The sequence below is a fragment of the Pistacia vera genome, unplaced genomic scaffold (genome assembly GCF_008641045.1).
Source record: "Pistacia vera cultivar Batoury unplaced genomic scaffold, PisVer_v2 Contig486, whole genome shotgun sequence".
Classification (NCBI taxonomy): domain Eukaryota; kingdom Viridiplantae; phylum Streptophyta; class Magnoliopsida; order Sapindales; family Anacardiaceae; genus Pistacia; species Pistacia vera.
Window position 1 is genome coordinate 2,295 of NW_022196319.1, and position 142,099 is coordinate 144,393.

The 142,099-nt window shown below is 36.6% G+C and overlaps 14 protein-coding genes, 1 long non-coding RNA gene, 1 other non-coding gene and 1 pseudogene across 16 annotated transcripts; 9 read left to right on the forward strand and 8 right to left on the reverse strand.

Moving 5' to 3' along the window:
- Positions 1 to 2,191: 2,191 nt before the first annotated feature.
- Positions 2,192 to 4,951, reverse strand: LOC116146978 (transmembrane ascorbate ferrireductase 1). Its single transcript, XM_031432401.1, has 4 exons — positions 4,601 to 4,951; positions 3,076 to 3,124; positions 2,725 to 2,924; positions 2,192 to 2,633 (listed from the first exon to the last, which is right to left on the reverse strand). The coding sequence occupies exons 1-4, from the start codon at positions 4,742 to 4,744 to the stop codon at positions 2,331 to 2,333; spliced, it is 696 nt and encodes a 231-aa protein (XP_031288261.1). The 5' UTR covers positions 4,745 to 4,951; the 3' UTR covers positions 2,192 to 2,330.
- A 3,586-nt stretch (positions 4,952 to 8,537) lies between these two features.
- On the forward strand, positions 8,538 to 8,684 carry LOC116146997. Its single transcript, XR_004130598.1, has one exon. It is a non-coding gene; the product is annotated as a small nucleolar RNA snoR135 (small nucleolar RNA).
- Positions 8,685 to 16,335: 7,651 nt separating this feature from the next.
- Positions 16,336 to 20,822, forward strand: LOC116146962 (golgin subfamily A member 4). Its single transcript, XM_031432387.1, has 8 exons — positions 16,336 to 16,634; positions 16,821 to 17,021; positions 17,114 to 17,236; positions 17,410 to 17,447; positions 17,569 to 17,659; positions 17,806 to 19,911; positions 20,103 to 20,254; positions 20,418 to 20,822. The coding sequence occupies exons 1-8, from the start codon at positions 16,563 to 16,565 to the stop codon at positions 20,659 to 20,661; spliced, it is 3,027 nt and encodes a 1,008-aa protein (XP_031288247.1). The 5' UTR covers positions 16,336 to 16,562; the 3' UTR covers positions 20,662 to 20,822.
- Positions 20,823 to 21,347: 525 nt separating this feature from the next.
- On the reverse strand, positions 21,348 to 31,455 carry LOC116146987 (protein SHORTAGE IN CHIASMATA 1). Its single transcript, XM_031432413.1, has 9 exons — positions 31,162 to 31,455; positions 30,081 to 30,152; positions 29,889 to 29,975; positions 29,718 to 29,789; positions 26,751 to 28,720; positions 25,318 to 25,519; positions 24,092 to 24,607; positions 21,885 to 23,525; positions 21,348 to 21,765 (listed from the first exon to the last, which is right to left on the reverse strand). The coding sequence occupies exons 1-9, from the start codon at positions 31,453 to 31,455 to the stop codon at positions 21,667 to 21,669; spliced, it is 4,953 nt and encodes a 1,650-aa protein (XP_031288273.1). The 3' UTR covers positions 21,348 to 21,666.
- Positions 31,456 to 35,018: 3,563 nt separating this feature from the next.
- On the forward strand, positions 35,019 to 38,150 carry LOC116146977 (low-temperature-induced 65 kDa protein). Its single transcript, XM_031432400.1, has 5 exons — positions 35,019 to 35,189; positions 35,276 to 35,503; positions 36,033 to 36,434; positions 36,534 to 37,712; positions 37,810 to 38,150. Exons 1-5 carry the CDS (start codon positions 35,105 to 35,107, stop codon positions 37,881 to 37,883), a joined length of 1,968 nt encoding a protein of 655 aa, XP_031288260.1. The 5' UTR covers positions 35,019 to 35,104; the 3' UTR covers positions 37,884 to 38,150.
- A 1,571-nt stretch (positions 38,151 to 39,721) lies between these two features.
- On the forward strand, positions 39,722 to 43,890 carry LOC116146964 (pentatricopeptide repeat-containing protein At3g60050-like). Its single transcript, XM_031432388.1, has 2 exons — positions 39,722 to 41,654; positions 42,815 to 43,890. Exon 1 carries the CDS (start codon positions 40,081 to 40,083, stop codon positions 41,539 to 41,541), a length of 1,461 nt encoding a protein of 486 aa, XP_031288248.1. The 5' UTR covers positions 39,722 to 40,080; the 3' UTR covers positions 41,542 to 41,654; positions 42,815 to 43,890.
- A 2,223-nt stretch (positions 43,891 to 46,113) lies between these two features.
- On the reverse strand, positions 46,114 to 47,088 carry LOC116146993 (heavy metal-associated isoprenylated plant protein 39-like). Its single transcript, XM_031432417.1, has 3 exons — positions 46,942 to 47,088; positions 46,757 to 46,835; positions 46,114 to 46,508 (listed from the first exon to the last, which is right to left on the reverse strand). Exons 1-3 carry the CDS (start codon positions 46,948 to 46,950, stop codon positions 46,285 to 46,287), a joined length of 312 nt encoding a protein of 103 aa, XP_031288277.1. The 5' UTR covers positions 46,951 to 47,088; the 3' UTR covers positions 46,114 to 46,284.
- A 1,334-nt stretch (positions 47,089 to 48,422) lies between these two features.
- LOC116146961 (heavy metal-associated isoprenylated plant protein 31) lies at positions 48,423 to 49,562 on the reverse strand. The gene is made up of 3 exons (XM_031432386.1): positions 49,296 to 49,562; positions 49,128 to 49,206; positions 48,423 to 48,815 (listed from the first exon to the last, which is right to left on the reverse strand). The coding sequence occupies exons 1-3, from the start codon at positions 49,299 to 49,301 to the stop codon at positions 48,493 to 48,495; spliced, it is 408 nt and encodes a 135-aa protein (XP_031288246.1). The 5' UTR covers positions 49,302 to 49,562; the 3' UTR covers positions 48,423 to 48,492.
- Positions 49,563 to 53,596: 4,034 nt separating this feature from the next.
- On the forward strand, positions 53,597 to 57,460 carry LOC116146980 (O-glucosyltransferase rumi homolog). The gene is made up of 6 exons (XM_031432404.1): positions 53,597 to 54,304; positions 55,219 to 55,787; positions 55,873 to 56,065; positions 56,140 to 56,204; positions 56,339 to 56,549; positions 56,954 to 57,460. Exons 1-6 carry the CDS (start codon positions 54,128 to 54,130, stop codon positions 57,320 to 57,322), a joined length of 1,584 nt encoding a protein of 527 aa, XP_031288264.1. The 5' UTR covers positions 53,597 to 54,127; the 3' UTR covers positions 57,323 to 57,460.
- A 1,684-nt stretch (positions 57,461 to 59,144) lies between these two features.
- LOC116146965 lies at positions 59,145 to 64,480 on the reverse strand. Its single transcript, XM_031432389.1, has 8 exons — positions 64,178 to 64,480; positions 63,942 to 64,083; positions 62,700 to 62,836; positions 62,134 to 62,227; positions 61,856 to 62,037; positions 60,956 to 60,973; positions 59,526 to 59,785; positions 59,145 to 59,436 (listed from the first exon to the last, which is right to left on the reverse strand). Exons 1-8 carry the CDS (start codon positions 64,478 to 64,480, stop codon positions 59,286 to 59,288), a joined length of 1,287 nt encoding a protein of 428 aa, XP_031288249.1. The 3' UTR covers positions 59,145 to 59,285.
- A 5,187-nt stretch (positions 64,481 to 69,667) lies between these two features.
- LOC116146976 (tubulin beta-1 chain) lies at positions 69,668 to 72,717 on the forward strand. Its single transcript, XM_031432399.1, has 3 exons — positions 69,668 to 70,124; positions 70,672 to 70,941; positions 71,675 to 72,717. The coding sequence occupies exons 1-3, from the start codon at positions 69,731 to 69,733 to the stop codon at positions 72,352 to 72,354; spliced, it is 1,344 nt and encodes a 447-aa protein (XP_031288259.1). The 5' UTR covers positions 69,668 to 69,730; the 3' UTR covers positions 72,355 to 72,717.
- A 344-nt stretch (positions 72,718 to 73,061) lies between these two features.
- Positions 73,062 to 76,472, reverse strand: LOC116146991 (oxalate--CoA ligase-like). The gene is made up of 4 exons (XM_031432416.1): positions 76,158 to 76,472; positions 74,612 to 75,659; positions 74,397 to 74,500; positions 73,062 to 73,464 (listed from the first exon to the last, which is right to left on the reverse strand). Exons 1-4 carry the CDS (start codon positions 76,356 to 76,358, stop codon positions 73,246 to 73,248), a joined length of 1,572 nt encoding a protein of 523 aa, XP_031288276.1. The 5' UTR covers positions 76,359 to 76,472; the 3' UTR covers positions 73,062 to 73,245.
- A 4,193-nt stretch (positions 76,473 to 80,665) lies between these two features.
- On the reverse strand, positions 80,666 to 81,352 carry LOC116146966. Its single transcript, XM_031432390.1, has one exon. It carries the CDS (start codon positions 81,350 to 81,352, stop codon positions 80,666 to 80,668), a length of 687 nt encoding a protein of 228 aa, XP_031288250.1.
- A 6,947-nt stretch (positions 81,353 to 88,299) lies between these two features.
- LOC116146968 lies at positions 88,300 to 92,917 on the forward strand (annotated as a pseudogene).
- A 6,940-nt stretch (positions 92,918 to 99,857) lies between these two features.
- LOC116146988 lies at positions 99,858 to 101,076 on the forward strand. Its single transcript, XR_004130596.1, has 3 exons — positions 99,858 to 100,239; positions 100,667 to 100,723; positions 100,856 to 101,076. It is a non-coding gene; the product is annotated as an uncharacterized LOC116146988 (long non-coding RNA).
- Positions 101,077 to 102,943: 1,867 nt separating this feature from the next.
- Positions 102,944 to 104,172, reverse strand: LOC116146985. The gene is made up of 3 exons (XM_031432407.1): positions 103,991 to 104,172; positions 103,553 to 103,879; positions 102,944 to 103,461 (listed from the first exon to the last, which is right to left on the reverse strand). Exons 1-3 carry the CDS (start codon positions 104,169 to 104,171, stop codon positions 103,304 to 103,306), a joined length of 666 nt encoding a protein of 221 aa, XP_031288267.1. The 5' UTR covers position 104,172; the 3' UTR covers positions 102,944 to 103,303.
- Positions 104,173 to 112,316: 8,144 nt separating this feature from the next.
- On the forward strand, positions 112,317 to 113,054 carry LOC116146969. The gene has a single exon (XM_031432391.1). It carries the CDS (start codon positions 112,317 to 112,319, stop codon positions 113,052 to 113,054), a length of 738 nt encoding a protein of 245 aa, XP_031288251.1.
- Positions 113,055 to 142,099: the final 29,045 nt, after the last annotated feature.

Here is a 142,099-nt window from a genome sequence, read left to right on the forward strand (position 1 = left end):
TTTGGAAAGTACATTTCAATGTTGGAGGCAGCAACCGGAGAATGACTTGTATCTCTATCCAATGGAGTTAGGCGAAAGCAATTAATGTCAATCACGTATGGATATGGTCGCTCATATTGTCGTTCAAAATAATAATAATAAAAAAAAAACTCTAAATGTGACGCTCTCTAGGTAGAGTAACGTTACAGTTACAGAAGTAGTGCACCGAATTTATGCATCAAATAACGTGGTAAAATCTTGACCATTAATTAATTTTAACTTAATATTAATCAACGGTCAGGATTTTGTCACGTCATTCGATGCATAAATTCGGTGTATAATCTTCTGTAGCTGTATCTTTTCTGTTCTGGATATAACACGGACACAAGCTTTATTTATATAATGAAAAATGTAAAACTATTTATCTACTGCATTAATTTTTTTTCTAAGTTGTGTAAATTATTTTATATTAAGGGGGCGTTTGGTTCAGGGAATGTTAGATTACTGGAAAATTAGATTACTTTGAAAATTACTGGAAATATTTAGGAAAATGTTTTTAGTTAATTGGTGGGCATGTTATATTAATATGTTTAGTTGGAAAGAATAAATTGGTGGGTATGTTATCTAAATTATTAAATTGTCCTCTAATTAAATATTATTTTTTAATAGTGATTATTATTTAGGTTATTATAAACCCTGCATTTAAAAACTTAGCAAAAACAACCACATAATAAAAATTTGGAAAATCAATAAAGCACCCCCACCAACCTAGCCACTGCCAGTCGTCGGCAACCACCGCAGGCCACCGGCATCCGGCAACCTAACGGTACACGAAAAGTAGGAAATGACCTCCATGCGTCGTTTTCGGCTAGATATCTGGCTATTTTCGGCCTTTTGTGTGCCGTTTCGACTATTGGCCATCGCGACAGGTGGGTGGGGGTGGCGGCAGCTTAGGCGGGTTGTAATTTGTTTTGAATTCAAAGGTAATTTTATCAAAAATGTTAATTAATTGGGGTGAAATAGTAAAAACCATATTCATGTGAATAAATTTAAAAATAAGAGCATTATTGTCTTAAAATTTTATTAATAATAAATAGAATTGTAACAAAAAAAAAAAAAAGATAATCCTAATAATCTTAGAATACTTAAAAAAATAAAGATAATCTGGTTACCTTTAATATTATCAATAATAATCATTATTAATATTTAAAAATTATTAATATTTTATATTATTTGATAATTAAATATGATAATCAAATAATATAAGATAATTTAACCGAACAATCTCATGTAACCCCAATCAAACGCCCCGATTAAGTAATTTTAATTTGTATACTCAATTGGTCGGAGTACCAGAAGAGAAACATTGAAAAATGACAAGCTTTATTGGCGGTTATCGGAGGGACTGCCACGTTGTGGGCTCTTGAGACTAAAATATTCTGTGGCTGTCAGCTTGGACAAGTGGTCCCCTGAGCGTCTATCTGTCACAATTATGGATTTATGGTCTGTCATTCTCCTGATAATATATTATTAATTTTTTTATATTAGATTTTTCTTTCAATAATCTATTATGATGTAAGTAACAGTAACACCGCACTTAATTTTTGAAAACATTATACTGGAAATGATTTGTTCCCAACTTAACCCATCCAATCTTACTTTTGGATATCATTATTGATATAAAAAGATATGAATTCATACTTCTATTTTGGTATCAATCAAACCTTGATTTTACATTAATCGATATCATTCCTTTACTTGTACAAATTTAAAAATGGATATTGTATTAAAATTGGACAAAAATATCGCATGGATTTTGTTAAATTTTTTTACTTGGGGAGATGAAACTGAAACCAGAGTGTTTGATGACACCTGCTTCATTTTCCCCCCATCAATGCCTCAGATTATTCTGTATTGGTTGGTGTCAATGTCCAATCATAGGTTTAGGTAAATATAATAATGAAAAGGTTGAATTCTGGATTACATTTCGATCAATTCCAGTCCTTTTCTTTATCTTCCCATGGACAACTTGAAGTAAATCATATACAGATTTCGTCCTTCAGATGTTCTTTCCTTTGAAACCATCGTCTAGGTGTGTTCAACTCAAGCTGTATTATGTCCCACACCACTTATTATTAGTGTCAGGTGAAGGCTATTAATATAAGGTAGCTTAATTAAATTATATAGAATAATATAAAAATAACAATGCCACTGTCCCAAACAAATAAAATATTACAGAGTTACATGGTTGATAAGTAACAACGTTTATATAAAGACACATTTATATATATAATTCACAGCTTAATTACTAGCTTCCACCCAATGGAAAAAAAAATACATTCATCATCTTATTATTCTATAGCTGAATAGCTATAGTCATCTTCAGCTGGAGCCTGGGAACTTACTGAAAGAATAACAAAGGCTCCATATATGATTGTAAGTACAGCAGTGAAATTGACAAGCAAGGCCTCTGATCCATATTTAGCGAGACCAGAACTCTCCAGGAATGTGAGCTTCTCCAAGAAGCCTATGGCAGCAGTGGCGACTGCCAGGACATAAACGAACAGCCCGAACAGCACGTGCCAGGGCAGCGACGCGCTCCTTAATGCATCTGTTCCTCCGGGATAGAAGAATAACAGAAACCCGTATATCCACTACAATATTTTAAAGTATCTCTCCATGTTTAGATTAGATGATCAAAGTTTCATAAAGAATAGAAGATTACAATAATGAAAGGGGAATTACCTGAATGCCATAAAGAACAATGACAGATATCCCAAGCCAGGAGTGCAAGCTGTAAAGATTGGCGATGGAGCTCTCATTATGATATTTGAATGCAGCGTAGATGCCAATACAGCCCAGTATCAGTGCAATTGCATGGAGAACAAGATGTATAAGCTTCTTTACTTCTTTTCTCCAAATAAGCGCTTTATAACTTATAATGGCTGTAATTGTTGAGTGGAAAAACAAAATCAGATAGAAAGATTGCAAGTTTTTATTGAACTAAACCTCAGAATTAACGTTCCTAAAAAGGGTAAGAAATATCAAACTGTAGCCATCTGATACAATTACAATAAACAAAATTACGTAAATTACCTTCACCCCCAATGATGATTAGGCCAATAAGCATAAGTACCGGATGAAGCTGTTAAAAAAATATACAAAGAAAACATAATAAGAACATAACGTTCTTAGATAAAAAGAAGCCCTTTTATCTAAGTACTTTGTAACAAGAAAAGCTGTAAAGTGTTTCAAGAATTAAAGTTTGATACTTCATGGCTAAGCATTATATTTAATCCTGCAAGTATTGCAAAACAATCTTATTGATGATGACCTAACAACCATATCTGAATTAAGACTGTAATAAACTTTTGAAGTTCAGTTCACATCAAGGTTGAGATATATCTAGATCTAGTAGAAAATCTTGACCAAGAAAGAAACCAACAAAAGCACTCGTTATCGAGAATTCTGGACTATAAAACAGTAAGGAAAGAAATACTACCAAACAAGCCAACAAAATGAATAGACAACATACGATCTAATCCTTTTTTTCACACCACACAGAGGCTTACACCAATGTGAGTTTCAGCAAAATAAGTCCAAAATGGATAAATATGTGGCCACATCACACACATATCCTGTGGAGTGTGGAGTGCACAGATTTTTGCTCTCATTAATAAGTTAAATCCAATAAAAGTCTTATTTCTCACTAACATACAATAATCATAATAATAATATTTTTAACATTATTTTTTTAATAACTAAGGTGTCCGGGCAATCTTGCCCGCACTTTGACTAATCCTAACGGACCATTGAATATATTACAAACCTGATATTTTAAGGTAAATCACAAATGTAATAGGTGGATCCGGAATAGTAATATAAAAAGAAGGAGGGAAATTGAAGAGTAGGTGAAAACTTTGTGCAAAGAAGGGTAATTGGTGATGAGAAAAAAACATTATAAAGTTTGGTGCACGTGGAGAGTAGATTTTGGTTTATTAATTAACTTGGTGTGGTTAGTTGTAAATTAATGCCTCCAAAGGATAAGACATAAATCTTACTTTAAGATAAATGGTAATTAAATACGCCAGAAATGTAAAGGTACCTTAAATTAAATTAATATAAATAATTTTAGACCATTTTATCCCAATTACACTTTTTTTAATAAATAAAAAAATAAAGGCAAAAAAAGGAGTCTTAAGCCTTAAGGCATTGGATGACATCCAATACCAAATCATGAACGTGAGAATTAACAAACATGCCAAAATCGAATAAGATAAGGAATTGATTCTCCTCATGATAATGGCATATTTTTTGAAAGCCCAAAGTCAAGAACAAGAGTCTTCTTCAACCTTTCATTAGACATTACTTAATGATTAAAGATAAACTAAAAAATAAGCAACTTGTTTGGGACATTATTGTATTTTAACTGCACAAAGCATTGAAAATGGCGCACTCAAACCACCAAACCCAGAAACTATGACTTACCAAACTTCGCAGAAAGCAACACAAATGATAAACAAGAAAAACTTTCAATATTGATGGAAACAAACAGTTTTTGATTAAAATCAATAAAGAAGAAAACCCGGATTTAGAAAATAAAAGTGGAGGGAGGGCTTACGTTGAAGATGAGACTTTTGTTTGAAGCTTCCCATGCTATTCCACCTCTAAAGTGCAGTACCCAAACCAGTACAAAAACTGCTCCGATAACCGCAAGCGCGTGTACCACAAAAGTGAATGGAAGAGCCGGTACTGCTATCGCCATCTGTTTTCTTCTTCTTCTCTATAGGAATTCTGAGAGGATAGAATAAGCAAACTGCAAACAGAGCAGTTCCCGTTTTTAATCTATTTCTAATTTCTTTGGCTACTAGTGGCTACGTCTCTCTTAGTTGTATGTACCGGTTATTCCGGGAGATCATGGCCGTTGAATGGAGGATTTTTGTTTTTATGTTGGACGATGCCACGTGGCTTGATTATTGTTGCACTTCTTGTCCCTTGCTATTTGCATCTTCGCGTCTCTGCCTCTACCTTGGACTTGGACAGTCAGACGGCTAACTTGCCTTTCCAAACATGCCCTTGTGAATTTTCACCTAATTATTTAATATTACTACTCCTTTAATTATTTATCTTATTGTATGATACCAGAAAAACAGCCACATTCAGAAGAGAAGGCTGAAATTGTCTTAACATATTAATATCTAATTAAAAAATAATTTACAGAAAAAATAAATCATAATTCTAATTTAATGGCTTTCCTAAAATTTGTAAAAAGAATGAGGTGATTAAGCAATGAGTAGCTGTTAAAAGTTGTACCGGGTAGTAGTGTTTTTTTTTTTTTTTTTTTTTCGCAATGTCCTAAGATTCCACTTCAAAAAAGTGGACGTGGATCTCTATTTCCATTTGACGGCAAGGGTTGTACGACGGCGTATTGCATGCAAAGACGTTAAAGGGCAATTTGATTAGCCAGCTGCAAATGGAAATTGAAGTAATCAATGACATCATAAAGTTTGACGGATTTGAGTGTGGGCCGGATTCAAAACGAATACCTGTGGGCATCCAATTTTGTAGGTGGAATCTACGGTGAGGATTTTGTCATCTTGTTTGGACTTTTGATCACTCTGTAGTCTGTATATGAATTATGAGGAGCATGACAAGCTGTTGATCAGATCAAATAAACATCTCAATCATAAACGAAAGAGACGTCCCACCTAAATATCTATCCATTTTGAATCAAATATCAAGTGATCTCTAATTCACTAGAGAATCCGACCCAAAATTACTGGGCCTATTGGGCCTACAATTTCCAATCATAAGCCCAGCCCAAGAAGATTGGTTTCCAAATGAGTTTAAAGCCCATCGAATTTGGGCTTTCAAGAACTCAATTTCATTCTTTTTAGAGCAATCGACATGTTCCCACCCTAGGTTTAACGACACCCCAAATTCATACCCCTGGTTACATTTATTTTATATTTCCACCCTTAAACTAACACTGTTAATAAATTTTGACTTTTGAGTTATGCTATTACCATACTGCCCTTGATTTTTGATTTCACCCCACGTAGCCATCATCACCATCCAGCCACCACCAACACCCACCAAACCCACTCGATCGTCGTTAAGGACTGATCTTGTCTAATTCCGACATCGACTGACCAATCCAACACTACCATCAAGATCCTCTCATCTCCCTCTCCAAAACCCCTCTCATCTCTAACCGTGTGCTGTCACCGTTTGTCGACCACCGCAATTTTTTTGTTCACACAGTCGTAGTCTGTTAGGCCTGATTTTAGCTCCAAAATTCACCCTCTCACCACCCATAGACTCACCGGTCTCTCCTCTTCCAAAGCCCCAACAACCTAAACTGTGTTAGCTCTCCGATCATTGGCAACCTCTTATAGGGTTTCTTGTGGGTTTTTTTGTGAATTTGGGTTTAAATAGGAGTTTTTATGGAGTTGTTGGGGTGAATTGGTTGTCTTTGGAGTGGGTGATTGTTTTGTGTTGTTTAGGTGTTTTTTTCTAGCCAATTTCCTCTTGTCGACGACTCACCATCCCCTTTCCTTTCTGTGCACACCAAGTGTTTGAGAATTTGCCTCAACGAACACCTAGTCACTGAGACAACCTTTGTAACCACTGACCAGCCCTCACCAAAACAATCGATCAAAACAACGGCGTTGAAATCAGGCCAAACTGGCTTGAATCGGTGATTGCCAAAAAATTGATCAAAAAAGTGGCAAAAAGTGATTGTCCCTTGGTGGAAAGTGGCGGTCGTAACCGACAACCGGTGAGTAAGTGAGGCAAAAGGAGCAAGGGTTTTGCGAGCAGATAGAGGGGGTTTAAATGGTGGTGGTGGTGAAGATTTCCAGCTGACAAAACGGCTGAAAAAGCTGCTGCAAAGTGGTTGTTTGCGCAAAAAAAAAAATAGTGGGCTTTTCCGACAAACAGTGAGTGATCGAGCGATGGGGTGATATAGGTTTTAAAGAGGAGATGATGAAGGATCGAATGGAGGTGACAACTCAGATTTTCAATGACAAAAATGCCCAAAAACTAGTCGAGAAGAATGGAAGTCGTGCAAAAATACAGGTTTCTAAAATAACCATTTTAGCCTTTAATTATTTAATTATTAAAAAGAAAGTAATGGTGTCCATTTAAGAGTGAGAATTTGAAATTTTTGAAACCAGAGGAATTAACCTAAGATTTCGCTAAACTTTGGATGAGAATATGCCGTTTACTCTTCTTTTCATAAGATGGCGATTGCATTTAATCTTCAATAATTTAGTGACAGCTAAGAACAAGCATTAATGTTTTACTTTTTCCTTTTAGAACATGATTATCTATTAATTAAGTGTCATGGAGGGTTTACTTTATGCTTTTGGAAGAACTATTACTGGTCCAATATGTATCTCTTCATATCAAATAAGATTCCGATTTGGAGTTAGTGGAGTAAATCTTAGATATATCTCTTATGTAAGTATAAAAATGTAATAATTTAATATTTATTTTCTTTATTCTTTGCTTTCATAATTAAAAAGAAAACCAAATTGGGTTTTTTTACCAAGGTAGTATGGCCTTTTTGTTACTTATGTAGCTATAAATGTAGCAATACTTTTCTTGGAAATAATATTATTAGAGTCCCACACTGACTAAACACGTTCAAGCCTATTGAATTATAAGAGGGGATAATCCTCTCATTCAACAAAGCCTTATTGGGTGAGGGGTCAGACCCACCTTAAATTCTATCATGGTATCAGAGTCCAGATTCAGTTGAGTTGAGCGCTTGACCTGCAAGTGAGGAATTAGAACCAGCAACTACTTCCATCAATAGACATGACCCAACATATGGGCTTAACCGTGTAGGGGAGTGTTAGAGTCTCACACTGACTAGGCACGCTCAAGCCTATTAGGTTATAAGAGGGGATAACCTTCCCATTCAATAAGACCTTATTGGGTGAGGAATCATACTCACCTCAAATTCTATCAAATATAATTTAAGAAGTTTTTTGGTCTCATGTTCAAGCAAAGAATAAAGATTATTCGTTCTGATAATATTAAAAACACCTGTCATAGACACTTCTATATAAATCCTAAAGTATTTCAGTATTTGATTGAAATAAATACAAAAAAATTGATATAGTTTTTTTTAGAAAAAATTTTTAAATTAGAAAAAACAAAATTTGAAATGGTCTATGAACAAAAGTATCTAATAAACAATATTTTAGAGAAAGCTATTAAATACTTAAAACAATTTTATTAAAAAAAAATTGTATATATATAATGATCAATTAAAAATATCTCATAAAAACTAAAAAGGCCGGTCAAATTTTCTAACGAAGCCCGTTGGCCATTTCTTTCCCGAGGGCATTTAAGTAATTACGCACACAATTGACAAAACCCTAATTTTCTTCATCCGCCTCATACACAGTATATATATACACTGCGGCTCTCACTAGCAGTGAACTCCTCGTCTCTTTGAGAAAGAAACCCTAACTTTGTCAATGTTTTGTATTAACATGAAAGAAGTGGTTTTTATTTTCTTTAATTTTTTCGGTTCTCAAATGTTTAGAGCAGGGATTGTGTGTATCGGCGTTGTGCCATGATCAATGCACTATGTATCCGAAAGAGTTCCCTGCAAAACCAATTAAGGGAAGGTGGGCAGTTGTGATTCATTTTCCACCATTGATTGCTCAACAATCATCTTCCCCACATTTTAATTTGTCTTTTTCATTTGATGTTTGTGTTATACGGTTTTCAAGAAATTGTTTGCCTTAAACCCTTTTTTTTTTAATGGGCGAGCGACAATTACCCTGATTATTGCTAATATGCGCGGTGACGGAAGTTAGCGTCCGTCCAATTTTTTTTTTTTTTTGCGGTCCCCGCAATCACGCCAGCGTTACTGGTAAAGATGTACATTGCGATAGCACAGCAATTTAACGGCGAAAATGTCACCACGGTAGCGTTGCGGAGTCTTCCCTGTAACGTTACCTTCAAGTGACTTTATCACGGCATCCTTACCCTAGGGATGTTTTAGTACGTTAACATGCCAGATATTGGCTTCGATTGTTTGGATTTTGGGAATACTACTTTTAGTATTTCCAAAAAAGTTAAACAGTAAAATACCTAAAAACTCACAATTTTATTAAACATTTTTTAAATTCCTAATTTGTTAATTCAATTAAACAGTAAAATACCCAAAAACTCACAATTTTATTCAACATTTTTTAAATTTCCTAATTGTTAATTCAATTAAATATCCCTAATATTTAATGTTTTGTTACGGCGACTCCGCCACCCTCCGGCGGTGGTGGCCGGCTGTCCGTATTTGAGGGTGAATTGGGAGTGTTTTTGTTAACTTTTAATATTTTATTATAAGGGTGTTTTGTAAAAAAATAAACAGAGGGGGTATTTTACAATTTATAAACTACATCGTAATACCCTCCAATTCAACTTTTTTTTAATTTTTTTCAAATTTTTTTTTCCAAAAACACAAAATTGTGAACCAAACGGAGCCATTATTTTTCCTGTACCACGTTATACGGTACATCACATCACCGCCAGGTCAACTGTTACCATGTTAACAAGGTAGCATTGCCGAATAACCTTTGCCAGAATCCTTTTCCATGTAATCTTGCTAAAATATGATCACGTAACATTGCCGGCCTTAGAATAGAACATTATCACTGCATATACAAAAGGAATATCTTATGCAGCAGTAACATTACCGAGAATTAATCCCATCGGAATGGTAAAATCTGCAGTTGCATTACCATTGAAGCAAATAAATCTGATTATAAATACAACTGTTAAAAGGACCCAACCTGGAGAGACAATTTATTTCACATACAACTTGTTCATTCATTAATATGGATGGAGGACTTAATAGACCACAAAACTGAGAGGGAGGACCAACATAAAATTATCAAAGAAAGGCCAATAAAAAATTATCAAATATCACAGAAACCAGAGACTGAAGGTTAACAAATTTTTAAAAGGCAATACAAATATAAAGAAAAAGAGTGTACATTGAATATTGTGTATGATGAATACTGTCTTTAGAAATTACATCATAATTTAAAATAAAATTAACTTTTTTTTTTTTTTTTGGTTTTTTAATATCTGTCCTGGATCCCGGGACAATACTTCAATCTTTCTCGTTTTCTATGGGTTTGTGGGTTTGCTGGGCTATCGAGTAGGTGGAAATGAGGCATATTATTTTTCTATATTATTAAATCGAGTATTGTATCGTGTATCCAAAATTTAATTTTTTGAATCGTATATCGGGAATCGTATCATAAAATATATATTTTTTTTAAAATAATAAAATTTTTCTGAAAATTAATATCATTATCAAGATTAATTAACAATTTTTTTTGATTTTATTGACTTTAAATTATGTTTTTACATAATCAAAACTAATCACAAAATTAAAAATCTATATCATTTCTTCTCAACCATTTATATCATTTCCAAGATCAATGTTAATATCTATATTTTTACTTGTGTTATTGTTATCATGCAAAACGGGCTATATATCTTCCTCTTCACTTTCTTCATGCAAAATGGATAAATTTGGATAGGTTTTAATGAATCGGTTTGGATGACCTGAATCTGACCCAAATTAATAAAGTTATATTGATATTTTTAAGGAAACGAACTGATATGTATTACATCTTAGGATACATACTAATGTATCAAAAAGTTTAGGATATACTTTTTGATACGTATCGTTGGTGACCCGTATTGAATCTTATTATAAGATACATATCGTGTATCATAAGATACTAATAATCATGATTTTTAGGAGTGCAGCTATTGGTTTTTCACTAATAGATTAAAAAAATTTAGATAAATTTTGGGAAGAATAGTAGTATCATTTTTATTTTTCTCTTTGTTTTAATAATAAAATTCAGTCACCACTAAATGTTATTCATTGAATTGAGATGATGAATTAATAAGAAGTTGTAAAAGCAGGGAAAAATGATGGTAGTTGGTAAAGTTAATGTAAATGAAATGAGGTAGTTAAGACATTTAGGAATGTCACAACCATAATTTTAATAATAATTCATTAATATTGGTGCTACTGCTGTCCCCTGTGGTCCATCTCTTAATCATCCTTTAACTAGTATGTTTCATTAATGTTTGTAAAGGACATTTATTAAATCAATTTCTAGCCATTTTTATAAATAAAATGCATTTTTTTTAATTAGGTTTATAATTATTAACTTTCAAAATATTAGATGAATTTTAGAAACTTTTTTTCAATGAAATAAAAATAAATTTATTTTTTTAGAAATTGGTTTGCTAAAACATTTCCAAAGAGCTGAGAACTTACTCTTAAAGTCTTTGACATTTTCAATTGAATGTTTAAAAATGTGTTTTGAACAGAGAACAGTTTAAACATTGATTTTCTCATCATTTACTGCAGAGAAAAATACAGAATTAGTAATAATTCAACACACCAGAAAATTGACCCTTTTTGGTTATGAAGAAGACAGATAAAAAAAGAGAGTAAATAGTCACGAGAAAACACATGCAGCAATAATACCATTCCAATGATTTTGTATCAAACTAAACTGGCCACTCAAGTCTTTTGTGAAACTTTTTAAAGCCTCTGCCTAATTTCCCACAACATAATCAATTCTACTTTATGGTAAAAACAAAATTGTAAACGACAAACTAAATACTTAATGTTTAATGGAGCTTTTTTGAGTGCTTTCTTATTTATATGTTGCCTTTACTTTAAAACGCAAAAGGAAAATGATGCTACTTGGCGGTGCATGGTTTCATCACACGTTAAGTATAATTACTTAGTTTTAGAGCATATTCAATTGTGTTATTTATTTTAAAGAGTATTTTTTATATAAATAAAGAATATTTTTATTAATTTTTAAATATTAAAAATAAAATTTTTATTCAAATTCAATTGACTCTTTAAATTTAATGAAAATGCTTATTATTTTTGAGAAAAAGACTTAATGAGGGAGAGAATTAATAAATAAAATATATAGAAACTTGTAGTTTATTAATTAAAATTGGGATAGAGAGTGAAATTTGACTCTCTAGATGTAGGGAGCTAAACTCACTCTAAAGTGTCTGCTTGAGAGGTTTTTTTTTTTTTTTTTTTTCCATTGGTTCTGAGAGGTTTTTAATTAGACTAGTTTTGAGATGTTTAAAAACCATTACTTGCCAGATTTTTAATAGGCTGATTTTGACTGGTTTAAAAACCCCCCAAAATCAGTGTAGTGTATTTTTGATGGGTTAATAAAACACCCAAAATCGAGATGTTTTGGCTGGTTTAAAAATTTTATCCCAAAAAAACCCCTTTCCACTAATAATCCCTTTGCTACACACAAATCTCTTGCTGCTGTTGACTTCTCTCTAGCACACAAATCTCTTGCTGCTACACATGAAGTGAGTGAATGGTTTTAATTTGCTGCACACAAATCCCTTTGCTGCTGCACACAACTCGTTTAATTTGTGATAGTCAAGAAGCGACGTCAACCTAAAATTAGGCATTTTGGTTTCTGATAGTTCGAACAGAGTTGCTATTTGCAATCGCTAATTCACAAAAGAGTCAACTCCTCCATTTTATGATGGTAATGGAAATCAACACAGCAAACTTCTATCCTCAAGAGCTTCATTACAAATCTTAAATGAAAGAAACAAAAATATATTCCATCAAACCAAATACAACTGCAAACTGAAACTAATGACCTCCAATAATAGAACTTGTTAAAGCAATCATAACTGTCGAGAGAGCCTCTTGTTTGATTGGAGAGAAAGAAAATAAAAACAAATAATGTAGGCATTATCTATATTTATCAAAAAGAGAGAGTGTTTTAACTTTATGGACATTTATGTAAATTTATCATTTAAAAAAACTATCAGAATTGTTGGAAAATAAACTCTCAAGCACAGGTTGGGTGTTTTAAAAACCGCTACTAAAAACCCTTCAAAATCGCTACTGTGGTTTACCCTCAAAACCGCTACGATGATTTACTCTCATAATCGCTACCATAAAACTCCCAAGCAGACCCTTAATTTATATTTAAAAGATAAAGAGTCCATTGGACTCTTATTTTTATGAATATACTTTTTAAAATAAAGAGTCTAGATCATATAAAAAGTCCTTTAGAAATACTTTTAGGGTTTGCTTGAGAAACATTTCATAAAAAGTGAAAATAATATTCAAGTTTCAATATCTAACGTAAATAAACCATTTTCTTATAACATCTCTCTCTCTCTCTCTCTCTCTCTCTATATATATATATATATCTATATATATATCTCTATATATATATATATATATATATATTACCAACTTATGTTTGGTTTTCAATAAAGTCAACTTCTAATACAGTAGACCCTCTTTATAACGATACTCTACATAGAAATAACCTACATATAGTTATAAAAAATTATAATCTCAACTTTGACTAGTTATAAATAAGAATAAATTTCGCATTGTAATAAGTTATAATTTTTTTAGGTCACATCTTAAAAAACTTGCCTCTACATAGTAATAATTATATGTATATTGTAAAAAATATATGCTATGTTATATTAAAAATTTAAGATAAAATAAAATATTTATCTAAAGTTGTTTAGGACAATGATTTATGTTTTAAAGTTGTTACCATATCTTTTATTTTGCGGGTACGTAATAAGCTACCAGCATAGACACCTTCTTGTTGAAGCCAAAATATTTCCAACTCTCAAGCATGTTCAGAGCTTCTTGGCATGAAATTTTTTGTAATTTAATACTATCATTCTTAGAATTATCTTCTTCCTTTTTTTGTTTAATTCAAATAATGATTTTTTCTTCAGTTAAAACATACACGACTTATTGCTCATTTGGATAATTGAGGAAAACACTAATATCTATTTGATTAGAGTAGTGAAGTTATCGAATCTAATCACTCAATTTTACAGTGACTCTTTGATATCTATTTCCGTACTATCCTAATGCTACTAAAACAATGAATTGAAATCCTAATGCTACTAAAACAATGAATTGAAATCCCAACACTACTAAAACATGAATTATAAAATAAAAAATTAAAACAATAATTCTTGTAATTACATCTCTATTAAATTATAATCTCATTATAATAATAAATTTAATTGATCCCAATATTATTACTATATTGAGATTCTACCGTAGTTATAATTTCATTGTAAGTTGGTACAAATGCATCATTACGGTAATAAATTTATCATTAAATGTTTTCATATTTAAATTCTAAAACAAATATTTAACAAAATGAAGACTAATTTCAGAAATACAATAAATATTTTACCTGAAGGAGAAATAAAAATGAGAAAAGCACAGGTTCCCATGTGTTTCCCGTATACTTACAGAGCAAATTGGGAAGATCGATTTGATCTCTAAAATAAAGCGTCCACCATTAACTGTGTGGGGGAAACGGAGAAACATAAATTGGTACTAAAAGGTTTTAAAAAGATAAATAGACACTTTCTATTAAGAAAAAGATTAAAATACCATTTGAGAAATATTAGTTTATTTTTTTAATTACTTTTAGTCTCTTTAAGTTTATTAATTCTATTAGATACCTCCAGAAAAAAGTTTAAAAATTAATAAAAATATCCCCACTCACCCATACTTATCAGATTCTGACGGCCACCACCGTAAATAGCCAGTAATTCACTGATCTGGCCTTTTTTGGTCAGATCTATAGTGGATCTGATCAGAAAAGGTCAGATCTGAAGTGAGAAGACCAGATCTGGCCGAAAAGTGACGGCCAAAGATGTGGCCGTCAGCGATGGAGTGTTGCGGCCGTCGATGGCCAGATCCGACCTTTTCCTATTGTATCCGTGGTGGATTTGGCCGAAAAAGGCCAGATCGGTGAACTACCTGTCATTTCCGGTGGTGGTGTAGACCGTTATGACAGATTTTGGCTACCATCGATGGTGGCCGCTAGAATCTGACAAGTATGGGTGGGTGGGGTTATTTTTGTTAATTTTTAAACTTTTTTTTGGGGGTATTTGATGGAATTAATAAATTTAAGAGGTCTAAAAGTAATTAAAAAAATAGACTAATATTTCTCAAAGGGTATTCTAGTCTTTTTCCTAATAAAAGGTATTTGTTTGTCTTTTTTAAGTCTTTTAGATATCAATCTATCATTTATCCAAACCTTGAGTATGTGTAAGCCGTTCAGCCAATTGTGTGCTGTATGTTTGTTTATGGATATTATTCATGTGGAGATGAAGGCCTTTGGGCCACTGTTGTCTCCTCAAATCACTTTATCAAGCACACTCATATTTATGTCCTATTAGTTTACTTACACCTGGCTCTAACACCCCCCACTTCTCAATCCAAGTTAAATCACTCTCCCATTATTTGGCCCTTCCCATAATTGTCACTATCATTATTATTAGGGTTATTTATGTAAAATCCCATCAATTTCATTAAATTGTGTCAATAGTCAACACCCGCTAGTTTCATAAATACATACCTAACCACCCTTTTTTACGGACCGTTAAATTTTGGAAAGAAGAAAGCGAAGAGAAGGTGGAGAAATCAAAAAGAAAGAAGAGAAGAAACCTACCGAAGAAATTTTGAAAAGAACGAGAAAATGAAAGAGAAGAGGGAGGAGGGAGAAAAATTTATAAAATATAAAAAACTAGGGTTTATTTCTTTTATATTATATATTTGATTCTTTTTAAGATTTTTTAATGTTACTTTACTAAATTACCCTTAACAAACGAGGGTTAGGTATGCATTAATGAAACTAACGGGTGCTTGTATGATTTTATAATACCTAATCCTTATTATTCTAATTCTAATACAATATTATATTCCATAACTACCTCTAATTAAATTAATGGGGTCTCAAATGGATTGAATTAATCTTTCTGCATTGGAACAAGAGATTTATAGATCGGATCACAGTTGTATTAACAATCTTAATATAAGTTTTTGGTAATTAAGCCGGAGAAATTTGCACTTTTTGCTTAGACGTTTACAGCTAAGCTAAGAGACATAGAAGCTCATGAATGAAATTATGAAATTTCAGCTTATAAAGAATGCTTACTTTTGGTGATGAAGACATATCAACGAGGCCTTTTTTGGGGTCATCTTTATCAATAAAAAGTTAAAAGTTTCGCACCTCGTGCCTTCCTGCATTAAAAAGAAAACTACATCATTACTCAAGCAATATTCCATCTTCCCTACAGTAATTAATATTTTAGTTTTATTAAGCTAAAATCAAGACCCTTCTTTATTTATTGATTTTATTCTGTCTTCTGGCATGTCGCCATTTTTTATTGACTTCGGAGAGAGGTTTAAGTCAGCTTAAGTTTTCATTTTCTAAGTGTCCGCAACATTTTTTATTATTTTAATGTCCTTAACATGTTAAGCTGAACTGGACTGGAGCCTCTGGTTTGCTCTCTGTTGTAAACAAAATTAAACTAATCGTTTCTGTCCTACTCATCCCACCTCTAAATTTTGCTGCAAAAAGGTTCTAAACAAGCGGCATTATCATTTGCCACAATCCCAATGAGGTGAGTGGAGACTTGTAACAAAGATTCACAGACAAAAACTAGAAACTTTTATCCGAACCTAAAAAATGTTCAAGTCATGGAGGAACGACAAGAACAAGATCAAAGCTGTTTTCAAATTGCAGTTTCAAGCAACTCAGGTATGACTATGAATTTCATAATGCAAAAAGTAAACCATCATTTTCTATGTTACTGAATTTGTAATGGGTTTCTTCTAATGTTTATGCTTAGAAATTGTTAGAAGTCCAAATTTAAATGAGATCAAGTGATTTAAAGCTTTGATGGGTACAAGATCTTACCTGGTTTTGCTGTATATTAATTTGCAGGTGCCGCGATTGAAAAAATCAGCTGTGATGATATCTTTGGTACCTGATGATGTTGGAAAGACAGCTTTTAAACTGGAGAAAGTTGCTGTTCAGGATGGAACTTGTTTATGGGAAAATCCAATCTATGTAACAGTAAAACTCATAAAAGATTCTAAAACAGGAAAAATCTATGAGAAAATCTACCATTTCGTTGTTTCAACTGTATGTTGTACTGTCATATCTATTTCTTCAGCTCTTTCTCCTTTCTTGAGTGAATCTTTGTTGGCGTTTCTAAATTCTTGTGGTTGTTGTAGGGATCGTCAAAATCAGGTTTTCTCGGTGAAGCTTCAATTGATTTTGCAGATTTTGCGGCGGAAACAGAACCATTGACCGTATCTCTGCCCCTTAAGTTTGCAAATTCTGGTGCAATTTTACATGTTAGTTCTCTCTTCCATTCTCATTTCTTGTGTCTGCAGACACTCGATTACACTTATTAGTTCAATGCTTTCCCAGAAGTTGAGTCTCTCCGAGTTTGCTCTTTTATTTTTCGAAGTTTTGTTTTGTAAATACCTGCAATAATTCATTTATAGTAAATTATTTGTTGAGACAGGTGACAATTGAGAAGATGCATGGAGCTACTGACCAAAGGTGACATTGAACATAAACATTCCGGCAAACTCACTTTTGATATTTTATTATTTTTTCTTTTAATTGATTCATTTCAAGCCTTAAACAATTGGCATATACAAAATCTAAATTGTCATCTCAGAGCTACTGAAGGAAATGGAGATAATACCCCCAGTTTGAAGAATCAAGAAAGCAATTACAGTACTGACGGAGTGAAACAAAATTTTGAAGAAGTATTGTCTCCTATCATTTTACATTGAAAATTTTCTTTTTGCATAATTTTGAAGTTTAAACTAGAATTCCAAACAACTTTAATTGTACAAGATAGAGAAGCACATTGCCTATCCTGAAAGGTTGTGATTCTAATTGTTCCTTGCAGGATGGGAATATGAATATATGTGCATCTCAGAATGCCGACAAAGTACGCAGCCTTAGAGCATCCACTGGCTCTGGTACTAGATTGGCATCAATCTGGGACAACGATTCAGAGCAGAATAATCAAGAGGACCCTGCAAGCATCCAGTCACCTGTCAGACAAAACTCTATTCCTCCTCGGGGAACAGTCAATGCCATTTCAACCAAAAAACACTCGCACCGGAGATCAAACACAGACTGGTCAGTTGGTTCAGTTTCAGATGGAAGTTTGGTCGACTCCACAAACAGTGTTGAAGATAACCTTCCAAGAGACTTACAAGATGCTTCAGATGGTTCAGTTTCTCATCTCAAAAATGAATTGGCTATTATGATGAGGCAGGTGGAAGTATCAGAACTAGAATTACAAACTCTTAGGAAACAGATTGTGAAGGATAGCAAACGAGTGCAGGATCAGACAAAACAAATTGCTGGCCTGATTGAAGAAAGAGATGAACTGAAAACAGAATGTGAACAACTCAGGAGACAGAATTCCATTGCTGAGGCAAAAATTGAAAATGAACTGCAATCTGAGAATGAGCATTTAATGGTTGTGCAAGAAGAAATTAGACAAGAGCTCAATCATCAAAAAGAAATTAATGCCAAATTTCGGTTGCAACTGCAGAAGACACAAGATTCAAACTCTGAGTTGATTCTTGCACTGAACGATCTCAATGAATTGTTGGAGCAGAAAGACAGGGAAATATTTGCTCTCTCCAGCAAGATGGAAGAAACAAGTAAATTTCTTGAACAGGTTCAAGAAACGAATAACGAAGGAAATATGAGAGAGGATAAACACCTATTAGAACTTGAAGCCAAGATACAAAATAATGAAAAAGAGGTAGAAATGTTGAAGCAAAAAATCATAGACCAAAGTGGTGAAATAGAGTTCTACAGAAAACATTCAGAGGAGCTAGAGATGCATGCGAAAAAACTCACTGAGGACTGTGAGGCCTTAAAACAAGAAAATCAGTGTCTTTCTTCAAAGTTGGAGGAAAACCAGCTGCAAGAATCGACGAAGACGAGTGAATGCTTGGAACTTTTGGCCACTGTCGAGGAACTTGAATCACAAGTAGACAGACTGGAGGACAAAGTCAAGCAGCAGTCAGAAGAATACTCAGAGTCGTTAATAGCCATTAATGAACTTGAAAGTCAGGTCAAGGAATTTAAGCGAGAACTAGAGAGGCAGGCCCAAGAATTTGAAGAGGATCTGGATGCTGTGACACAGGCCAAAACAGAGCAGGAACAGAGGGCTATTCAAGCAGAAGAGTCCCTGAGAAAGACAAGGTGGAAAAATGCTGTTACAGCTGAGCGGCTGCAGGAAGAATTCAAAAGGCTTTCTGTGGAAATGGCATCTAAATTTGATGACAGCGAGAAGGTGGCCATGAAAGCAATGACAGAAGCAAATGAACTGCGCATGCAGAAAAAGGCCCTGGAAGAAATGCTGCAGAAAGCCAAAGACGAGCTTGGTTTGACTAAGGATAAGAATGGAGAGCTTTCCAGCCGAATAGAGCAACTGTCTTTGGAATTAGATCATAAGTCTGACCAGCAAGAAGCTTTCTCAATGGAGATTCAAACACTGAGGACTGAGATAGAGAACCTTAAAAGGGAGAAGAATAATTCCTCTCAGGCAGAAAAAAACACAAAGCTAAGAGGTGATGCAGAACAAATATCGTCAGTGGGTGAAACTGATATTTTGATACAAAGATGGAATAAAGAAAAGGCTGATTTGGAGAAGCAATTTGCTTTGGCAAAGAAGGAAGCAGAAAAAGCACATAAAGAATTCATTTCAATGAAGTCTTTGAAGGATAAAAAGGAGATGATGATAGGAAATTTGCAGTCAGAAGTCAAGAAGCTAAGAGTCCAGCAAAGTGAACTGCAAAGTAGCTTGACTGGGGAAGAATTCGAGAAAGATAGCCTGAGAAAACAGGTAATTCAGTTGAAGGATGGGCTACAGAAGAAGGAAGAGCGAATAACGAGTATAGAGAAAAAAATCAAGAATTACAATGATCAAGCTCCAATTTCAGATATGCAAATTATATCAAGTTTGAAAGCGAGATTGGGATTGCAAAAGGTGATTATTCAACTACAAGACTTTAATCAGACATAAAATATAATTACACCTTATGCACGTCTGATATATAAAAACTATGCATAAAAGTGCTACATGTCTAAGATATGACTTGACAAAATGTTATAAGTTAATATTTTTTCACATGCAATTCAAGCATACAACTTAAACTAACAAGTTTACCATGTCAACAGGACCAATCAAAACGGAAGGAAGCGGCACCGGAAACTCCAGGGAGTCCAGCTCTGCTGAAAGAAAACAATCTCAGTATCGTTATTAAAGAACTAGTGAGCATCATGGAGCAGGTTGAAGTACCACCATTTGATGGATACAAGCATTCAATTAGGTATATTAGTTCACTCCTTTTGTGCTCAGATCTATGCAACTTTCCATCTGTGTTCCACCTGTATCTGTCAGTTTGGTACATTTTGAAGATATATGCTATTAAGAAGTTTAAATTCACTTCTAATCACGGTCCTATCTTTTTTACTCCTTTTCACTTTTCACAGGAAGGACGAAATGCGCTCTAAGAAAGGGCTGAAATCGCCCACTTCCCATTCCAGAGATGAGGACAACACTGAACTGTTAACTCAATTGACAATACTGAAGGAAAAAAATAAATGTATGGAAACCGAGCTGAAAGAAATGCAAGAGAGATATTCAGAAATAAGTCTCAAGTTTGCTGAGGTGGAAGGTGAAAGGCAACAACTTGTAATGACTGTAAGAAACCTCAAGAATGGTAAGAAGAACTAGAATTTGCAAATATGCAGGAACTAGATTTTTATAATTTTCCATGAATGAAGTGGCATAATTCTAGGTAAGATCATTATGCTAGAGTTTGATTAAGAAAACTATGTCATGTTGATGAGTGCAACATACTGAACTCATGTATTTGTAGGAAAAGCCAAAAACTACAAAAAAAAAAAATTGATGTGTAATGCTGTAAAAATATAAATGTGGAACCAAGCACCCAATAACAATTCCAGGGCTCTATACCATGCACCTAAGCAATCTTAAGTGAAGTTCATAGATTTCTGGCTTTTTCAACAGCAAAAATATACACAAACACAATTATCTTCACATCATAACTTTAATACTGAACTTTTCAATCAACAACATTAGTTTGTGATTTAATTGATAGGATATCTATAGATCTAATAACTGTATGAATACGAATATAATCTCTTCCATTCTTTTTCTTCTTTTTTACCTTGAACTCTTGAAACAGACATAAATTAGTGTAGATGGAAGTCCTTGTCCTTATCCTTTGATTCTGTTCTAAGCATCTTAGGTTTACAATTACTAACAGCAAAAGGAGCTGATTTTGACAGACTTGTCTGAGTGCCACAGGCACGCTGAAGTGCAAGTACGCATCAAGAGAGACAGATAGATAAAGTTGCATGCTATACACTAACCAATCAGAACATTCATTTCTTGCTAGAAAATTCATTTCAAAGTGTCAACAATGAATCTGTTTGCTAAACTCTCGTTGAAATGACTATGAACCACAGTCAAGTCAGTTCAATATATTTGGCATAAACAGAGCAAAAGTTGTAATTTTGGAGCTCACCTATAAGAGTCATTTAGATACATACTTCAAAACTGTCACAGGTGACTCTGACAAGCTGACACCGATTATTGCAGGCATGAAACTTCATTCAAAAGTTAAATACTATGTCCTGACTAAGAACCAACCTGTAACTTCATTCAAAAAGATCTGAGTCCTAATACACAGCACTAGTGTTGTTCCTACTCTATTTATTGACTCCGAAACTTTTTTCTTGGATCATAAGCACTTCCATCACTCCACACCAACTTAGTTTGGCTGCCACTTTTGTTAGTTGCAAAAGCCAGAGTCTGCAGGAAACTAAATGTATAAATATAATGCAATGTATGAGTATGTGTGTGCTTGATGTGAGTGGGAATATACCTACACTCAGCATGCACACACATGACAAAAGATAGTTCATACACACCTGTCTTGCTCTCTTGTCAATAGGAGTCCATATAGGAAGACATGAAGTTGAAGGCATTTTGTTCTTCGAAGAGCTTGATGATTGTATAGATAGCTTCTGCTTCTTCTGTTCTGGTAAATTCCTAGGAGTGCTGCCTCCCTGGTACTTGAAAAATTCAAGAATAGATGGACTTCTTCTCTTAGTAACTTTTGATGTATTCCCTGAAACCCCAAAGCATGGGGCAGCTGTATCACATGGAAGGGAATGCTGCCGCAATCTGCTCTTTTCCCTGATTCTGTTCAGAAATTCCATTGTCCAGGGTGAACCTGGTTTTGCATTTGCTGAATGAATGGCATTTGAAAGTGGGGTTCCACTGTAATGTGCCATTTCTTCTCGGAATGGCACCTCTTTGGAGTCTGCAAATCTCCTTTCTGAAACCTCCTCTAAGAGGTTTCTGTGGTGCTCCAAAGGCAACTTGCCTCTTTTATAATCAGTATCTGGATGGTCATTAGTTCCTCGTAAACTCTGTTTCAGATCCTTACCAGAAAATACATGTGAACCAGAGTCGACCTCAGTAGCTGTTGGGAAAGTAGGGTGACTGCTTTTACCAAATGAAAATCTTCTTGCAATTTTAGACTTCCCTAAGGAATTGTTTTCCATCTCAGGCACCGAACGAAAGGATGAAGATTTAGACACAGAATAGAATTCCTTACCTGATACTGGACTACAAGTGAAGTTTATAACTTCACCTATAAAGTCCTCTTGCAGATTGCTAGACTTACTGATGCTTTGCCAATCCAAATTGTTCATCCTAGCAATTTCTGATGCTTGGTTTTGATCCAACAATATATCTTTCAAAGAAAAATTGGGATCATTTATTTCGTTTAAGATCTGAGGACCTTCTAAGATCTGATAATCAGATACCTTGGAGACTCTAGAAGGTTTCATTTTCATGTCAAAATCCAGGTCTAGTTTACTATCAAACAAATCATTCAAAGATGAGCCAGGCTTAGCATAGTCTCCAGATATCTCATTATCCTTCCAAGAATCATGGGGCTTGGGCGCTCCAGAGGTATCGAAGATACTGTCAGAAAATTGGTTCAAGGGCTCCAAATGGAAATTATCCATATGTATGTCAATTTTGTCAGGATTAGAAGTGCATTTTCGTTGTTTTCTTTCAGAATCAATATTCAAATGACACTTATCTGAGTCTGGACCAGAAGATACCGAAGACGAGCAGTCTGTCATGATAGATTTTGAGTCATCGCGCTCCCCATATTTGCACAAAATACTGAACAGGTTGATACTTTCATTAGGAACATAATATTTTTGGATTGCAGAGATTCTACGCTCATGTGAAAGCTGAAGGAACTCTGTAAGTGTGCCTATGGAAGACAGCATAGCATGAGCTGTCAGTGGATTCACTGAAGGAAACTTGGTAAGGAATGACTCTGCAAGAGTTTCTGACTCAGGCATTTTAGGGTATAGGCCCCTAGTCAATTTAATGGGATATCCAATGCAGTTCAATATAATTTCTTCAGTTAACTCGGATGAATAAGAATAAAATAGCTGTAAATCTAGTCCCAGGCTTGCTGCAGCCGCATAGAGCTCATCTGAGGATTCCATTACGGTAGAAATGAAGTTGATTTCACCCTCAAAGACCTGGAAAAGAATAAGGAGAGTCAATGATCGCAAAAGTACGAGGCCATTGGAAATGCACCAGTAACTGACAAATACTCTAGTAATAGTAGCTTTAATATTTAACTCAATCATATTCATTAGATATCCCAGTTTTCCATCCATCTTGTCACGATAAACATATAAGAACCCAATTACTGAATCCAAAATTTTTAAAAGAAACAATTAGCCGGATACCGTTCCAATAATCATTCACCAATCAGTTAAGCCTGACTTGCCTAGCATATAATGATCATAAATTCAAAACAAACCAAGACTGACCTAATATTAGGTCATGTTGAATGATTTCTTTTGCAAACTTTCAAGGTCTTCATTTGTGCCAAAAACCATGTTTAAATTGAATATGAAATTCTTTTCTACAAGGCGAGCATGAAAGCTAATTTATTGATAAAAGGAGCTGCCAATGTTTGAAAAACAAAACCTTCTCTAGCCTACCCAATAAAATCATTCGTACTGTGCAAATTATCATTACATTCATGAAACAAAGCTCAAAATAGAAACAATATAAGCTCAGTAAGTATCACAATTACCAGAATGCAGGCACTGAAAGTAAAGCTTAGCAATGTAAAAACATTTGTTGCAATATTTTCCACGCACAGAGGTAAGCATGAAGAAGCTTCATCTGAAGCAGTAGATTTCTTTCCAATGTTTCCAGAATCATACCATATTAGGCAAATTGCAGAACTAATTATAATATCCACAGGCAGATTTGAATCACGTTCCACAACCTGTATCCCTCCTTTCTCCATTGCAAGAATTCTTTGGTATGTACTTCTCCTGGATACTATCATTTCCCTATCAATATTTTGAGTATTCACAATTATGACTGTATCAGGGTAAGACATTATGCACTGCTGAATTTGCTCAGAATCCCTTGCCAATTGAGAACTAGGAACTGGAGGAGGCATACAACAAACTTCTACTTCTGCAGCTTCCCCAGATCTGATGTAATATCTGTCCTCAAGTGGCACAAAGTTTAGCACTTCCAGCAACTGCTGAGCACTCCTATTCTCATTCAGGGTTGGGATAGAATGAGACTCTTCACCCTAGGATACAAATCATGTCAGGGTGGCTGTGTGTTTTTTCCAAAATGTGAGCTAGCGTGTGAACAATATAAGAATGTAGATTTAACACCATTAGTGGGAAAGGCAGCTAAAATCCTAGAATACAGCTAGTGTCCATGTATTTGTAGAACCAAATTTGAAGAGGTGATGCCAATTCTAGGTTAACCAATATTCATGCAATAACTTCCTACTTCAGTCTACATATGGCTTGAAAAAGAATATCAAATTCAAATAGTTCTGACCGTATGTTTATTCCAAGTAAAAAAATCTCATTGAAGTAGAAAAATCAAACAATTGGATTAAAATAAAAACAAATCACACTTTCTATATCCAACATATCACCAAAGAAAGTCCGTTTAAGTCAGCCTTTACCTGGCTTCTGCAAATTGCAGTAAAATTTATTCTATCAAGATATAAGTGTATTTATATACAGCAAATCCAATGATAAACATATGCCTGCCTATAAAATTACATGTAACCCAACAAATTCTGGTTGAAATATTATGACAGAATACTATCTAGTACCCTGGAATTTATTTCAAATTCGTGCAACATATTTATGCAAGTAGAAACAAAAATGAATTTACTGACAATTGGGAGTTCATTAACTAGAGCAATGCTAGCAGTTGATCAATGAGAATATGAACACTTTCTATGTACCCAAGCAGGAAGAATGAATAAGAGAGACTTACCACTTCTATCTTTTGGGGCATATTAACACCTTCACAAAGTGCTCTAGAGGCACTAGAGTTCTCCAGTTCCACTTTTAAGAAGTGAAGACAAGGCAAGCCAGATAAATTTGGGGAAAGAGTGGATACTCTAGATGAGCCATATGAACCACCATATTCCAAGATGAGGCCAAATTTGTTGACGGGAAAAGATGCAGATACCAACCTTGAGGAGAAAGAAAACACTTATTATACATTGCCACTGAATCCTCAATGCTAAGCAGCGAACAATAGTGCCATTCATTATTGGCAGTGATAACTAATAGAATATAACATCCCAACAGATTACCAGGCTCAATAGTCCTAAATAATATAAAGCATTTTGTATCATCGTACATATGAAAGAAGTCAGATCACCATCCATAAGGCATAATTACAGCCTGACAAATGTGCCTCATTTCATTAAGGTATAATATACTGAAATGTTGCACATTATATTGACAGATAAACTGAAACAGGCTGGTGCTCTTTGAATAGAAGCGCACCTGTGGATTGTATTAAACCAAAATGTTCCATTCTATCAACATACAGATTGCACTATATTTAAAACTCAAAGGGCCAATCACAGGGCCAATGTTCCTTGAATTTAAGGGTCTAATCATGCTCATGTCACAAAAAGTTCAACATATGCTTATAACATCACATGTATATATGATGCACCTTAGAAAAAAAATGTAATAAATCTATGATAACTGTAAACCTAGACCTTTTTTGGAACATATAACATTTTGATTATCATTCAAAATCTGGAAGCATTGTAGCAAGCAAATCAAATATCATCCTGATGAAATCAATGTCATCAAATTGATCAAGACTTATCAAGCATCTTCTAGGAGCCCCTTCCTCCCATCCCAAGCTTATGTATATATACACTTTCTCCATACTTACAGTGAGTTGCATGGCCCATTAAGTCATGTATCTTCTTCCAGTAAGTAAGAAAGTTTGGGAAGCTAGAATATACACTATATTAAGTAGAGATAACTCACACAATTAGAGATTTTTCACATTTCGTACTAGCAGGGAACTACATCCTAAACTCTTTGTTATGTAATATGCCAGCGAGATTAGAAGCTTGGAGTTTATTTACTCATGTGAGAAAATTCTAATGAAACCATAGAACCCCATCTATTCTAATTATAGCAAAACCTGTATTCTGTGAATATCAAAAGAAAGTGGACTCTAAAATCCAAATGTTCTGCAATAGCATCTTGGACAACTGAACATTGTGAATTAGAATGTTACTTAGTATCTAGAACAGCTGATATAATGATGTGGGCTGCATCTACGAAATTATCACAAAAACAAAATAAGTCATTGTAAAGCTGCAATAAGCAGATGAAACAAATTTACTGCTAATGGGGACCAACAGAATACTATCTTTTAAGTCTTGAACTTACTCATGAGATACCAGTAAGCAATCAGAATTCAGCAGGCCATCCATTTTAGACTTTTTGGACCCACTATCGTGAAGGACATCTGGTTGATCCACATGTGTATAAAAATTCTGTAGCTCATTACATGATAACCCCATGGACACTACCAAACGCTTCAATGACCACCAGAAAACTTGATCAGCCAAAATTAGTACTTTCAAATTACTCTGGGAAGTGTTTGAATGAAGAATTTCCTGAATAACTAGTAGTGAGGGATGAGATCTAGTTGTTTCTTCGTCAACCTTTCCATCTGCTTCTACAATAAATGACTGCAGGAACCCTAATCTTGATTTCATGCAGTCCAGGCTTTTGCATAACTTATCTACATATAGGCGAGCTGTGTGGATGCCATAGAAACATATGTACCAAGCCATTTGTTTGATTGCACATAGAGTGACAAGTGCTATAGATTTTTCATCCACATGGCAAGAGGCTGTTTGTAATATCCTTTTATTAATGCAGTCCATCAGCTGTAGTTTTGGAAGGCTAAGCAATTTAAAATTATCTGATGCTGCAAATGAGTTCAGTTCTGTCTCATTCCGCAAAATGGCTAGATAACTCTTTTCAAAGATATCAATTAGGGCCACAATATTGTCTGACAACTCAACTCTATACAATGTGATGTTCCACTGCTGCAATTGTAAGCCAGTAGACATGCACGCTGCTGTCAGATTACTAGAAGGAACAACAGTATCAGATTCCTTGACTGTAGCTTCACCCTTCTGTCCAGTGATAGCTTTCCCTGGATTCAAGAAAAAGTCAAGATCATTGAATTGTGACATAGATTTGAATAAAAGTGAAGCCTTCTCTGTATTTCCTTCACCCGATGGTTCCCTTTTTCCTGCTTTTGAACTCCCATCGTCATATAACTTTGCTGAAGCAACTCCTATAAGATGATCATCAAGCACAGAAATTCCATCATAATCAATTTTCAATGATTCATTGGATTCTTCCATGTTTGGCCCAATTAAAGCATCATCAGAGAAAATGAAGTCATATACTAACTTCTCATCATCTGAAGTTGCAACATCAAATTCAATCCTTGACTCTGCCTCCAACATATTCTGATGACAACAAAAAAGTTTGCAATTGCAGATATCTCCCTCCAGAAGATGCCAATCCAAGTATATCCCATCAGATGCAGACAAGGGCTGTGGCCTTAATTCTGCTAATTTTTCCTCCATAACAGTATATATTGATCTTATCTTGTCATGATCAGAGAAAACAGGTATGGGCAAAGACTTGAATGTTTCATCTGTTAGAGCTAGTTCATGACTAATGATCAATTCATTGTAATTTTTAAAATTCATGTCTTCCCTGAACATCCAACCACATGTGCCTGGTTCACCTGTTGTTCGTGTGCTGAAGAAGTCATCGAATAGTTGAGATGAGTCTGTATCAAATATTTCAAATTCCTGAAATATCACCAGGTTTATTGACAACAGCCAAGCACCATCGACCTTCACTAGATGAGATTCAGAATTTTCTTGAAGCTGTGAACTTTCCACCATGCTTAAAATGTCCACTTTATGGAGCAAATCCATTGATCCCAGCTCAGAGTCAAGGCACTGCTTTGATGAACTAAGATCTGAAAGAGGATCTAAGATATCATTGTCCACAGAACCTAAAATTTCCTTGCCATTAATCAGCAGATTATCTTCTAGACTCCAGTGTTGATGTTCCATATTTTCGAGAACTGAAAGAAGTTCATCCTCCATAGTCTGGCCAGTCAAATTACCTAGACTTATTTCATCCACTTCTAAAAGAGAAAATGTGCCACCCTGGAAGAACAGTTGGTCTGGTAGAGAAACATCATCTTCTGAGATATAAGTACTTTGATCCATGCAGGAGTCAAAAGCAACATCTTCAACCGAATAAACTGATTCTTGAACCTCATTAGGATACTGTAATGCAAGCCCTCGCATGAGCATGTCCTGCAAGAAAGACCTAAATTAAGAGGTTCATAAACTCCTGGGAAAACAAGAAACAAAACCTCTACCCTTCTGGATGATCTGAACAGATTGATCTGGTTGACATGCCATGTACATGAGAAAGAAAATGACATGCAAGTTATGTATTAATGCTAAGAGTTTGAACAGAGCGACTAACAATTTTTCCAGGATGTCAGAATTACATTAAAATTGTGAGGCCTCACATAAGTTGCAAGTTGAGGTTGTGAGGCCAGTATCAAGTATGCAAATGGCTCTGGACATTGTTATTGATTCTTTTAAATAAAATTCATTCAGTCAGCCAGCAAAAAGAGTCTGTCGAATAGTTCTTTCATTCTATAGTCATCACTCCACAGTTTGGGCAATGTCAATAAGATTCAAAACGAGAGAAAAAAACTTGTGCATGTTCTGTTTGCTATAAGAAGGCCAGTGAAACATTATTAGAACAAAGTCACAAAACATAGGGTTATCAGAACAGATTTAAGATTCAAGCTGTCAACTTTCTGCATGTAGCATACAATGCAAGCATACATAAATAAACTTTGCTATCCCTGTAAACAGACAATGACACATTTATAATCATTATTTAAACTCTGTGGTTATAACACTGTAAAGCTTGCAACAAATTACCAGCAACCAAGAAAATGAGAGATAATTACTGCTTCAGAATTCAAAGTTGTACACAATAATCAAGTCTTTCATGAACACGTAATTGTAAGCTTGTAAATTCTAAAAATATCATTATCTACCATGCAAAACACTTAAAAGGATATTAATAGGAAATATGGAAAACTATAGATCAATCTATATATGCTTACGCATCTACACATTAAAAAACAGGACCTATAATTCACCATATATTGAAATTCAAAAGGCAAATCATCCTGAACTGTTTATATAAATTTGGAGGGACATTAAATTCTAATATTTTATACCAAAAAAAAAAAAAAACTATGATTAACAAGATGGTTAAGAAATTTACTAAGTTGTTTTCAAACTCTGGACCTCCAGGAACAACCAAAATCTCCTCTTTATCCAAAATGGAAAAATTTTCCTGAAACAAACAAACTATACTACATTAGCTAAAATGTTATCAAATAATCATAGAAGCATATTGTATCTGCATTGCATGTTGAATAGATTTTCGCTATACCAAAAATACAATCGGCTCTGGTGTTTCAAATTGGATTACTTCAACCCTGTGTGCATTCTTGTCACCAGCAGCAGTCTCAGTATCCTTCTGCAGTGACATTAATTAAATTTTTGAGGGAATCCAAAGAGACAAAAATAGGCATGAATTAAACTTAGTATAACAACGCATCTGTCATGGTTTTGGAGATCCAACCTCCAAAGTGTCTGACCCAAAAGCTCTCTGACTTTCGTCTTCTTTCTCTTTAAAAAGAGTATCAGATCCTTCCTGCAAGTCAAACAAACCAGTTGCAGTTTAATCGGAAACTATAAAAGATAAAAGCCCTGGAATTACCAACATCCTTTCAATCTAATTCCACAACTTCATGAACATAGGCTGGAATAAAAAATGATTGCTTCATCCACTTTGCTTTTTCTTTTTAGTGGTAAATCTCATTCATCTTCCTGATGTTTGACGTAATTACGAAGAAAATCTTTTGGCTTCAAAGATTGACAAAGACCTCTTCTGAAAGGTTTTTAATAAATTTGATGAAATTTCATCAGATTTTTTAACCATTTTATAGGATTTTATGACCATTTCTAATTTTCAAGAAACTTTCTACCTGATTTGAAACCTCGTTTCATCTATGTTTTAGCCAAACCTCAAAATATGTTAAAATCATTCTCTGAAATCTGAGATGATTTCTACACACTTGCAAATCTCTTTGCACCAGCTTGCCAGTATCGCGGATATTAAGTTAAGTCAACACAATTTAAAGTCCTGTGACTATACTGTAACTGAAGTACAAAAAAAAAACAGTATATTTACTTGTGCTCCTCAAAGCACGCTTCAATTTTAAAACAATAAGCCTTTGAAATGCGCAAGAAGCAGCTCCTCTTTTTAATATGGCAACAAGCCAATAACATTACTTCATATACTTTTCAGTAAAGAAAAACTTCACTGTAACTGAACCTTTCGACAAGAAATGGCCAAAGAACCTAGAATCTCATACCTCTTCTTTATGGTTTTGAAGAAACAAACTTAAATAAAATGAAAAATAGGTCTGGACTTTTATGATTCCATTGTTTTTTGTTCTTATAAAATACATAGCCTAAACTGCCAGTTGATCTTCCGTCTTAAATTACGATATTCTCGTCATATAAATAACTTAAAAAACGCTAAATTATGATAAAATAGAACGTAAATTCGGTTCAAAGAACAATTTATCAACCAGATTCTGTATCATAATCACAAAACTTCATTGAACTCAAAATTAAAATTAAAATCGCCGTTTCACCTCATCGTCGCAGCCTTTTCGAGACCTCGAACATAGAGACTCAAACTCACGACAATCAACATCAATAATTTGAGGAATTACTTCAGAGAAGAACTTGGAGAGAGCGGAGTGGATCGGCAAATGCTCGATCTCAAGAGAGATGTCAAAGACGGAATCGAAGCGGAGAAGTTCGTCCTTGCAGGTGAGTAGACGCGGAGGAGAGAGAGAAGGAACTGGAAGGTTGAGGAATTTTAAGTTTGCGATCGGAGAAGAAGAGGAGGTGAAGTAATCCGTGTTGAGAAAGCGAGTTCGCATTTCAGCTCCCAAGTCCACAACGGCAATTGATTTAGAAAATTAAAATTAAAATTTTGGCGCTCTTGTTTGGGTTGGTTTATATATACGTGGGACAGTGGGACGGTTGTATTTGCTAATTGGCACGGCAGGTGGGCATAAACACCCATAATCATTCCAGATTCTTTTTTTTTATTTTTTTTAATGACCTGGATATCCAAACCAGTTTGTGCGTATTTCAACTAATCTCTCAGGATTCTTAAACTATCGACTGGGTAAGAGCTTCAGTAACCACCTCAATTAGGGGTTGTGGGGACTCAAATTCAGGATACTAAGTAAACTTAGATCATTATTTACTCTTTTCTCACCATACCATCTTGTGGTGGATTAGAATCATTACCGTTGTTTTCTTTTCTTTTTGTTATGCTTAAAATAAGGGTTGACCTATGCTGATATCATTAAGCACCAATCAGAATTCGAGAAATTTTTCCACCGTCCAGAACATGCCACGTTTCCAAAGGCAAAAGAGATATAGTTGTCAACAACCCAGTCGACTCAAGAATTTGTCTATGAATGAATTTAGTTCTCACACCTGTCCAAGTCTCATTTAATTTAAGGATATTCTTTGAGTTCTCAACGAATAAGAAGGCAGGAAAGATATTTACGGCATCAAGCCACTTGCAAAAATGTAATCATTACCTTGAGCATAACGGAAATAGACAACTCTCTCTCACAAAATCGAGATCAAACACTATTGAATTTAACAAGAAAAATAGCAAAGACACACTACTAGAAAGAAACTGGTTTGACATTCTCTAAGAACACCTAGAACACCAAGAACTTGTAATAATACCAAATCACAGTTCGTGATCTCTTGTAATTCTGTCTAACGACCAAGAGCAAATTTATATAAATTAAAGAACACATTGGATGTCGGATTTGCTTTAAACAACTGAACTACTATAAAAATCTTACGTCTGCTTTATATTTATGTCTTTGCATTCTACCATGCAATTAGTAGCATGCAAAGACGAAAATAAAATAGCAAAAACACTCTTGAATTTAACAAAGAAAATAGCAAAGACATACTAGAAAGAGACTGACTTGACATGCTCTAAGAACACTTAGAACACCAAACACTTGTAATACCAGATCATAGTTCGTGACCTTTTGTAAACTTGTCTAACGACCAGGAGCAAATATAATAAAAGAATACATTAGATGTAGGATTCGCTTTAGGCATCTGAACCACTATAAAAATCTTATTGTTTGCTTTATATTTACGTCTTTGCATGCTACAGTGCAAACAGTACCTCACCCACAAAGTATAATTTGCTCATATGTAATTTCATAGCACTGTACACGTGCGAAGTAGTTGATGTCAAAATCAATCATCAAATTTTTAATATATTGTTAAATATTAATGAATTGATATTATAAATGAGGTACAAGTACAAGTGAAATGAACCAAGTGTTTTTTGAACTTTTTATGATATCCATTTAAGGGCAATCATATATTTTCTTGAACATTTTATAATCTACTTTTTGACATGATTGATCGTTACAAATATATTCAGGGTGTGTTTATTTGGGGGTTATATGGGATTACTAAGGTAATGTCATCTTATATTATTTGATTACCATTTTTGGTTGTCAAGTAATATAAGATTCCGATAATCTTCCAATACCAATAGTAGTTATTGTTGGTAATGGTAGAGGCAATCTAATAGTTTCTATTTTCTTAGGTATTTTAAGAAGATTTGGTTATCTTATTTTTGTTACAATTTTATCCCTTATTAATAAAATTTTAGGACATTAATACCCTTGTTTTACAAACAATTTACAAAAACACCAATTAACTATTTTATCCTTATATACAAAGTTTTTAGGACATAAATACCCCTGAATTATACAAATTTACCCAAGTGTGGTGGCTGGATCTAGCCACCACCGCGGCGATGATGGAATAGTGCATGACCGGCCATATCTGGTCGACCAGGCGCTGATAAGGCATTTTATGGCCTGAAACAGCTAGATCTGGCCATTTCACAGCTAGATCTGTGGCCATGAAAGGCCAGATATTTGGCCATGAAACAACGGCCGTTTCACAACCAGATTTGTGGCCGTGAAAGGCTAAATCTTTAGTTATGAAACGGTCGTTGTTTCACTACCAGATCTACACTTTTGCTGCTGTCGATGGTGGTGGCAAGCAGTCGGCAGTAGCTTGGGGTGGGTGAGGGTGTTTTTGTTAAGTTTTAAATTTTTTTTGTTGCTGAGGTGTTTTAACTAAATTTGAAATGTTAGGGGATAAAAAAAACTATTAAAAAAAAATAATAAAAATTATATTATATTAATATTTAAAAATGATGGCAATTTAGTAAATTATATAACATACCGACTAATTTATTTATCTCAATCAAACATATTAATATAACATACCCACTAATTTATTCCAACCAACCAAACACATTTCTCCAAACATTCACAATAATCTTTAAGGTAATCTATATTTCCATTAATAAAATATTCTCATTAATATAATATTCCCTTAATCAATCATACCTTCAATGAAAAATGATAAGTCGCTTTTGTTGTGATGACAATAGAAATATAGAATATTTATCAAAATTATATAGCGCGTTTGTCTAAACTACGTGGTTAGACATGGAGCGTAAAATAAATTCAAATAAGTAGATAATGTTAGAAAAATAATTTGTAATCTATTTAAAAAAAAAAAATACTTGGGTTAAGATTAAAATAAAATTCTATTGGCATTGGATTTAGGAAAATTGATTTAATCAAGAAAATAAATTATTAAGACTTATTAAAGCTAATGCAACTATAACCGAATAGTTTGATAGTAAAAGAATAAAAAAATATTTTATGAGTTTTGAATTTGAATCTCTCTAAGTATTAATAGAGGTGATCACATAGACTCTTAACTAACCGATAATTCTAAAATCCAAAAGATTTGTTGCGGTGTCATTACGTATTTACTTAATGATATTTATTCATGAGAGGTAATCCCTGTGAATAGCCATTTGGCCCATATCCAATATCCAATATCCAATCTCCAAACTCACAATCCCATATGCCTAGCTTAGATGTTTAACAGATAATGGACCTGAAATTGACCGACTGCGTGATCTGTAAGAGTACCAAAACACAAGGATTTGTCCTAAGCATTCAACTGGAACACGCATGCATATTGATGCACTTGACCTCTAATTAGCGATGTCGACGGATGTGATTTGATTAATACCCATGGCTACAGTGAGTCTGTCGGTACCGACACCTAATCCCAATGGGGCCTTCTTATTTTAAACAGTATTAGTTAACTCATGGCAATCTACGTAAGGGCAGTTTATACTTTATTGATCATATTGATAAGATCATTCAATATATGAGCCACTTTACGCAGGTTTAAGGGCACGTATACAAACAGACACGTAATACGTGGCACAAGATGGAGAGTTGTCGGTAGATCGAACGTACGAAACGTGTCAGGGTTCTACACAGTGAATCAATGCAGAGGTGGCAAAAACGGTGCGCTGTGATGCTCCCTATAAATATTGGGTTCTTGTCTTTCTCCTTTTTCACGTCAGAACACTCTCAATTTCTAATTGTAACTACAAATTTTATTAAGTTCGCTTCTCTGTCAGTCACTGTTTCAATGGAATCCCAAATGACACATGCTCATGGTCAAGGCAAAACTCAAGAGCACGAACCCCACACGGTTAGGCATCACACCAGTAGCGGTAAGTTTGATAAGAAATTAACTTGTGGGAAGAAGTTTAATTATGTCATATTATGTTTTTGCTGATGGTGGGTTTATTTGTTTCAGTGGCAGAAGGTGAAGATGAGCAGCACCACGAGAAGAAGTCGGTTCTGACGAAGGTGAAGGCAAAGGCAAGGAAGATAAAAGACTCACTCACAAAACATGGTCATGGTCAAAACCATGACCAAGACCAAGACCAAGACCAAGACCATATCCCTGATGTTCATGATCTCGATGAGGAAGACGATGATGAGGAAGAAATGGCTGAAGACCCTGAAGTTCATGGTGCACCAAGTATGTTAATTAATAACTTATTAGTTTCTTTTTCTGTATATATTTATATCCTTCTTTGGGTAACAAGCTTATAATATATGTTGCTCTGTACATATCCTTAGACTAAGGAAAATTGAACATGAATAATTCCTTTTACTGGTAAAGTTAATTGAAAAACCAGGCGTTACATATGTTAATTTTTCTGCATATAGGCGTATTTAGTTGTTTGAAAGTAAATATATTTTGTAAAATGTATAAAGGGCGAATTGTTTGGTAACCGACTGTAAAATACACCAGTGAAACAATACAAGACTACACTGTGAATTAATTTCAAAAAAGAATGTGATCAGGACTAAATATCATTCATCTCTTGCTTAAATTTTGGTCTTTTCATATTGTGGAAGGTTTGGGTGGTTATTGAGCACGTAATATCACAATATAAGCATGTTAAGTAGTTATTAATTTAGAGTCTAATTTCACTAATACGGTAATATTGTCTTAGGGATTTTTTAGTTATTATTGAGACTTTGTAATGAATTAATTTTCACAGTATATGAGGCTACAGCCATTAAGACCACTGGGCTAGTGGACTCTGGAGTCAATTCTGGAAGGTCAAAGGTCACGGAGGTTGATACTCGGTTACCCAACGTGAACCCTGACGAAGGGATTGATGTTAAAAACGTTGATCAGGGTTTGAAAACAGCCGTGGGTGAAATTCCTAGCGCACCACAAAATACACCTGCATCTCATACTGCTCCAGGAATTCATCACCCCAGAGACAATGACCCAACTAGAACCTTAGTCCACGGTGAAGAGGAACGTTCTGGGCAACCGAAAGTCAACTTGCAAAGACCAGAACGCTGGGAGGAGGATCTCGCTGTCCCAAAGGACACACCTGGTTCTTATGTTCCTGTGAATTATCAGGCCAAAGTCGGTGACCATACTGGCAAAGGTAAGTTTAATAATGGTACAATGCTCCTCCAGATTCTACTTCTCTAGTTTTTAGTATTGAAACTCAACTGATTGAATGGAGCGACATATTTTCTTGCAGGTGGTGAAGCAGCAGGAGTAAACCCAGATCTTCTTTCTTTTGACAAAATGAAAATCTATGACGAACCAAAACCAAATTCAGAAGAAAAACAGAGCTTACCTACTGGAACTGAAGATTTTTTTACCAGTGTGCCCACTGGAAGCCATGACCAGTTCTCGCCAGAATTAACCCCCCCGGAACGTAGGAGCACAGAAAAATACCCACAAGAGAACATAGTTGACAGGCCCTCGAACGAGCGTGATGAGTTCTCGCCAGTTTTAACTCCCCCACAACGTACGAGCACAGAAGACAACCCGGAAGGGGAGGTAGTTGACAGGCCTTCCAACGAGCGTGACCAGTTCTCACCAGGATTAACTCCCCCACAACGTATGAGCACAGAAGACAACCCGCAAGAGAACGTAGTTGACAGGCCTTCGAACCAGGGTAGCTACATTCAGAAAATTTCATCTGCCACCTCTGCAATCACAGATAGAGCAGTATCCGCTAAGAATGTTGTAGCTTCCAAGCTTGGATATGGCGAGAAAGACAACACAGGAGGACATGAAGTGCGTGAAGGGGATAAAAATTCCATGTCAGGATCAGCAGTAGATTATGGAAAGAAAATGGCTGCTACTGTGACAGAGAAGCCGACTCCAGTTTATGAGAAGGTTGCAGGAGCAGGAAGTACAAAAAGGTCAAAAATGCAGGGTGCTACCACTGGTACTGGTACTGGTACTGGTACTGGCAGTACCCAGGAACGTGGGGTTGATGGGCAAGACAAAGGAGTGTCGGTGAAGGACTACATTGCAGAGAAATTGAGGCCCGGAGAAGAAGACAAGGCTCTATCAGAGGTGATATCTGAGACTTTGCATAAGAAGAAAGTGGATCAAGAGAAACCTGCAGCAACCTCTAGGCCTGTGAGTGAGGTGATTTCAGATGCTTTGCACAAGCGAAATGAAGAACCTGATGAAACAGATAGGCCTATGGGAAAAGTGACCGAATCCGAGGAGGTGGCCAGGAGGCTGGACACTCATAATAAAGATTCTTCCAAAGAGAAGGACATGAGTTCCAGCTTTATTAGTAATGATAGTAGTACTTCTGGCAATGGTGTAGTTGATAAGATCAAAGGAGCAGTTGGTTCATGGTTTGGGAAAGGGGGTGAGTCCCAGGGATCTCAGCAGTCACTTGGTTCCTCATTCGGTAAGTATCAATGACTTGATAATTTGTGAATTATAAAGTTTGCCTGCTAACTGTTGTTTGGGATTCATTTGTGTTATTTCCTTGTTTGGCTGGTCAGATTCTGCTAATGATGGGGCAAGGCAGGAAACCGGCATTACTGAGGAGAGAAGACCTCAGGAGTCTGGCAATTGATACAATATGATTTGTGTTTTCAATTAAGTGTGGTTTTCTTCGGTGTTTGTATTACTCTTTATGTACCCATAAATGTGTCAGATTGTAGATTGGGTTATACCTCTTTATTACAGTTTTGTGTGTTTATAAGATGGATGAATCTTCAGTGATGCGTGAGGGATATATCTGTAAGGCAATGGTTGTTTGCATTGCCCTTTGCCAGCAATAGCATGAAACTATCCTAATAATTTTCTTTTCGAAACAAGTTTTGAGCTGCTTTCTCAGGAATTTTGGTGGTCTAATTTGCATCAAAACTGTATTTGGACCTGAAGTTTTGGCCCTCTGCTTCACTAGATGGATCTCATTCATAACATTAAAAGCCCTCTGCTTCACTAGAAGGATGTTATTCAATACATTAAAAGCTGCAACAAAAATTCGACTAGTAATGGACTAGACCGGCCACAAAAAATGTGTACTCTGAAAACCAACAGAAGTTCCTCCATAAGTGAAAAGCCTTAATATTTTCATTTTAATCTTGCTGGACTGAAAAGATACCGCGTACAATAACCCTGACCTGATGAGTGAAAGATTGATTGAGAAGTTAAAAAGATCAAAGGGTCTTCAAATTATAGCAAGCAAAAGGGTGGTCACCAATTACCATACTAAAAAGATTTTTAGTTAAAAGTAGAACAAAATAGACAAGAAAAATATATCGTGTTTTTGTTTACATTAGTCTACAATCAGATAAAAATTACATAAAATTTATGTAAAATAGCTACTCAATCATTTTTTTTTGCCTAATTATACACTATTATATAATTTAGTTGTACACTTATTTATATTTAGTTGTAAGAATATTATTAGTAGAAAGATAAGCGCTTAGAAAGTGGACAGAATCAAAATATGAAATGAATAGAAAGTTGGGTAAAATCAGAGGACAATATTTTCCTAATGAAATGTAATATTAGAATTTTTTTCTTGTTTCAGAGCTAAGAGTATAAGCTAAAGCATAATATTTGGTGGATATGAATGTAAATTTTCCCCTAATTTTCCTTCCTTGTTTTTTTTCTGATTTTTCCAACTTTCAACCCCTTTGAATTTTTTTTTTTTTTTTTTTTTTTGTTTAAAGGCTAATCTTTATAACTATCTCTGGGTAGCTAGTAGTTTATAATGCTTTTGAGTGTATTACTCAAAGGTCTAATTTAACTCTCTCATCGATTGTTAGGGATAGTCATGGAGTTTTTATCTGGTTAATAGTTTCAGGGTCGTAAGGGATTAATTAAAGTGTACGCAAACTGCCTAGACAGTCGGACACCATCAGGTCATTAAAAAGAAAAAATAGGGCTAAAATCGGCTGATGTGAAATAGTAGGTTACTCTTAGCTAAATGACAAATTTGTTTATTATAAGAAAAATATATATTACTATAATTTTGTAAGAAAGACCAGAACATATTAACATCCTTTTTATTATATTTATTTTTTTGTTAATTTTGTTGATTTAATTATTGAAAATATTAAATAATTTTAATATGAATAAATTATGTAAAACGGTAACCAAATAAAAAACCTTGAAAAATAACATTTAGTCCCTGAGCTTTGGTATAAGCACACTTTGTCTTGTAGAATCAAAATGGTGTATACTGACTTTTGTCCCTGACTCCCTGAGGTTTGCCTATGTTACTTTTTTAAACCTCAGGGATGACATTGTCATTATCGAACCTAAATCCCATAACCTCTTGTTCACCAGGAAAACATAAAATCCGCAATTAGCTAACTCTTAAGCAATTTGCACAGCGTTTATTACGTTTCGTTCTAGGATTGGTTGGGCATATTAATGTTCTGTGACAAGAAACACCAGATTGCTCTCTCTTTGTTTCCCTTAGCTTTCTCATTGTACCTCAGTTCGTCTCCCCACCACTTCGGTGGCTTACTTACACTATGAAAGCCTCGACTGGTCGGGTCAAGTTCTAATAGAGCTCTCTACAAGCAGCTTAAAACCAGGTTAGTCCTCGCTCTGTCAATAATCTCTGTTCAATGGGCGTTTTTCTCTTCCATTAGAGCCGTATTACGCACTTGGGTATTTTCAGTTTAATGGCTGGGTGCTCAACTTTCCTTCAGTCCTATTTGTTCAAAAATTTCATCCTGTTACTGAGTTTCTTGGATTTGTTTTGTATTGTAACGTTGCGGCGATAATGGGATATCTCCAGCGTCTTAACAATGAACTCTGTGGCTTTATTTGGTGCAAGAATAGTTAATAAATTTACATGTTTTCTTGTTATTTCGCGTAAGTTTTGCGACCATAGTGGTCATGTTGGTGAAGTCCATGATGGGCTTAATTGCATTGAGGAGAGTTTGACCAAAGAGTGGGAAAGTTCTGATTTTGATTCTGCTACAGTTGAAAAACCCGGTTTTTACGATCATGAGTGCTCGGAGGGGCATTTCTCGGTGAGGAGAATTTTTGTTGATAATGTTAAGTTTGATGCTGGAAGAATACTTGAAATTTTACAGCGTGATGGTCCTGGTTTTGATGCAAAATTGGCTCTCAGCGAGTCAGGAATTAGGGTTTCAGGGATACTTGTCAGGGAAGTTCTTTTGGGAATTTTGAGAAACGTAGATTATGCAAACAAGACCAGGTGTGCAAAATTGGGTTACAAGTTTTTTGTATGGTCGGGTCAGCAGGAAAATTTTAGGCACACAGCAAACACTTATCATTTGATAATGAAGATATTTGCAGAATGTGAGGAGTTTAAGGCAATGTGGAGGCTGGTTGATGAGATGATTGAGAACGGGTTCCCAACTACAGCACGGACATTTAACATATTGATTTGTACTTGTGGTGAGGCGGGTTTAGCTAGGAAAGTTGTGGAGAGGTTTATTAAATCGAAGACATTTAATTATAGGCCATTTAAACACTCTTATAATGCAGTTCTATATTCACTTCTTGCTATAAAGCAGTATAGGTTGATAGAGTGGGTGTATCAGCAGATGTCTGATGAGGGTCATCCCCCGGATATTCTAACTTATAACATTATTATGTGTGCAAAATATAGGTTAGGGAAGTTGGAGCAATTTCACAGGTTACTTGATGAAATGGGTAGAAGTGGGTTTTCCCCTGATCTTCATACATATAACATCCTTCTCCATGTGCTTGGCAAAGGAGATAAACCACTTGCAGCACTTAATCTCTTAAATCACATGAAAGAAGTGGGTTTTGATCCACGTGTTCTTCATTTCACCACATTGATGGATGGCCTGAGCCGAGCTGGAAATTTAGAGGCATGCCAGTATTTTTTTGATGAGATGATCAATAGAGGGTGCATGCCTGATGTGGTTTGTTACACCGTTATGATAACAAGTTACATAGTTGCCGAGGAGTTTGAGAAGGCTCAGGGACTGTTTGATGAGATGATCGTCAAGGGACAGCTTCCAAACGTATTTACATACAATATCATGATTCGTGGTTTCTGCATGGCAGGGAAGTTTGACAAGGCATGTTCAATGCTGAAAGAAATGGAATCCAGAGGTTGTAATCCAAATTTCCTTGTGTATAATACCCTAGTCAGTTATTTGCGGAATGCAGGAAAGTTGTCTGAAGCACATGAAGTGATTCGACACATGGTTGAAAAGGGGAAATATGCACATCTAGTGTCAAAATTCAGAAGATATAGAAGATGCTAGCACAGAATTGTGCAATTCGGAATAATTCAGTTGTAACATTACTGGGAACATGCTTGTCAATTCAGCCCTCTTGACAGCATGTGCCTGCTGCCTGTAATAGTGTCAAGGAAATGGTAAACATTCACATCTGTTCTCCTTTTTAAATTTTTTCAAGCAAAATTTTGAGATATAATAGAAAGCTACACTTGTGTCTTTCATTCTTCCCAACTTGCTTGATGGGTTTATTTGTGCGTTTGTCAGTATTAAAGTAATCAGATTATCAAAATGTCCCTGGCACTCAGTGTTTATCATGATGATGCAGCATAATTTGTTATGTACCAAATATAATTTTAATTACCAGAATTTCCAATGAGAGATCAAGATGGAATTTTCCTCAAAGTTCTTCCTGCTAGAGTTTGAAATCTGACCTTCATGTGAATATATTGGTAAATTTTCTTTAAGGACAGGAGCAGTTATTTGACCATGGAGTTGACCACAAATCCTCGATGGGAATCAATATAGAGAAATTAAATTGGGAGAAGAAGGAAGTTTAACAGAAGTTGGAAAGAGTCAAATTGGCTTGCATTTTTTATGTTGAAGCATGTAAAGAGCTCATGCAGATCATATTTTCTTTATTCGTTGAAACTGTAGGCAGGGTTCTCTGTTTATGATTGATAACTTTATACTTACAAACTAAACTTAGCAAAAGGGCTCTCAGTTCAAGAAAAATAATACATTCATGCTTTCCTTTGAAAACCTCTTTATTAATTCTTTGTTTTATGTGCTTAATTAATAGCCTGGTCGCCAAATCGATTTCAACTCCTATATTACTCTTAGTTTTTGACATAGTGAAATTTAAAAGAACTAATTGTGCAATAGACTAATTTTAGTCAGTATAAGATACTATATATCTTTCTGTTTTTCACTCCAGTCTCCATATACTCAGTGCAATCCTTGCGATGTTTGGTGCTCATTCTTTGTTTATAGAAAACGTCTAATATACATATACTACAACAGAATGTCTTGGTTTAATGATGTCGTTTATTTACTTATATACCCATTCCTATTCCGTATTTTTGCTTCCCTCTTCTCTGCTCATTTTAGGCTTGTTGATAGAGGTGTTAGCGTGTTCCAATCAACCCACCTTTTTCACATGTTATAGGTTATATCTGGAAAATTATCCGTTACTAAGCTTCATTGTTTGACCTAGATTCTTGTTTTGGTTTAAATTTTGAAGTTTCCTTTAATGAATGTCACTACGTCGTTGATATGAGATCTTTATGGCTCTGATCAGGTCCTAACCATTTCATGAGACTTCCAAGAATTGAGAGTTTATAAGTCATAAAGTTCTGCAGAGTTTTGAGTGGAGGATGGGAGAGATAAAGTTGAGGTGGTTGTGGCATAGATACAATGAAGGAAGACAACTGAGAACAGAGGTGTTGATAGAAGTTGGGAATAATGGTCAATGGATGGTGTTTTGGCTGGCTGCAAGGAGCTTGTGAATGATAACTGTATAAAATATTCAGAGCATTATGGCTAATAAGGTTAGACAGTGGAGGCAGTTAGGATGGTAAAGCAATTGAGAGGTGCATGGGCATGGTGCTATATCTCCAGCTGCTTGTGATGCTAATGGAGGTGGCGGCAGCAATGCCGTATATGGTAGAAACTGCGATGATTGATGTTTTGATGAAGGCATTTAGACAGAATTGTCAAATATGACGTGGACAGTATCCCGTAGCAGCCAGGTTATTGCAATGTTGCCAAGGGTGGTAGTAGGTATCTTCATTGTTGTGGACCTTGTGATTCTGCTGTTGAAAGCACCGGCAATGACAGCAACATGATGGAGACCTATTTGGAAATAGAGTAATTCTCTTGTTCTCTAGAGTCGTTCTACGGGTATCTGATCTTTGTTTCTCACTCGATTTGCTGTACGCCCATATGGTCATAAATCTAGAATCAAGGCTGCTATTGACAAAAGGAGATCAAAGTTCTACCGTCTTTTTGGTCAAATTTCTTACTCTAGAATGAAGCCTGCTATTGACATTAAGTCATTAATGCACTTGTTACAGTCAAAAGTTGTAATTTTTTAGTACAACAGGGTATTGGTAGTTTGTTGATTGTTGGAAGAGATGGAACAGGCTGAATAAGAAACTTTATGAGAATAGATCCAATAGCTAATGTTAGAGATGATGATTTGTTCTCGGAACCCTAATCCAATGCTCTTCAGGTTTAGTGTGAAAAGAGGAGTGATGATAATTGATTGATGACCTGTAATCTGTTACTACCATTATCATTCCAGCTAAGGAGTTAGACTGTTTGATATTCTTCTGTCCAAAGAATGGCGTCTTATCAACCATCATATGACATGATTTCAAGCTGCCTTACAAGACAAGCCTTACACTCCAAGACAACATAAATCTTCTGATTCTTCAACAGATAATAAAGACAACATAAATCTTCTGATTCTTCAACAGATAATAAAGAACTCAAATAATGCTTCTGCTACATAAACATGCAGCTACATGCCAATACACAGCATGCCATCCTCGCACGCCCACCGACTCTCGGACTTTAGCCTTATACCGTTCTCAAAATTCTTCATTCCATAAATCCCATCCATGCTTTGATGGTCAAACTCAAAATCCATGGCTACACATTTGATTGCGACGAGGCGGCTGATGAATGCCGTCAAAGTTTCAATTTGAAACAAGGATAATATATTTTATGGGCACTGATTAGATATATTTCTTATATAAGGGACCTGTAATTTGTGAATGTTGTTATCTAGTCTTCATAAAAACGTAACCCCATTCACACTGGATGGCTAAATCACTCATCACTTTACGTTGTTTATTCAGTATTATCAATTCGCCAATTTGAACTCGTAAAGTTTGCAGTTCTTGACCCCATGTGATTGTCTGGCGGTGACTTCTCTCTTCCTTTTCTTAAGTTTTAGGTTCAAATTTTGAGATCATCTATCACAATAATTATTAGTCTTTTAGGTTTGTGAGGTATTTAATAGATCACAGAGATTAGTTGAAGGGTTTTTTAAACCTTAAGGCCGTCTACCATAAGGGGGCGTTTGGTCCAGGAATGTTAGATTACTGAGAATATTAGATTACTAGGAATGTTGGATTACTAGAAAGATAAATTACCTTAGAAGATTACTAGGAATCTTTAAAAAAATGTGTTTGGTTAGTTGGTGGGTATGTTATATTAATATGTTTGGTTATATTTAAATGACTAAATTGTCCCCCTTTTAAATATTAATATAAGATTATTTTTGTTATTAATTTTTGAACAATTTCTTTTAACCCATAATATTTCAGATTTAGCTAAAACACCCCCGCTTATATAAAACTTTAATTTATGATGAAATCACCCCCATCTCCTGCCACCTCCTGCCGACACCGCAAACCACCGCCGGAAATCTACGAAAGTACCGTGACGAAGAGACTCCGATATGGTTGTTTCTGGCCATTTTGATGGTCAAAAACTGCCATATCAGGCTAGATTTGGTCGAAAATGGCCAGATCTATTTTGGCCAGATCGATGGATCTGGCCATTATCGGCCAAATCTATTTCGGCCAGAATAGATCTGGCTGTTAACGGCCAGAATATATCTGGTCGTTAACGGCCAGTTCCATCAATCTGGCCGGATATGGCCGTTTTCGGCCATCAATTTGGTCAGAAACGACCATATCGAAGCCTCCCGGAGTCTCCCACCGAATCTCGTTCTTTTTTGGGGACTCCGGTGATTTTCCGGCGGCGGCCCATGGTGGTTGGCTCGCCGTCGACGATGGTGGCTGGGTGGCAGTAGTGGTCTGTAAATTATTTTAAATATAAAGGCATTATTGTCCAATATTTTAATTAAACAAGGGTAAAATTGAAATAGGATATTAATGTAAATTTGTTTTAAAGTAGGGGTATTATTGTCCAAAAATTTTATTAATAAGTGATAAAATTGTAACAAAAAATGATAACCTTGGTAATCTTAGAATATCTAAGAAAATGGAGGTAATCAGATTACCTCCCATATTATCAATAGTAACTACTATTGGTATTTGAAGATTACCGGTATCTTATATTACTTGACAACCAAACATGATAATCAAATAATATAAGATGACATTACCCCAGTAATCCCACATAACCCCCAACCAAACGCCCTATAATAATATTATAACTTACTTAGTCATTTAAACTCGTAGAGTATTCAATTAAATCCAAATATTAGTTAAAGTGTATACAAATTGACTTCAAATGAATATATATGTGTCTTTATCAAACATCTTAATTTAACTTTCTTTAACTTTCAAATGAATACGTAACTGCGTTTTAAGTGCTTACATTTACTCGTAAAATTCTATTGTTTTGTATTTAATTTTGTAACCATAAATTATTGATAGATGTAGATGTTTTGAAGAATGATGCAATTCGTGACACTTTTGTATCATTCAAATGGTATATCTGGTGAAGCAGAATCTGTGGGCGTGCTAACAGTTTATTGTTTTTTTCTGCTTAATTAGACTAACATGACTATGTCCTCTAAGCTGTAAAGGAATAATAAGAGAACCAAGATGAGGAAACTCGTGGAAACAAAAACTACTTCTTCTTCCTGCGCTTTAATATTAATTGTTTACAACGAGACAAATCTGGCGATTCACGCAAACCATTTTAAATCTAATCACATTAATTGCTAAGCATGAATGAAAATTTTGCTACAATAATTATTATTACAGAGAAAAATTCACATATGGTTTTTCATTTTTTGTCCTCTTTCTTCTCTTCTTTCTTTTCTTCCGGTTTCTTCTCCTCTTTCTTCTCTTCTTTCTTTTCTTCTGGTTTCTTCTCCTCTTTGGCTGGCCCAACTGAGATGATGTCCACTTTTCCTACTTTCTTCAACCTCTTCGCTACTGCCACTGTATCCATCTGCCCTATCACTGTTAGCTTCTGGTCTTTTAAATCAGCCGCAATTGAATCAACTCCTGAAAGTCATAACTCTCTCTTCTATAAGTACAACTTCCAATAAATATATATTATAATTTCAAAGGTGAAAAAAATAATTGACTACTCCAGAATATCCGATCAGCTCAAATATATTTAAAAGAAGAAAGAAGAAAAACCCTCATGTATCAAATGTTCAAATCAAAAATTTTATTTTTATTTTTTATATTTAACAAGACGTCGATGATTTTGGTTGAAGAATGTTAACAGTAGAGGAAGATAAATATACCAAAGATATCAGCAGCAGCTTCAATGGCTTTCTGCTTGGTCTTATCGTCAGTCATGGTCAAAACCTTCAACACCACCTTCTGCTTTCACATATTCACAAAGAAAGAAACAAAATTTAAGACAATTTCTATGTTGTTGAAACTATAAAAACTATTTCAAACAGTTGGAATGAGTGAGTAAGAGTACCTGAGCCATGGCAGGAAGAGGATGATGATATCAGAAATGAAATGAAAAATGAAAATTTAAGAACCATGTGGAGTTTATAAAGAAAAGGGTGAGAGGGTGAGATTTGAGGCTCTTGGTTCAGGTGGGATCGTCAATTTTGTGAATGAATACTTACATCTAACAAGTGGTTCCTTACACACGTCTTCTTGAACACGTGGCACATTTTTGGTAATTTAAAAGACAAAAAGTTGACATGTGAGTTGTTTTCAGCCGCTTGATTAAACATAGAATCCCCTCCCTTTGTTTTTTCTTCTGATTTTGAAAGGTATTAACTAATTTATTTTTATTTTAAGTTTTTACACGTAAACCACTACCGAGTTAGCAAAAGTGTCTAATATGAGATTAATTGTCATTATTTGAAGAGCATCTTTCTGAGAATATTTTCGTTAATTTTAAAATATAAAAAATATAATTTTTATTCAAATATAATAGATTCATTAAATTTAATGAAGATACTCTTTGTTTTTAAAGAAGAGACTTAATGAAAGAGAGAATTAATAAATAAAATACATAGCAATTTGTAGTTTATTAATTAACATTATGATAGAGATTGAAATTTGACTTTTTAAATATAGAGAGTCAAACTCACTCTCTAATTTATATTTTAAAGATAAAAAATCTGTTGGACTCTTATTTTTATGGATAAACTCTTTATTTATTTTTATAATAAAGAGTTTAGATCATATAAAGAACCATTTGAAGATACTCTTAGACACTAATATGGTTGATCATTGTGGAGATTTATTCGATTTTCTATTTAAAAAATTAGTTGAAATACAAACAAACTACTTTAAACATCTTCGATGCGCTTAAACTAACCCCCAAAAAAATAGCCACCACTTTATTTGAGAGATAACTAATTGTAAGTTATCACATCTAAGAGTTATAAGATCAAGTCGTAGACCTAATATCACTGCGAGGGTTTCGGTTTAAGATCTGCTAATTAGCTGTTCTTGATCTTTCATATATATTGGCATAATTTATGAGCAAGTAGGGGGACCGAGCCGAGGCTATCTTTGCTTTTTCACTGCCAATAATCTCTCTTCATCCAAAAGGTAATAATAAGAGTTGAAAAGCTAATAATTAAAGCAATTGAATATCTCCACTCAAAAGGTCAGAAGGACGAAAGATCTGTATTATCTTTAATGCTTCTGACCACAAAAATCTTCAACACGTTATGGTTCCCCAATTTGTCAACAAACAACTCATTGCGCATGGATATTGCCCTGGATTATCATCAATTAGGTTATCGGATACTCAGACGTATGATTCTTGTTGAAGAATGAGTGTGAACCAGAACCAGAACCAGTCCTACCCCATTACTTCATTTCCATTAATATTTAATTAAACAACCACATTTGCTGTCATTGGAAGAAGTATATATATAAACTCACAAATAAACCAAAATTCATAAAATACTAAATATTAATTAATAAACCCATGTATGAATTGAAGATTTTTAACCCCTACAATAAGCAAAACACTCAAAGGTCAGCAATTTCATGGTGAAAATCACATGATAGTGCAGGCATGGGGATTATCATCGCTGAAAAGTGAAGCGACAGTTTCATCAGATGCCACAGCAACTGAGTAAACAGAAGGGGTGTGGAAGAACGTATGTGCACCATTGGCGGTTCCATATGTATCGTAATAATGGTTCACAATGTAGCTTGGATACTTGTAAAATGAAGAAAAATGAGAGTATCCTGGAAATGGCCATGGCTCTGCTGCTTTTCCAGCTCTTTTAATAGCTTTCAGCACCTTCCTTTCCTCCAATCCAAACCCTCTTACTGTAATCTTTTGCATCTCCATTTCTATCTCCACTTCTTCAACTCCTTAAAAAAAAAAAAAAAAAAAAATCACAAACCAAAATAAGTAAGACATGAGGGATAATCCAGACCCTTGTTGGGCCTATACACATACTTCTGTTCTAGGTCCAATTCTGACACACATCAAGCCCATTTTTCAGGCTGTTATTAAATGTGTGGGGGTTCTCGTTTATGGCCTTACTAGAAACAAAACGTGAAAAGGGAAAAAATGAAACAAGTGCTTCTTTAAAGATATAAGACATTAATCTAAGCCGAGGGGTAAAAAAAAAGTTTTCCATTTCAAGCGTTAGAAGTTTAGAATATTGTAATATTATGTACCTTTGAGCTTGAAGAGGGCTTTCTTTAGCTTGGAAGCACAGCCTTCACAATCCAGGTTTGGAACTCTGACCTCGACCATCTGCAAATAATGCACATTGTTAAAATCCCATTTCCAGAATGGATATTTTCTGTGAGTTTTGTATGTGAAGAAAGAGAGAAGAAACTTACAGACATGGTTACTAGTCGTTTGAGTTTAAGCTTTTAACAAATGGAGAGATAGTCGTGGTTGGTTGGTGATGAACCAGTAAAGACAAGAAGTGGTTCTACTTCTATCTATCACTATTTAATGCAATTAATTAAGGCTCCCAGGAGTGAGCAGAGAAGGTTTTGTGATGAAGAATGGGTCAGAAAGGTGGAAGGCTTTTAAGCCCTTGGGTTTTGAAATTCGAAAGCATGAAAGAGTTGTTTACGCGTGGATTAGGAAAGCGTGAGACTTTATGCCCAACCCGATGCGCTCTAACTAACGCACAAATATACTATATATATATCAATATGCTTCTATATATTCATGGCACGCTCTCTCTGTTAAATGATGGGGGACACTGGACACCACCCACAATTCAATGCAAAACATATATAATTTTCCATTAACCCTGTAGGACCTTATGCACTTATGAAGCATCATCAATTCACTCTCATTTTTAATTATGTTTTTCAAGTTGTATATGGTTCTTCGTTAATATAAAATATATGAATGAATTCTCTATATATTTACACATTTACATAAATCCAAAAAAATAAATGAGTCAGCTTTACCATCGAATATTTTAACCAGCTTTCGACAGTAGACAGAATTCTGCAAAGGAATTCTCAGAAAGAAAGAACTGAAATTACTGAGAAAAAGCTCTCTCAGAGTAAACTTAAGCTGTCACTGAAGCTCTCTTCTTTCTGTAAACAAATCTTCTACCTTTGATTTGTTAACACATTGGTGCTCGAATTCCAAACCTTGGAAGTGAAAAAACTTTTTACAGCCATTAAATTATAATATGTAATTATTTGACGGCTGAGATGAATGGGAAAATAGAGATGGTTCTGCAGACAGACAAACACCCTGGACTTGGTTTTACAATGATCGTATATATTCCCATGGAAAGCTGAACAATATTGGAATATTTTAACATAAAGAAGGACAAAAAAACATGGGAGTATCATTCTCAGTTGTCCTTTCAAAATCAGTGAAAGAGAAACATATGTTCACTGTTTGTAAGGCTCGTTTGGAAGCATAATTATGATCATAGTAATGATGTGTTTTTTTTTTTTTTTTTTTTTGTCCGGGTGTCCAAGCCAGCTAGCACGCACCTCAACTAATCTTTCGGGGTCTTGAAGTTGACAGTGGGTAAATCCCCTCAATAGTAACTCTTATTAGCAATCCGGGTAAATCGAACTTAGGATCTCTTGAGTAATACATCCAAGAATCTTAATTAACAGCTGGACCACAGTGGCTTATTTTAAAAACCAGACCGGTCTAATCGGGACCAGTAGCTTCTCGGTCCAGTTCAGGTCTTAGTGACTGGCAAAACGAGTCTGGACCCGCGGGTCGGTCCGTACCCGGGTAAAAAATATAGGATACGGATCAATAAATTAAACCCATTTTTTGTGACCGTACCCGTACCGGTCCAATAAATCACAGGTCATACGGGTGAACCCGCGGCACCCGTATTTGCCCTATTCAGTATCACTGAATCCCTAAGTTTTTAATTTTTATCACGCAGAGTCCAGAGATCACGCTCACGCCTCCCTCTCACGCCTCCCTTTACAGAGTCACAGTCTCACTCTCATCTCAATATCTCATCTCTGATCTCTCAGTTCAGATCGCGGCCGCATCTCATCAGATCACGAATCACGCTCACGCCTCCTCTCACAGTTCACTCTCATCTCATCTCAAATCACAAAACAAAACCACAGAGAGAAAGAAAGCAGGGGCAGCAGAGAAAAAAAGGGTGTGAAGATCATCAGCAGCCTTTCAAACGGCACCAAGAGACAGCAACGATACCCCACCTAGGGTTTCCCTCTCTCTCACTTTGCCTTACACTTTTCTGTGAAACGACACATATCACATCTGTTTCGTTGTTTTGTTTCTGGATCTGGGATTTTGTGTTCGTGAGGTTTTATGTAGGTTTAAATGTTTGTTTTATGATGGACATTTTTATTTGGTGAATAAGGTGTGTTTTAATGCTTAATTGTTTTGAAAGTTTAGCCTTTGTGGGAAATGTTTGTGTTATTGTTTTGATCCGTTTTGTGGCGTTTAACGATTGAAAGAGGAGAAAGGAGATTAATTTGTTGGAGAAATTTTGATGTAATCATGCTTGTTTCTGTGAATTTGAGGATTGTATGTGCGTTTGGTGGTGTTTTTATTTTTATTTTTTGTATTTTGTTTTGGGAAGTACAGGTATAGGTTTCATGTAGGGAAAAAAAGGGCCCACCGCGGGTCCACCTGTACCCGTATAGGGTAGGGCACAGGTCCAAAATATTGGACCCGTATATATCGACGTATAAGGACCCGCACCCGTATGATCCGCACCCGATAACCCGGACCGTACGGCCCACCCACCCGTTTTGCCAGGTCTAGGTCTTAGGGGGTTTTTGTAATATTTATAAATTATAGGGTTAACGAATTTTATAGGGGTGTTTTGGCGATATATCAAAAGTTTAGGGATTAATGTAATTTTTTGGGACATTTTGATAAATAAAAAATTTAGGGACTACTTTAAACTTTTTAGGAGAATTTTGTAATATTTAAAATTAAGAGATTAATATGTAATTTTTAAAAATAAAAATGCGCTGTCATTGGTCCATCAGTTGGATGTTGACTGTGACCCCGGGTAGCAAAACAGGTTACCCTTCGTCAGGGTTTTAAAACAATGCACATGGTTCAGAGTAATGATGTTGTTTAAGGGAATCAATTAATAATTAAAACTTTCAAACGGAGACATCCACAACATTTCTTAATCTAAAAAGAAATAAAATAAAAAAATTTGCCTTTATAATGAACTATCATGTTATTCATTAATAAAAGGCAAATTTAAACTGCTCCCATCACTTGAAATATAAAAATATTAAGACATATAACATTTATTAATCTTTAAAAATAAAATAAAATGAAAAAATAGGCAAAATTAAGTGGGTAGAGAAAAACAGGGAATGGCTCCGTTTGTATTTGTATACTTGTCATACAAGAAGCAAAGTTTATAGATCTTTGTTTCCCTGGCAAATCCCCCGTGTTTTAAGACTTCTTAGTGACAAGACAAATTGTTTTGTATCATTTTTTTTTTTTTTTTTTTTTTTACAAGCATATTCAGAAAAGCTGTAGAAAGAGGGGAAGTTCTGCACTGTAGACAGTGATAAAGAAAGATCAAGATTCAAATACCAACGTCGAGGTTAGTACATTCAATCCTCCATTAATCCTGCAGTAACTCTTTCTCTTCTTTCATATTAGTATTACTTTGATTATTTTCTAGATATACGTTATAGATCTTGGTTTTGGTTTTGACACTAATAGATGAATCTCTTAAAAAAATATAAAATTGTTGAATCCTTATACAATTAAGATTCAAATCTGTTTTTTTTTTTTTTTTTTTTAATGATCATTAATAACAATTAAATCATCTTATAATCATATGAAATGATAATATAGTATCATTTTCAAACAATAATATTATTAGTTGTATTTACCAAACTATGGGAAATGATATTATTTATTAATTTATTTATAACGTTTATGGGTTTGCGGTGCTTAAATGAGTCAAAAACCATTCGATACAACCTAATAATCTATGAACCATTAAAATTCCATGTGCTATCATGTTATATTTGGAAATTCTGTTTTATTTATGGAGAGTGAGATTAAGTAACAATTAATTTACCTTCTGTTTTTATTTAGACTATACTATTATCGAATAATAACAGTTTCACTATATATATTGCCTCCATGAATACAGGGTCCTGATCCCTTTTCCTATCCACAAACCTAGGAGATGTTCTAAATATCATTTTGACCTTTAGATGCATGATCAAGGTCCATATGATGTTGACCTTTAGGTATTAGGCATTCTCTTTTATGTAGGGAAATTATTTCCCACAATCAAATTAAATGAAACTACCTACCATCACCAGTTGCAGTCACCAATGGAGGGAAGGGAACACTCAAGAAACAATGCTCTGTATAATACAAGAGCTTAGAGTTCTATCTTAATTGTTCTATGTTGGGAATGAATTAACAGTTTTTCGTCTGTCAAATGATTAAATTAGACAGTGCCAAATTTTTTAAAATAAAAAAATCAACCACCACAACTCCACTACCCTGGTATGGTGCAAATAATGTGAGAAATGTCAGAAAGATGGCAACCTCATTTATTTTGATCTTTCATGTTTCATTTCATTACATTAGGGCTGAAAAGCTGGAACCCTTTTGTCCTGTAATATTTGTCTATGGTCTTAATAGAAAAACATGGTAGGAGAAAATTATAAATATAAATAAACAGCCGCTCTACACGAGACCGAGACCTAGCCCACCTTTGTTATTAAGTCTTTCGACTCTTTTTCTACATACATACCTAACCTTTTTTTCTCTTCTCTCTCAATTTTCCTTTCTTTTCCCCCTTCCTTTTCTGTTACTTAGAATTAAACTCTTGCTTTTCATTTTCTTCATTTCTGTGTAGATTAACCACTCAAGTATTTACCCTAATTATAAGCCTAAGCCCTAACCCAACTTCATTACTGGAAATAGCATTTTTTAAGTGCACATGGGATCTCATGTCAGGTTTTTTGTTTTTATGCTTGTCTAAAATTCTCTCTCATAAGTAACAAACATTTAGAAATTTGAACCCGAACAGACGTACAGAGTCTGAGCTTTGTAGCTTTCATGGAGCTTCAAGGACCTGCTTGTAATTCTTCACCAGGAAGATAGAGCTCAAATCAACTAAAGCTTCACTCAGCTACCCGTTTCTGGAAACCCACCAACTTTGGCCGCCTTCGGAGATTCGTATGTATGTAGTAGTGAAATGAGAGAGAATCACATCAACATGTACCACGGATCAGGATCAGGGCCTCTTGTTTATTTCGCAGACTCGATCTGGCGCCCATTTATGAAGTCACCTGCAAAATCTTACGGTCTCTTCACCTTCTTCTTCGTCCTCGTCGTCGGCGCGTTGGTTTCCACGCGCTTGCTCGACACCACTGTACGTAAATAATTTTCAATTTTATTTTATTATTGATGTGAATGTGATTTTATTATTTCTCACATACATTCTAGTTTGCTCAAGAAAATTGACAAGTATATTCCTTTGTTATTATTATTAGCTTCTAATTCTATGGTGTATTAGAAACGGAAAACGGTGTCGTGTTGACTTGGGGGTGTTGTGTTTATTGGCACTCGGGTCGGGGCCCTTCGTTTCTTCTAGTGTCAGAGGATTCTAAGGCCTAACATGCGCGGTGTGCCGTGGGTGTCGGTCTACCCAACTACGTATAAAAAAGGCTGCTAATCTAATTGGAACACGTGTACTAAGTTTTTACGTTTTTAGTGACATGCATGTGCACGTAGGACAGACTCTTTGACTTATTTGCACCGCTTGATGGTTGATGATACCATTCATCAATATGTAGAAAACATTGTTTTAGATTCTTCTAGGATTTTACTGCAAATAGTTTCTTTAGAAATAGAACTTGTAAATGTATAAATTTTATTAGAAATCTATTGATTTTTATTTTAATAAATTTAAAAGCTGTGTTTAAAAATATTTATTATAAAGACAAGATATTTAATTAGAGATATTAACCACAACAAAATGCAGTAAGAAATGGTATTAAAAGCAAAACAGTGGTTGTGCTTGTGAGGAGCATTATGAATTTTTAACTGTTTTTGGATCGTCGAGTAGTTGAATAGCGACTTTTGGAGTATTATCCAAGATTTTTTAAGTTTGATTTATCTTAGTTGTTAATAGGGGTGATGACTAGAGGTTTATCTGATCGTTAATTTTAGGGTTTCTATGATTAGTTGAAGTTTGTATAACTTAGAAAAAAAAAAAAAAAAATGTGAATTTATGAAGATTTTTTTTGTAAGTTAATTGATGTTGTGGTGTGTGTCGTGTTGTAGACTATTGCTGCCAGCGGCTTTGCTCAGAGGAGAAGTAGCACCAAAACATACGTATATCCCCGAAAGCCAGAGTACAAGTTAAAATTTCCACTCAACTGCACCGCTCTAAACCTCACTAAAACCTGTCCCAGAAACTACCCCACAACTTTTAATCCATCTGAAGATCCTGACCCTTCATCACCTCCCATGTGTCCCCAATACTTCCGTTGGATCCATGAAGATCTCCGACCATGGGCCCACACCGGGATCACTCTAGACATGGTTGAAAGAGCCCGACCAACCGCAAACTTCCGATTGGTTATACTTAAAGGAAGGGCCTACGTGGAGACATATCAGAGGTCGTTTCAGACAAGAGATGTTTTTACGCTGTGGGGAATCCTACAGTTGTTACGGAAGTACCCTGGTAAAGTGCCTGACTTGGATATGATGTTTGACTGCGTTGACTGGCCCGTCATCAAATCAAAAAATTTTGCTGCCCCTGATGCTCCCGTTCCACCACCATTGTTTCGTTACTGTAGCGACGATCAATCTCTGGACGTTGTTTTCCCCGATTGGTCTTTCTGGGGATGGTATGTATCATCACGTTTGAAAATTTTTAGTTGAATTTAAGCGGTTTTTTGTGAGGCCTGAGCCTGACTTTTGAAAATTTGACAGGCCTGAGATCAATATAAAGCCATGGGAGCCATTATTGGAGGATCTGAAAGAAGGAAACAGAAGAATGGCATGGGAAAATAGGGAACCGTATGCGTACTGGAAAGGTAATCCAGCAGTTGCCGAAACCAGGAAGGACCTTCTTAAATGTAATGTCTCAGACAAACAAGACTGGAATGCTCGCGTTTATGCCCAGGTAATTTATAATATTGGGTTTTTTAATTTTTGTATTGTGCGGCATTTTGTATGAAACCTGGAAACCTTTTGCAGAATTGGGTCGAAGCATCAAAGCAAGGGTACAAGGAATCAGATCTAAGAAGCCAATGCATGCATAGGTGAATATTTATTTAGCTATTCATAATTGGCGCATTTGTGTGCATATGTTTCCAGTTTTAATAATTGTATTTCATTTCCCTGTGGCTAGCTAATTCATCAAGGTTTCTTTCAAATTGATGCACTATACATGCAGGTATAAGATCTATATTGAAGGTTCTGCTTGGTCTGTCAGTGAGAAATACATTCTTGCCTGTGATTCTGTTACCTTAATAGTAAAACCCCAGTACTTTGATTTCTTCACAAGAGGTTTAGTACCGATGCGCCACTATTGGCCCATAAAGGATGATGATAAATGCAGATCTATTAAGTTCGCCGTCGATTGGGGCAACAGCCACCAGCGAGAGGTAAAAAATCTAACAACAATCAGAAACTTCTCCAATTTTGCCTTATTAGAAGTCTTGCCCTCTAGTTCAGAGCTGAGTAGCATGCAGGAGTAGTGTTCCACCATTAGGTCCATTACATGGCTATTTATCAAGAAAAATAAATAAATAAAATAACCATAAGAGATTTCCATGGAAAAGTGCATTTAAACTTCGCAGGCAGATCATATGGAATCATTTAAACTTTCTGATGATTGTTCTTGAACTATTGATTTCTAAGTTGGAATCCCTGTTGGTTTTGTCTGTTGTAATTCCAACCCTATACAGAAAGAAAGAGGCTAAGTAGCTAGCTAGCTCGAATTTTAGATTAATCTCATTTCCTAATACATTTTTCTTTCTCATTCATTTGTTCTCTGTGGATCTATCAGGTACAGAAAATGGGAAAGACATCAAGCAGATTCATCCAAGAGCAGTTGCAGATGAACTACGTGTATGACTACATGTTTCATCTGTTAAGTCAATACTCTAAGCTTTTGAGATACAAGCCCACAATACCTGAAAAAGCTGTTGAGTACTGTTCGGAGACAATGGCTTGCCCAGCGGAAGGATTACAGAAGAAGTTTATGATAGAATCCATGGTGACAGGTCCCTCAGAAACAAGCCCATGCACGATGCCTCCCCCTTATGATCCTCCATCTCTTAGTACCATTCTTAGGAGAAATGAAAAAACATTAACTCGGGTGGAATCATTGGAAAAGAAATACTGGGAGTCGGAGAATCAAACTAGGCAGTCATAGAAAAGTTTTTCTTTTGTTTACTCTTTATAGAATATAATATATCTTCCTAGTGTATAATCTCACACTATTCCTTGCATTGATAGATTCTTTTAATAAATTAATAATCACAAAGAACTTTTTATCTATTCAAAACTAGCTTATGGGTCAATTTTGGCAAGTCGGTACATCTTAAACATCTAAAAGAACTTATTGTTCTTCCAATTAGAAACCATATAAAGCAAAACTGGAGAAAGATTATTACGAAGCTTCTCTGTTTATGATACCATGATTTTACTCGTAAACTTCCTCCAGAAAGATTTTTACTTTCTGCTTTCTTCTCAAGATGATTATATTGAGTTTATGAGCTATCCGGATGAATCCGTATGATAATCTAAACAGGGCAGAAGCCAGAGCATATGAGGAGCACAATTGTTGGAATCTCTTGGTCACTCAAGAAGCCAATATTTCTAGTGAAATTTATCAGCTTGCCTAATTTGACATTTCATGCATAGATGCTTGAATTGTCGCAACAAATTGCTTCAGGGACAGTTTTAATACAGATTTTATATTGTGTCACTGTAAATATGATTTTATATAGGTGATTTTTTTTTATTTTTTTTTCAAACAAAAACAGTGGAGGCAGACTTATTCCAGTTTCTGACATGAAAGATTCAAGCTACGAGAGTATGAGTGTGTTTGACATTTGTTGTAGCTTAAGAATTAATCACTTCATTCTTAAGCTACAACAACAACAAAATATTTGAAGCTGATTATAAATTTGAAAAGCTACCAAGATGATGTCTTCTTCTTCAATGAAAAGTTCACAAGCAAGTTTGTTAAGGTTAAGATAGGCTCTGTGGTTGCACAAAGAAAATCAGGAAACCAGGCAGAGAGTGGAGTAAGACAGGAAACCCCAGATTGAGTCAGCGATTGTTAGGATCATGAAGGCAAGACGGGTGTTGAGTCAAAATAACATTGAAAAAAAAAAAACCTGTTGTATTGTCACCTTATCAGAGCCTTGCACCTGGGTTTGTAATTTCTCCTCCATTTGTAAGTTTGAATCTTGTTCTTGAATTATTACAAGTTCAGGTTGATTTTACTTGGGACATTTAATATATATTGACCACAGATTTAAACTCAGAAATAAGAAATTTAAATAAAATACCCAGAATATTTTGAAGGAAGCAGTATTCTAGTTTAGAAGTTGGAGATAAGATATTGGAGGAAACTAAACAGAATGTTTTACATGTGTAATGATCTGTTAAGTTGCCTCCAATTCTTACAAACAACTGATAAATCCACAGCATAAACAAAAATATATTAGAGAAAGAACTCAGGTTGTCATGATTTAGAAGTTGGAGATAAGATATTGGAGGAAATTAAACAGAATGTTATATTTGACCTATCTGTTTAGTTCCCTCCAACTCTTACATACAACTTATAAAATCCAGGTTTAGAACTCTTTTGTTGAATGTTTTCGGAGCTAATGGGTATTTATAAGCAAGGCAAACAAGAGAGAGGCTCACTTTTCAGTGGCTCAAAGAGCATGAACTGAAAGCTGCAGAACAGATTGTATAGTGCAATATCATTCAAGATTTGGTTTCTGTTAAGGAGATTATTACATGAACTGAAAGCTGCAAAACAGATTGGATCATTGGAAGCATGAAGGGTGGATGATAATTCAATCTCAAAACCCTTTCGTATAACAGAAGATTCATCTAATTTAATAATCACAATTTTTGGACCATAATAGCACTATATGATTCATATAACAGAAGAAATAATGACTCAGGGCAAGGGAAAGGAAATGTACTATTTCACATGATAAAAGTATGCATAATAGTACATTGAACTACTACATAGTATAAAACCCATAAGACAAAAGAAAATGTAAGAAGCAATTTCTGAAAGAAGAATGAAAAACATCTCTCAAGACGTAATTGTTAAGGAAAAAAGGAAAGAGAAAAATGGCAGCTTAATTCCACTAAAATGCTCGCCCTTTTACAATGTCAAGGCTCATCTCACTAGGATCCGTTGCTTGCAACTCAAATTGAATCCCATCCAATTCCCTTTTGAATCTGTCCTTGGAGCTTGCATACACCATTTTCATTCTCACCTTTGATGAATCAGGTGACCTTCAAACATAACAACAAATTATTTCAGTAAATATATGTAACAGCTTCACTTTGATAAATTATTGAATTATTGGGAGGAATTTCATTACCAGGCAATGAAGAAAATTTTGCTTTTCTGGCAGTTCTCACTAGTAATGAAATCAAAGTCAAAGACGGCATAGCGGCATTCATCAGCAGGAAGAGATGCACTAAAATCATCGTAAGTGTCACCAGGGCTACCGAGTTTCTCTACCACAACCTGCTGATTTTCAATCTTGAAGATGATAAATCGGTAGTTCCTTTTTGCTTTTAGTTCCAGAAATTTCAGCTTACATTCATCATCCACAGCCATTCCAGACGCCGCGTTCGCCTAACCCATTTGGATATATATGATTTCATTTCCATACAACATATAAATACATGAAGAATGAATTTCAGGATGCAAACTTTGCACCAAAGTTAAAACACATAAGAAGCTTGTTATAGAATGATATTTTGAAAGGGCATTCGAATAACGGAAATGCCATGGACAACAAGATTTGATATATGATAACACAAAACTACAATTATCTATATACATTTCGTTTTCGTTTTACTGTAATTTCACAAAACTTTACAGAACGGGTGTAGTTGATTTTTATGTTAGGGAAATCTAAAGACTCCAATTTTGTGTAAAACACATGAAAATGTTGATCATAATCCCTCCAACTTGCGCGCACCTCGACTAATCTTCTATAACCCTGAAATTAATGACCAGATAAACCTTCTAGTGGATGTCCTTATTAACAACCGAAGAGAATCAAACTCAAAACTTCTTGAATATATTATTCAAGAGCCCCTATCGTCCCGTCTGACCACCTAGGGGTGGTTCAAGTTTATCCTATTCCTTTTTTGTAAACACCAAAAAACGTGTCCAAAATACACTTGACCACCTTTACTATAGTATATTACAAAGGTTATTGTGTAGAAAAATGCATCTATTATAAACATATACAATAGTGGGAAATCCTGGGGACACTACATATTTATGGATGAGAATTAATTTGTTCTATTAGTCGCCTTAAAACTGTTTTATATTTTGAGAACTTTTCAAATTTTCCAACCTGAAAAATGCAAAAATAAGACGAGTGGAAACTAATAGAAAGGATATTGAAAAAACCACGTTGATCACTGGTAATTTTTTAGAAAAAGAACATCAAAAGAGGACAAATACTAGTGTCACAATAATCTTTATACTCTGGGGTTACTGCCTGATGAAAATTCTATTTTAATGAAAAAAGAAAAAAGTTGTCAATGTTGAAATATCTCTTGTAAATTATATGAGTTTCAAATGCAGAAATGCCCACAAGCTAAGCCACGAAGAGAAACTGTGGTCGATTGAATATTACAGAATCTCATGCAACTGCAAATCAATGAAATCTAGCTATTTCTACTTACAAAAATATTCATTAATATTACATTTCCCATTTTTATTGGTTGGCCAGCCATAACAAGATATATCATTCAAAAATTAACAAGGAACAGAGTGAGAAAGAAGTACCATGTTGTCAGTCGGATCCTTATGAGAAATGAAGAAAAGAAAAGATGATGAAGAAGAGAGGAAAATAAAAGTGAGAAAAGGAAGAACAGGAGAGAAGAAGAATACAGATCCTTAATTTGAGGGAAACATGATAGGTGCGAAGAATGCGGTTTGGTTAAGTAGAGAAATTTGAGGGAGAAAGCAAGGGTTGAGAATTCTCTGAGCTTCCAAGGCTCATAATCTTCTAACCATTTCATGTTATATATATATATATATGCATCAAAGCAGAAAGTCTATACATATAGATGTTGCCACGTTAAGATTAATTCAATGGCCATCTTCCTTTGCTTTTGGTTATTTATTTTTGTCACCAAAACTATTTCCTGAAAAAGGAACTGATTTCCTAACCAAGCCTAATATTACTCATGCCACATCTAAATAATTTGAGACAGTGTACAATAATTAGTATTAACTGAACATATAATCTGTGATTGAAACAGGATAGGCTTATCATAAACTTCAGGCCAATAAAGTGCAACAAATATTAGTACCCAATGTCACTTGATGAAAAAATTAACATCAGCAAAATTCACAACTAAAACAAAGGACAGAACGCTAAAATTGTAGAGATATTAATAAATTGATTCCAAGTGAGACAATTGATGGCAGGAAAAGATGATCAAGTTACTTTGGGGAAAAAAGGAATTCAAGTGTCCAAGGTACTCTGAAAAATAGCTATCATCTCTTGGCGTATATAAAAGAAAAACTCATAATCTTCGTCACAAGACAGTTCTTATCTTACAAAATTTTGACCACCATAGAGACTTGTTTTCCTCTTTGATTTTACATTACCTCTTAGTGCATATTACAACACAGGTTCATGAAATCATCACAAGACAGTTTTCATCCTACAAAATTTACCACTTTGGTTCCTTGTTTCTTCTTTGACTTTACATTACCATCTTTAGAATCAGATACAGGACCAACTTTTGATGCAGACTTGTCTTTGTTACCACTAGAAGTTTCTTCTATCACAAAGTCGCCATCAAGATCATCACCACTAACAAATTTGGTCACCTGTCCCCTTGGCATATCTTCAAACGCTGAAATGAAGAGATCATACATATATGTGTATCATTAGCATCAACATTATTAGGGTAAAATTGAGCTATAGCAATGAGACACTTGAAACATGTTACCTTCTATTCTTGTAGGGGCAGAACTTCTGTTGCCTTTATTAGGACAATCTTTTGCCAAATGTGTTACACCACCACATATCTTACAACAACCACCCTAAGAAAAAGCCAAAATAAAAATGTGTCAGACCCGACATGAAAGGAATGTTAGAATGTCCCAACCCATTTAACAAAAAAGATATGGTGGTCTTCATTCTAACAGAAGAGCCCATTGTCCATTTACAGCAAGAGTTCCTTTTTCTTAATAACCCTAGGTACCAAGTTTGAAACTAGGGACTATTTGATACTACAACCATCGGTAGTCAGGAAGCAATGGTTATAATATTCAAAGTAGGTAGCCACATGGGAATTTGAACCCATGATATCTTGGTTGCAAACCAAAAGTCATGCCATTTAACCAAGCATATGGGTTACCAGAGAGGGTCTCACTTAAGCATGGTCTTTAAGGAAATGGCCTAGATACAGTCCTAGCATCCAGCATTTAAAATAAAGTGGCCATTCTCAAGAACCAACCCCTGCATACTCGCATGAAGCAGCCAGAAACTTAGGTTTGTGTATCAGAGTATGGCCCCTCTTCTGAATGAAACAAAGATATGGAAATAGTCATAACTTACCTTTGGGTAGATTCCGTGCGTATTTTGAGGGCAGTTCTTGCTTAGATGTCCTTGTTCTTTACAGATAAAGCAACTGGCAAATTTTGTTCCACCTACATTACCCAAGAGGCTCATCATGTTCCGTGGGAAAAAAAATGATAAAAACCCCAAATTCAAGTATGCCATTAGATAAGTTCAGATCTCCTTTGGACATGCATAAGTTGTCCCATATTTTTCACATTTGATTACAAATACACAATCATGAAAGTCAAACATTAAGAGTGTGATTCTGCTACAAAGTGTACCATATAAATGGCAAACTCTTATTTTTTTCCCCTTATTTTTCCCCTAGGTAAACCTTTCCCTAAACTTTGTACGTTGAGACTTGAGAAAAATGTCCGTAAGATTGTTTGATATAGAATAAGAGAAAAAGAGGGAGAATCTCCCTTTACCAAAATGATCAAATAATTATTCTTCAAAGCCCTGACCTAGACTACTCTGAAATGTCCCCCTTGCATACATATGATTGAAATTGCCATATTATATGAGGCATTCTTCAAAACTCTAACCTCATTTATCTCTAAACTGAAATCCACCACTAATTACAGAGCATTTTATTTGTATACTATTGCTAGATAGAAATAGCTTATCATGCACAATCCTAAACTTCAAGGGTGTTCAATCTCATATATACTTTTAGAAACTACAGGCTGAAATGAGATTATGTCTGACAAAATATTTAAGACAAATAGTAAAAACAACTTAATTAAAAAAGCTCTCTAAATTATTTGCTGCAGCCAACTCCTAGTGATAGTATATGTCAATAGATTGAAAATTCCAAACCCCAAAATTTTTTCATAGTTTTCAACAGTCCATGACAATTGAAATTGATAAAGAATCGACTATTAATCATAACCTGTAATGGTTATGAACAACACCTATCTTGTGAAGATTAATGTACCAACATACTCCAAAATATGATTTTTTTTTTTTTTCTTTTTTAATGAATTCTCTAAATAAATAAAATCAAATGTAGTATTTATAAGATGCAATGTCATGTATCATTCACCATCAAGCAATCAACTGAATTGAGGTCACTATACAAACTAACTACAGAAAATTAAAAAACCAAGTATATCAAAATTTCAATGAAAAATATTATCCAAACACATAATTAACCAATTTTCAGTATCCTAAATTAATTAAAAGAACAATTACCATCTTGAAGTGGTTGGGGACATTGTGCAAGTGAATGCCCAGTTTTGCCGCAATTATAACACATCTTCTTGCTCTCAGTCTCTTCACTCTTAGAAGGACAATTCTTTAGACTATGTCCACGGTGCCTACAAAGCAAACATATCTGCAAAACACCATACAAAATCAATTAACTCCAAACCCACGTATAAAATATGAACAGAGTCAATTTTTCAATTAAAAAAAAAAAATTATCAAACCTTATTTTTTTCCCACTGAGCTTTCTCAGGGCAATGTTTGGCTATATGGTTTTTGGCTTTACAAATGTAGCAGCTCTCCCCAGGCTTCATGCCAGGGACTCTAAGTGGGTGTTTTTTGAAACTCTTTTTAATGGGTTTATTTGGGTCCCTGGGTTGTTTAGACTCTGATTTTTTGCGCTTGAAGGTCTTCTTTTTTTTCTTCTTGTCCGGGTCTTTCGGGGCCGTCGGCTCTGGCTTTGGGAACAACTCTGGGTGCTCTTCTTTGTATCGCTTGCGAGCTAGTTTCTGTCTTTCGCTGACCATCTTGGCTAAAACTGTGAATGAGAACTGAATAGACTTGGATATTCAAGGGTTTAAGCTGGAGCAGAGAGGGTTTTGGAGGCTATGCAATGCGAGAGGAAAGGGTTCACGGATGAGTCAATAGTTCTCCTACGGTGATAACTACTGGAATCTGCTATGTGTCAGAGTTTCATTGGCGAGATGGAATTGAGTCAAATAGAAGCCTCACAATTGACTTCCAAGTATTGATTTAAGCATTAAAATCATAATTTACTTAATGTTTCGTAATTTATTTTGAAGGGTGCGCTTGGTTCAATGAATGTTGAATTATTAGAAAGTTAGATTATCTTGAGGGGGCATTTGATTAAGGGAATGTTGGATTACTGAAAAGTTAGATTATCTTGAGGGGGCATTTGATTAAGGGAATATTAGATTACTGGGAATGTTGAATCATAATTTATTTAGGGTGCGTTCGGTTCAAGGTGAGATAAGATAAATCCTATAATCTTTGTTTAATTTTCAAGATTCTCTCGTTTGGTTGTCAAGTAATATAATATTACAGTAATATTTTATTACAAATAGTGGTTACTATTGGTAATATTGAGGGTAATTATATTACCTTCCCAGGGGATGTTAATGTTAGATTACCGGGGTAATCATAATTGTTACCCTATTTTGTCCTTAATATTTTATCATTCCGGACACATTTGCTCTCATATATCTACCAAATAACAATTACCCAGACCCCCTACATTTGAGAACTTAGCTAAAACACCTCCGCCACAAAAAAAGTTTAAAAGTTAACAAAATACCCCCAATCATCCAAGACCACCACCGGCCGCTAGCCACCACCGCTGGCCACCGGCGAAAGTCTTCATATCGGCACAAGACCGGCATGATCTTGCCGGTCGTGTGCCGATAAGGACATTTCCAACCATGGATTTGTGATCCATGGTCGGAAATGACTAGATCTGGTCGTTTCACGGCCACATCTTTGGCCGTGAAATGGCCATATTAACGGCCAGATCTAGCCGTGAAACGACCATATTCACGGCCAGATCTGGTTAGATTAGGCCTGATCGGCATACGACCAGCCAAATCCGGCTGGTCATGCGCCATTACAGTAGCTTCCGGTGGTGGTGGTGGTGGTGGCTGCAGGCGGTGGCTTGGGGTGATTTTGCTACAAATTAAAGTTGTATATGGTTGGAGTGTTTTGGTAAAATTTCAAATATAGGGGGGTTAAAAAAATAATTTAAAAAATAATAATATACCCATCAATTTATTCCAACTGACCAAACACATTTCTCTAAAGATTCCCTAGTAATCTATCTTTCCAGTAATACAATATTCCTCAATAATATAACATTCTCTGAACCAAACGCTGCCTTAATGTTTCATAATTTATTTTTAAGGATAAGTTTGGTTCAAGGAATGTTGGATTACTGGAAAGTTAGGTTACCTTGAGGGGGCGTTTGGTTCAGGAAATGTTGGATTATTGAAATCTTATATTACCTTTAAGATTATTGGAAACATTTAAGAAAATGTGTTTGGTTAGTTGTTGGGTATGGTATATTAATATGTTTGGTTAGGGGAATAAATTGGTGGGTATATTTTTTAAATTACTAAATTGTCCCTCTTTAAATATTAATATAATATTATTTTTATTATTAATTTTTGAATAACTTTTTTAACCCTCAATATTTCAGATTTAGCTAAAACACCCCGCTTATATAAAACTTTAATTTATGACGAAATCACCCCCACCCCTTGCTACCACTGCAAACCACCGCCGGAAGTCTCCGAAAGTTGCCGTGAATAGCTCATCGTGACCACGAGGCTCCGATATGGTCGTTTCTAGCCATATTGATGGCCGAAAATTGCCAGATCTGGCTAGAAACGACCATATCGAAGCCTCCCGCAGAATCTTGGCCTTTTTAAGGGACTCTGGTGGCGGTCTGTGGTGGTTACCCCGCTGTCGGTGGTGGTGGTTGGGTGATAGTGGTGGTCTGTAATTTGTTTTAAATATAAGGACATTGTTGTCCAAAATTTTAATTAAACAAGGGTAAAATTGAAATGGTATATTAATGTAAATTTATTTTAAAATAGGGGTATTATTGTCCAAAATTTTTATTAATAAGGGATAGAATTGTAACAAAAATAAGATTACCTTAGTAATCTTACAATATCAAAGAAAATTGAGGTAATTAGATTACTTCCAATATTACTAATAGTAACAACTATTGATAATATAAGATTACCGGAATCTTATATTACTTGACAACTAAACATAGTAATCAAGTAATATAAGATGACATAACCCTAATACTCTTTTATTACCTCCAACCAAACGCCCCCTGAAGATTACTGGGAATCTTTAGAAAAATGTGTTTGGTTAGTTAGAATAAATTAGTGGGTATGTTTTATTAATATGTTTGGTTTGGAGGAATAAATTGGTGGGTATATTATTTAAATTACTGAATTGTCCTATAATTAAATATTATTTTTTAATATTGATTATTATAACCCCTTTACATTTAAAAATTGAGCAAAAATAACCCCATAATAAAAGTTTGAAAAATCAACAAAGCAACCCCACAACCCAACCACTGCCAGCAGCCTAACGATGAACGGAAGGTAGGAAATGGCCTCCGTACGCCTTATGGCCATTTTCGACAATCAATCTGGGCGAAAATGGTCATATTGGCTCACGACGGGAATTTTTGGCCCTTCGTGCGCCTTTCCGACGGCGTCGGCTGGCCGCGGTGGTCATTGTCGGCAGTAGGTGGGTGCGGGTGGTGGCTTAGGTGGGCTGCAATTTGTTTTGAATTCAAGGGTAATTTTGTCCAAAAAGTTAATTAATTGGGGTGAAATAGTAAAAACAACATTCATGTAAATAAATTTTAAAATAAGGGCATTATTGTCCTAAAATTTTATCAATAAGGGATATAATTGTAACAAAAAAAGATTACACTAGTAATCTTACAATACCTAAGAAAATGGAGGTAATCAGATTACTTCCAATATTATCAACAGTAACTACTATTGGTATTTAAAGATTATCGGAATCTTATATTACTTGACAACCAAACGTAATAATCAAGTAATATAAGATGAAATAACCCCAATAAGCCCACATTACCCCCAACCAAATGCCTCCTAAGAGTATTTCTTATTATTTTAGAAAAATCTATTTATTTTTGGTAACCAGGGTGTCTGGACTAACTAACGCACACCTCAACTAATCCCGACCTAATGAACAGGTAAATTACCTAATCGACAGGCAAGTTAAAAATATGGTAGGTGATTACTTTGTGTGATTCAAACACAAGACTTTTAAGTAACTCAGAGTCTTGTCATCCGACCATAAGTCAAATGGATAAAAATTACATTCTTATTGTTAGCAAAATGCACCTCTCCCCTTGTGGTCAAATGACAAATACTTTAGCCACTAGGGTTAGCTATACCCAGAGGGTATTGTGTTTGAGTCGCAGGAAAAAGTACTATATTTATGCAATTATCTTGGTCCATTAGATTTAGTAGGGTGTTTCTAGCCTTGAGGATTAGATAGTCTCAAATATGTAGAGATGGCAAAGGGTTCAATATTTCTGGGTACCTGACCCGAAAAGACCGGGCTTTACCCTATGTTCTCGGGCTTGGGCTTGGGCCTGGGCCTAATTTTAAGGCCCCGCTTCGAGTAGGGTTGGGCCTGGGTATGTCTTCAGGCCTGGCCTGACAATTTTAGTATTAATTTTACTAAATTACCCTTATATTATATATTTAATTACAAGATTATCCTATATATATTTACTCATGTTTCCCAAACCCTATATGGATGGATGGATGCACTTTGTGGAATGTTATTTATATATTTGGTGAGTATTCAAAAATAAATTAATATTTAAAAACTATTTCTAGAATTAAAAAAAAAAAAATTAAAATTTATTAATATTTAAAAATTCACATTATAAAAATGGGCGGGCTTGAGGTTACAAAAAACTCGTAAGGCCAGGCTTGAGTTTTACATGTTATACACGGGCCCGGGCCTAAGCCAAGGGGTACTCAGTCCCGACCTGACCCATTGCCATCACTACAAATATGGGTCTAGATGTCTCAAACACCTAAAAAAAAAATTTGTCAAATGCCTAAATTATTTGTTTGCTTACATTGCTTTATAAAAAATAAAAAATGTGGTGTAAACCATGGTTTGTACCTAACACATCACAAATATATGTGTAATGTTGAATAATGATTATTAAAACTAATGACGACTTGTAATATTGAACTACAAATAAATAACATTAAATATCTGATTGTGCACATATCAATCATATGGAGTGGGTTTGGATTGGAAGGAAGGGCATGAACATGATTAAAAAGGGGGAGATACTTAGCTTGGTAACCAAGGGTTGGGGCACATCTGCTCTCACTTTGTTGTCAGTTTTGATTAATACATTGCTTCTAATTTTGTCCATTCAATCCCTTTTCTTCTCCTGCTTTCCCATATCATATGGGGCCATTTCTATACTTCACTATTGTCACTTCAAGTAACCCTCACGTTTGGTACGAATCATGATTTTCCCATAGCTTTATCAACAGGGACCAACACACAAAATCCACTTCTATTTCATCCCTTTCTTAACAAACAAAACTGTCCCCTTTTCGGCCAGTTATAAGCTTCATTTTTAAATCTGTTCCCAGATATTTTCTTTTCAATAAAATTGATTTTTTTAATTAATTTCTAATATTTTAAAGAAAAAAAATTGTCGAATTATTTGACTCTCTAGAAAATTTTGACCATATGTTTGTTGATAAATTATTTATTTAACCAATAAAATTGTTTACTTTTAGATTTTTCTGAAAGTGCTAGGCACATGACACTCTTCCCAATCACGTGGCCGCTTTGTACTCTGCATGTGCAAGGTAACAGACACAACACAACCCTATCCACCAGCCTTTTCTTTCTTCTCCACATGCCACAAGCGCGTGTACTGCTCCTTCTCATATACTCGCGTGGTCTTCCAGAAACAAATACCAAATATATGTTTTCCAGTTTTCTGAAAATTTCAAAATTCAAAATTCCCCCTTAAATCTAACGCTTCCGTACAATCCCCGTCAAATCTCGCCCTATCTAACGGCGAAACATCACTCCGTTAAATCCCTCCTATATATATCTCCTCTTTTCTGCCCCTAGTCTCAGTCTCGCACTCTGGTTTCAGTCTCATTTCTGCACCCCAAAGAGAAAAATAATATCAGTCTCGAACTCACTCTCTGAAAATGCGTGAGATTCTTCACATACAAGGAGGCCAATGTGGCAACCAGATCGGAGCTAAGTTCTGGGAGGTGGTGTGCGCCGAGCACGGGATCGACTCGACGGGGAGGTACGGCGGTGACAACGATCTGCAGCTTGAGAGAGTGAACGTGTACTACAATGAGGCGAGTTGTGGACGGTTTGTTCCTCGGGCCGTGCTTATGGATCTGGAGCCCGGAACCATGGACAGTGTCAGATCTGGGCCGTATGGTCAGATTTTTAGGCCTGATAACTTCGTGTTTGGACAGTCCGGTGCCGGAAATAACTGGGCCAAGGGACACTACACCGAAGGAGCTGAGTTGATCGACTCCGTCCTCGATGTTGTCAGGAAAGAGGCTGAGAACTGTGACTGCTTGCAAGGTTTGTTTTAGTCAACTATTTTCAGCATCTTTTAGTTTTGAAGAAGTTGATTTTGAAAATGTTTTGCGATCTTCTGTTGATTGTGTGTTTCTTTCACTTAGTCATATTTCCAGCGCATTTGTTTTTATTTACTTGTTTTTGCTTTTGAACTTTTGTTTGAAGTTATGGTAAACGCAGGATCCGAGTCAACTCAGTGGGGTTAAGAAACATATATTTTGGTTTTAGTACTTTGCATAGCTGGTGTTACAGATCTATCTGGTTTAGGTTCTGTTCGGATGCAGTTCATGAATTATTGGATTTTTTTTTTTTTTTGGGGGGATATTGAAACTATACCAACAATCCTAGAAGAAAAAAAATAGACGATTGAATTTCATATTATTAGTAAGTTCAGCAATTGTGCATAATTGGCTTTAATATGGTAAGATTGTGCACACGGAGTGAACTGATTGTGTAATTGCGTTGATTTTAATTTGCTTGTGCTTCAATGGAACATTCTGTCATTATTTGTGTGTCAAGTGCTAAGGGTTTTGTTGATTTGTGATTTCAGGTTTCCAAGTATGCCACTCTTTGGGAGGTGGTACTGGTTCTGGTATGGGAACACTTTTGATTTCAAAGATCAGAGAAGAGTATCCAGATAGGATGATGCTTACTTTCTCCGTGTTTCCATCTCCAAAGGTGTCTGATACTGTTGTCGAACCTTACAATGCCACACTTTCTGTTCACCAGCTGGTTGAAAATGCAGATGAGTGTATGGTTTTGGACAATGAAGCTCTCTATGATATTTGCTTCAGAACCTTGAAGCTCACTACTCCAAGCTGTAAGTTAATATTACCTTTTCAGTTACAGTTTGAAGTGCTTCATTATTTTAGTAATTATATATTGTGGATGGTATAATTGTTTGGCAAGTTATGCAGGTTCAATTTATTGTTTATGTTTGATATGTGGCCTTGCATTAGCAAGTGAGATGATGATATCTATTTTGTGTTTGTTGTCAAATGTTCATTATTTGATCTTGTTACCTGTGATGATTTGGAAAAGGTTTGTGTTCAAGAGCAGCCAGAAGTCAGATGGGTGCTTCATGATGTGGTGAATAGATCTCTTTGTTTCTATTTTTGAATCTGCATATATTGTGTCAGAACATGCCATTAGCAAATAGTTCAGTTTGTTGTCCCACTTGTAGAATACTTGAATCCTGACTTGGGAATTCAGTAAGTTGACCCGCAAAGTTAAATAAATCCAAATAAATGGTAGTAGTAGGCTAACACATTTATTTTTTTTAGCTGACTAGTTGATTGTAAAAGAGAATTGGAGAGATTTTTTGCTTGTGAATGCTAATATTGAATGATTTACATGTCTATTTTATGCTGTGTCCTTGCTGTTGTAGTTGTAACTTCTAATGATTTTGAAGGAACATTCTTTTAAGGGTTGAGGGAGATGGTAAAATGGTTCTATATAGATCATAGTTATCTTTGTTTTTCAATTTCTTGTTTGCAATCAATGCTATGTTTGAAGAATCATCAGATCTGACAATTGTTTCTGTTTAAATCCAGTTGGAGACTTGAATCACCTTATTTCTGCCACCATGAGTGGAGTGACTTGCTGCCTTCGCTTCCCGGGTCAACTCAACTCTGATCTCCGCAAGCTTGCAGTTAATCTTATTCCATTCCCCCGCCTGCATTTCTTCATGGTGGGGTTTGCTCCACTTACATCTCGTGGATCACAGCAATACAGGGCCCTCACTGTTCCTGAGCTCACTCAACAAATGTGGGATGCCAAGAATATGATGTGTGCTGCTGATCCACGCCATGGTCGGTATTTGACTGCCTCAGCCATGTTCCGTGGCAAGATGAGCACCAAGGAAGTTGATGAACAGATGATTAATGTACAGAACAAGAACTCATCCTACTTTGTTGAGTGGATCCCCAACAATGTGAAGTCTACCGTTTGTGATATCCCCCCAACTGGTCTTAAAATGGCTTCAACATTTATTGGAAACTCCACATCGATTCAGGAAATGTTTAGGAGGGTGAGTGAGCAGTTCACAGCCATGTTCCGCAGGAAAGCTTTCTTGCATTGGTACACAGGAGAGGGAATGGATGAAATGGAGTTTACTGAGGCTGAGAGCAACATGAACGATTTGGTTTCTGAGTACCAACAGTATCAAGATGCAACTGCAGATGAGGAAGGCTATGAATATGAAGATGAGGAGGAAGTTCAAGAGGAGGATTGATAGTGTTGTCTGGGTTTAGTGTCTGGATGTTCAGTTTACTGCATTTATGTTGAGAACTTGATGTTTCTTTTTTGTACCTGAATACCTTATTTGGGTGTTTTGATTGTTATGTGGTGTGTTTTTTTGTTTGGTTCTGGTGTTGTAGTTTATAGGGCGTTGGGTTATAGAGAACATACTCACTTTTGGTAGTGTTAGTAAGTGGCTATTAGTAGACCTCTGTTTTATATTTAGAGTCAATTCCTATGCTTGCATATATGCTATGGTTCGATTCTGTAGCTGTCGCTACATTGCCTTTGGTTCTTCTGGGCACTGGAGTTTTGGCAATCGCTCTTGCTATATTCCCATTTTAATCTTCTATCTTAATTCGGTTGAGCACAACTTGTTCAACTGTTTTGGACCTTTTGGTTCTTGGAACTGAATCACCTCATGAGTAGCATGACGGAATTGTGTTGGAACACTATAAACTGTTCAATAATTCAAAATACGAAGATGTCTGGTTCAAATTATTGTGTTTGCTTGCGCTGCTTCTCGTGTTATACATATATCGAGAATCGTAGTTTCATTTCTGTACACTGGGAAACAATTCTCATTTTATTTTTCAATTGGATTGGGCTTCAATTACTTAACAATTTAGGTTTTTCCTGATTGAAACATGGATTATGCATTGTATTCGGTAAAACGAAGGCTCGAAGAATAATTCTAACTTTAATAATCATGTATTATTTATGAAAACCATCCAACTATATAAGAACTAAAAAATATAATTATACAATCCTTTTCACCATCGAAGTGCATAAAAATAGAAAAATATAACACTTTGACATCAACAACGGGATCTTATATGCTATTTACATACTTGAAGTACTAATGGGATTGGGGAGTGGTTCCCTCTTAAGCTCCAAACTTGGGAACTTTAGCAGTTGAGATTTGAGAAATGTAGTGTTCTGCCAGAATTCGACGTTGAATCTTTCCACTGGCAGTCTTTGGGAAAGAATTTGTGATGAAAACTCTCTTGGGTACCTTAAAAGATGCAAGATTTTTCTTGCAAAACCTCAGCACCTCCTCTTCATCAATCTTTGTTCCTTGTCGAGGAATGACGGCGCAGTTGATCTGTTGGAGACAAAAATATAAACCATAAATATTTTTTCTCAATCCTGTTAATACTATTTCCAAAATACACATTTATTTTTCTATTTTGAAAATACAATTATATTTTATTCAATTTTTTAAACCCCATAAGTTTATTAATTTAACTAAACACTCCTTAGAAAAAAAGTTTAGAAATTGATAAAAACACCTCTACCCACCTATATTTGTCAAATTCCAACCACCACCGCTGAAAGGTGACTGAAATCTGGTATAATGACGCATTACCAGCTAGATCTGGCTAGCAATGTGCCGATCTATCATTTGACCGAAAAAGGCCAGATCTTTTACTGTAGTTGGTCTTCAACAACGACCATATCTTTGGCCGTCGTTGATCACCCAAGATCTGACATTTTCCGGCTAAATTCATGGTGAATCTGACTAGAAAAAAGCCATTTCGATGCACGATCGACTAAATCCAACCGATCGTGCGCCGTAACGCTAGATTCTGACGGTGATGACCGAAATTTGGCAACTGTGTGTGGTGGAGATGTTTTTGTTATTTTATAAAATTTTTATATATTGGGGTGTTAAGTTAAATTTGCAAACCTAGGGATTTTTTTTTTGTTAATTTTTAAATTTTACCTCATAATAATCATCCAATTCTACTTATCAATAATATTTCAAAAATATTATTCAAAATAATAAAACAAACACACCAACAAGTTTCTCCTTTTGCTTAAACCACAATTACGTGTGATAGGATTCTTCAAAGTTTTAGTTATATATCCCTTTCTTTGTGTTTTAATCAGCACTTAAAAAAAGAAAAATCACATTGATCCAAGTTACTATACTTTTGTTGACTCATCAACACACGGGTGGAACGTGAATGGACTTCTCTGGACATTACTTGTAAAATCAATATTTGTGGACAAAATCAAGTTTCTTGTTCTTACCTCTTCACCATATTTGTCATCAGGGACTCCAAAAGCAACAGCTTGCGCAATGTCAGGATGGGTTATCAGGACTGCATCCACTTCAATTGGTGATATTTTCTCCCCTGAAATTCAGTATTACCACAATCAAAAAGGTCAATTTCCAAATATTGCATGTTTTTTTAATATATATTTGAAAAATAAGAATTATATCATTTTAAAGATTAAATAATTACCTCCACGGTTGATGAGCTCCTTGATCCGACCCACGAGATGCAAATATCCATCCGAATCGAAATACCCTATATCACCTGTGTGAAACCACCCGTATTGAAAGGCAGACCGATTAGCCTCAGGGTTATTTTTATAACCTTTAGTTACGTTTGATCCCTTAATACACACTTCACCATGCACTTCTGCCTTTTGAGGTACACCATTTTCATCCAAAATCGCCATTTCTTGTCCCACGGGTCGACCCACCGATCCGGGCTTATGGGGACCGTCTTCTGGTAATGGATTGGATGCCATTAAATGGCTCGCCTCAGTCATTGCATATGCTTCTAAAACCGGAGCACCAAATGTTTCTTCAAGCTGAGTAAATACACTTGGCGGCAGTGAGGCGCTGCAGCTCCGAATAAATCGGAGCTTCGGGTAAACGGGTTCGGGGTTATTCATATGCCGGTCTAATATGATCTGGTGTATGGTGGGGACCGCAGTGTACCACGTGGCATTATATTTGACCATGTCTTTCCAAAATGTTGAAGCCGAGAACCTCCCAGCGGCTGGAAGAGTCACGGCGGCTCCCGCTCCAAGAGAGCTCAATAAGCCGGCCATCAAGCCATGAACATGAAAAAGCGGGAGTACTAGTACGGTAGAGTCTGATTCAGTGAGTTTGTAAACCGATATGATGTTTTGCATGGAGGAAGCTAAATTGAGCTGAGTTAACGGGACCCCTTTGGGGTGGCTCGTGGTGCCTGAAGTGTGGAGGAAGATTGCGTCATCGGATGGTTCATTGATGAGTTTATCGATTGAGTTGGAATTTGACTCGGACTGAGGGAGTGAGAGAGAGAGTTCTGATTCAGGTTCAGGGAAATGAGCCGTGGCTTGATGAATTTTGAGCTTGGAAGCCGCGGCTTGAGCTTGAGCATTTCCTTGAATCGGGGTAAATAAAAGCTTTGCTTCTGAGTCTGATAGGTAAAACTCGAACTCGTCTGGTGTGTACGCTGGGTTGAGCGGCACGGCGGTGGCACGTGCTCGGATTACGGCCAAAAGCATTATTACCATCTGTAAACACAAAAATTGCAGTTCATTATTTCAGGTTATCAAATATAATTATAAACTTACATTATTTTGAAATATCAATGTTAAATTTGGTTTGAAAGCCGCCTTCGTAAATGGCTGTCATGAACTACGGAGGTTAACATCTCTAGAGATCACTTCACAAGTCACGCAACTTTGACATTTTCAAGATATGAAGATTGTTTGTTACAACAAGTTTGATTGTAAAAATAACAATCTTTATTACTTCAAAGATAGAGAATTAACACCAATGAAATTGTATAATTTATTTATTATTTTCTAAAATTAATATTCACAGAATTGATGAAAACATATAAATATTTCTACAATTGAACGTATTGAATTTCTGGTTTATTTTTATAATCCTATATGAAAAAGGAAAGAAACAGGTATATATATCTTGCTTTTCACGAATTAAATCAACCAAAAAGACTTCAAAAAATAAAAATAAACAAAATTTTTTAGTAAAAAGAAAAAGCAAACCTCGACTGTGTTTGGAAAGGTGAATGCAACGACATCGCCAGCGTTAATCCCTGACGCAACAAGACGAGTAGCGGCACGTTCAACAAGTTCATGAAGGCGAGAATACGTCAAATCAAACTTACCAGAGACCGACACAGCTCTCCGTGAAGGAAAATTTTCAGCCGCCTGCTTAAACAATCCACTCACTGTAACGCTTTCCATTCTCCTTTTTTCTTTTTGTATTTAATTTATGAATATAGCGAAAGAATATATCTTTTCTTTTTGGTTACAAATCAAATAATAAATAAAGCAGAAGATCGAGAGATAAAGAGGCACCGACAGGTAGTGAGAGAAAGACCGATTTGGGCTAGCGAATTTGGCAGAGACGATGACGTTATATGTGTGGGGAGTTGGCAAGACTTTGGGCTGGGGTAGGTTAGCCACGTGGCAATTCTTATAGAGGCCGCGAAAGGTGTATAGCTTTCTAATTTCAAAATTTTGTTTATTAAACTTGGATTGATAATTATTAAAATTCTCATGATTAAACAATTTTCTACCCGACTTAAGATATTGATTTAAAAAAATATATAAAATGGTGTATCCATAACTGATGGTCAAAAAGAAATATTCGAGAAATACTCCAATAGAATAAAAAAAAAAAAAATATGTGTATCAAGTTTAGGGAGGTGGGGATCGTGGAGTGGTGAAATGAGGTTGATCGGTGATGAGATTTGGTGGCTTGTACTTCAGGATTCTTACACGTGTCTCTAAGTCTATGACAACTGTTGGTGCCATGTTTGATGATGTGGACGACCATGTATTTTTAAATAATAATAGCACGTTTTGCAACGGAATGCTGTGGCCACATCGTATTATAAATTGAAGGGTCTATTTCTGAGTAGATGATAGGAAGCTTATAGAAGCACCAACACATACACCCACTCAATTTTGGTTCTTCTACCCCAAATTAAGAAGCCTGCAGGACATTTTAGGGAATTCTCGTATAAGTGTATTAAATTTTAATAAAACCCTTATAGTTTTTGAAATCACAAAATACACTTAAAATTATAAACCCATCCCCAATTTAGTAATGCACATTAATTATCAATTCATGCTATTTATTTTAAGCATTATTCTAAATTTGAAATTTCAACCCATCAACTTTGGAAATTGTAAATGCACTACTAAGAGCACAGCGTTTCCCCGGTAGCCGCCAAAAAGAAGAAGATGACAAAGAAAAATGATTTGGGTGAGGTTCATTCTCTTCCCAATAAAAAGCGAGGCTGCCGACAGCGGAAACTTGTTTGTGGTGAGCTGATAAGCTTCATGCTCAACTAAAAGTAGGAGGAGGTCGACAAGCTTTACGTCAATCATGAGATTAACGATGACAGCAATAAATGGTAGGCACTTGGCATTGTTGCCACCTCTTCTTTATTATAATCACCCCCAAATCCCAGACAGTGATTTGTCATTTGCTTTCTTATAACTTAATTTTATAAGTGTACAAATTCTGATATAAAGAAAAACAAATTAGGAATATGATGTTAAGAAAGTAGGGTTTAGTCAACTCCCGATCTAGCCGGTAAGGAGGTTTATTCATTTTTTTTGAATTTTTGAATTCAAAGTCTAGTAGTTTAGGAGGTTTGCTCTCCCATTTCCTTCAATTTTTTGGTTTAAACATTAAGATCATTTACCATAATAATGTTATAGTTTACATAGTTTTTTGAGCTTTGAAGTGTTCAATGAACCTCGAAGATTAGTTAAGACATACATAAATTGGTATGAACACTTTAATTATCAAAAAAAAAAAAAAAGAAAAAGAAAAAAAAAAAAAGGTAATATCAAGATATATAGTTAAAAGCATTAGAAGGGGAATGAGTGATCTTACCCAATCATCTTTGAAACTTTTTTATTTAGATAACTTGATAATGGACTGAACTAATATTTTATTGGGTTTTAGGACGATGTGTCATATCATGTTTGCTTGGGCCACAACTTGATTTAGCATGCCAACAATATTTCAATATTGTCTCCATGAATCGAATCAATTCAGGTCTTGTCTAAATAATATACTCCCTTGGTTATGTATATCATCTTCAAGCTTTTCATTTTTTCAATGAAATTGGTAAGGAGAATAATTATCGAAGGTATTACCTCCAAGTTATTCTCTGATGGTGGAGTATAGATTTCGATTATTCTTATGAGGTGTGCANAAGAAGGGCTGTTTTTTGTCGTCTCCTTCATTGCAAATATTCATCCTTATTTTTGGACTTCTCTTCCAAGAACCAACAAATTGCTTATGGGCAAAGCTGCTTTTGCTTTAGATGGTGATGAATGTGGATTTGGTGGCTTGGAGTTTTCTTCTACAATAGATGAATCCTTAAAGAATGATCCACCAAAAGCGTAAAAGCGCACTTCGTATGTGGGCTATACTTGATGGAATTAACTTGAAATATGAATAAATAGTTTTAAAATGTAATAAATTTATCAATTTTTTCACTTGTTTGTCTGTGGTGTGCATAATGTTTACTTGATTTTCGGTTGATTTATTATTATTTTTTTTTCAGTCATTGAATAATATTGACTTCCAAACACCTTCAAGTCTTGTAGACCTTTGGATTTTCAAACTTGTAATTGCTAATGGCTGATGCTTTTATTCAAATTTTGCTGGAGAATTTGAACTCACTCATCCGAAAGGAGGTTAGGTTGCTTTGGGGTGTTGACAAAGACATGAAAAAACTTTCCAGCTTGCTCTCAACTATTCAAGCTGTGCTAGAAGATGCTGAAAAGAAGGAAGGGCAAGACAAGGAGCTTCAGAATTGGCTGCAGCAGCTAAAAGAAGCAGCTTATAAGGTGGATGACATCTTGGATGATTGTGCAACAGAAGTCTCTCGATTAGAGTCTAAAGCCCAAAATTCAAGGTGTATCAACAAGGTAAACACTTCTCTCTTAAACAAACTTCGTCTAGATACTATTTTATTTTGTCGCATGATTGGCATTAGGATGAAAGAGATTAGAGAGAGGTTAGATGGAATTGCAGAGGAGAGGATAAAGTTTCATTTGAATGAGGTAGTTTCACAGAGGGGAGCTGAAGTCAGAGAAGAATGCCAAACCGGCTCCATCACTACTCAATCTCACGTATATGGTAGAGATGAAGATAAAGAAATAATTGTTGAAAAGTTGGTGAATCATGTAGCCAGTTGTGATGACATTTCGGTCTACCCTGTTGTTGGTATTGGGGGGCTTGGGAAGACAACGCTTGCTCAGGTGGTCTACAATGATGAGAATTTGGGTTTGCATTTTAGAGGATTTTAGTGTGGAGAGGATCATAAAAGCTATAATTGGATCTGCAACTAGAACTGCTTGTGAAGATCTAGACTTAAACCCTTTGCAGAGACGCCTTTAAAATATATTGAACAAGAAAAGGTATTTGCTTGTGCTAGATGATGTATGGAGTGAAGATGAAGAGAAGTGGGATAGATTAAAGTATGTTGGCATGTGGATCGAAAGGTGCTTCGATTATTGTCAGTACTCGAAGCAGAAAGGTTGCATCAATTATGAGAAGTAGAACGCTTCCCATGCATCATTTGTCAGGATTATCAGAAGATGAATGTTGGTTGTTGTTTAAAGAACAGACATTTGGACAAGAGAAAGAAGAGCATCTGATAGGAACCCACTCCAATAACTCAACAATTTTGGGCTGGGCCATGGGTCTTTCATGGGCTTGGGTAGAACTCTCCTTGGAAAACTGGCTTGCCAAGGGAGGGTGCCCAAGCCTTTATAACCCGCATGCCCACCTTTTTTCCTTTCAATGTGGGATCCTAACATTCCACCACGCTTCTGCAATCGACGTCCACGTCGGCCTCTTTACCCCCGTCAGCCTCTTTAACCCTTGGGTGACTAAGCAGATCCCCTTTCCCTCGGGCCTCCATGCCCTTTATCGGGGTAGCAGCTCGGGCCCAAGGTCAGCCTACCACGGGTCAGCCTGCCACACGTGCGCTGCCACATAGGCGTAGGATCATGCTCTGATACCAATTGATAGGAACCTACTCCAATAACTCAACAATTTTGGGCTGGGCCATGGGTCTTTCATGGGCTTGGGTAGAACTCTCCTTGGAAAACCGGCTTGCCAAGGGAGGGTACCCAAGCCTTTATAACCCACATGCCCACCCTTTTCCCTTTCAATGTAAGTTCCTAACAACATCCAAACCTGTTGCAATAGGGAAAGAGATAGTGAAGAAGTGTAGCGGTGTGCCTTTGGNAATCAGCCCTTTAATTGGCTGATCACATGCCTAAAATAGAAAAGGAAAGTGGGGAGCTTTAAATGGTTGTGTTATTAGCCATTCACGCCTATAAAAGTAATAAACAAATAGAAGGAAAGTAAATGGCATGCAAGCCTTATAATCAGACCCAAAAAAAGGAGTATTCTTAAACATGCCAATTTAAGCTTAGCCTTGGCTAGATTCTTCTAGAACTTGAATCATATTGATGAATCTTTGTTGCTCACGTGGAATATGCTCAATGGGCCTTCATGAATTTGCTTGAGTCCATGCCTCTTGAATCAGTCCGTTGAGTACATCTTTAAACTTCCTTCCTCGTGCTCTCGTAACCAGCCCCATTGGGACGTGAACTAGATCCCTTGAAGTTGTGCTACGATTTGCATCATTCCCCTTCTCTTGAAAAGGATTTGCCCTCAAATCATCACCTACATCAAAATGACTCAAATCAGTAACATTAAAAGTAGCACTTACATTGTACTCACCAGCTAAATCTAGCTTGTAAGCGTTGTCATTGATGTGTTCTTGGACTTGGAAAGGACCATCTCCTCTTGGAAGCAATTTGGAACCTCTTTGCGCCAAAAATCTCTCTTTTCTCATATGCAACCAAACCCAATCTCCAGGTTCAAAAAGCAGCTTGTGACGCCCCTTGTTGGCTTGTTTTGCATACTGCTCCATTCTTCGCTCAATGTTGAGTCTTGCTTTCTCATGAATCTGCTTGACAAAGTCAGCTTTCTTTTTGCCATCTAAATTAACATGCTCAGTCAAAGGTAAAGGAGATAAAGTAGACAAAGTCCTATTTACTACTTCAGTTTGACCATCAGTTTGTGGATGACAATTAGTAGAAAACAATAGCTTCGTACCTAGCTTACACCACAAAGTCTTCCAAAAATAGCTCAAGAACTTAGTATCTTTATCCGAAACAATTGTTCTAGGCATTACATGTAATCTCACAATTTCTCTAAAGAACAAATCAGCAACATGCGAACATCATCCGTTTTGTGACATGGAATAAGGTGTGTCATCTTAGGAAATCTATCCACAACCACAAAAATTGAATCTCTCCCACGTTTAGTCTTAGGCAATCCTAACACAAAGTCCACTGAAATATCAATCCAAGGCTCACTAGGAATTGGTAAAGGAGTATGCAAATCGTTGGACCGCACTCTGGATTTAGCTTACCTACATGTAACACATCTACCACAAATTCTCTCAACATCTCTTTTCATGTGAGGCCAATAGAAGTGCTCCTGCAGAACAACTAAAGTCTTTGCAATTAGTAGAAAACAATAGCTTAGTACCTAGCTTACACCACAAAGTCTTCCAAAAATAGCTCAAGAACTTAGTGTCTCTATCCGAAACAATTGTTCTAGGATGCCATGTAATCTCACAATCTCTCTAAAGAACAAATCAACAACATGCGAGACATCATCCGTTTTGTGACATGGAATAAAGTGTGTTATCTTAGGAAATCTATCCACAACCACAAAAATTGAATCTCTCCCACGTTTAGTCTTAGGCAATCCTAACACAAAGTCCACTGAAATATCAATCCAAGGCTCACTAGGAATTGGTAAAGGAGTATGCAAATCGTTGGACCGCACTCTGGATTTAGCTTACCTACATGTAACACATCTACCACAAATTCTCTCAACATCTCTTTTCATGTGAGGCCAATAGAAGTGCTCCTGCAGAACAACTAAAGTCTTTGCAATTAGTAGAAAACAATAGCTTAGTACCTAGCTTACACCACAAAGTCTTCCAAAAATAGCTCAAGAACTTAGTGTCTCTATCCGAAACAATTGTTCTAGGATGCCATGTAATCTCACAATCTCTCTAAAGAACAAATCAACAACATGCGAGACATCATCCGTTTTGTGACATGGAATAAAGTGTGTTATCTTAGGAAATCTATCCACAACCACAAAAATTGAATCTCTCCCACGTTTAGTCTTAGGCAATCCTAACACAAAGTCCATTGAAATATCAATCCAAGGCTCACTAGGAATTGGTAAAGGAGTATACAAACCGTTGGACCGCACTCTGGATTTAGGTTGCCTACATGTGACACATCTACCACAAATTCTCTAAACATCTCTTTTCATGTGAGGCCAATAGAAGTGCTCCTGCAGAACAACTAAAGTCTTTGCAACTCTAAAATGTCCCATTAATACCCCACCATGAGATTCCTATACTAACAACTCCCTCAAGGAACAATTAGGCACGCATAACTTATTCTCTTGAAACAGGAATCCATTAAGCCTAAAGAACTTACCACAAGCGGTTTTCTCACAAGCCTGGTATTCCTCACAAAATTCGTGGTCATCAGCGTATAAATTTTTAATGTGCTTAAAACCAAGCAATTTTGCATCAAGTGTGGAGAGTAATGCATACCTGCAAGAAAGTGCATCGGCAATCACATTCTCCTTACCTTGCTTATACCGAATGACGTATGGAAACGTCTCAATGAACTCTAACTAGCATTAATATCGTCACTATACATAATGTTTGTGAATAGAAAAGAAATTATGGGAAATTGTATGTTGGATATGGTGGCTGACTATTGTGGTTAACTGAAATTGGAGATTTAATGCAATAGTTTTATACGGGTAGAGCATATATGTTGATCCTAAAGAACCAAGAGTTATTAAAGTATGTTTTTGGTTATAAAAAGTTATGCTGTGAAATTCTGACAGCCTAAACTTCTGAAAATTTTATATATGTTTCGGGTTTGTAAATGAAGCTAAATTTCAGATATTTTGTTTTAGACTTATTAGAGATTGGTTGAAAATTGATTTCACCCCAAAATTCGAAGTATTGGATTTTTTATTGAATTTTGAATTCTGCTATGAAATTCTGGAATTTCATGTTTTCTGTAGAGCATGCATTTTTCAGAACTGAAATACTGCACTTATACTTATCCAAATTGAGTGATTTTAAATTCTGGTGAATCCTATATGTGTCTAGTTTAATTCTGGAGAGTTTCATGAGGTTTAGATTAAGGGCTGAATTGTTATGAATTTTACAAGTCAGTAACCTCAATTCTGGAAACAGTTGGCAGATTTAAATGAGTTGAAAGAAAATTGTGTTTTAAATAGTTATTGATTCTGAAATGACTTAAAATATTACTGGATCAACATATATTTGTCTGAATGCCCCATTGAAATTATAGCTTGATTTGGTGAGTGGATTAAACCAATCTTCTTCCAAACCTTAAATCCATGCTTGAATGTTAATTTGTGATTTTATTTTAAATGTTTTGATGAAGTTTGGTATATAGGATTTATATGTATTCATGCTATATGAATAATGTTGCTGTTGAGAGATAGAGAATTGGTTGAATTGTATACGGGTTGAGGACGTGATGTTGGTAGATGGTTCTTGGTAAAAAGAAAAAGAAGAGGGGTGCATTCTGTCAGTTTTGAAAGTATGTTTAAAACTTGCATTCTACCCCCATTTTGCATGGAATTCATACGATTTGGCATGATTACTTTTATATGAAATGTGGTTATATCTTATGATTAGTGATGGACATATGCTATGGAAATGTGATATTGAAAGTAATTTTTAATCTGGGTTAAACTGTCAGTTTTAAACATGTTTGCAAATTTTCAGTTTCACCCCTGGAGTGATTTTTGAATATTATGTCTATATGTTGATTTAAGCACTTACGAAATATGCTCTTGACTTACATGTTACTTGAGATTATGCATGAGATTGTTATGGTGTTAAAACCACCCTAGAAGTACCCATCCCCCAGTTTTCAGGTTCTGCCCACGCGATGCAGGATTCCGCTGGGTATTGAGATATTTGGTCTTCAGGCCTGCGCATGCGTATTGAGATATTTAGTGCTCTGCCTGGCGTTGAGTTTGTCCGCCAGGTATTGAGAGGTTTTCTTCAGGCTCTCCCGCGCGATGATAGATCTTGCCGGGTATTGAGATGTATTTCCCAGCTCTGCCTGTGGTGGGATGCCCACCAGGTATCGAGATTTTTTCCCCAGGGTACTAGTTGTGTGAGAAACCTTTAGTATCGGTTTACTGTTTCGAAACAGGATATCAGTTTAAAGTTTTCAGATACCAGCCTACAGTTTTCAGTATCAGTTAATAGTTTTAGTTTTCAGTATCTGATGGATAGTTTCATTAGTTTATGAAAACAGTTGATGTTGTAGCATGATTTATAGAAAACGTCTTTAGAAGCATAATTTACAGCAATTCTTTAAGTTCTCATAAAAGAATTTTCAGAAGTTTAGGCTGTCAGAATTCACAGCATAACTTTTATAACCAAAAACATACTTTAATAACTCTTGGTTCTTTAGGATCAACATATTGCTCTACCCGTATAAAACTATTGCATTAAATCTCCAATTTCGTTAACCACAATATCAGCCACCATATCCAACATACAATTTCCCTAATTTCTTTTCTATTCACAAACATTATGTATATGCATAAAAGCACACATGCATCCAAGTTCAACATTTCTAATTATGCCTATTTTATAACCTTTCTCCATCTACTCTTCAATCAACAACATCCACAACTCATCTCTATGGTACAAACAATATTCCAAATAATCAATTTAAACATAACTTTTAAATGCTTGAAACAATAAACATCAAGTAACATGCAACTTGAAAAATGCAAACTTTAGAAAAGGATTTAATGCGTTTTCCACTCACAATTCTAACTCAGCCGAAGCTCCCTACACTCTCCTCCACTCTTCTCTCTCACTCTACCATTTTCAGCCGAAATCCATTCTCCTCTCTTCTCCTTTTTCTTCTTTTCTTCTTTCTTTCTTTCTTTCTATCCTCTCTTCTATCTTTTCTCTCTTATCTTTCTCTCTTTCTCCTTTCCTTTCTTTCTTCTCTCCTTTCTCTCCTCTCTTCTTCTTCTTCTCCCTCTCTCTTCTTCTCTGTTTTTTTTTTTTCTTTTTCTTCTTTTGGGCGAACTGCCCAGTTTTCTTCTTCTTTTAAACCAAATTTTTTTTCTGAAATTATAATATGCCCCCCAAAAATTCTAAATTTCAATCTAACCCCGCCACCTAAGCTTTTCTTTACGAAAATGTCCAAATTTTGTGCCCTTGTTACATGCAAACCCAACAGCTTCCATTTCTTCGTTTTCATCACTAACCAAACTTTAAAATTTGAAAGAAAAGTCCCTCCTTATAAACAAAACCAAAGCGAATATATATATGATTAGAATGGGGTTTTACAACAATACCCAATGCGCATGCCTTTTGTTTAGCTTGTGTTAGCCCTTCAAGTGTTTCAAATACTCATGATCGGTGTGAATCACAAATTCCTTAGGCCATAGGTAGTGTTGCCACGTCTCTAAAGCTCGAACCAATGCATACAACTCCTTATCACAAGTTGGGTAGTTTAAGGCTGCCTCGCTTAATTTCTCGTTGAAGTAAGCAATTGGTCGTCCTTCCTGCATAAGAACTACGCCTATACCAATACTTGAAGCATCACATTCAATCTCAAACGTTTTTGAAAAGTTAGGTAAAGACAATAAGGGGACGTTTGTTAGCTTCTCTTTGATTAATTGAAACACTTTCTCTTGTTCTTCTCCCCATCTAAATTCAATGTTCTTCTTGATCACTTCGGTAAGTGGTGCGGCTATGCTATTAAAGTCCTTCATGAACTGCCAGTAAAAACTAACAAGTCCATGAAAACTACGAACATTACCTACACTTGTGGGACTCGACCACTCTTGGATTGCACATACCTTCTCTTCATCAACCTGTATACCTTGTGCACTAACAACAAATCCCAGAAATACAAGCTTATCGGTGTAAAAAGTACACTTCTTTAGATTAGCAAACAACTTTTATTTCCTAAGCACATCTAAAACAAATTTCAAATGTACTACATGATCGTCCACATTTGTGCTATAAATGAGTATATCATCAAAGTAGACAACAACAAATCTACCTATAAATGCACGTAAAACATGATTCATAAGTCTCATAAAGGTGCTTGGGGCATTAGTCAATCCAAAAGGCATAACTAACCATTCATACAAACCATATTTCGTTTTAAAGGCAGTTTTCCATTCATCTCCTTCTTTTATTCTAATATGATGATAACCACTCTTTAAATCAATCTTAGAAAATACATAAGAACCATGCAGCTGATCTAACATATCATCTAAGCAAGGAATAAGATGACGATACTTTACTGTTGTGTTGTTGATGGCTTGACAATCAATGCACATTCTCCACGTCTCGTCCTTCTTAGGTACAAGTAAAACTGAAACGACACATGGGCTCATGCTCTCCCTCACGTGCCCTTTCTCCAACAACTCATTTACCTGTCATTGAAGCTCATCATAGCATAACTTCAAGGGATCTAATTCAAGTCTCAATTCGACTGGTTACAAGAGCACGAGCAAGGAAGTTTAAGGATGTACTTAATTAATTGATTCAAGAGGCATGGACTCAAGCAAATTCATGGAGGCCCATTAAGCATGATCCACATGAGCAACAAAGATTCATCAACATGATTCAAGTTCTAGAAGAATCTGGCCAAGGTTAAGCTTAAATTGGCATGTTTAAGAATACTCATTTTTTTGGGTTTGATTGTAAGGCTTGCATGCCATTTACTTTCCTTTTATGGGTGTGTATGGCTGATAATGCAGCCATTTAAAGTTCCCCACTTTCCTTTTCTATTTTGGGCATGTGATCAGCCAATTGAAGGGCTGATTGTTTTTTTTTTTTTCTTTTCTTTTCTTTTCTTTTAGGCAAGTAAGAGTTATTTCTTTACCAGATTTTAGCCTAAATTAGGATAACTATTTTAGGAATTTTCCTTGTAATGGCCAACCTTTTAATTTTGCGTCTAATCAATGAAAAAGGTAGATCATTATTTAGAAATTCGTGAGAGCATTTTCTCTACAGTTCTTTGAAGGACTATTCGAACTTATCGGGATTTTCCCGTGGTGTTCACCAACGACTTATCAAACGGATTTCCACCACCATTTGTGGCGTCTTCTTTATACCGAGGTTCTTGTTTCGCAATAAACAATGGGTTGAGGTCATATATACCGAGATTCTTGTTCGTCGTAAACAACGGGTCGAGGTCTGTCATCCAATTTTGATCGTAGAACAATCTTGGATTCTTTTTTTTTGTTGTTGGATCTCGTTATTCTTAGCGAGATTCACATCATTTGGTATTAGTTCAGGTTTGCCTATCTCTTAAAACCTTTTTTTTTTTTTTTTCTTTATTCTGTGTTCTTTTAATTTCCAAATTCAGTTCACGTACCCTAGTTTAGCTGAATTTCCTTTACCTTATTCCACTCATATTTTGTTTGTTCTAGTTTATTTCAAAATATTATTATGTTATTACCAAAAGACAATTACTGATCATTAAAAAAAAAAAAAAAAAAAAAGACATAAAGGAGTCCAAAAAATATAATTTTTTGTTTTCATCCATTTTGGTTCCAATAAGCCCGAAAATCACCTCATCCCAAAATCAATTTTTTTTTTTTTTTTTTTTTTTTGTGGAAATTTTTCATATTGTACTTCCAAAAATCTAATCCGATTCGTGTTCCTTGTATTCTTGCTTTTAAAACCTTAAATTCTTTGATGAGTTCTTGGTGAATTGTTATTGGAAATTTTGAGTATTGTTTGTTTAGTTTCAAAAGAACTGAAAGAGAATTATCGAGTGGAAAAAGGCAAGAGTGGTGAGAACATTAGAGGGTTAAAAGCCACGTATTTTTTTTTTTAGTGAAACATGAGTGTAGAGTGATTCACATTCTTGAGTGTAAACACGTAAGGGAGAGAATTGTGAGGTCTTTTCTTTCTAACTTTGCTTTGCAGCAATCATCTCTCACAACAATGCTAAGAGCATTGCCAAAGATGCTACGGAACTGGCTGACTCGAAAGTGTTTATGGAGGCCATGATGAGTGAGATGAGGCATGTCATCAAGTTGAAACTGGAGCAGGTTCAAGAACGGATAGACCAGATGGAGAGTACACGTGAGAAGCAACCACAAAACGCCCCTAATGTGCGTAGAAGGGAAAAAGCTCAACTGAGGGAAGTGAGGGTTGAAGATGAACAGCCTTATAGGGTTGGTTTTGATGAAGAAGATGATTGGGATTCTGTTATTGGTAATAGGAGACATGGAGGGCGGTTTAGAGAAGCTAGGAATCAGGAAGATAACAACTTGGGTGGTATTAAGATGAAGATTCCATCATTTCAAGGTAGATCCGATCCTGAAGCATACCTTGAGTGGGAGAAGAAGATGGAGTTCGTATTTGACTACCACAACTATTCCGAAGCAAAAAAGGTAAAATTAGTTGTGATTGAATTTTCTGACTATGCTATTATTTGGTGGGATCAGTTTGTTATAAACAGGAGACGGAATAGAGAATGACCAATAGAGACATGGGGAGGAGATGAAAACGGTGATGAGAAAGTGGTTTGCTCTAAGCTACTACTACCGAGAGTTGTACAAAAAGCTACAAGGTCTTAGACAGGGAAGCCGAAGCGTAGAGGATTACTACAAGGAGATGAAGATTGCTATGATTCGAGCTAATGTAGAGGAAGATCGAGATTCGAGAGGCTACAATGGCTAGGTTTTTACTTGGATTAAATCGAGAAATCCAAGATAAAGTAGAGATGCAACATTATGTGGAGTTGGAAGATATGGTGCACATGGCCATCGAAGTGGAGCAACAACTCAAGAGGGGGGGGGGGGGGGGGGGGGGGGGGGGGGGGGGGGGGGGGGGGGGGGGGGGGGGGGGGGGGGGGGGGGGGATGGGTCACGTGCAGCCCATAACTCTAGTTCTACCTCTTGGAAACTGAGTTATATCAAGCAGATGGACAAGTCATAAACGTCCAAATATGAGCCCAAGTCCGCAAACACCAGCCACGTTCCTCAAGGTAAAACCGGCACTTCTACCTCTAAGAATCATGACATTAAATGTTTTAAATGTCAGGGCAGGGGACACATAGCAAGTCAATGTCCAAACAAGCAGGTCATGGTGTTGCAAGACAATGGTGAAATTGTGACCGACAATGAAGATTCCAACACCGACGACATGCCACAATTGGAGGATGTTTCCGAGGAGGAATATTAGCCCTTGATGCATTGACATTGGTGGCGAGGAGAGTATTGAGCTTGCAAGTAAAAAGAGCTTATGAAGTGCAGTGGGAGAACATCTTTCACACTAGGTGCTATGTCAAAGACAAGGTATGTAGTGTGATTATTGATGGTGGTAGCTGTACTAATGTTGCAAGCACAATTATGGTGGAAAAATTGAGACTACCCGTGTTGAAGAATCATAGACTGTACAAGTTGCAATGGTTAAATGATAAGTGGTGAGATAAGCGTGAACAAGCAGGTGTTAGTTGCATTTCGAATCGATAAATACGAAGATAAAGTGTTGTGTGATATAGTACCGATGCAAGCAGGACACTTATTGCTAGGGCGTCCATGACAGTTTGATAGGCATGTGAAACATGATGGCTTTACGAACAAATACTCCTTTATACTTAATCAACGATCAATCACTCTTGTACCATTGATATCGCAGCAAGTATACGAGGATGAAGTGAGATTGCAAAAAGAGAGTGATTAAAAAAAGAGAGTGAACAAAAGAAAAAGAGTGAAAATCAGAGAGAGGCCGAGAAAAATGAGAGTGAAAAAGAAAATCAAAATTCGGCCATTGAGTCAGAGAGAAAACAAAAGAATTTCTATGCAAAAGTGAGTGAAATTAAGCGAGCAATGTTTTCAAATCAGCCTATGATTGTACTTTTGTATAAAGAGGCATTTCTAAACATTAATGAACTTGACCTTGCTTTGCCTAGTTTTGTTGTTTCTTCAATGCAAGAGTATAAGGATGCTTTCCCGAGGAAACACCACATGGGTTACCTCCAATTCGAGGGATTGAACATCAAATTGATTTTGTTCCCGATGTGACAATTCCAAACTAACCAGCCTATAAGAGCAATCCCGAGGAGACAAAGGAGCTTCAACGGCAGGTAAGTGAGTTGTTGGAGAAAGGGCACATGAGGGAGAGCATGAGTCCATGCGCCATTCCGGTTTTACTTGTACCTAAGAAAGATGGGACGTGGAGAATGTGCGTTGATTGCCGGGTCATCAACAACATAACGGTCAAGTATCATCATCCTATTCCTCGCTTAGATGATATGTTAGATGAGCTACATGGTTCTTGTGTATTTTCTAAAATTGATTTAAAAAGTGGTTATCATCATATTAGAATAAAATAAGGAGATGAATGGAAAACTGTCTTTAAAACAAAATATGGTTTGTATGAATGGTTAGTTATGCCTTTTAGATTGACTAATGCTCCGAGCACCTTTATGAGACTTATGAATCATGTTTTACGTGCATTTATAGGCAAATTTGTTGTTGTCTACTTTGATGATATACTCATTTATAGCACAAACGTGGACGATCATGTAGTACATTTGAAATCTGTTTTAGATGTGCTTAGGAAAGAAAAGTTGTTTGCTAATCTAAAGAAGTGTACTTTTTACACCAATAAGCTTGTATTTCTGGGATTTGTTGTTAGTGCACAAGGTATACAGGTTGATGAAGAGAAGGTATGTGCAATCCAAGAGTGGCCTAGTCCCACAAGTGTAGGTAATGTTCGTAGTTTTCATGGACTTGTTAGTTTTTATTGGCGGTTCATGAAGGACTTTAATAGCATAGCCGTACCACTTACCGAAGTGATCAAGAAGAACGTTGGATTTAGATGGGGAGAAGAACAAGAGAAGACGTTTCAATTAATCAAAGAGAAGCTGACCAACGCTCCCTTATTGTCTTTACCTAACTTTTCAAAAATGTTTGAGATTGAATGTGATGCTTCAAGTATTGGCATAGGCGCAGTTCTTATGCAAGAAGGACAGCCAATTACTTACTTCAGCGAGAAACTAAACGAGGCAGCCGTAAACTACCCAACTTGCGATAAAGAGTTGTATGCATTGGTTTGGGCTTTAGAGATGTGGCAACACTATCTATGGCCTAAGGAATTTGTGATTCACACTGATCATGAGTATTTGAAACACTTGAAGGGCCAACACAAGCTAAACAAAAGGCATGCGCATTAGGTGGAGTTCATTGAGATGTTTCCATACGTCATCTGGTATAAGCAAGGTAAGGAGAATGTGGTCATCGATGCACTTTCTCGCAGGTATGCATTACTCTCCACACTTGATGCAAAATTGCTTGGTTTTGAGCACATTAAAAATTTATACGCTGATGACCACGAATTTTGTGAGGAATACCGGGCTTGTGAGACCTCTTGTGGTAAGTTCTTTAGGCTTGATGGATTCCTGTTTCAAGAGAATAAGTTATGTGTGCCTAATTGTTCCTTGAGGGAGTTGTTAGTATAGGAATCTCATGTTGAGGTATTAATGGGACATTTTGGAGTTGCAAAGACTTTAGCTATTTTGCAAGAACATTTCTATTGGCCTCACATGAAAAGAAATGTTGAGAGAATTTGTGGTAGATGTGTCACATGTAGGCAAGCTAAATCCAGAGTGTGGTCCAACGGTTTGTATACTCCTTTACAATTTCTAGTGAGCCTTGGATTGATATTTTAGTGGACTTTGTGTTAGGATTGCCTAAGACTAAACGTGGGAGAGATTCAATTTTTGTGGTTGTGGATAGATTTTCTAAGATGGCACACTTTATTCCATGTCACAAAACGGATGATGTCTCGCATGTTGCTGATTTGTTCTTTAGAGAGATTGTGAGATTACATGGCATGCCTAGAACAATTGTTTTGGATAGAGATTCTAAGTTCTTGAGCTATTTTTGGAAGACTTTGTGGTGTAAGCTAGGTACTAAGCTATTGTTTTCTACTAATTGTCATCCACAAACTGATGGTCAAACTGAAGTAGTAAATAGGACTTTGTCTACTTTATTGAGGGCAATCATTAAAAAGAACATCAAAGCATGGGAAGAATGTTTACCACATGTTGAGTTTGCTTATAACAGATCTGTTCATTCAGCTACTAAATTTTCACAATTTGAAATTATGTATGGATTTAATCCTTTAACTCCATTGGATTTATCTCCTTTACCTTTGACTGAGCATGTTAATTTAGATGGCAAAAAGAAAGCTGACTTTGTCAAGCAGATTCATGAGAAAGCAAGACTCAACATTGAGCGAAGAATGGAGTAGTATGCAAAACAAGGCAATAAGGGGCGTCACAAGCTGCTTTTTGAACCCGGAGATTGGGTTTGGTTGCATATGAGAAAAGAGAGATTTCCGGCGCAAAGATGTTCCAAATTGCTTCCAAGAGGAGATGGTCCTTTCCAAGTCCAAGAACGCATCAATGACAATGCTTACAAGCTACATTCAGCTGGTGAGTACAATGTAAGTGCTACTTTTAATGTTACTGATTTGAGTCATTTTGATGTAGGTGATGATTTGAGGGAAAATCCTTTTCAAGAGAAGAGGAATGATGCAAATCATAGCACAACTTCAAGGGATCTAGTTCAAGTCCCAATTGGGCTGGTTACGAGAGCATGAGCAAGGAAGTTTAAAGATGTACTCAACGGACTGATTCAAGAGGCATGAACTCAAGCAAATTCATGGAGGCCCATTGAGCATATTCCACGTGAGCAACAAAGATTCATCAATATGATTCAAGTTCTAGAAGAATCTAGCCAAGGCTAAGCTTAAATTGGCATGTTGAAGAATACTCCTTTTTTTGGGTCTGATTATAAGGCTTGCATGCCATTTACTTTCCTTTTATTTTTTATTGCTTTTATAGGCGTGAATGGCTAATAACACAACCATTTAAAGCTCCCCACTTTCCTTTTCTATTTTAGGCATGTGATCAGCCAATTAAAGGGCTGATTTTCTTTTTTCTTTAAGGCAAGTAAGTGTTATTTCTTTACCAGATTTTAGCCTCAATTAGGATAACTATTTTAGGAATTTTCCTTGTAATCGCCAGCCTTTTAGATTTGCATCTAATCAATGAAAAGGGTAGATCATTATTCAAAAATTCGTTAGAGCATTTTCTCTGCAGTTCTTTGAAGGACTATTCGAACTTATCGGGATATTCCCATGGCGTTCAACAACGACTTATCAAACGGATTTCTACCACCGTTTGTGGCGTCTTCCTTATACCGAGGTTCTTGTTTCGCAATAAACAACAGGTTGAGATCATATATACCGAGGTTCTTTTTTGTCGTAAACAACGGGTCGAGCTCTGTCATCCAATTCTGATTATAGAATGATCTTGGGTTCTTTTTTTTGTTGTCGGATCTCATTATTCTTGGCGGGATTCACATCACGTTGTACACCTTGAGCTCAAGTCGAGCTTACTCGATAAAAGCCGAGTCCAGCCTTAGATGAGCTTTAAATGAGTCGAGCCGGCTCGCGAGCTACTTAACTCATCTGACAACCCTAATCTCATGAACTTCCTACCATGAGAAACTTATTAGTCAAATCTAGGTAAGTCGTTAGTAATTAATGTAGGCCCATAAATTAATGCATGAACTATAAAGAACATTAGTTTGTCAAGTCAAATCCACGTAAGTAGAATAGTAATTAGGAAGTTTATGCATTAATTTATGGGCCTGGTTGCTCAAATGCACCATAGAACATTAGTTTGCCGCTACACCTTACAGGTCTACCAAATCGGATGGTCGCCACGTGCAGTACATGCAACAACTCCTCCTAACAAAGTGACTACTTTCCGACAAACTCAAGTTAATTACAGCTATGACTAGGATTAAGCGTAATAATGTCCTGATGCCCTCGATCGCCCAAAATCTATCAGGCCATCATTTTGCTAATGCACCGCCACTAACAACCACCATTACAACTCCCATAAATATCATGTTAAAACCTTGAAAAATGGGGGATAGATAAAAAAAAAAAAAAAAAAAAGGGACACCGAGAGAGGGTAGTTTGTTTTTGTTAGGCCACTTAAGTCTTTGTAATTTAGTCACTCATTCTGAAAAGAAATAATGGACATAGGCACGATCTTTTGTTCGGTCGAACCACTTTAAAAGCTCACCTTTTTTTTTTTTTTTTTTTTGTTACTATCAGTTAAGGTCACCATCAACTTCAATCTTGTCTTGACTACACGTATAGAGGTGGAACAAATAGGCCGGGTTAGGCTGGTCAACCCTAACCCGACCCGCATTAAAGAGGGTTCAACCTAGACCGCCAATAAGGCGGGCCGGGTTGAACCCGATCCACATGCAACCCCCCGGCGGGCCAATTGCTGTTTTGTCCTTTCTGAGAAAGGACCGCCAACCCGCCGGGTTGGCAAAAAAAAAATAAATAAAAAAAAACTAAATTTTTTTTTAATTCCCCTTTTACCCTTAAACTATAGTCGTTTTATGCCGGGTTGGCAAAAAAAAAATAAATAAAAAAAAACTAAATTTTTTTTTAATTCCCCTTTTACCCTTAAACTATAGTCGTTTTATAGCAATTGGAAGGGTCTTTTTTATCATTTTCTTTGCCCAATTTTTTCTATAAATTGGTCCTAAACTCTCATATTTTCTCACAACTCAAATTCTCCCATTCTCTCTAATCTCTAATCTTTATTGAAATCTCTCAATTATTCTCTTAATCTCTTATTCTCTTTGTTATCAATTTGCTCTTATTTTAATTTTTATTAGTTTTTGCAATTTTCAATTCATGTTTCCAATTTTCCATATTCCAATTCTCCTTCTTTAATTTTTTATTTCTTCTACATCAATTTTTTTTTTTCAACTACAATGGATAGATATTTGTCTTTCATCAATTTCAATGAGGAAGGAAACTATTATCCTAGTCCTAGTCCCAGTCCCGCTGAATTTACTAGCATGAATGTAGGAGGAGATTCAAGTAGTCCCACTTTCCCAGTTTCAGAATCCGATACACCTCAAAATATGCCCCCGATTCGTCCCGATGCTGCTACACTTACAGCCCTCGGTGGTTCTAGAAGTCGTCCTTATCCAACTTCATCTCAAGCTGAAGCGGGGTTCATCAACTACTGTCGAAAGCGACGACGAACACACATTAGACGTTTGGATGCATTTCAATAAGTTTTACAAGGCAGAAAATGGAGTTCAAGTGAAGAAAGCAAGATGCAAGTATTGTGGAAATGTTTATAAAGTTGATTCAGGTAATGGTACTAGTACTTTAAAAAGGCATGCTAATAAACATATTGCTCAACATGGAAATAGAGAAACAAATCAAACTCAAATAACTAATATGGGTACTACTTGGCGTTATAATTCTGATGTATATAGGGAACAATTAGCTTTATATATTGCTGCAACTGATCAACCTATTAATATGGCTGAAGATAAATATTTTGAAAGATTTATTAAAAATTCATTTTTTCCGGGATTTAAAAGTTATTCTAAAACTGCAACTAGAAATGATTTAATAAAATTGTTTAGGAAAATGAAATTAGAATTAAAAAATAAAATACATACTTGTCATGTTAGTGTGGCTATAACTGCTGATATTTAGAGTGATAGAGCTAAACAAGATTATATTTATGTGACTAGTCATTATTTTGATAACGAATGTAAATTAAATAAATCTTTATTAGGATTTAGATTAATGGATATAGATCATAGTGGTCAACAAATTTATAATAAAATTGTTGAAGTTTTAGAAGATTATAATATTGTTACTAAAGTGATAAGTTTAACTTTAGATAATGCAAGTGCTAATACTACAGCTATAGATTTTTTTCAAAGTAGTTATCATTTTTATAACAATTTAAAGTTTTTTTACCAACGTTGTGCATGTCACATTATCAATTTAATTGTAAAAAGTGGTATGAAAACAATTAAAAAAAATATTGATAGAATTATAGATTGTTTAGCTTGGATTACTGGTAGTAATAAAAGAAATGCTGAATTTCAAGATGCTTATATAAAATCAAATATGTCTCCTAGAACTTTTGCATTAGACATGCATGTTAGATGAAATAGTACTTATTTAATGCTTGATTCATGTTTACCTTATGCTAATTTAATTAGTTATTTTGTAGCAAATAATAGAGGTCCTCATTATTTGGTAGAAAATAATTGGCAAATAGCAAAGTATTTCATTCTTTTCTTAAAAATTTTTACCAATCCACTTTACAACTTTCTGGTGTGTATTATCCTACTAGTCCATTGGTAATACATATAATTATAAAAATTTCAGAGTTATTTACAAAAAACAAAAACAATGAAATTTTAAAAGAACCAATAAAGGCAATGGAATTTTTTTTTAAAAATATTTTAAACCCATTCATTTTCTTTATTGTTTAGGTGCTATATTTGATCCTAGAATTAAACAAGAATGTTTAGAAAATGGTTTAGAGACATTAACTGAAAATTTACAAAACGTAGCATTTGCCAATCAAATACGAGAGGTAAAAAATTGTCTTGCAGAGGTATATTTCCAATATGAAAACATGTATGGGAACCCGCAAAGACACGAAATACACAGGGAAGTTGCATAAGAAGAAACAAATGAAGGCTTCTACACCTGGAGTGCATTTAATAGGCCGAAGAGGAACCGAACCCGAAGCATAGGCACAACCTCCTCTTCAGAAGCACCAATGACAACAACGAATCTACTGTTCGCCATGCAGTCACAAAGTAACAAACTTCAACAATATTTGGAAACTCCCAAAATGTTACCAATAGATCCACAACAAAGAGCCAACTTTGATGTCTTGGAATATTTGAAAACCAGAAAATGTATTTTTCCGGTATTATCAAGACTTGCCTTGGATGTTTTTGCTGTTCTTGTCTCAACCGTCTCATCCGAACAAACATTTAGTGCAAGTGGAAGAATTTTAAATGAAAAGAGGACTAAACTTTCACAAAAAATGATTGAAGTCCTCACATGTCTTCGAGATTGGGAACGGTCGCGCCATCAAGATCAATACGAGGTTATCAACGATACTTTAATAGAATCATTTCAATTCTGTAATATAGACGATACGGATGAGGGAGGTCCTAGTCAACCCCAAAATTAGTTGTTTTGTAAATTGTAACTTGTAAATTAATTGTCAATTATTGCACTCTTTTTTCCTTACCAAGTTTTTGTCCTATTGAGTTTTTCTTGGTGAGATTTTTAACGAGGCAATAATTATTGTAATTTCTTATTTTATTTTTTTATAAATGAATAAATTTAATTTTTCTTATATTACAATTTTAATGTATTAAAATTGAATTAATATTTGATATGTTAAAAAAAAAATTAATTTAATTTAATTATTGATATTTGAAAAGAAGTTAACTAAAAACAATTACATTTATTCATTTATAAATTGTTAATTATTCATTTGAAAAGTTAATTAAACAAAACAAAATAAAATCGAAAAAAAAAATCAAAAAAGGGGGTTAACCCGACCCGACCCGCAGTCTAACCCAGCGGGTTAGGGTTGGCCGGTCGGGTTGGGCCAGCTAATCCCCCAAAATTGGCGGGCCTAACCTGGCCTGCCTTTGTTGGTGGGCGGGTCAGGACCGACCCGCCAAAATGAGTAACCCGCCGCGGGTCGGGGCGGGCGGGCGGGCGGGTTACTTTTCCAATACTAACACGCATTTATCTTCGCTGATTCTCTAGAATAATGCACCCATCTTATTCAATTCCCCCTACGGTCAACCGAGTATCTCTGGTTGACACTTGTTTACGTCTCAACATTTTAGTCAGTATAAAATTTCGTATCAACGAAAATTAATCATGCTTTAACAAAGTCAATCTCATGCATATATATGAGTTATAAGTAAATTGCTACATTCGGTAAAAATAAATAAATAACATGATTAATCTGATCACATAATTTTAGTACAATAAAATAGAAGGATCAATGACGCAGTGTAAGATATCATTTATGAAATTTTACTATATACCACATAATAAATAAAGCTATAATTCATAATATAAACATTCTAACAAAATCATATATGTATTTAATATGTCCTCAAGTTAGGCCCTGATACCATAATCGACGGGAAAAAAAAAAGTTTAACATAACATAATAAAAGGATTTCAAACCAAATCCCTTGATTATTCATTTAATCTTTTGTATTTATCCCTTAAAATTTATTAATCTTCATTTTATATTTATCATTTTCACCTCTTGTATCTATCTCTATTTCTTTCTTAATTATAGCATAAACATACTGCAAATAACAAAAAATACCATGATTACACTATTGGGATAATATTTATGGACCTGGGTTACATCACTAACTTTACTCAAAATCCATACCAAGACAGGTAAGTGAATGATTACAATATTGCGATAATATTTATGGACTTGGGTTACATAAGTATCCTAATGGTAGTCATAGATACCATAAATAGATTGATCTATGGTCTTTTTTGAATATGAAAAACCATATATACAAAAACTTCTTTTGTGACGACATCGTTCTTAGGTAAGTATTGTTAAGGTATGAGGCATCAGATTACAATAGCTTTACCGTCAGACTTGTGTCAACATTTGACGTATAAGTAAACTGGTTGACTGTAATACTAACTGGTTGACTATTCAAGCTGCCTAAAGTTCCGGGTACTAGTGCACAGCAGCATAAAATATGGCCAATCAGTGGCAGGATGTACAAGCTGAGGTAAAACAGATTGGAGTAGAGGTGGGCATTTGGGACTGGGTCCAAAAACCCATCCCAAAAACCTGGTCCTAGGACCAATCCTCTCAAGTACCGGTCCTAGGAGGCCTAGTCCCAAAACGTCCTTTGTATAATTACTAAAACCCCTTATAAGTTTTGAAATAAATATAAATTATAGGGGTTAAAAGGAAATATTACAAAATTTATTAAAAAAAAATTCTTCAAACCCTAAAAAATTTATAAATTTTACCTCTGAAAAATACTAAAAACCCATTACAAAATTTTTTTTCGCCCCTAAAATATAAAAAAAAAAATCGGGGTTGGGGGAGAAAGAAATTTTTTAGGCCCATAGAATCAGGGTCCTAGAATTACTCATGGGTCTGGGACCGATTCTAAGTCTGTGAGCGACTGGTCCCATTTGGGACCAGTCCCAAATAGGCCTAAGCCTGGGCCTGCTTCGGACTGGTCTTTAACTAACTCTAGATTGGAGTAAGCAAATGCCAAGTCCAAGAAGGCAGCGGACCAGCATTGCGGAAAACAAATTTTTTATGTTGGAGATCAAGTGATGGTATTCCTATGAAAAAGAAAGGTTTACTGTAGGAACTTATAGCAAGTTGCAGCCTAAGAAGTATGGGTCTTATCAGATATTGAAGAAGATCAATGACGATGCATATGTTGTGGATTTGCCGATCACAATTAGATCTGGTAAAACGGGTCTGAATCTACGGGTCAGGCCATATCCAGGTAAATAATATAGAGTACGGATCAAACCTTGTGAACCCATGAAAATTGGGTCCGGCCCGGCCCATTTTGCCAACGGGTGAGACGGGTTTACCTGCGGGTGCCCGTATTTTAAAAAAAAATAAAACAGAATCCTAAAATGAAACAAACAAAACGCAATCCCTAAAAGAATTTCACAAAACACCGATAAATTTTCCTCAGATCTCGCCTTCTCTGTTCAACAAACTAACCCACGCCACACCGGCCGTTGTTCCTCAGTTCCGCCATCGTTCCCCAATTCCGCCGTCGTTCCTTAGTTCAGCCGGAAGTTGGCGTCTTCTTGCTGTGTTTGTTCTTTCTCTGTTGAGGTAAAGTTTAAATTCAATCTAAACGCCTCTTCTCTCTTGACCATCGATTGCGACGTTCGACACTTGCCTACCAATACCATCTCAAATCTCTCTCCATCTGCAATAGATCATCTCTTCTCTCTTCTCTCTTCGATCAAGCCTTCCTCATTCGTTGTCGCCGCCGGTCGTCACTGCATAGGTAAGACTCTGTCAAGCTAAATATGGATTGTTGCGTGTTCATTAGTTTGCCTTGAGTAGATTGAAAGCACACAAAAATTTCTGTGATTCGGCCATAATGGTTTACACCCATTTCAATAAAACCTAAGTCCCCATTCTCAATCCCAAATCTCCTTCTACGCAACACATCCTCAACAATTTGAAATCCAGGTTTTTTTATTTGATTGAAGATGAAATTTGTTTAGATTTGAGTTTGGGAGATTGTAGATGATGGTTAAGTGTGTTGTGTATCATTTAGTTTTATCAGATAAAGGAAAGAAAAGATGATGATGAGTCTCCTCGCTGATGATGAGGATGAAGGGAGTTTCATTTATTTCATAATTCATTTTTCAAATAATTAAGTTGATCTTTGATTGTTATTGTGATGGTTATTGGATGCTGTGGAACAGGGATTTTGTGATTTCATACAAGAAATGACTTTGATGATGGAAAGTGTGAATGCACAGGTATATATTTAATTAACATAAACAAACAATAAGGATATTGCTAATCATGTTGCCATTTATTTTGTACAATATGTGACATGGTCTTTGTTGCAGATATTTGGAATCTGACATTTTAGAATTTTGTTTTGTTAGAAGGGATACAGTTTGGGGGATCTTCAAGGATTATTAATGGACATGATGGGGGAGAACTGAGAAGGAATGAATCGAATTTTAGAATGAGTGAAATATTTCTCAAACTGCTAGGAAGAAAAGTCGTGTTAGCTGAATTAGAACACCATTTCTCCATTTTAATCAAAATTTGAGATTTGTATCTTGTTATTCTGTTTAAATCTTGAAGGAGTGGGTTTAAGTTTGATTCTTTTGATGATGGGTTTAAATTTAAAGAATTTGGTTATGATTATGATAATAAGTTTTGTCCACAAAGTGATTTTCATTTTTCTAATGAGTAACTTTGTTATATTAAATGTTTTGTTTTGTTTTGTTTGTTCATTATATTCTTTGTTCATTTAGGTTAGTAGCCATGTATTTGTGTTTATTGAATTGAATTTGGAGTAGTTGATTATGGGGGTGTAATTATAAAAAATGAAAACTGTAAGAATTTTGGGGTGTAACTATCAAAATTGAAAACTTTTATGAACAGTATGAGTACCTGTGGGTCCACCTGTACCTACATAGGTTAGGGCATGTTGGACCCGTTTAAATCGACCCATTTTAGATACATACCCTTTTGAACCCGACTCACCCGCCTGTTATGCTAGGTCTAATCACAATGAGAATTTCCAAATCATTTAACGTGGCAGATATTTACCCATTTCACTATTCGGATGAGCCTTTATATCTGGATGTCCAAATTAACTTGAAGTCGAGTTTTTCTCAAGTGGAGGGGACTGACGTGGAATGTCTAACAAATAAGTTCTTGGTGCAGACTGAGCATTAGAAGCCCAAAAACGTGCTACTTGAAGATCCTAATTTGGGCATGTGCCCATTAAGCCCATTTCCATATTTTGGATTTAAGTTAATTATTTTGGATTATTATTATTTTGTATTTTCCATGACATTTCTTTTAAAACTTGAAGCCTATATAAAGACCTCTTTTTATTAAAGAAGGACACTATTATTAGAAATAAAGAAAACTTTCTTCTCAAGTTTTGTACAAGTTTCTACGATTAAAACTTGTTATCAACCCTAAATGTATAGTCGAGTTCTAACATTTGTTTTTCACACTAACTAGTTGCATCAGGACTCCCTACGTTGCACTCCACGTTAGTTAGGATGTGGAGTCAGTTTGTAGAATCGGTTAGCGACGAACATGCATGCCAGATTGTTAATTGGTGACTCGCAATTTGCTTCAATTATTTTAAATTATCATATCGTAATTAAGTCCTTTGTTATTCAAAAGTACAGTTGACATTATAGTAAAAGTTACCGAAGATTCTTCTAGAATCTAACACATTCTCATTGACAGTTGAAATTAAGCTAAGCCTATGGACGATTCTCAACAGGTTGAAATTGTTTATAATATTTAACCGATTGAAATTTCAGCATGACAGAGAAAAGGTAATGAGAACGCTTAAAAAGAGAGAAAAGTAAGACAGCAGAGTGCTCCTCGACCTAAAACTATTAATCATTTGATTTGGTTTTATGATTTTAGAAAAAAAAAAAAAAAAATGTATTGGGTTGGTGGTGGTTGGAAATTCATTGAACAAAAAGAATGTGTGTTTCGTGGATGCTTCATAATGATGCAACATTCTTTAAAAGTATTTGAGATGGAAGTAGATATAAAAATATTTGAACATCTATTGAACGTTAATCCTGAAACTTAATGAAAAAATATGCTGATCTAATGTGACACAAAATTACTAATTATTAACTTAAGGCTCTAATTTTATTATTCCAATTGATGCTTGGAACTAGTTAAAGCTCCTACTCCAACTACCCAATTTGTTTCTTTCTAAGAACAAAACTGAAAATTTTGGGATCATCACTCTGTTTGAGAAATGTATTTGTATTACGGTCCATGAACTAGATCCATCTAGAACGCAATACCTTAATTTCTCTGTTCTGTAATGAGTGGGTAGGAGAATTCTACACAATTATTAGGGTCAATATTTCAATGAAATAACTTGGCTGTATAAGTTACTTTTCTTTTCCCTAATATGGATTTTGGCCACTGGGTAATTTGATATTAATTAAACACTAAGAAAACATGTACATTAAGAATGGAAGCATCATGTTTAAATTTTTATTAATTTAGTTTTGCATGCCGATCACATGAACAAAGCAAACAAAGTCACAAAGATAACTATGGCACAGTATACTATGCAACTTTGTAAAAAACAAATGAAAATTGGAGCTCGATAGCTGGTCACTTCTACAGATCTCTGTTGAGTTATTGATCGATCTCAGCGCCCATTTCAGCTCATGACTTGCATACACAACACGGACAAAATCTTAAAGTTAATGGAGTTGCACTCAAGCTTTTCTGCTAAACTCTTGCTACAACACCATTTATTATAAAATATTAAAATTACATAGGTATATAATATATAAAAATATTCCATTGTCTATGTAACTATCAAATCAAACACGAGGTGCAGCTGCAGGAGCCAGAACTGGATCAGACAAGAATTTCACAGCTTGGGCGGGTCCTGCTGCAGTGAAACCAGAGCTTCGGATCTCTGACATTTCTCTTCTTACATTTTTTCCTCTTGCTTCACACAATTTGGGAAGAAACACACCTGACATTTAAATAGTTCAAAATTACGTTAATTAGTTATATAGAACATAATGATAATAATTTTGATGAAAGTGTTAATGAATGTTACATACCTTCACCAGCAGCAAGGTTGAAGTAAAGATCGACGATGTTGGGACAGTTATCGTAGCACTGAGAGGAGCAGAGTTTTTGTGTGAACTTAGATTCGAGGAGGGAGTCGGAAGAGATGCCGAGAACTTTTCTGTCAAGGCCACAGTCAGAAATGCACTTGTCAGTTTCAATGTGGTTGTTTGATTTGTCGGCCTTAATTTCAGATGTTCCGCACGTGTAAGCTTCCTCCCCGCTCCTTTTCACACGCTTCTCTAGCACACAGCGGTTGCCCGACGATGATACCGCATACGCACATGTCTCTTGGTCAAGGTTTTCACATGTTATTTCTCCTGCAAAAATATCATCAACACTTATTCATAAAACTGTTTTGTTCACATGCATGTCCACTATTCTATAAATGAACGACCCAATTGTATTACTTTAGTGAAGAAAAAGCTTACCGAGAGTTCCTTGCACAAAGAAGGTAACTGCAAGGACGACTGCCAATGTCTTGAAGCCCAAATTAGATGCCATGATAACAGTTGTAGAATGAAGGACGAAGGCAAATTTTGGTAAATCGAAGGTATCGAAAGTTGGCAGCTGCAAGTACTGTGTGCTTGGAATGTGTGGGTGAAGATTCATGGATGGGTGAGAAGGGGGATTTATATTATTGCAATGCACACTGTAGCATAGAAAAATCAAATATTGTAATGGACTTTGTGGCAACATGCTGAATGGTGATTGGCGATTTCATACTTTAGACGTTAGTGAAGGTATGGTCCATTTGCAGACCCCACGATCACAAATTAGGGCCAAGGCAAGCGGTTGGTAGGTTTGAGTTTCTCTTCAAAATAAGTCATAATTTAGCACTCAGTCAATATGTCTCGCGCTATCAATGCCGACTGCCTGGTTTTTTCATGCACCTCGTGTTTGATAAAATTAACATGCACGTTCACTTTTCAGTTCGTTCATCATAAAAATATTCTCTAAGTGCTGCTTAATTTTCGGTTTCCAAATAGGGTTCTATTACAGTACTACCGCTGGACCAACGAAAATTTAACTTAGATAAATGAAAATCGGAAATATATTATGAATTAATTATTCATTGGTGCTGCACCATTAAAAAGATGACAAATGTTGTTTTCGTTATGCCGCTGATTACGGTTGATGGAGCAATGTTGAATGACGTTGCCGACTTTTCATTATTAATTTCTTAAGCTGCCGTAGACTCAAGTTTTGTCCCTCACTGATATTATTTCAATTCAAACAGAAGGCTCTAGTTTTTGGTTCAATGAAGGGTTCCAGGAAAGTTTGACGAAATAATGAAATTCTTAAGGTTTTGAGTTCTGACACAAGTCAAATTCAAATTCATAATAACAATTTTAGTGCTGTTTTCTAATTTTCTACATGCAATTATATAATTTGTTGAACCTTACCTTTAATAATATCGAAACCATATACATTTTATATATGTGAAATAACCTCCATAGTTTTGGAACATTAATTAATATATCTATAATATAATTAGCTAGGGATCAATATTATTATTGAATACTATGCTTTCCATGTCAATTAAATTATTAGAATGGCATCAACTAATTCTATTAATTGGATCTCACAATTGTACAACAGGTCTTAGGATAAAATCTCATTTATACTAGACTTGGACAGGGACCAGATTTTATGAGTAACATTACTAAGCACATGGTAGTTTGAAAATTTGTATGTTTCTAAAAAGTTTACAAATATTATTTTTCACGACACAAAGAAATACGTACCAACAGAATGGTAGTTGGATGAGACATCTAGAAATGAATATTTACAACTACATAACATATGAACCCAAATAAATTAAATTATTTTCATTTTTCTCAATAACATCCTACTCATACATTCTAAAGTTTTTAATTACTTATATGAAACACATTTTTTCAGTTTTTTTACTTCAAAAATTGACATTTCTCATGTCAAAAAGCTTTAAATATGCTTGAAAACCCATAAATATTTTGGTTTCACCTGCAAGTTCAAAGATGTGTTAACAACTCTAAAATATAAATCATTGTCTCAAATAATTTTAGATAAATATTTTATTTTATCTTAAACTTTTAATGTTATATAACATATATTTTTGGCAATATACATATAATTATTATTATAGGAGGAAAGTTTCTTAAGACAGAACCTAAAAAAATTATAATTTATTATAATATAAAATTATTCTTATTTATAACTTACTTAAGTTGGACCATAATTTTTTATAACTATATGAAAGTTATTTTTATATAGAGCATCATTGTAGATGTTGACACATTACATTATTTGGGATCAAAATTGGAAGGTCAATTTTATACATATAATGTTATTATTATTTTTTTAATGTTACATTCTAATTTTTGAAAATTATATTATTAGATTACTCATAAACATATAAAATGTAGATTCTCTCCTTTTTTTTTTTTTGTTTTTTGTGTGTTTTCTTAATGAATTATTATTGATTAGATTATAAAAATTGTAAGTTGAACTTAATACGACTCTCAAAAGTCTTCGAAATTGTTAGAAGTTGTGGTCTAGTCTTCTTTTAATCATATTTCTACCGTAAACGTGTTGGATGGTGGTGAAGAAAATTGAACACGACATATATTGATGGAGCCATAGCCATTTATGGTTTAGCGAAAGCTACTTTTCTTCGGAACTGTGATCAACGTTTAGAAGAGAAATAGTCAAGGAAAGCATGTATACTTTATAATTGAATTTTCACATTTTTCTTCATTCTTAGAGGTTTGAAGATGAAAGCAAAGTTGCTGGCTTTGTAACTACTTTTACTTTTGAATATCTCATTTTCTTTATGCAATAATATATCAGGCTTAATTTTGTCATGAAATAACATATATTTCTTCATAAATTCACTACATAAAATTGAAGTAAATGATTGTTTTCTATATAAATAAATTATGAAATTTACATGATAAATTGATGAAAAATGCTTTTTTTTTTTTTAATTTATTTATGAAAAACCCTTTTTAGGAAGAATTAATGTATGTGAGAACGTTTTAGTGTAATTATTATATTTAATTTTAAAAGATACAAAGTTAATGTGAGGAACTAAGACCATGGTGGTTATATTAAAACAGTGAATTTTGTTTCTTGTGGAGGAAGTAAAAAAAAAATATTTAGATTACGTCGGCTTTTCTTCAGCCGTGATTTGCGGGGAGAAGTTGAAAGTGATGTTCTGTTAATTGAGAATTAGAATTTAAGCATAGACTGCGGTGGAGAGTTTTTTAATTAATTAATATTCATTCCGTTGAACTTTCGTCAAATTTAGGCCGTTCCCAAATTTCAGGGGCCAAATTTGCTAATTCTTGGGATTCATGCTCTCAAGTCTTGACACATCTTACCATATTAGATTTCGAAGTCATCATTCTTTCTTTTCTTTGACCTTTACAAAGCCATCCGGTTAACTAAATGAGAATATTATATTTAGGTGGCATTTGGTAAGATTATTCCTATAATTTATCTTTTAATCTTATTTTAAGATTATGTAATAATCCTATTTGTATTCAAATTTTACCTTGACCTAATAAAAGTTTTAAACATAAATGCCCTTCTATTGATATTAAATAACAATTAATCAAACTTATTGAATGATTTCTTTAACCTCATTAATTAATTATTTGGACAAAAATGCCCTATAGATAGATATATAGTTGGATAGATAGATATAATCTTGTAAAGGATATTTCAATAAAATAATATGTTTTGTAATTACTGTGTCTATCTATTTATCTATCTATATACATATAATCTTGTAAAAGATATTTCAGTAAAATAATATCTAAGTATTTTGCAATTACTATTAACTAAACACATTAATCATTTATTAGCCCACACGAATTAAACACAATAATAATTTATATCTATTAATCTTTAAGGTTATCTATCTTACTGATAATCCTATCTTTTTAGTAATAAAACATTGTCGAAATTATTAGTTCATTATGTCATTTTTAATCAATTTCTTTGTTAAATTTTTTAATTAAAAAATAACAAAAAACGTATTTTTAAGAATCCAAAAAAAAAAAAAAAAGAACTCTCTTTAATCTTAATAAAGAAATCTAAAAGAGAATATTTATGCTCTTTATTCTCATTTTTAGAATTTATATTTTAAAGAAATATATTAAATTAACGAATTTTCATATCTTAACACATAATTTATTTATTTTTGTTTTATTTGTTAAATTCATTTCCCAAAAACTTGAAAAACAGTATCAGGCACGCATTTCATTTATATGAATAGTGAATAATCACATATGAATTTTGTTCGACTCTTACCATGTAGGATCAGAGCAATATTGCCAAGCCAAAATGGTCATTGGCCGTCATGGTTTTTGCCTTAGGGTCATTGGGTCAAGGATCACCTTTATTGACTCTTAAAATTAATCTTGTTTTTAAGTTTTACCTCTCTTAAGCGATGTTTAGCATGCTATATTTCTTTCAAATTGTACTCGATTATACTATATGTATTAAGTAGTAGACAAGATAATCATACGCATTAATACCTTACAATGACAAATTAGCATACACATGAGAATTGTGTTCATAAGAAGTTTGGGTGACTATAATGATTACCCAGCTGGTTAGATAGTTGAGTTTTTTAAATGATGTCAACATTACACTCGAAGTTTGTATCGTTTTGAAGCGTTCAAACCACAAATTGTTCATTACAACCAATGTACTAATTCAAATCTACAATGACGGTAAAACTCGAATAGAGATGTCAAATGTGGTGCTGTGCTAATTCAAATCTATAGTGACAGCGGAACTTAGGGTCTCAGACAGATATGTCAATTATTGTTATACTAATGTAAAATCTAATGATTAGGAACCTGGCTCGGCCCGATTGGTTGAATTCGTTCAATCGTGACCCGCTGCCTTTACCGGATTGCGTTACAAATTTTTCTGTTCATCCAAAACCCTAGAAATTAATACATCAATCCGTGAACAATTGAAGGCTAGAATGTTAGGGCTTTTGAAGAGGAATGGTCAATGAGTGGAATGGTGGCAACGATGCCGATTTTCGATGAGTGAATCGACTGGAAATCACAAAACAATTTCATCGGAAAAAGCCCACTGTTGCTGGCGATTGGGGAGGGGAACAGGGGAGGGGTGAGATGGGTTTTGGTTAGGAGGCTGAGCGGAGTGTTTTTGTAGTAATGGGAGTGTTGTCATCGCTAGAAACAAGCCCTATTTGCCAATGTCAACGATGGTGTTTGAGGTCTTTTTGCAAGATTTCAAACCTGTGGGAACTTACATGTAATTTTCAGGAGTGATTTTGTTAGATTCAAACCTTTGGACACCGATTTGACCCATCTGTCAAACTGCTCGACCCATGACCTAATGGCTTGGCTGGGTCACTGCATGGTTTGAGTTTCTAATCACTGGTCAAATCTACAACGATAGCAGACTCAAACAAATGTATCAATTGTTATCATACTAATCCAAATTTATAGTGACAACAAACTCAAAAGATAAGTCAAATATTGTGTTTTCCAATTTTATTTTTACAAGCTATGTACTAACTACAATAAACTATAAGGGTGTTCAAAATAACCGATCGGAACTGAAACTGGCAAGTACTCGGGGTTTGGTTCCGGTTCCTACCCGAAACCGACCATCAATGGGTAGGTTCTGGTTCCAAAAATTTGGAACCGACATTGTGTAGTTTCGGTTTGGGATCCTTCAGTGAGGAACTGGAACCGGAACTGGGAGCCACAACCATCTTTGTTAATTTGTATAGATTTTGCTGTTGAATACTTAATTCTTTTGTACGTGTCATTAGCAGCAACAATCTCTTTGTTTTGATCATTGAGCTAGGAAAAAGAAGCATGTAAATAATACTTTTATTCATTGATAGCGTAATATCACATAAACATTACATATGTAAACATTATATGTACTTTAAATTCTTTTGAAATTGAATTTGTGATTTTTCAACAAATTATTGTAATTTGTAATGTGAAATTCTTAGTTTCCATAAAGTTGAATTGGAGTTGGAACGCCTAAAAGCTTTATAATGTATTTGTAACTTTATTTTTTGTTAACAAGTGCAAGGTGGGGGGTATTTGTAATTTTTAAGGGTTTTTTGTCATTTTAAAAAATTTTGGGGGTTAAATGAAATTTTTTAGGGTACGCAGAACTAGAACCGCTGTTACAAATTCTGGTTCTAGGTACCCAGGAACTAAAACCATCGATTTCGATTTTGATTCCAAATTTTATGAATAGTTGATTCCAATTCCTATTTCGGTTCTAATTCCTTAAAAAAATACAGAGTACTCGAAACTGATCACCCATAATAGATTATCTTTTAAAGAAAAAATATTATTAATATAGATGAAATATCATATAGAGTTTTTCTCTGGAAAAAATAAAATTATAACAAGTATGCTTGTATACTTTTGTACAACACAATTTAGCAGCACCTATCTACCATTCTACCTAGTATTAATGATTGTGTTGCATATCTGTTAGGGCCAAAAATCCTCCTTGGCCCAAATAGGAAAACGGGCCCGACACTGAAGAAGAAGCCAGGCCCAATCCCGATAGGACCCAATCGGATTAGGCCCATTCGGTACAAGATATAGCCGGCCCAAACCATGTGGGCACGAGCCTCCTAATCCCAGTCCATTTCCTAGGTCCATGGGCGAATCCAGAGCCCATGGCCCCCTCAGAATACTTTCCTACTCCTAATCAATCTCCCATTCAAGGTCACCTTCCTATTCCTGATCAATTTCCTACTCGAAGTTACTCTCCTAATCAGAATCACCTTCCTATTCGGACACTAGTAAGACAACTTACCACGGCCCTAATTCTTCTAGGGTTTGTATCAGAGTCATACTAGGACTCCTACTTCTATCAGGATTGGGAGACCAGACAGTCACTATATAAGCAGAGGTCATCCATCTTACAAAGGACACTACATTACACCTTCACACCCGAAGCTCCTACTTGAGAGCTTTACATCACCACTGTAGTCACAGTATTCCGGTAACCTTTCTATTCCTTAGCCCTCACTATACTAGCCTCTTTCAGCCTTGCTGATTTGAGCATCGAAGTGCCTACGACAAACACCACATCGGTGTTTCCCGTTCGCTTCACGAGTGTATTTCTCTACGTGTGCAGGTGCAGCAGATCGCTAGTGGCTTCAACCTCACGGGATCAGGCCCCCCTTTCGTACAGGTAGATTTTTACGTCTACAGTTTGGCACCCACCGTGGGGCCTCTAGCAATCATCCGGCTCGACGAACCTTGCTACGTGGAGGAACATTCAATGGCTGACAATCCCGACAATGTTAACTCCAGCCTCGAGGCCAGACTAGAGGCTTTGACCTTTCGCATGCAACAAAACTCAGATAAGGTGGCCGCACTGGAAGCCAAGAACAATGCAATCCGGACAGAAAATGTGTCCGTTAGGGCTAAAAACAAGTCTCTAAAAGAGAAGGTGAATCAATTCTATGACCTCGAGTTCTTGCCCAACCAAGTACCTGCCAATCGGTTCTGCGCACCTATCCTATCCATGCAACCACTCTCCATATTAGAGCATCGGCCCTCGGTCTCCGGTGAAGGGCCGTGTCCGTTAAGCACACCAGCGCTCGATGATTCCGTTTTGACTAATGGAGACAAAGATATGCCAGCAGAACACTATCCAGCCGACCCATCCCAGCCTCGTGATCAGGATAGTCCAATAACAGAAAGCCCACATCCACAAGACCAGCCCATCCTTACCATCCCGCTCCACCTCCAGTCAACAACCCAAATACAAACCCCATTCGGCTCGGCTCACCCTCGCGGGTTGAATGACCAAACCAAACCAATTCCAGCACTCGAGGTCATCCATCCTGACAGACCGAGCGACTACCAGTCGACTCCCTTGACCATTCATGTAGGGCGGAACAATAGAACAGTGACAATGGGAGTCATCCAACCGAAAGGGATGAACAAAGATCCATGCTACCAAGGAATGCATGATAGAATGATCTATCAGACTGCCCCCTGAGGGATGACCCAATGGAATGTGTAGAGAACGAATGTAGTAGCAGACCCAGTAAGATGGGATGACCCGGTAGTATCCCCCTCTCCTATGGAACAGGTACTAGCCAAGAGACTGGCCGATGTCGAGGCAGTGATGAGACGCATTCTAGGAATACCGGTCCCAATAAAGAAGAGCAGATCCCATTGTTAAGCTGATTCACCCTTTGTGGATGAGATCGCTCTGGCCGACATGCCCCAAAAATTCACCATCCCCAACATGAAATCGTACGATGGTACCAACGACCCAGATGACCACATAGCCTCGTACAAACAGTGGATGTTCACAGTCTCAATACCCCAACCGCTTAGGGAAGCCTGCATGTGCAAAAGTTTTGGTTCTAGTTTATCCGGCCCGGCGCTCCAATGGTACACAAACCTCCCAAACGGATCCATCGATTCATTCGCCCAGCTTACCGACACCTTGGTAGAGCAATTCGCCAGCAGCAAGAAACCAGAGAAATTGTCAGCTCACCTATACCGAATATACCAGAGAAGGGGAGAGCCATTGAGAGAATATGTTAGCCGATTCAATAGAGAAAAGATCTCTATCCCCTTATGTAACCCCGAGACTGCTGTGGACGCTTTCAGGAAAGGCTTCCTCCCGGACGGAGAACTGTACAAAGAACTTACGAAGCTGGGTTGCACCACAATGGAAGACGCTTTGGCCTGGGCGGTTATCTAGATAAGATGGGAGGAGGATGAGATGAGCCGAGCTGCTCATTCTAGATATGAATCAAGGCGGAGCGACAGGAAGCCAGAGCCTGGAACGGTAGAGCACCGCTGCCAACCTCCAGCACGCAATATGGGCAGAGTCAGGAAGCCTTATGATCGCCAACCCGTGAGAAATGATAACAGGCAGTTCGGATCGAACCGACACAAAATACCGGAGTACAACCTCAACGTCGAACCAATCCAGGTCGTAGCAATAATGAAAGGATTAGGATCTACTGTCAAGTGGCCTGGCAAGCTCAATCCTGAGGCAAGGAGAGACACAACCAAGTGGTGCGAGTTCCACAGCGACCATGGGCACAACATCGCAGACTATATTGCCTTGCGGCTAGAGGTTGCAGCACTTCTAAAAAGGGGACATCTTTGTGATCTGCTTACTAACAAGGGGAAGAACACCATTAGCCAAAAAAGCTCCAAAGAACCGTCACCCCCTCTACGGGAACCCACACCGAAAGGTTTCTATTCGCTCATCTCCGGAGGATCAGAGGTCAGTGGGGTAAGTTACTCATTGGCCAAGCGGTATGCTAGAGCCAACCACCACCATGAAGTCCAGTCCATCCATCTGGTCTCGCGGTCACACTCTCACCAGGTAATTCAATTTGAAGATGACGAACCGGTCACCCTGGCCGCTTCTCATCACGATGCTTTAGTCATCTCCCTGCAGATTGCCAACATCCTAGTGAAAAGGGTGTTCGTAGATGGGGGTTTGTAAGCAAACATCCTGTTCCTCGAAGCAGTAAAGGCAATGGGACTAGAAGAAGCAAACACCAACAGGCGGCCGACATTGCTGGTTGGGTTCAGCTCGGAGCAGAAATACTCTATCAGAGATATCGTCCTTCCCATCTACGTCGGCGGAGTAGACAAACATACCGTCTTCTTGGTGATCGACTGCCCATCTCCCTACAACGTCATTTTGGGTCGGCTCTGGATCCACGAAATGTGGGCAGTCCCATCTACCTTCCACCAGACGATCAGGTTTCCAACCAAGTGGGGGGTACGAGAGATCAAGGGCGACCCCAAAGCTTCCAAAGACTGCTACAAGAACGCCTTCAAGAGCAAATGAAACTCTTTATAGCAGTTACAGTCTCATCCAACCCCTCGGACCGAGCCTGACCAATCGACGATTGAGGAGTTGGATGAAGTACAAATACATCCAGACGACCTCAAGAGAAAGACACATATAGGTTCCTGCCTCGAACCCGAGACAAGATAGAAGCTGATAGAATTTCTCGAACAGAACGAAGACTGCTTCACCTGGTCCCACGCTGACATGACCAGAGTCAGTCCAGATGCAATGGTCCACCAGCTCAAGGCAGATCCAGATCACCCACTAGTGAAGCAGAGGAGGAGGAAATTCGCACCTGAGCGAAACCGGATCGTCAATGAAGAGATTGAAAAACTCCTAAGCAACGGCATGATCAGAGAGGTCAACTACCTCGAATGGCTAGCAAATGTCGTGGTCGTAAAGAAAAAGAATGGGAAGTGGAGAGTCTGCATCGACTTCACTGACTTGAACAAAGCTTGCCCCAAGGATTCTTTCCCACTCCCACATATCGACATGATGGTAGATGCAATCGTAGGGCACAAACTCCTTAGTTTCATGGACGCCTTCTCAGGATATAACCAAATCCTGATGCATCCGGATGACCAAGAGAAGACAACCTTCATCACAGAGAGGGGAACCTGCTGCTAAAAAGTAATGCCGTTCGGACTGAAGAACGCCGGGGCCACCTACCAACGGCTAGTCAACAAGATGTTCTCCAACCACTTAGGAGAGACTATGGAGGTTTACATTGATGACATGCTCGTCAAGTCTCTGATTGCCGAACAACACCTTGACCACCTTAGCCAGGCATTCGCCGTCCTTCGAAAGTACAACATGAAGCTGAATCTGGCCAAGTGCTCATTCGGCGTCTCATCAGGTAAATTCTTGGGCTATATAGTTACTCAGTGAGAGATAGAAGCGAACCCCGACCAAATCAGAGCGATTCTCAACATACCATCCCCAACTTGCATTAGAGATGTCCAGCGCCTTGCAAGACGAGTGGCCGCCCTAAGCTGCTTCATCTCCAGATCAGCTGATAAGTGCCACCAATTCTTCCATGCCCTCAAAAAGTCCAAGAAGTTTGACTGGAACACCTCCTGCGAAGAGGCCCTACAATAGTTGAAGAGGTATCTGACCACGCCCCCTCTTCTTTCCAAACCTATAGACGGGGAGAAGCTCTACTCTTACCTAGTGGTCTCAAAAACAGCCATCTCAGCAGTGCTAGTTCGAGAAGAAGAATCAAAGCAGTTACCAGTCTACTATGTGAGCAAGTCGCTCCTCGATACAGAAACTCGGTACAGTCAACTGGAGAAACTGGCCCTCGCCCTCATCCATGCATCCAGGAAGCTCAGGCCGTACTTTCAGTGCCACTCCATTGTTGTAATCACCTCCTTCCCACTCAAGAAGATACTGCACAAACTAGAACTATCAAGCCGACTCATGCAGTGGACAATAGAGCTCAGTGAGTTCGACATAGCCTACCAATCCCGCACCGCCGTCAAATCCCAGGCACTAGCAGACTTCATTGTCGACTTCACACCAAGCGCCACCACCCAAGCTGAAAGAGAGTTACTATGCATGAATGGCCCGCCACCCTCAAAGTGGACTCTCCTAGTAGATGGATCGAGTAATGTCAATGGAAGCGGACTCAGAATAGTACTGATCACACCAGAGGGAGACATCGTCTAGCGAGCAATCCGGTGTGGGTTCAAGTGCATGAATAACGAGGCCGAATATGAAACCCTCCTAACTGGACTTTCCTTGGCCAGAGAAATTGGAGCCAAGAGACTGGAAGTGAAGTCCGACTCCCAACTCGTAGTCAATCAAGTACTAGGCACGTATCAAGCACGCGATTCAAAGATGACATCCTATTTGAGCATGGTCAAAGAGCTGCAGGCCCAATTCAAAAAGTTCTCCATCGTACAGATCCCTAGAGCTGAGAACTACCATGCCGACGCCCTCGCCAACCTTGGCTCGGCACTCCCATGTTCCTTCCAATCATCCATTCCTCTCTTATTCATGCAGTGGCCAGCCAACTGGAAGGAACAACCACCGAACAAGTCTCCCGTAGAAGCCATGGGTGTTGAACAAGCTGACTGCTGGATGGCTCTGATAGTAAGATACCTGGAAAACGATGAACTCCCAGCTGACAAGAACGAAGCAAGCCGACTGAAAGCAAGAGCTGCCAGATTTACTATACATGAGGGCCAACTCCTCAGAAAGTCATTCTTGGGCCCTTATCTCAAATGCGTAAGCCCAGAAGAAGCCCAAAGTGTTCTAGCCGAACTCCATGAAGGCGAATGCGAGAACCACGTAGGGGGCCGCAGTCTTACACACCGGGTGATCACCGTTGGATATTACTGGTCGACCATACACACCGATTCGACCGCTTATGTGAAAAAGTGCGATAGCTGTCAGAGGTTTGCCCATGTCTCACACCTCCCACCAGAGCGACTCCATTCCATCCTCACACCTTGGCGATTCATGAAGTGGGGAATGGACATCATGGGAAAGCTACCTACTGCACCTGGGCAACGAGTCTTCATGTTGGCTGTGACAGACTACTTTACCAAGTGGATCGAAGCCGAAGCCTTCGCACAAGTCAGAGATCGAGAGGTAAAGGCCTTCATCTGGAAGAATGTCATATGTCGGTTCGGGATACCGAAGGAGATCATCACCGATAATGGATCCCAGTTCATTAGCTCAGGCTTCAGGGATTATTGTGACAAGTGGGGAATCAAACTGAGCTTCCCAACTCCCCACAACTCCCAGTCTAACGGCCAGCCCGAGTCATCAAACAAGACCATCATTCAGACATTGAAGAAGCGATTGTAGAAAGCTAAGGGTGCATGGGCAGACGAGCTACCCGGAGTCCTCTAGTCGTATCGAACCACGGCTCGCTCATCAATGGGTGAAACCCCATTCTCCCTCGTATACGGTTATGAAGCAGTCATCCCAGTTGAAGTATCAGTTCCATCCACCAGGCTCCAATGGACAGACGAGGAATCAAACAGTCACAACCTCTGCCAGAACCTAGACACCGTGGACGAGGTACGAGAACGGGCGAGCATCTGCAATGCAGTTTACCAGCAACAGGCCGCCCGACATTATAACCGCAACGTGAGGATCAGTACATTCAAGATAGGCGACTGGGTCCTCCGCAGGGTCTTCCAAAATACCAAGGAGATCAACTCTGGCAAACTCGGTCTCACCTGGGAAGACCCCTACAAGATAATCAAAGCAGCAGGGAAGGGCGGCTACAAACTCCAGACCCCCGAGGGCAAAGACATCAACAACAGTTAGAATGTCATTCACCTCAAACGCTACTACTACTAGATGAACTTATTTTTTCCTTTTTGGTTTCATTTTAAAAAGGATGAGTGGGCCTATCCACCTCCTCTTAGACAGTCGGCCTCATGGCCAAATATTTAATGAAGTACTATTCAGAAGTTTTTAGTCTCCAAACCAATCCCGATCGATAAATTACTGATACCTTCAAATCGGCCCTGCCCGATAAACGTACTAACACCTTCAAATCGGCCCTACCCAATAAACGTATGTACACCTTCGAATCGACCCTGCTCGATTCACGATGACACCTTCGAATCGACCCTGCTTGATTCACGATGACACCTTCAAATCGGTCTTGCCCGATAAACGTACTGACACCTTCAAATCTACCCTGCCCGATAAACGTACGTACAACTTCAAATCGGCCTACTCGATAAACGTACTGACACCTTCAAATCGGCCTTGCTCGATAAACGTACGTACACCTTCGAATTGATCCTGCTCGATTCACGATGACACCTTCAAATCGGCCCTACCTGATAAACGTACTGACACCTTCAAATCGGCCCTACCCGATAAACGTACATACACCTTCGAATCGACCCTGCTCGATTCACGATGACACCTTCAGATCGGCCCTGCCCGATAAACATACTAACATCTTCAAATCGGCCTTATCCGATAAACGTACGTACACCTTCGAATCAACCCTGCTCTATTCATGATGACACCTTCAGATCGGCCCTGCCCGATAAACGTACTTACACTTTCGAATCGACCATGCTCGATTCACGGTGACACCTTCATATCGGCCCTGCCCGATAAACGTACTTTCACCTCCGAATCGACAATGTACTTACACCTTTGAATCGACCCTGTTCGATTCACAATGACATCCTCGGATTGGCCCTACCCGATTTGCAAGTTGCACCTTCGTATTGGCCCCACTCGATCTACGAAACTCAGCACGACTTATGATTCACACCACCCAGTCGGCCAGATCTGACCCAAGAATTGAACTATGTTTTGACTTCGTTCATCCAAGGGAATGTGCACTTGGTTGACCAGACCGAATGAATGGTCCTTACACCATTGACAAGCAAAGCACCAACCCAGCCCAACATAAGGCCTACATGCGTTAACCTCTTGGCCACTCTAAAGTAACATACACGACGTAGTGCACCTACAAATAAAGAAACAATGAATAGTTCATTCATCCAAGGAGACAACACCAGAAGTCAAAATGGTCAAATGTAATATATATAGCATCAAACGGTCCAGTTCAGAATACAAAAAATGGCACACACGCCAGACAAAAGGGCATCGCAGGCCCAAAAATACATAAATAAAGAAAAACGCTAAGTATCCCCAACACGAGCCTCATCCTCTATCACCGAATCGGTCACCATGTACGCACTGCCAGCGCTCGGCCTAGCAGCCTGGCCGCCTGCATCATTAACACCCAATGGCCTCAGCTGGCTGAGGTCAGGCACCGGCTCATCGTCCTGCCCCCCTGAATAACTACCTCCTTCTTCCAGCAACTCCTACATGAGTAGGATGTCTTCATCCGGATCCCAATGAGATGTCTGTCCTTCCTTGAACTCCAGCATGAGCTCACCTCGGGCCTTAATGATAGCATCATCAACAATAGAGATGCACTGCTCCCTGAGAGACTCGACCTCTGTGGTTCTCTCGGCCAACTCACGCTTCAATCTCTCGACCTCATGCTCACTATCCCTGAGGCGCTACTGACTCTCCTGCTTAGCCTTCCGGGATGTTGCCTCCTTCTGGCGCAAGCTAGTATTGACCTTGGATATGTCCTGTATCCGCTTCTCCTGTGCCAGGACAGACTTCATCAGATGAAGGCTGCTAGTGAGTACCTACACAACAAAACATCGCCATCAGAACAAAATTCAAGAACGAAAATATCAAACAAAACTGCCATACCTGAACGGCACGGGATACCCCCCAATCGGCGGTAGCAACTGCACCCATCTGGTTTAGACGCGTCTCGTCCACCGGAAACAAGAAACAGTCGGTAAGCTTGCTCATAAAAGTCGCATCGGAATAAGTCGATGCAATATCCGGAATCGTGAATGTAATCGTTCTGGCCTCTTCATCCACAACTGCAGCATGGGAAGACCCGGCTCCTGCTGCAGGTTGCTGACTCGGCGGTGTTGCCAACACGTCCTCCACCCTCACGTCCGCCTTGGCCAGTGACTCCCTCCTCCTCTTCTCGCGACGTCGGGCGATGGATTCGCTCACACTTGAGACGCTTAACTTCTTCATCAGTGACTCTATAAGTGCAAACTCTCCAACGGTTAATGAGTTCAGCCCGGACTCACCAAAAATCAGCTAATTACAGTACTGACTCAAGAGAACGTCCCAAGTCTGCTTCAGCGACGGGAAGGGAGTACCTCGCTGGATTGCCTCTACATCGGCCCAAAGAATGCTAGTCCTCAAATTTGACTCAGCCAGCACCACTCGCCAGTCCCTCCGCTCTGACAGAATAGCCAACACCCTCTGGGTCGCAACGTCCAAGCAGTCTCCGCTCTGCCCAGCCCGATTATACTCAAGCTCTGCAAAGAAAAAACACAATCAAGATTTAGTAATCAAAGCACAAAAGAAACTACTAAATTCTCACCAGTGGCTCGCCAACCGCCCGGGATCTCGCCCTGCCCTCTCTCTCCGAAAACGGCCTAACCCCTCAGGAAGAAGTAGCGGTCTTTCCAGTTCTTATCACTAGACCGTAGGTCGGTAACCAGGTGAGACCGATCATGCCTCAAGTTTAACAAGTACCGACCTTTCTCCTTATCATTCTCCTTCAGGAAGTACAAGTAACAGCAGCTCGTGCAACTCGAACCTAACTTGGTTCTGAACACACAAATCCTCCAGGGCCATTAGCAATCTCCAAGCATTCGGCATAAGCTGGGAAGGGGCAATCATGAAGTGGTTCAGCACCTCCCAGACGAGGCGAGGCACAAGCAACCTCAACCCCGTCATAAAACCACTTCTCATAAACACATATCCAGCCTTGGACCTCCCAGTCGACCCGCTCATACGACCGTGGCACCCGGATATCAACTGAACCGGGGATGTGATACAAGGTCCGGATACGCCACACATCACTATCCTTTAGCACGGGAGGGTAATCTCTGGTAAAAATCCCACTGCCCGGCTGGCTCGACACTTCCTCAGAACCATTACTGGATGAAGATGGACTATCGACCCCTCCGAAGTCTTCTCCACTTCTCCCATGCCTGCCTGAGCAACTCGGCCCAGCCACAGTCGACCCTGGAGTGGCTATACTAACACCAATCAGCACGGCCACCGGAACGCCGCCCTCAGGCATCATCACTATATTCGGGGCACGCTCATACTCATCCCCTGGGTCTGGCACAATTCCGCTCGAACTAGCCGATTTAGAATCCGACATGTTGGCTTGATCGCCCAACCCGACAAATCGACCCAAGCCTCATTCCTAACTGCCAAAAATGCTAAGTGTCAAGTAACCACCCGAACCGAGATACCGACCGATCAAGATCAGAAACAGAGTTGTCACTCATCCCTCGTACCGGTCTACCTACCCGGAAAAAATTTCCCCTAAACCTTGGTTGACCCTCTCGGTCGACCGACCCGGCTATAGATTCAAGCCTTGCGTGGCTCACCCTGGGTGACCGACCTAGCCAATCCCTGATCCAAGTCTCCACTCGCTCGGCCCGGACGATTGACTCGTCTTCAAGCTCAACCTATACTCTACTCGACCTAGCCCACCAATCAAGCAACTCAAAATCACCCTCTCGGTTTGGACAACCGACCTCCTCTTCACTCCACTCCGCACGCCCCTCTCCGCTCGGTTGGATGGACCAAACGACCTAACTCCCCTACGACTCCACCAAGATGGCACCCTGTTCGGTCAGGCAGACCGATCGAACGAACTCACACTTAACTCGACTTCGCCTTCCCAAATTCCATCCAAAACACCCAGAAAAACACTAAAAAAACCAGCCAGCTTGCCGGAAAGCGACCAAGAATACCAAAATTCATGCCTATTCTAAAAATCTGTACTCCAAACTCCTCAGAACAAGTCAAAAATATCCAAACTTAAAAACTTCACAAACGCAAAGAAGAAACAAAAAGACGCCTTTTCGTTTTCCCGCCTCAAAAACCAGGATTTGATATCTGCCGAACACGTGGCAAGCATCCACGGTACCTAGGAATCTGCACAATTAGTTCCAATCGCCCTACCTCCCTGACTGAGCTGACCCGCGACTGCCAGATTAGGACCTAACAGGAGCCCACGATTCACGAGTTCAGGCAAGCCTCCTGACCGGCCGAATAGCCTAGGAACAGCCCGACCCGACCTCTCTGTAGGTAATAAGGTATGGGCACGACCCATTCGTCCTTCTAGAGCAGATGAACCAACAACCAATGGTTAAAACTCGCACTTTACTTTCATTCGATCGCCCGAACACCCCGACCGAGCAAGCATCCAGTTTAACGCTCATGTTCATTCGACCCAGCCCGCCGAGCGGACACCGCGACAATAGAAACACCTCACCTCTCCAGTCGGCAAGACGTACCGAACGAGCTTATGAGCCCCCAAAGTCTCGTTGTCCGATCCTTCGGCCCTTCATACCGATCAGGCACAGCACTCTAATGATGGCATACTCCAGATCAGCAATGGATACCGAACGACCCCGGGACAAAAATCACCTATAGGATCAGCTACACCAACAACCGGTCGTCCCAGAAGGATGACCGAGCGCCCATCGATCGCTTCCTACTCTTTGACTTAAGAAACTGTTAACTCAGAGAGTGGGAGACAAACTGTTAGGGCCAAAAATCGTCCTTGGCCCAAATAGGAAAACGGGTCCGACACTGAAGAAGAAGTCAGGCCCAATCCCGATATGACCTAACCGGATTAGGCCCATTCAGTACAAGATATAGCCGGCCCAAACCACGTGGGCATGAGCCTCCTAATCCCAGTCCATTTCCTAGGTCCATGGGCGAATCCAAAGCCCACGGCCCCCTCGGAATACTTTCCTACTCCTGATCAATCTCCCATTCAAGGTCACCTTCCTGTTCCTGATCACTTTCCTACTCGAAGTTACTCTCCTAATCAGAATCACCTTCCTATTCGGACACTGGTAAGACAACTTACCACGGCCCTAATTCTTCTAGGGTTTGCATCAAAGTCATACTAGGACTCCTACTTCTACCAGGATTGGGAGACCAGATAGTCACTATATAAGCAGAGGCCAGCCCTCTTACAAAGGACACTACATTACACCTTCACACCCGAAGCTCCTACTTGAGAGCTTTACATCACCGCCGTAGTCACAGTCTCCGACTAGACTTCTGGTAACCTTTCTATTCCCTAGCCCTCACTATACTAGCCTCTTTCAGCTTTGCTGACTTGAGCGTCAGAGTGCCTACAGCAAACATCATACCGGTGTTTCCCGTTCGCTTCACGAGTGTGTTTCTCTACGTGTGCAGGTGTAGCAGATCGCTAGTGGCCTCAACCTCACGGGATCAGACCCCCCTTCCGTACAGGTAGATTTTTACGTCTACAATATCGTACTTTTATTAGTACAATGTATTCTACAATATAATGTGGATGTGTTTAATGCACATCATCGCATAACATCGGATTTTAATATATAATATTATACGAAATGTTGTATGATATTTGGTAGAACATTGAAATGTATTATTTTTATATTATGCTATATTCGGTGTATTTCATGATGTTATTTTTGTTCTCTGACTAACAAAAATCCATTTTATTAAACAATGTATATTTTGATCAGGCTACTGGTAAATATCGGTCAACGGAAGTCAAATGTGATGAACGTCAGTCAAACATTAGTCAAGCTAGTCAACGATCGTTAACATTATTGACCTGTGTTGATTAGCGTTGATAGGCCAGTGCATATTTAATATTATAAATATTAAAGTTAATTGACAGTGTTTATTTGTTTAATATTATTGCTAAGCAAAGTTATTTTAACTACTAACATGGCTTTAGTAAGCATATTATGTAATTTAGAATATATTACATTATTTTAAACTTGGTATTATTTAATACAATACAGTTTTGTTACCATACACTGTATTTTATTATTTAGTGTCAAACATGCCCTATAATATTTCATTACAAGAAAGTAAATACCAAAATTTCGACATTAATTGATAAATGTAATAATTTTAGTGGTGTAATTACAATAAAATAATTAATAGGGATTGATAAAAAAGAAAAAAAGCTGAATAATAAGAGCTGAAATGAGAATATTTCTCTCAATTGAGTTGTGTACAAATACGAGGAGAAATGTTGTATTTATAGGCACTCATGACCAGCCTCCCTCCCCAATATCCAATAAGAGCAAGCCAAAGAGTAAAAACATGTGTTAATCACTCACGTTGACACTGGTGGCTAAGCCACCATTTATAACAATAAACACCCCTTTTTAGTTACTGATTATTGTTTTATCTTTCATTCCATTTCCATACCCCTTTTTAAGGAGATCACTTAAAGCGAGCTGCCAAGATAATGTGAGAGGAAATGTAGGCTACATTGCATGCAGGGGCAAAGTTAGGAAATTTATTCTGAAGTTAAAATGTAAATTTCGATGAATGAGGTGGCCACACAAAAACTAGAAAGCTACATATTGGGGGCCAAAGTGTTAAGCTAAAAACCATGGAAGCCAAAAAATAAAATAAAATTTGTAGGGACTAAATTGATCATATAAATTTGTAGGCCCTATTGTGCCCGCCAGGCTGCCCCGGCAACCAAGAATTTTTTGAAACCAAAAGACAATGCCCACTGAATGAGAGGGTTAGGCTCAAAAATATTTTAGAAAGTTGCATTTACAAGGGTTAAAGTGTTAGTTCACCAACTAAGGGGGCCAAAGAACTTTAATATTTGGGAGGAAAATTACGGCTTCGTTGGTTGGATTTGGGAATACTACTTTTAGTATTCCCAAAAAAGTTAACAGTAAAATACCAAAAACTCACAATATTATTCACTTTATTCAACATTTTTTAAACCCCCTAATTTGTTAATTCAATTAAATACCCCTAAATATTTTTAATGTTTTTGTTACGGCAACTCCGGCCACCCTCCGGCGGTGGTGGCCGGCTGTCCGTATTGAGGGTAGATTGGGGGTGTTTTTGTTAACTTTTATGTTTTATTATAAGGGGTGTTTTGTAAAAAAAAAACATAGGGGGTATTTATTAATTTGTAAATCCTACATCGTAATACCCGCCCAATTCAACTTTTTTTTAACTTTTTTCAAAAAATTTCTCAAAAACCAAAATTGTGAACCAAACGGAGCCTACGTATTTCTAAATAAATCTAACAATTTCTGTCGTCCACAAAACTCCGTCCTTGATTGCGTGTAGTGCCATTCTTGGAGATTTCTTGAACTCATTTCTTAGTTTGTTATTTCTTTTGGATACAGAATCCTTTTATATGGAGCTTTATGTTGTGTTAAAAGACTATATAAAGTTATAAACATTTTGGTTGGAATGTGATTTAGGGTGAGTTGGGGTTATTGTAGCTTTTTTTATAATCACTTATTTCATAATCTATAATCTAAAAAGTGTTTAATAAATTAATTGAAAAGTGATTATACCAACAGTGATTATGAAAATTTGTTTATAAAAAGATTCTCAAAGTAGGTTTTGTAGCTTTTAGACTATAAAAAACACATTGGGTGTGTTTGTTTTATTATTTTGAGTAGTATTTTTGAAGTATTATGGTAGGTAGAGTTTGTGATTATTATGAGGTAGAACTTAAAAATTACAAAAAAAACCCTTTAGGTTTGCCAATTAACTTAACCCCAATATATAAAATTTTTGTAAAATGACAAAAACACTCTCACCATACACAGTGCCAGATTCCGACCACCACCGTCGGAATTTGGCCGGAATCTGACGTTACGACGCACGATCGACTAGATTTGGCCGATCGTGCACTGAGATGACATTTTCCAGCTAGATCTACTGTGGATTTGACCAGAAAATGTAAGATCTACGGCCAGATCTAGCCATGTTTGGTCATCAACGAGACCAAAGATATGGCCATCGTGATGGTCAATGACGGCCATGTCTTGGCCGTTGTTGATACCAGCTACGGCTTAAGATCTGGCTGTCAACGGCCAGACGGCCGATCTTTGGCCATAGATCTAGTCGGTAAATGATAGATCGATGCATTACCAGCTAGATAGATCGACGCACTACTGGCTAGATTCAATCGGTTGTAATATCCCACTTGAGGTGTGTACTTAAGATTTACTGTATTAGTTAAAAGTTTACTGTTTCAGATTCAATTGAGTTTGTTTGTTGTCATGGTATGTTGAGTTGGTTGAATGGTTGCCTTGAAATTGGTTGAGTTTGGTGAAGTTTGGAAATTCGAGCTTCGCCGGGGTGAAGAAGAAGCTTCGCCGCGGCGATGAGGAGCTGCACCCGGGGAGGCTTTGCCGGTTTCGCCGGGGCAACAGATTGTGCTTCGCCGCGGCAAAGAGCCTAAACAAAAGTTTCTTTTTTCTAGAGAATTCTTCTTTTAGGGCACAATGACCTTTTTACCCCCTAATTAGTAGGAAAAGCGGGGAGTAAAATGTAAGGAAATTTAGTAGAGATTGTGTTGGATGGGGGTGTATTTGTAAAGAATCAAAGGACATAGATAGAATTTCCAAGGAAGGCAAGGGCAAAATGGGAAATATGCTTATGATATGAGCTAAAAAGAGTTAAGTGTAGAGAAACCCTTTAGTCCTCCATTCCACCGCCTCTTCCATTGCCTATTTTTTCCCAATTTCTCCATCCAATCTTCCAAGATTTCTAAGGGGTTTAAGAAGCTTTTGAGTAATTTGAGTAGAGATTTCATCTAAAGCATCCTAAGGTAAGGATTCTTGCGTTAGATGTGAGTTTCTTATAGTTATAGTGAAGTTTTATTTGGTTGTTATTGTTCTTGTTGTTGTTTTGAGTTGTAGAGAGGAGACAAGACAACAAAGGAAAGGAAAAGTGCTAGAGAAGTCACTTTTCCAAGGTAAGTAAATCCAACCAAGTTGAGATTTGAATAAGCTCTAGTAGAGATGTATGCTGTATAAGTTGTAGTATGCTGATGAGAAATGAGTTGAGATGAGTAGCTATTTTGTGGTTGTTGGATCACCTTCTGTATGAGAAGTGTTTTTATGTGTGTTGAGAAATGGACCTTGGGATGAAGTTTGAGAGATGTTGTGTAAACCTTTTTGGAAGTGCTGTTCTTGACAGGGTTTTGGTATATGAGGGAGTTTTCTCCCTAATTTGGATGGCTAGAGAATGAAGTGTGGTAGTAATTTAGTAGAGTGTTTAGATACACATAGTTGCTTGATGAAATGCCTAAGTGAAATTTGCCCTGTCCCTGCCTGACTTTCTAAGTAATTTTTGGGCAACTTACGGATTAAACTGGGCTGAGACCAAAACATAGAAGTTATAGCCCTGTTTCTAAGCTTTAAAAGGAGACCAAAATCGTAGCATCCGAGGTGTATATGCAAGTTGGCCTTTTTAGTGTGACCTGTGTAGAATGGCTGTTTTGATGCAATCTGGTATTTGGCATTTCATTAGTGCATTAGTGGCATGAGATATCCATACACATTGTTTATGCACTTAAGAGTAGCTTGAGACATAGTAGAGAATTTGAGTATAACCTACTTTAGAGCTAAGAGAAAAGAAAATATAGTAGGTTGTGCGATGGGGAACCCTGAATGGGTAGAGTATTCCCCATGTACGCCATGAGAGAGCGACATGAGTATGAGAGAGAGAAGTGGTGTACCCGTGAGAGTACTCGGATGAGGGCTATACCCGAGTACCCGAGAGAGAGATTATTCACTCACATGGCCAAGGGTTCCGAATCCATGCATAACCGAGTCCGATCGGCTAGAACGAATAGAGTCATGTGAGTGGGAGCGATCCTGGCTGTGCCCCTGGTAAGATGGGGCCGTGACTTACTAAAGAGAGTTAATAGAAAAGAGTTCTAAGAAAGAGAAATAGAGAGGAAGTACCAAGAGAGAAATTGAATGAGGAGTTGTAAGGAAAGAATTAGAGAAAGAGAGTTACGGGGATAGTTGAGTAGAGGATTTACTTACTGAGCATTGTTTTAGTGCTCACCCCGTTATTTCCTATATTTTTGCAGGATCTGGTAGGACACGGCGGATGGACGCGGTGCTCGAGGGGAAGCGGTTACACTGTCCACTATGTTTTTGAGGACTTTTGTATATAGTATAAATTTTGTGTAAAAATGTATATGTTTGTAAAGAATGTATATATATATATATATATATATATATATATATATATATTATATATATATATATATATATTAATATATAAAAAGAAAATTTTGGACCCAATTTCTTTATATTATTTTTTGTATTTCATATGAGTATTTGAGTAGAAAGTGACGTTACATCGGTAGTGCGCCATTATACCAAATTCTGGCCACTTTCCAGCAGTGGTGGTCAGAATCTGGCAAATGTGGGTGGGTGGAGATGTTATTTATATTATTCTAAAAACTAAAAGAACTTATTAATTATAAATTATTTTTTGTAATTTTACACATGCTAAATCACTTTTTTTTTTAACAAATGTAATTTTAAAAAGGATTATTATTCCACATCTCCCCTGAGGTTTCAGTTTAGTCAGTTAGTACCTTGACCTCCTTTCACATTTAAGAATTATCTATACCTCCCCTCATTAGCTTTAACCGATAGATTTATGTTGTATGGTAGGCTTTCTTTACCGCGATTTACCCCCTATGAGATTGATTAATATCACTCTCATCCACTTTGTTTTACAAGTATTAAAAACACCCTTGTTGTTAATGATATGTTATGATTCCATCCAACTTTTATATTAAAAGTCTATTTTACCCTTCCATCACTTACTAACTCAACAAATTTCTTAAATCTTTCACTCAATAAATATCCAAATCCATAAAATCAACATTAAACTTACAATTATATTTTCCTAGGGAAGGTTGCACCTTTATATAACACATTTAAACAAAAAATTAATTAAGAAAATGAATTTTGGTAAAATTAAGTATTTTCCTTAAAAAATAATTAAAATAAAATCATAAATGAATAATAAATTATGTGGAAGCTATTCTACCATTTTATTGTTTTATAAAAACAATAATATAAGGAGGAATAAAAAAATATTTTTTAAGTTGGTAACTGATGTGAAGGGATAAAATAGATTTATATGCCTTGTTTGGATTGAAAGATTCTAAATGAATGATTTCGTTAAATTCATGGATTTGGTAAAATATTTCGTTTGGTTTAAAAAAAAAAAAATTGAAATTGATGGATTTTGGAAAATCCACCAGCCTCCAAAATCCTTCATTTCTTAGGGTTTTAAAATCCCACCTGATAGGTAAGATTTTGCCATATCCATCCGTTTTAACAAAATGGGGGATTTTGTTAATATTTTAATTTTCTAATACTATCTTTGTTAATAATTTAATATTCCAGTAATTACCCTTTACCCTAATTAAAAAAAATATATCTGTCGTTCTCTCTTTTTGAGCTCTTCACCTTTACATTATTAGCATTTTCAGAGCATACTAGAGAAATAATCTACCTGTAAGTTTCCATTCCTTTAGTTAATTACTTTCAATTTCTTATTTGCAAAATGTTTTTTTATCCTTGCTGATTGTTTTCAGCATGAACAAGATGCAACTATGAGAAGGATGAAGATATATGAGGAGCTGAAAAAGATTAATGACATTTATGAAATTCAAAGATTGGCTGTGGCAAGAAAGATAGTCAAATGCCTATTTGAAATTGATTTCTTTTTCAACTTAGATGATGAAGCGAAGAAGACAAATGTTTTGGCTCTTTTGATTCCAGATGCATGACTATCAACTAATTATGCTTTTTTGCTACTGATTATTTTGTAATGCTTAGTGCTTTGTGACACTAATATACAATGACGAAACTTGCTAATGTTCGTATGTTTTTGGACAGGGTGTTAGTGTATTATATTAACACTAATTTTCTATATAGGTATGGTTATGTTATATGTTTTAATATGAAATTATTCAATTTTTGAAGTTATCATGAATGAAGATAATTGATAATATATTATATTAACTTGGAATTCTCTTTTTTTATTTTATCAAATCACAAAAAGCATTTATTATAATTGGACTTCTCTATTAAATATAGTTTAACTTGTATTTAATTAGATGAAAGTTGAATTTTTGTTGGTTTTGGATAGTAAGGGTAAAGTTGGAAATTATTTATCAAATTTATGGATTGTATTCATCTAACCAAACATGAGTGTATAGAAATTTGTATCTGTTGAAAAAGGATACCTACAACTCAAATGCAAAATGAAAGCAGGCAACTAAAAATAAAGCAAACCAAACACAAGAATTTTAAAATGGTTCAGCCCAATCAATTTAGCCTACATCCACTATCCACTCAAACAATCCACTAAGCAAAAACTTACAACTACGCAATTTATAGAAGAGAAAAATTGTAAACTCTTTACACTATCTCAAAAAGCCTAATTACACATTTAATAATAGCCCACAATGACTATTCTTTTGATGCATATTTTACACTTTTTGAGATAGTTTAAAAGCCCAATCTACTAGTCTATTTAAAGGAGAGAGTCCATTTGCAACTTTCATTCCCAAGCAATATGGGATTCAAGGCACAATCCCAACAATTCCTCCATTGACTTGAATCCCCAAACATCATATTAGCATCTGAAAATCTTACTTGATTGACAATCTTCTTTTCTTTCACAACAATTAAACAACTTTATTTCTTGATTTCTTAAGACACACACCTTCATCAAGCAAATATAGTTGTTTTTCATTCATTTTGCCTTGCAAAATCAGAACATCATCTTTATACACTTTGCATCCATCTCTTTGACCAATGTAGGTATTTATTTCCTGGAGAAGCCAACTCACCCAAAGAAATCAAATTGTGACTACAACTCGGCACATACCTCCCATGACAAAGCTTCTTGACAACACCATTGTGAAGCTTGAGACGAATGCTACCAACGCCTTCAATCTTCACTTTCTCGTTATTACTGGCAACAATATTTTCATAATTTTCATCTTTCTTCAATTCAACAAAACAATCTTTATCATTACAAACATGCATAAATGTAGCAGAATCTAAAACCCAACCTTTTTCACCTTTTGAAGTTTGAGTTTCATCTTGACATATTACTAAAAATTCACCTTCATTATTAGGAACCCAAGCATCATCCTTCGAATCCTTCATCTGTTGAGCCTTATTGAAAACAAGCATATCCTCCCTTAATTTCTTGCAGCGTAGTTGGATATGTCTCTTCCTTCCACAATAATAACACTCCTTATCACTGTAATCTCTGACTTTTGATTTATCACTTCTCTCTTGAGTCCTCCCTAGATTATAATCTTTTGCAACTAGTAGATCTCCTCTAAGTGATGAGTTCTCTGATCCCATAAACCTTTCATTCTCATGCAACAAGGCAGTCACATCATCTAATTTTAAAGTAGATCTGCCAACCAACAAAGTTTGAACTATAGGTCTATAATATTTAGGCAAAGATGACAACAATATCAATGCATTTTCTTCATCCTTTAACTCATCAGAAATAGCCAACAATTGAGATACTAGCTTATTAAGTTCATTTAAATGATCATGGAGACTCGTACCTTCATCCATCTTTAAAGAGTACAGATCCATCTTCAAACACAGTATGTTAGTCAACGATTTTGATGCATAAATACCCTCCAATTTTTCCCACAAACCCTTTGGTGTAGACTTAGTCAACACACTGTACTCTATCTTTGGAGCTAAAGCCAATCTAATTGTACTGACATCTTTTCTCTAAATTCTATTCCATTCTCTATCAGACATCTTCTCTGGCTTACTCTCTTCTAATGTCTGATCAAGACCTTGTTGTACCAAAAGGTCTTATATCGTACTTTGCCATAACATAAAATTAATTTTATCACCAATTAAAAGAACCTTAAACTTAGACATACCTCCAGAAAATTTGAGATGCTTGACAGTAGCTGATCTACTCTTAAATCTAACCTCCTCTCAAGCTTGCCTTCTCTCAGATCACAAACCTGGCTGTGATACCACTTGTTAAAAAAGGATACCCACAACTCAAATGCAAAATTAAAGCAAGCAACTAAAAATAAAGCAAACCAAACACAAGAATTTTAAAGTGGTTTGGCCCAATCAATTTAGCCTACGTCCACTATCTACTCAAATAATCCACTAAACAAAGGCTTATAACTGTGCAATTTTTAGAAGAGAAAAATTGCAAACTCTTTACACTATCCCAAAAAGCCCAATTACACCCTTAATAATAGCCCACAAGGACTATTCTTTTGGTGTCTATTTTACACTCTTTAAGATACTTTAAAAACTCAATCTATTAGTTTATTTAAAGGGATAGTCCCTTTGCAACTCTCATTCCCAAGCAATATAGGATTCAAGGCACAATCTCAATAATATCAACAATCCATGGATTTTGTATTTAAATCAAATACATGGATTTTAAAATCCCTCAATCCAAACCAGGCCATAATTTTAAAATTGAATGGAGCCTTAATATATCTCTAAGGGCGGCGGTGTTTCTAATAATTTTAGAACACAAATGGTTGTGTTTGATGTTAATCAATCTCATAAAATTAAATGAAATAAACCAAACGGAAGAGATTTATCAATTAAGGCCAATGAATGGAGGTATTGAAGAATTCTCCAAATGTGGAGGGAGGCCAGGGCTAGCTTTTCATACCTTTGGGGTATGAGTTGCTAAAACTGAAACCTTAGGGGAGGTGCAGGATAATAACCCTTTTAAAAATTATGAAAACAAACACTTTACAGATTTTATTTAAAGTTGATTATTTCAAAAGTTTGTCTATAAGTGAATATGAGACAAGTTACAACAATCCCAAACTAAACCTTAATTAGTTTATTTAACTGTTTCTTGATAATCGATCATTTATCTAGTCTTAGATTAATAATTTGAACCTTAAAGTATTAAAGTTCAATATATGCATCATATTTTAGGCCAAAAGTAATTATATTGTAAATCATTTAGCTTGTAATATCTCCAAATTGTTCGAATTTCATGTGCTGAGTGTCCACCTTCTTATATGAATTTTCTCTTATTCCCATGATAACAGCTGGGGTCGTCCAAATCATATTTTTCATAATTATTTATCTTTGTTCAATCATGTTTATTGGCTATAATTTTTTTACTGTAATTATTCTATGATGACGTCTTGAAATGTAGTTGAATGATAAACTCTTTAACCATTAGCATTAACTATATCCAGAAGTCTTGTGTTCAAGTCGCAACAGAGACAATTATTGGATTTACCCAGAAAAAAAAAAAAGAAGAGTAAAATTTATAATGTTCCTCCTCCCTCGTCCTAAACACAAAAGGTGTTTACTTTTGTTTCTTATTTTAACAATAATTTTCCTTGCATCGTCGAGCTTTATCAGAAGTGAAAAAAAAAAAAAAAAAACCTGAGAAAAAAAGACCTGAACTACACTAAACACCTGAACATAGTCAATTCGGCATCATTTATTGCAAATTTATGGTGCACCTTTTGATTTTTCTTGACTTCGCAAAATATGTCAAGAGTACACTCATTATCTATTAAATTGTCCATTTTGGGTTATAAGTATACTTATAAGTTAAATAATACAAGATATTATAGAAGGTGAAGGGAAAAAAAAATAATAATAATTAACTGGGGATTTAGCTGTTTAGGGAATACATTTGCAAGTGGGTAAACTATTATGGGTTAAAGGTGTGATTAATTCAGAAACTTACCTATAAAGTGTAATTTGTTATAACCAAAATATTTTATATCATCTGTATATAAACAACACAAAATGCAATCAATAATTAAAGGTTGCTTCCGATTATTTGAATACTGAAAGTAGTCGCAGACAAACATGAAACTATTAATATTAACAGTTGATTGATACTAGGTCTAACATTTCTACTATTGCGAAACAGTGTTAGAATCTTTTTTTGAAGATATGTTTTGAAGTTTCCATGGCAGTGCCCACGAGTACAGGTAAATTCACATCTGGTCACTGGAAATAAATTAAAAATCTGACAGCATGATAGCGACTCAGAGGTTTGTCATTAAGGACGTTTATGTTTGATTTTGCCAGAGAGTTCGTCTAAGAATATCTTTTAGGGTTTTGGAAGATTTTTCTTGCAGTAAAGTCTTTGTTATAACCCAAAATATCTATAGCAGTCGACTCGATTCAGCTGAAGGACAAAAATAGTTATACACGACAACATTTTAAAAGTCTGAGTAGACATGGAGAAAGAGAGATTAATCAATTGAATATGCTCTTGAGGCCTTAAACATAAATAATATATTTCAGAAAAAGAAAAAATTGATAAATGAATTAAGGATATTCAATGAAGGCGCTCCATGAAAATGTCTGCAGTTTCAAAAGAAGCACCACCAATCCTGTGTATGTTGTTTTGTTATTGGCTCAATTCACACGGTTTAATTTATTCTTGGGTGCTTTATTATATAACCTAAACTAGTTAAACCTCTCCAATCAAGCCGAATAATCTCATTTCATCTATCATAAACTATGAGAATCTCGTCATTCAATCTATTCCATAGATAAGTACTTGATCCAAAAACAATATTGTTTTGGTTAAGAAGGTTGGAATTGCTATATATCCATCAGGGTCTCGTTCAAGTGGGGAGATTGTTGAGTCGAGCTTAGAGTCCTAAATATAGCCTAAAGGTTTCAGTTGGAAAATCATTCTTAAGTACTCTATTTTTAATAAACTTTTTCTCAGATTTCAGAATACTTAAAAGATCAGAATATAAAACTGGAAAAAAAGATCAATCTTACCACGCGTGTATACGAAAGGAGAAGTGGGAATCATTTTAAAAGCTAGAATATTATCTTTTGGAATATGGACCAACGTACACAGTGGTTCAAATACTCACTGACTCAAAGGATAGCAATCTGGTAACAAAGCATCAAAGGATAATACAAAATTTTGAAGTACAGATTCAGTGGGTGAGCAACTACTCTTACGATAGAAAAGGGATATTTCTCTTTCTCAACTGACTATGGTATAATCTTTCATAAAAGTCACTTACATCTACATGCTAAGTATAGTACTCCTGGTAATATATATGCTCATCCGTTTCATTCTAATTATATCAGACATAATCTAATCATTACAATATGTAAATCAGAAGAGAGGGAAAGCATATATATATATATATATATATATATATATAGTTCACAGGAGAAAAGAAGTATATATAATACATATATATTCCAGGCAATTTTAACGGGAAAATATGAATCCGAATAGCATACCTGGAAGAGATCAGAACGCATGAATTTAGAGCTATTGATGGGAAATTCCTAAGGGATCGCATGATCTAATCAATAAACAAATTAACGCATGAAGTACATTAGATCAATGCGATCCCTTTGGAACTCTCCACCTGCACTAAGAACTTATATATATAAAGCAAAGATGAATTAATTGAAAGAGAATTTTGTTGCAGAAGAACAGTTGAAATAAAGAAAGAGGTTTAGTTGGAAGAGAGGAAAGTTTGAGGAAGTGGGGCGGGCTTAACAAGTTTGTTGATTTATAGAGACAAGAGATAGAAGAAAGGTGAGGTGTTTTTGGCTGGCTATATACTGTTTCACACGTTATTTGTTCACGCACTCGGTGTGGCTGCAAGTTAGGCAGCCTCAAATACTCTCTCCTTTCAGTGAAATTACTAAACTATCTCCATTCAGATTTTAGCCTCCAAAAGATTCAACTGGGGCAGGCCCCAATCAATTTAGCCACGTCCACTACTACTCAAATAATCCACTAAACAAAGGCTTATAACTTGCAATTTTTAGAAGAGAAAATGCAAACTCTTACACTATCCAAAAAGCCCAATACACCCTTAATAAAGCCCACATGGACTATTCTTTTGGTGTCTATTTACACTTTTAAGATACTTTAAAAACTCAATCTATTAGTTATTTAAAGGGAAGTCCCTTTGCAACTCTCATTCCAAGCAATATAGGATTCAAGGCACAATCCAAAATATCAACAATCCATGGATTTTTATTTAAATCAAATACATGGATTTTAAAATCCCTCAATCCAAACCAGGCCATAATTTTAAAATTGAATGGAGCCTTAAATATCTCTAAGGGCGGCGGGTTTCTAATAATTTTAGAAACAAATGGTTGTGTTTGATGTTAATCAATCTCATAAAATTAAATGAAATAAACCAAACGGAAGAGATTTATCAATTAAGGCCAATGAATGGAGGTATTGAAGAATTCTCCAAAGTGGAGGGAGGCAGGGCTACTTTCATACCTTTGGGTAGAGTGCTAAAAAATGAAACTTGGGGAGGTGGGATAATAACCCTTTTCAAAAAATATAAAACAAACACTTAAGTTTTATTTAAAGTTGATTATTCAAAAGTTTGTCTATAAGTGAATATGAGACAAGTCAACAATCCCAAACTAAACCTTAATTAGTTTATTTAACTGTTTCTGATAATCGATCATTATTAGTCTTAGATAATAATTGAACCTTAAAGTATTAAAGTTCAATATATCATCATATTTTGGCCAAAAGTAATTATATTGTAAATCATTTAGCTTGTAATATTCCAATTGTTCGAATTTCATGTGCTGAGTGTCCACCTTCTTATATGAATTTTCTCTTATTCCCACGATAACAGCTGGGGTCGTCCAAATCATATTTTCATAATTATTTATCTTTGTTCAATCATGTTTATGGCTATAATTTTTTACTGTAATTATTCTATGATGAGTCTTGAAATGTAGTTGAATGATAAACTCTTTAACCATAGCAGAACTAATCCACTAGTAGATCTCCTCTAAGTGATGAGTTCTCTGATCCCATAAACATTTCATTCTCACACAAAAAGGTAGTCACATCATCTAATTTTAAAATAAATCTGCCTACCAACAAAGTTTGAACTAAAGGTCTATAATATTTAGGCAAAGATGACAACAATATCAATGCCTTTTCTTCATCCTTTAACTCATCAGAAATAGTCAACAATTGAGATACTAGCCTATTAAATTCATTTAAATGATCATGGAGACTCGTACCTTCATCTATCTTCAGAAAGTACAGATCCATCTTCAAACACAGTCTGTTAGTCAACGATTTTGATGCATAAATACCCTCTAATTTTTCCCATTTGGTGTAGACTCAGTCAGCATGTTGTACTTTATCTCTGGAGCTAAGGCCAATATGATTGTATTGACAGCTCTCCTCTGAATTATATTCCATTCTCTATCAAACATCTTCTCTAGCTTACTCTCTTCTAATGCCTGCTCAAGACCTTGTTGTACCAAAAGGTCTTGTATCGTACTTTGCCATAACATAAAATTAATTTTACCATCAAATAAAGGAACCTCAAACTTAGACATGCCTCTAGAAAATTTGAGATGCTTCACAGTCGTTGATCTACTCTTAAATCCAACCTCCTCTCGAGCTTGCCTTCTCCCAGATCATGAACCGTGAGCTCTGATACCACTTGTTGAAAAAGATTCTCACAACTCAAACGCAAAATTAAAGCAAGCAACTAAAAATAAAGCAAACCAAACACAAGAATTTTAAAGTGGTTTGGCCCAAACTCTCTCAAACAATTCAACACATAATACATATATAAATGAGGAAAATATTTTGAATTAATGCATTGGTAAAGAAAGAATTAAAGATATATTTACTTTTTATGTTAGTTTATTTAGAAAAATTGATGCATTGGTAAAGAAAAAATTAAATATATATTCATATAACATGATATATTTATTTTTTATGTTAGTTTATTTTAAAAAATTAAAGTTAGAAAAAACGACACTTACCTTTTGGACCAAGAAGAGGGGTTGTTGCTCTCAAATATCAAGTTGACCCTTATTATTTTCATGGAAGCTCATATATTCTGAAGTGATGTTTTTATTTTGTCACAATTACACATTACCAGCTTCTTTAACAGTGGCCATTTAGAAGTATGAACTCCAGGATAGAATGTTGCTGAGTTTTGGTAGGTCTTCAAGTTTTAAGAAAGTTACTTGTGAAAAGATAAATGTAAGAGTTGCTTCTACTCCTTTCCCAATACTCTCCCTTAAAACCCTACAATTGCATAGTTCAAAGTGTTCAAGCTCGTCAAAGCTTTTTACCACAGAAGATGAAATTACAAATTATAGTTTTCCACATCCAACCAATCAAGTGTGCCAAATTGTGATAACAATGAGATTTGTCACTAGTTGACTATCCCGTATCATTTTAGAATTAATTGAACGCAGTTCTAAGGTCTCCACTACAGAACCAAACAATTTTAGAACTGATAGAGTGTAGAAAAGATATAATGGTCTAAAACGATTCCGACTCCATCTGCAAGGAATTTTTTCACCTCATCCATATGTCTTTTTCGAGTTAATGCTAATTAATTACACCATCTTGGTTAATTTTGACCAACACATACTACTAATTTATCCATGGTTCTATTGAAGAATTTACATTTTTAGCCTTCATGAAATTTCTTTTAATTTTTTAAGTTCTATGAAAATTTAAAAGGCAAACAATTCAGGAAATTTATCAAACTCGACTGCCAAAAAATCCAAGTGTGGCTATATATAGAACACTTGGTGTGTGAAAATTAACCAAGGATCCCAAACATGAAACAATAATGTCCTAACCCAAGATTACAAATAATTGACTTTGTAGAAAATTAAAAAAATACACGAAATACACACACTCAACACAAAGATATTCGTGATTCAACTAAATGGCCTACATATAAAGACAATAATGACGGTTTCATAGTATGAATAATAAGAAGCGTTACAACACGCTCCCACACTCCTCATAATAACCAAATATACAAGTTTTTACCCAATTCCAAGCCAATTCAATACTAAAGGAGTTATCCAGAACAAGTACACAAATCCTAAGCTCTCAAGTCTCTAAACTTACTAAGTCTCTCATGACTTCCCACTAAAGATTTAGACAAAACAAAGACACATTTTTATACAAATAAAGACTCACAAAGACACTTTTGCCCTTAATGACTAATTCGCCAAAATTTGAGCCTATGTACTTTATAACAGTGGCGGAGCCAATTCAGGCCCAGGGTTGGCCAGATCCTTCCCTGGACTTTAAAAAAAAAACAAAAACAAAATCAAAATGCAATTCTTTGAGACCCTCCATACTTTGTATAATTTCAATTATCCCCTCAAATAATTAAAGCCAAATTGTTAAAAATCATTTACCTCCCAAACTTTTACCCAATCTATTTAAGTGAAAAAACAAAATAAACGAAATTTTAATCTATAAATAATACTCATCATATCCAAATTAATTACTGAATTTAATCATTACGCCAAAAAAAAAAAAAAAAAAAAATTTGATTATAAATAAATGTAACAAATTTTATACAAACTTAATAAATTAAAGTTTTGTTATCGTTTAAATTCTTTATTTCCTTATAAAATGATATTTTACTTAGTTTCTTCAGTTTAATTTACCTTTAGAAAATTAGGAATTTTTTTAGGTATTTCCTATATTAATATGGTTTCCTTTATTTGCTTTACCATATATAAGGAAAATTATAATTGTATTAAACAGAGAATATTAACAATAAATATTAGTTTAGAGATAGGTAAGTGGTGTTGATTTGATAACTGATTTTCTTTACAGGAATTTTCATTAGATCTGTAGATATATTTGGTTACTGATTAATTTTTGTGAAAACCTTAGACTAAATCAGTGGAATTAAATTGAGCTATGAAATAATTAACCTTCTTAAAATAAAATAATGTCTGGGTATTAGAAAAGAATAAATTTTTTATTTTTATTTTTGAACAATACACGGTTCTGGATATCCGGAACCAGAATCAGAACCTATGTTCAAGTTCTAGGTATTTAGGAACCAGAACTGGACAAGCCGATCCTGGTTCCTATTTCGGTTCCATAAAACTTGGGAAGATTTGTCAATGAATTTTTCATCTTGGGACTTCTACAAACTCAATTAGGTATGGCTTTTATTTTTGTTGTGGTGGATCGATTCTTAAAGATGGTGCATTTCACTCCTTGCAAGAAAACTACAGATGTTACTCGTGTTGCTTTTCTTGGCGTGCCTTGTGGAAGGGACTTAATACATCCTTCCATTATAGTAGCATATGTCATCCACAGACAAATAGGCATACTGAGGTAACCAATTGGACGTTGGGCAATACTTTACGAAGTTTGACGAAGAAGAATCCTAAAAAATGGGAACAAGCTTTACCACTGGAAAAATTTGCAAATCAATCTACTGGGAAATTGTAGACGTAAAAATCTATTGGTACGGAAGGAAGGATTGATCCTGTGAAGTTGAGGCCACTAGCAATCTGTTGTACCTGCACACGTAAAGAAACACACGTGAAGCGACGGAAAACACCGGGGTGGTGTTTGCCGTAGGCACTCTGACGCTCAAGTTAGCAAGGCTGAAAGAGGCTAATATAGTGAGAGCTAGGGATAGAGAGGTTACCGGAAGTCTAGTCAGAGGCTATGACTACAGCCGTGATGTGAAGCTCTCAAGTAGGAGCTTCGGGTGTGAAGGTGTATTGTAATCTGTCCTTTGTGAGAGGGCTAGCCTCTGTTTATATAGTGATTGTCTGGTCTCCCAATCTTGGTGGGAGTAGGGAGTCCTAATGTGACTCTGATGCAAACCCTAGAAGAATTAGGGTCGTGATAAGCTGTCTTACTAGTGTCCGGATAGGAAGGTGATTCTGATTAGGAGAGCAACTTCGAATAGGAAAGTGTTCCGAACAGGAAGGTGACCTCGAATAGGAGATTGCTTGGGAATAGGAAAATATTCTAAGGGCCGTGGGCCTTGGATTCGCCCATGGTCCTAGGAAATGGGTCGGCATTGGGAGACTCGTACTAGGTGGTTTGGGCTGGCTGTATCTTGTCCCAAATGGACCTAATCCAGATCAGAATTGGGCTTGGCTTCTTCATTGTTAGGCCCGTTTTCCTATTTGGGTCAAGGACGATTTTTGGCCCTAATAGTTTGTCCCCCACTCTCTGAGTTAAGAGTTTCTTAAGTCAGAGAGTAGGTAGCGATCGAGGCGAGCTCGGTCCTTCTTCGTGGACGAACGATTGTCGGCGTGGATAATCTGATTATTGCAGGTGATTCCTGGTTGGATGTCGTTCGGTATCCATTTTTTATCCAAAATATACCGTCATTGCATAGTGTGCCTGGTCGGTGCGACAGGCCGACGAGACAAGGCACTAGGCCTCGGGCCTCATGCACTCGTTCGGTAAGCCTGACAATCAGGTGGATGAGATACATGGACTTCGACTGAAGACTATCCATTCGTTTGCTATGGAAGGATGAACGGGCGAGGCCTCCAGCCTTGTTTTGAAGAGGGCTCAAACTAGGCCGTTCCAAGTTGATCGACCGGTTGGTCAAGCCTTCCGGGCCGACGAAGCATGGGACATTAAGAATGCCTCCGGTAGCCGAGGACTAAGTCGGTCGGGAGGATAGGGCAATTGAGTGGAAGGGATATGCGAGCTTTGACATTGGTTGTCCACTCGTCCGCTACAGAAGAACGATTGGGCTAAAGCTTGAGCTGGATCGTTCCCAGTCGATCGACCAGTTGGGGGGGGGGGGGGGGGGGGGGGGGGGTGGGCGGGGGGGGGGGGGGGGGGGGGGGGGGGGGGGGGGGGGGGGGGGGGGGGGGGGGGGGGGGGGGGGGGGGGGGGGGGGGGGGGGGGGGCTCTTGAGCCTGTGACTCATGGGATTATGTTAGATCTACTGACGGGCGTGTGTTGACTCGGCCGGAAGGTCTGGGCGATCGATTCAAGCTTCCGTACGTCATTGCAGTTTCCCAGGCGTCACGGATGCTTGCCACATGTTCGACGGGATCAGATCTTTGTTTTCGAGCGGCAAAACGAAAAAGCGTTTTGATCTGTGGCTAATCGCGGGCTGCCACGTGTCCTCGCCTGTCAGTTTTCCCCTTTAAAAATGAATGGGTGGACTGTTCATCTTCCAGTTCGCATTTTTCTCACTTTTTCTCTTCAAAAAATTTTCTTTTCTTTTCGTTTCTTCGATTTTGTTCCGGTTTCTCTTTAACGACGATAGCTTTCTAACTGCATTCTAGTGTTTTATGGTAAATCCTTTTCCCTTTGGACTGATTTTTTGGTTTGTTTTCATTGTTTGCTAGGTTTTGGATGATAGGGTGAAGTTTTCTAAAAACTTGAGTAGTTTTTTACTGGTTTTGAATAGTTTAAGAGTTTTGGCATTTTGGTTTTCTAGAATAGGCGTGAATTTTTGGATTTTTGGTGAGTTTCTAGCAAGTTGGTTGGTTTTTTGGTGTTTTTCCAGGTGTTTTGGACGGAACTGAGAAGACGAAATCGGAGTTCAGCCTTATCTTGGTTGGGTCGGTCTGCCCGACCGAATCCAGTGTGACTTGAGGTGAAACTTAGGTAAGATGTCCGGTCTAGAGGGGCGTACGAAGTGGATTAAATAGGGTGATCAGTTGTCCTGACTGGATGGGTGATTTTGAGTCGCTGTTTCGGTGAGCTAGGTCGACTAGGCCGTAGGTTAAGCTTGAAGACGAGTTGGTCATCTAGGGCGAGCAGAGTGAGACTTGGATCAGGGATTGGCTGGGTCGGTAGTGAGGGTGAGTGAGCTGGGTTTTATACCCTTGTTCGGTCGATAGCTTAGGCCGAGTGGTTGTTTGACACAGAATTTTGAGTTGGAGCCAGGCTAGAGTCGTTCGGTCGGATTGGACGATCGAGCCAGCATGTCAGACACAGAATCAGCTAGCTCGAGTGAGATTATTGCGAACGCAGGGGATGAATATGAGTTTGCCCCTACCATAGTGATGATGCCCGAGGGGACCGTTCCGATGGGCATACCGACTGGAGTTAGTATAGCTGCCCCAGGTATGAGTACTCCCGGCCTGAGTGGTTCGGGTAGGCAAGGGAGGAGTGGGGAAGACCCCGAAGGAGTTAGTAGTCCATCCTCTTCTGGTAGTGGCTCTAAGGAAAAGCTGAGTGAACAGGGCAGTGGAATTTTGACTAAAGACTATCCGCCTGTGTTAAAAGATAGTGATGTGTGGCGCATCCAGACCTTGTACCACATTCCGAGTTCGGTTGATATTCGGACACCGCGGTCGTACGAGCGGGTTGACTGGGAGGCAAAGGGCTGGATCAGTGTTTACGAGAAGTGGTTTCACGATGGGTTGAGGCTACCCGTCCCTCGCCTCGTGTGGGAGGTACTGAACCACTTCATGATTGCCCCGTCTCAGCTTATGCCGAATGCTTGGAGACTGCTAATGGCATTGGAAGACCTCTATGTTCGGAACCAAGTGAGG

What these genes read in the sequence shown, in the direction of transcription:
- LOC116146987 (XM_031432413.1), bottom strand. Translation starts at nt 31,455, where the DNA reads ATGCGAACTCGCTTTCTCAACACGGATTACTTCACCTCCTCTTCTTCT. An exon ending in GAAAAGGCTGCGACGATGAG is followed by an intron (nt 30,153 to 31,161) that starts GTGAAACGGCGA and finishes TTTGACTTGCAG; the next exon opens with GAAGGATCTGATACTCTTTT. An exon ending in CAGAGCCGATTGTATTTTTG is followed by an intron (nt 29,790 to 29,888) that starts GTATAGCGAAAA and finishes TGTTTGTTTCAG; the next exon opens with GAAAATTTTTCCATTTTGGA.
- LOC116146980 (XM_031432404.1), top strand. Translation starts at nt 54,128, where the DNA reads ATGAGAGAGAATCACATCAACATGTACCACGGATCAGGATCAGGGCCT. An exon ending in GATTGGTCTTTCTGGGGATG is followed by an intron (nt 55,788 to 55,872) that starts GTATGTATCATC and finishes AAAATTTGACAG; the next exon opens with GCCTGAGATCAATATAAAGC. An exon ending in GCAACAGCCACCAGCGAGAG is followed by an intron (nt 56,550 to 56,953) that starts GTAAAAAATCTA and finishes TGGATCTATCAG; the next exon opens with GTACAGAAAATGGGAAAGAC.
- LOC116146964 (XM_031432388.1), top strand. Translation starts at nt 40,081, where the DNA reads ATGAACTCTGTGGCTTTATTTGGTGCAAGAATAGTTAATAAATTTACA.
- LOC116146969 (XM_031432391.1), top strand. Translation starts at nt 112,317, where the DNA reads ATGAGCCGAGCTGCTCATTCTAGATATGAATCAAGGCGGAGCGACAGG.
- LOC116146976 (XM_031432399.1), top strand. Translation starts at nt 69,731, where the DNA reads ATGCGTGAGATTCTTCACATACAAGGAGGCCAATGTGGCAACCAGATC. An exon ending in GAACTGTGACTGCTTGCAAG is followed by an intron (nt 70,125 to 70,671) that starts GTTTGTTTTAGT and finishes TTGTGATTTCAG; the next exon opens with GTTTCCAAGTATGCCACTCT. An exon ending in GAAGCTCACTACTCCAAGCT is followed by an intron (nt 70,942 to 71,674) that starts GTAAGTTAATAT and finishes GTTTAAATCCAG; the next exon opens with TTGGAGACTTGAATCACCTT.
- LOC116146966 (XM_031432390.1), bottom strand. Translation starts at nt 81,352, where the DNA reads ATGCCTAGAACAATTGTTTCGGATAAAGATACTAAGTTCTTGAGCTAT.
- LOC116146965 (XM_031432389.1), bottom strand. Translation starts at nt 64,480, where the DNA reads ATGGTCAGCGAAAGACAGAAACTAGCTCGCAAGCGATACAAAGAAGAG. An exon ending in TTGTTTCATTCAGAAGAGGG is followed by an intron (nt 62,228 to 62,699) that starts GCCATACTCTGA and finishes GCTTTTTCTTAG; the next exon opens with GGTGGTTGTTGTAAGATATG. An exon ending in TGCCCCTACAAGAATAGAAG is followed by an intron (nt 62,038 to 62,133) that starts GTAACATGTTTC and finishes TCTTCATTTCAG; the next exon opens with CGTTTGAAGATATGCCAAGG.
- LOC116146985 (XM_031432407.1), bottom strand. Translation starts at nt 104,171, where the DNA reads ATGAATCTTCACCCACACATTCCAAGCACACAGTACTTGCAGCTGCCA. An exon ending in CTTTGTGCAAGGAACTCTCG is followed by an intron (nt 103,880 to 103,990) that starts GTAAGCTTTTTC and finishes ATATTTTTGCAG; the next exon opens with GAGAAATAACATGTGAAAAC. An exon ending in CAACCTTGCTGCTGGTGAAG is followed by an intron (nt 103,462 to 103,552) that starts GTATGTAACATT and finishes TTTAAATGTCAG; the next exon opens with GTGTGTTTCTTCCCAAATTG.
- LOC116146978 (XM_031432401.1), bottom strand. Translation starts at nt 4,744, where the DNA reads ATGGCGATAGCAGTACCGGCTCTTCCATTCACTTTTGTGGTACACGCG. An exon ending in ACAAAAGTCTCATCTTCAAC is followed by an intron (nt 3,125 to 4,600) that starts GTAAGCCCTCCC and finishes TTTTTTTAACAG; the next exon opens with CTTCATCCGGTACTTATGCT. An exon ending in AATCATCATTGGGGGTGAAG is followed by an intron (nt 2,925 to 3,075) that starts GTAATTTACGTA and finishes CAACAATTACAG; the next exon opens with CCATTATAAGTTATAAAGCG.
- LOC116146961 (XM_031432386.1), bottom strand. An exon ending in AGCCCTCTTCAAGCTCAAAG is followed by an intron (nt 48,816 to 49,127) that starts GTACATAATATT and finishes TTTTTTTTTAAG; the next exon opens with GAGTTGAAGAAGTGGAGATA.
- LOC116146993 (XM_031432417.1), bottom strand. An exon ending in AGCTGCTGCTGATATCTTTG is followed by an intron (nt 46,509 to 46,756) that starts GTATATTTATCT and finishes TATGACTTTCAG; the next exon opens with GAGTTGATTCAATTGCGGCT.
- LOC116146977 (XM_031432400.1), top strand. Translation starts at nt 35,105, where the DNA reads ATGGAATCCCAAATGACACATGCTCATGGTCAAGGCAAAACTCAAGAG. An exon ending in CGGTGACCATACTGGCAAAG is followed by an intron (nt 36,435 to 36,533) that starts GTAAGTTTAATA and finishes ATTTTCTTGCAG; the next exon opens with GTGGTGAAGCAGCAGGAGTA. An exon ending in GTCACTTGGTTCCTCATTCG is followed by an intron (nt 37,713 to 37,809) that starts GTAAGTATCAAT and finishes TTGGCTGGTCAG; the next exon opens with ATTCTGCTAATGATGGGGCA.
- LOC116146991 (XM_031432416.1), bottom strand. Translation starts at nt 76,358, where the DNA reads ATGGAAAGCGTTACAGTGAGTGGATTGTTTAAGCAGGCGGCTGAAAAT. An exon ending in CCTTTCCAAACACAGTCGAG is followed by an intron (nt 75,660 to 76,157) that starts GTTTGCTTTTTC and finishes TTGTGTTTACAG; the next exon opens with ATGGTAATAATGCTTTTGGC. An exon ending in GGAGCTCATCAACCGTGGAG is followed by an intron (nt 74,501 to 74,611) that starts GTAATTATTTAA and finishes ACTGAATTTCAG; the next exon opens with GGGAGAAAATATCACCAATT.
- LOC116146962 (XM_031432387.1), top strand. Translation starts at nt 16,563, where the DNA reads ATGTTCAAGTCATGGAGGAACGACAAGAACAAGATCAAAGCTGTTTTC. An exon ending in ATTCTGGTGCAATTTTACAT is followed by an intron (nt 17,237 to 17,409) that starts GTTAGTTCTCTC and finishes TTGTTGAGACAG; the next exon opens with GTGACAATTGAGAAGATGCA. An exon ending in TGAAACAAAATTTTGAAGAA is followed by an intron (nt 17,660 to 17,805) that starts GTATTGTCTCCT and finishes TGTTCCTTGCAG; the next exon opens with GATGGGAATATGAATATATG.